We start from the raw sequence: 144,179 nt of genomic DNA, 5'->3' as shown, positions 1-144,179 counted from the left end.
ATTACCACTGTGTTGAACCATGGAGCCTGCCAGTTGCCATTCAAGTATGCGAGTCTGCCGATGGAATTTTTTTCTGGCAACTGTTGCACTGCCCTGCAGTGCTTCATGAATTATTTCCTGCTGGCACAGCCATTCCATTCCACGCGGACAAACAAAATGCGCACAGGCCGCATGCAACAGGCATGTGTTTGTGTTGTTGTGTGGGAAGCAGGTTTGTCAACGGGTACCAGTTGGCTGCGCAGTAGCACCCAGTGTATGCTTAGATGCAGATATACCTAGCAGGTCCACCTTGGTTCATTCCACGGAGGCAAAAGCAACGTTCTCATGTTTCTCTGATGGTGCTTTTCAATGGCCTCAACTATGCATTGCATTAAACAACGAGACAGAGAAATATTTTATGGATTTGCGAGCAGAAGGATGTTAGGGCTTCCACCCCGTGAGAGCCGTTCTTAGTCCAAATGCACTGAAACCCACAAGCGCCGTCAAAGTCGCCCACCCCGCACTTTCACTACCGCTTTCACCATCGCTACAGTTACATCTGAATTTTTTAAATTATTAGTAACGATTAATTATTAACAGTGACTCTACATGGCTAGTCAGTGAGTGGAAGTGGTTTGGTTCGTTGGGTAAAAATTAGAACAGACTGCTTTCACCATTGTTGTGAAGTGGGCGTGACAGTGACCCTGGCTCGTCAGTGAGCAGAAGTGCTTTTGCCGGTTGGGTAAAAATCAAGCATGACTGCGTTGAGGGGCAGACGAAGAGTGTGGAGCACGTCAGACATACTTTTAGCCTGTGCGATCAGTGTACGTGCTTTGTGCCATTGAGAAATTTAGCAGGTATATCCCGTGTATTGTTTTTTACAAGTTTGTCGGACATAACTTTATACACAGCGTTAAATCATTCATTCCTTTTAAAAGCAACACGAAGCCAGCAGGTGAGAAAGAAAAAGGTATGCTAGTAATACTAAAGGAAATTCAGGCTATTAGCAATGGTTCAGAACGACATGCAAACAATCTTTGCTAGCATGCACAGTAGTTGACGAAATACTGCGGGGTAACAGTAGCACATGCACGCGTGATTGCAAAGAGGGTTATGGCATGTACAGGTAAGTGTGTAAGGTTGCTTTAGTGCTAATATGCTGCGTGCACACGTAAATAAAAATACCCTGCAAAAAAGATGAACAAGGCAACTGAGGTTAGAGCAAATAGAAACAACAACTACGCAGAGTCACCTAGATGGTATGCTTAGAATGTAGATATAACAGTTCAACACAGCACGTAGCATCTGTTATTGCTGAAGCCACTGACGCATCACCTAGCCTGTCATAAATGGGCACGAGCACGTACGTTTGGCGACATCGTAAATTTTGGAGCACACGAACACAACACACACGGAAAATGCCACAGTAACTCACGACAGATATCCGGCGCATTTTTTGGCCACGCTTATAACGACAGGGATCACGGCAAGTTGAAGCGAACGAACGAAAACTCGCTGTCACTGCGACGCACCATGGCTAACTTATGGGGCTCTAGATTATTCACGTGAATCTGGACACTTGCAAGTCGAGTACGGAGCAGTATCAAAGTATTTGCCTCGCGTTGTGATACCGACACAACACCGTGTATAACGATGACTGTGATGACAGCATCGATGACTGCGGCGCCAGCAGCTTCACACAAACAAACCTCTGGAAAACTATGACGCACCACACACATCGGTCACGTTTTGAAGGCAACACAGTGCTTCGTACTTTACTGCACATTTTGGGGCAACATTTGGTTCTGCTACGTACGTATTTGATATGAAAACATTGCGCTCTGCGCAAGCGCTGACCAGCACTTCGCGTTGCTGGCACGAATAGTCATCGGACTTTCAAGACTGTCAATTACTGCAGAAGATACAAGCGCGCGGTGACACAGGCTTGGAGCTGAACACCTCATATGAAACGAAAACACAGCGCAGCACCGCACCACTCGTGAGCGACTCCACACAACGCCGACGCTCGTAACATTCTTGCTTGCCTCGGCACCGCGCGAAGCCGGAATATTTGAAATAGGCCAACGGAACGAACTCGGAACAGACAAACCCGTACTAGAGTGAACTCTACCCGTACGTATGCCAATACGGGGCCAAAATTCGCTCTTCGATGGAATTCGGCCTCTTCTCCACGCCGCTCGTCCGTAGGTCATCCGTAAAACCCGTGGTAAATCTATAAAAAGTGCTTTGTTTACACAACTTCTTCTACGCAACTGTCAAAAACAATAACAAACTCGAGTTTCGCAGAGAAAAATATAATGCAAACATCTACAAAGCATGTCTATGACGTCACGGTGACTAGGTGACGTCATATTAAAAGAGAATAAACTCAGGCTAAAAATAAATCTTGATATTGTAATATTAGTGTGTCACTGCCAAAAATATATGCAGTACTATTGAAGAAATTGCAATTACGCAATTTTTTTGTTGAAGTACGTTACTTCCGTGGAGCGCAGCAGCCAGTTCGGGGGGAATCTGCTCGGAAGCCCCGGGTTGCAGCAGACGCAGCCTTTATTTTATTGGGTGAAGACTTTTATGGGGTGAAGTAATTACGGAAATTCTATTTAGTTTCACCGTGCCTTTAATTTTACTCATCATCTGTTTTTTACGATATGAGGAAGAGGAAAATTTTTAATAATGCGCAAGAAACACAATGTTCGCTGCCACTAGACACCCCAGAACAGTTTCTCCAAAGGAAAGATCTTCGTCGCGCCACACGATCTAATTCCACCGTGTGGAACGAACCTCCCTAGCAGACTCGCTCGCTGGGAGGAGGTCTTGCTGCGAAGACTTCGTGTTGGTGTAGCCCTCTCTTCCGCTGTTACCCGGGAGTGGCCACCACTTACCATGCGCCGTTCGCGCAGAACTGCCCCCTTTTCACGGCTCCTGCCGAAGATGCGGACGCTGAACATTTGCTGTGGACTTGACCTTCATTGGAAGCGGCGAGAACATGACACCTCCGAGGCACAGGCCTCCACCCTGGCAGACCACCTGACCTCCATCGGTGGATATGGGGACCCCACCACCGCTCCCTCCTTGCGTTTCTTCGCGAAACGGGGGTTAATCTATACCTGTGACGTAGTATTTATGCCAACGGGCATACTATCGCAAAAAAAAAAAAACCACAATGTTGGCTGTGGAGGCACAACTTTCGGAGTTTTTTAAAAGGTTTACGTGGGCTCAACGAGTTAGGTGTGATGTTGGTGGTCCGCACTTTTAAACCTGGCACTTTGAATAGGTTGAATTTATTGAAGTGCATCGAAAGAAATAAGAATAGCAGACTATTTTCATTTACTGCGTACTGCTGTTATTTATTGTGCCGCTGCTATCGTGTACTACTACTGTCATGTGTTTCGGACACAGATAAGTAATGCCCCCCCCACCAAAAAAAAAAAAAACTGCACTCACTTTGGCGAGACAAAGTATGTTCGATATGTTCGACTGCTGGAGGCTAATATTGAAAAAAAAAGAATATTGGAAAATGCGCGCACTGATATACAATTGATGAGAAAAATAAAGAAAACGAAAAAACAAGGTTTTTTCTTATATTCTTGTAGCAGGATTCAGCAGGTCTTATATACGCTAGACTAGCCGGTTTCTGGTAGTATAGTTCGACCAAATGTGACTACTGTTCAAGCTTGTCAATTAGAATTTCACGGCGTTGTTATTATTTCTTAGCTTAGCGGTGGGTTAAAATAGATTGCCTAGCATAGAGAAGTGAATTGGAGGTGCATTTAATTGAAATTAATTGGTTCAGAGAAGTGAATTGGAAGTGCCGGAATTTATTAAATGCTTCGGTATGATACCGAAAGTAGCGAGTTGAGCATAACGCGACCGCGAAAGCTGATTATAAGTTCTCATCGCCATCGTCTTGAATGCGAGTCTCACACAGGCGAAGTACCTCCCAGCCACGTGTTACGGGTATAGTAATCCTTCCGTTCTACTTTAGTGGCTTGCCACGTGCCGCACACAATAGGGGTCACAAACTCGCTCAATCACGGCCAGCCCACTATAGCTCGTTGCGAAGTAGTAACCTTTAGCTAAAGGTCGAACAGGTGGCGAGCCATATATGTGCATGCACGGCTTAGCAGCCGTGAATGCGGCATCCGCTGCGGGAGTATATAGCCGTTGTATTGTAACCTGCAGTACGACGCCTCCGATGTAGCGTTTACGACTGATGCAGGCAGCAAATAATAATGGGAGGAAAGCCTCGCACGGTCCTGCTGCACTGTCCTCGCAGCGTATACAGCTTTGTATCGGGTCGCCGCCCAGCAGCTTTCCTCTAATCGTCGCGCCAGATACGCCGGCACTGTTTTCCCGTCTCGCTACTTTCCGGCGGCCACGTATGCGAGGCGGCGTTGCCGTTCGCAGGAATGCGACAGGTAGGGAGAAAAAGCGTCGGCGTGGCATCCCGCGTGCACCTTGTACACAACTTACACCGCTTCGCACGTGTTGAACATTAAACTAACTAACAAGATTATAAGGGCTGCATATTAATTTCGTTACACTAATGGGGTGTTCTCCGGTGCCGAAGTGTCGTACACGTACACCGGCATACAAAGTTTCCGGGACGTTATTTAAAAAAAATTAAAGACAATTTCTCTGCTGCCGCGCAAATAAACTTCTGCTGTGCGTATTGGAATGATGCTTCGAAATGTGATGCTTCGCTTAGAAGGACAAATCAAGTGCTGAGCCATCAGACAGGAAAGAAGTTGGCTTCAGTTTTAGAAATCGCGTCCCGGAAACTTCACGTCGGGTGTGCGTTAAGCCACGACCGTCTTAGGTATCAGTTGTGCTCTGAAACCAATAATACTCTCCTGCCAGCCAGGAACCAAAGTTGTGAAATTGCGGGTTGTTGCGCACGCCAATATTACTGCCTCGTGTGCAAAATCACACCCTTTACTACAGTAAATGCGCATCGGAGCCATTAATGTCATGAATTAACTCCCACAGGTAAGTAGAAAGCGCAATGCTCACCGCGCAAACACGGACTGAAAAAATCCCGCGCCATCTCCCCTAACGTGAAACCTGGTGAGGGGCGAAGCGTGCTGTAAGTGTATTCTTGGCGCCTTGGCGTTTTCCCCCACGGGGATGAAACCACTGGGGGGTATAGGTATACAGCTTTGCTGTAAATGTCTTTTGTCTTTGAAGCATAAAGCTCTCTAGCGCAAGGCGTAAATGAGTGTCCCGGTGTTTTTTTTTTTGAGTACGTGTTACGTTCTAGCGCGAGGCGTAAAGGAGTTTCCGGCTGTTTTAGTGCCGTGACTACATGAAACGACGATTACGACGACGACAGGAGACGCCAACAGCCGCAGCCTCTAAGGGGCTTCGCCCCTAAAAGGACCACAAAGAAGCGTTTCTTTGTGGTACTTTTCTGTGTGAGTTGTCCGTTATTAAAGACCATAGCCTTTCTTTGGCTGCTCAAACGCGAAAGTTTCGGTGTGTCTGTATGCCTGCCTGTCCCTCGATTCAGGCGCCCGGTCAAAACTTAGAAGAGCTCTTGAACAAGAAGTTTGTACATACTCAAAACATTTCCAAACTACTAAATCTGGTGGAGATGTTCATACTTGTCAACATTGTTGCGCAAGAACGAAACATTAGGCATAGTTGAGGCAGAACATCAATACATAAGGAATGTTTGCATTGTCTTTTAATTAAACATACAATGCTGTTTGATTCCTGCTTGAGAAAATTAAAAAAAAATACTCCTTGAAGAGAAATGTTTCGATCTCAAAATACAATAAGCGCTTGCGGCGCCCTCTCATGACGGCGTTCCAAGTTCAAAAGTTCCAAAAGGTTCGAGTAGATGGCGCGAGCAATGGAACACGGCAAAATTCAATTGACTTCAACAAACCTTCACTGTGATTATCGTGGAAGGAGTGAGACTGGAGGGGCAGAGCGTGAGGGGTGAGTGGGAGGGAGAAGAGATGCATTTACGTTGCAGGAGAGGCAGCAGACGATCGTCTTTCATCGACATTTGCACCGAAGTGAGCAGATACGCGGCCATTTTTTGCGCTGTGAGCATTGTGGTTTGCCAACTAGCCGGCGCCCTCGCGCTGTTAAGCACAAATGCATGAAAAAGGAGGCATATATCAAAGCAAGATTATGCTCTTATTTAACTTTTGTTTTCTCCCTAATTGTTTCCTTCCAAATCTCTCACGTTCCCTTCACTGCATCGTAATCATTCCCATCTGGCGTAGCAAGCACTGCCGATAGCAGAGCTGACCTCTCCAGCCCACATTAGAGTTCTCTCTCTGTTCCCAAGTGCAATCAAGAGCAATAATGTACGCTCGTGCCAGCGGCCAGGGAGTGGACTGAGTAAACATAATGAAAGCCCCTTTCTCAAGAGAAGGATATGCTAGCTTTCTCCCGTGCAACCTGATTCACAGGTTTCACGGGAGGAAGGTTACACGGATTCACAGGTTACACAGGAGGCGTTCTTTCATCGACGCGCTTGATGGGCCTTCGCCTATCATCATCATCATCATCATCATCATCATCATCGTCGTCGTCGTCGTCGTCGTCGTCGTCGTCGTCGTTTTGTGAAACCCATTGCGTAATATGGCTTAGACGAACGAAAAACTGAGCTAGTTTGTAACGGTTTAGTGAAAAAAACTGCTGGAAAACACCCACACTTTTTTCACGCTATATAATATATATATATATATATATATATATATATATATACATATATATATATATATATATATATATCTGTTTTTTAAATAAAAAGTGTACGTGATAGTCTTTCGCTATGAAGCATTATGTAAGTTTGGCTTTCCTGCAGTGCGTTATGGCGACATCAACGCCATCAGTGAGGCATACAAAGCTTCGCTTTGATAAAGTTAAAGGGACCCTGCAACACTCTTTGAGCAGTACAAGTAAACCTGCGCGACGTTTAGATTACACTGCCAGGAATACCTGAGCCAAATATTACACGTGCACGTGAAGCGGTGAGCGCGCAAATAGATGTGAAAGACCGGGAAAAACAAACCGCTCTCTCTTCAGTTGTCCTCATTATGCATGGCCTAAGGGACGTCACATAGGCCATGGCTGCCCGATCGGCTGTCACTGGCCAACTTCGCGGCTAGATTCTCCCATTTCCGTCGTCGTCATCGCTGTGTACGAACCTCTTCTATGCCTGAACCTGTAGGCACAGTTTTGCCGTTTCTTTTGCGTTTTGAGTGCGCGCGGAGTTTCAGTGATGAGCTCAATACTTCCCTTTCAACGGGACCACTCGACTACAAACGTTTATTGCTTCAAAAACGTCCTACCAGCCCGAGCGCGCACTTGCGAGCAGGCACCCATGCCTGCTTTTTTGTGGCACCAGACCGGAAATAGGCACCTCCGCGTTGCGGAGAAAAGGAGAAAACTAGCCGGCATGTGATATATCGAAGGCCGCCGAAAAGAACGCTGCGAGCCGCCCCCCTCTCCGGGAGAGAGCGCGCAGCTTTCGTCGCCTTGTCCGCGGTCGAGTTGAGAGGGAACGATTATGCGCGATTTCTCATCGCGCGTAGTTTCGTTAATTGTGAACGGATTTTCATAATTCTTGCGGGAGGAGATTTCTGGGACAATAGACTTTATCCCAAAATACAGTACTAGTAGTCGATGGCAAGTGTTGCAGGGTCCCTTTAAATATTTAGTATCGGTGCTGAGAACGACATGCCGCTTGCGTTACTCGCTACTGACAGCAAACTTATAAAGGAAACAAGTTTCAGAATTGCTTCAGTCCTTTTCGCTAAAAGAAACTGCATGAAGTACTTACTCTATGCACAATACTTTGGTACGTACCGTCCTTCACCTTATACAAGCGGCTGTGTGCACTACACATTGTTTACAAATGTGTTTTGCATTTTGCTTGCGACGGCCAACAAGCACTACCGAAGTTTTCCCCATTTTAGGCGCAGGTGCGTCGGCAACAGGTGAACTGCCCGAGCAACGGAAAGCCGACCTGTTTATCGACGGGACGAGAACAGGGGCTGCCGGCAGGATGATGGATGAGAAATTCGGGCGGCGAAGAATGGGAGCGGCTGGAAGTGCGTGCTGGAGGCGCTCATGCAATCGACACGATGATGATGGATGGTGACGAAGAAGGGTGACGCGCTATCACGCGTCCCGGGTTTCATGGTTTGTTTCGGAGCGGAAGCGGAACGCTGTCATTGGAGTGATTGCTGCTGATCTGCAAACCCTTTATTTCGGAGACAACTCACGCGCCTCGCTTGCAATCATGTCAGGTTTCTTTTAGGCCTGATTGCCTCCGCAAAACCTGCAGCATGACTTCAAATTTTTACGTGTGCGTGGACACATGTAGTGCATGCCTGTTCAGCACGTCTCAGTACCGCGGTGCGAGCACAGGACCTATGAGTTGGTAGGCCGGAGTGACAACCACCAACGTTTGTAAAACGTTGATAATCACAGGGTCACAACCGTATCTGTACTAATGAAAGATCAGCTCTGGGCTACTGACAACACCCAGCCAAAACCGGTAGGCCTGGAGACTGGGCATTTGTATTACATTTCTTCTTTAATGTTGTTGCGCTGCTAAGCACAAGGACGGGGGTTCGATTCCCGGCCGCGGCGGGCGCTTTTGTGATGGAGGCGAAAAGCAAAAACGCCCGTGTGTACGAGATTTCGGTAAAGATCCCCAGGTGGTCAAAATTAATCCGGAGCCCTCCACTACGGCGCGCCTCATCGCCTGCGTTGCGTCGGCACGTTAAACCCAACACTCAATCAATTCTTTAATGTTGATAACCACTAAGGCGAGACTTTTGGAAATTTCAGCCGATACGAATACTAAAAAAGGCTTAGACATTTTTTATATACTTACAGATTTTGAATCTTTGATCAGTTACCACATTGTTTTTTTCTGCAAAGATTGCTTACATAAATGTCTAGAAATAAATATCTGCTTTATTGATATCGCACTTGACGACCCTTTCAGCCCAGATTTTTTAATTCAAAGCTTAACGATTTTTTTCTGTGTTTTCCTAAATATTAGGGTCCCATAAGCCCAAAAACAGAAATAGTGCTGGAAGTGCAAATATTAACAGATTTATTAACGAGGCAATTAATTAGGACATTTGTCAATTAAAACTTTCATGTTGAGCAGAGACGTCATTTTTGCTTATTTTCCTAAACCTCATGACTATATGAACCTACAAACGCAAAATGAGTTTCGTATTGCACGTATTTACAGATTTACAAGCTTGGGAATAAAACTCAGACCGCCATTTTTTTCAGCCTCACCGTCGTAATTCCGTCTTCACCGGAGCTTCTTTTTCTTTGTAGCGTCCAGCGCCACTAAAACGAAATAGCAGTGCTATCTATCGCAACAGGCATCATTGAAGAGCAATTAACCAGAAAACTAGCAGTTTTGATTTCTTTCTCTATCCGATAGAGGAACTTCTAGGTGACGGCGTCTATTAACACCACCAGCGCCGTAAGGTTTAAATGAACAACTCCCAAAATGTCTTCTGGGCCCGCAAATTTAAAAGTTATCACATTGGTTCTTGCACCCAAAGGGTACTTACGAAGAAGTCTTCCAGAAGAAATATATAGTTAGATTAAATTGATAACACCAGGCTGATTGATTGATTGTGGGGTTTAACGCGCCGACGCAACGCAGGCGATGAGGCGCGCCGTAGTGGAGGGCTCCGGATTAATTTTGACCACCTGGGGATCTTTAACGTGCGCCGAAATCTCGTACACACGGGCGTTTTTGCTTTTCACCTCCATCAGAAAAGCGGCCGCCGCGGCCGGGAATCGAACCCGCGACCTCGTGCTCAGCAGCGTAACGCCTTAGCCACAGAGCCACCGCGGCGGGTATAACACCGGGCTTATAATGTTAGTAATAGTAGTAGTAGCAGTAGTAGTTGCAGTGGCAGTAGCAGTGGTGGTGTTAGTAGTAGTAGTAGTAGTAGTAGAAGTAGTAGTAGCAGTAGCAGTAGTAGTAAAGCAGTTGTAGGAGCAGCAGCAGAAGCAGCAGTATAGCCGTAGTATTAGTATTAGTATCAGTAGTAGAAGTAGTAGTAGTGGTAGTAGTAGTAGCAGTGGGGGTGGTGGGAGTAGTAGTAGTAGTAGTAGTAGTAGTAGTAGTAGTAGCAGCAGTAGTAATAGTAGCGCGTGTGTTTTAACGACGCAGGCCGTGTGAGGCCACAGAGCGCCAAGAATGATGGCCGCCATTTTATTACTCAGAATGTTTACTTGATAGCACCTCACATGCCTGAACAAAGAACTCTCGATTTGAGCGAGTATGCTTGTCTCTTCGTGAGCATTACTTTTATTATCCGTGTTTTCATGGCCCTTTGAGATGGCCTAGTTTTTCTACGACGGGGGTTTGGAATAACCGAGAGTTTTTACCCATAAATTAGAACTACTCATCCGCATTCTGTGTATGCAGATAATGGAGGTGATGAGGTTCAGAATGCTTCCATGAAGTTTTGCGCGCTGAATACTTCCTATGTTCTTTGTGCGCGCTTCATTAAATCTTGCGGATGAAGTGCTGCACGCATATTGCGATGGCCAATAAGGCCAAACCACACGCAGCAATTTCAAGCATCGGACAAGGGACGGAAATAGGCCAGTTACCTCGTTGCTAAAATAAAAGTTTCGGGAAGTTTTTGGCGTAGTAAATGTTATTCATCAATGGCACTGACTTTCAATCACTAATTGCCGAGAAAAAAAAAGGCAATTCAGAGCTCCGGCAATTTCTTCCTTAGAGGGGCCATGCAGACAAAACACGAGTTTGTTTTTTTCAAAAGATTTGATGTTGTATAGCACCTGCACCTGAAGTGCTTGTCCTGCTCCAAACGATGCTTTAATGACGAACAAATTAAACAATTTACGCCATAATATTGATTCTCCCGCAGAATCGTGTGTTCCTTGACGTCTGCGATGACGTATTCAGGACAAGTACTGAAGCGAACGTAAGTATGCCGGCTAGGGCTGCAGTACAGACTGCAGAACGCCTTGTTTGCTGTCAGCCCGCCTAGAGAGCGAGAGAGAGAGAGAGAGAGAGAGAGAGAGAGAGAGAGAGAGAGAGAGAGAGAGAGAGAGAGACAGACAGACAGACAGACAGACAGACAGACAGACAGACAGACAGACAGACAGACGACAGACAGACAGACAGACAGACATATAGATAGATAGATAGATAGATAGATAGATAGATAGATAGATAGATAGATAGATAGATAGATAGATAGATAGATAGATAGATAGATAGATAGATAGATAGATAGATAGATAGATAGATAGAATGAACGCTAAAGACGTCAGCCCCACTAACGGTAGGACTTGCTACTCCAGAGCGTGAATACAGTGAGACAAAAGGGGGAAATATAGATAGAAAACAAAAAAAAGACATAAAAAAGAAAAGAAAAAATGGGGGGAGTGGAGATGTACACATTGGTAAAATGTATGCGTTCAGAGGGTTCACGGGCCTCTTCTAGCTCGGTTTCCGCAAGAAAAGTAAGGAGAGTTTTTGTTCCCAGCACCGCCTGGTCATGACTTCGCCGGGGTCCACGGAAGTGGGAAAGCTCTAGCCTGTGCTGGATACACAAAAATATTATTCTCTCTTTCTCTCTCTCTCTCTAGAGCACCTCCACGTCGGAGTCGCACAAGTTTCTTCGATGCTGTTGTCTGTTGACTAGCATATCGCGGGCAGCGGCTTAAAATGTGTCTAATATTTTCAGTAGTAGAGCAGCACACAGGATACAATGGCGACTCAGACCCAGCCCAGCTTAAAGGGGAAGCTTCGGGTGTATGCAACGTTAAGTCGCACCCGGTGTAGCACGTCTTCAGTACGCTTGGGCAGACCCCGCGGAGGCCGGAAATCGCACCTAGGGTCTATCACATGGAGAGGCGTATACCTTCTCAGAGGATCCCTGAGGCAATACCTTTGTGATGCGGATAAGACATATGCTGAACAATGTTGGGCTCAGAATACCACCTCGTGGGACACCTTGCTTGATGGCATGTCGTGTCGTGTCACCGTCCTTGTCATGTAGACATACCGATCCTTTAGGTAATCATTGAACCGGGGCTCGCATTCAGTCTCATAGTTCTACGAATGCCACATGCCTTCGAATTGCTTCGTGGGCGACACTGCCAAATGCTGCCTTTATATCCGGAAAGCCAGCAATGGTGAACCTTTTCGCAGCCCTTTGTGCATGAATATCTGTTACCACGGCGATTACATTGTCAACGCTGCGCCATCCTTACCTGAATCCTTATATATCTGGCGGGTAGGCCCAGACAAGCCGCCATAGTACCATTTTTTTCTATTATCTTTTCAATGCAGCTGAATGGAGCAATTGGTCGGTGAGAGTTCATATCTGTGGGCCATTTTCTTGGCTTCAGAACCGGTACCAGGCGAGCAATTTCGCAGCTAACCTCAACACAGCCTGTCCGCCATGATGTGTTATACATACTGAGCAACTGCTGAAGCGCCTTGCTTCCGAGATGTCTCAGAGCCGAGTAGCTAACTCCATCAGGCCCAGGCGAGGAAGAGAAATTAACGGATGTTAACGCCACAGATAGCTCATTGATGGAAAAGGGCTCATCCATCATCACATCAATCGTGGTAAGACGCCACTCGGTCAACTCCCCGGGAATCAGAGAGGGGCTCTGTGGAGCCCTGACTTTTGTACAAAATTCTTCCGCTGGCGCCACCATACCGCTCGGGACCACTGTCCACTCTCGCTTTGTTTTTGACCGGATTTGTGCCTCAATAATGATCGTTGCGGTTGACAGTACTCGTTTTGTGGAACATCGGGTATGCTCGACAAACAGAGCCACAGAAGACGATGTCGCTTATGCTATAGTTGGCCAATGCAAGCTCAATGCGCCCGACGGCTGTGCAGCTTTAACCGGCATAGTGCGCACAGTGCGCACGTGTATGTTTACGCGTGTGTTCGTAATTTTTATTGTTTAGCCCACTATTCTTGCTGATATAAAATGAATATGCATTAAATTTCAGCGCAAATAGCTCGTTCTGCATGCTAATACCCCCTGTTTAATTTGCGATTAATTTTGCCGTTCGCAGCCAATCGCCATTCTCCTTTTTCCTAATTATATATACCTTAACCAGAGGTCGGCGAACTCACTCATGAGTCCACTCACTCAGACTCATTTGGACTCAAACTCACACGTGAGTTTGAGTTTGAGTGAGCGCGAGGCTAGTGTGGCATGGTGAGTTTGAGCTTGAGTGAGTTTGAGCCGAGTGATCCCGACTGAGTTTGAGTCCGATTGAGTTTGAGTATGCCTGAGACCTAGTGAGTTCTGAGTCCATTTTGAGTTCTGAGTACATTTTGAGTTTGAGTCCATTTTGAGTTCTGCGTGCATTTTGAGTTTGAGTCCATTTTGAGTTCTGAGTACACTTTGAGTTTGAGTCCATTTTGAGTTCTGAGTACATTTTGAGTTTGAGTCCATTTTGAGTTTGAGTCCATTTGGAGTTCTGAGTACATTTTGAGTTTGAGTCCATTTTGAGTTCTGAGTACACTTTGAGTTTGAGTCCATTTTGAGTTCTGAGTACATTTTGAGTTTGAGCCCATTTTGAGTTCTGAGCACATTTTGAGTTTGAGTCCATTTTGAGTTCTGAGCACATTTTGAGTTTGAGTCCACTTTGAGTTCTGAGCACATTTTGAGTTTGAGTCCATTTTGAGTTCTGAGTACATTTTGAGTTTGAGTACATTTGGAGTTTGATTACATATTGAGTTTTGAGTGCATTTTGAGTTTGAGTACATATGAGTAGCCTAGCAGGCAGCTATGGTTGGCTGTTAAGTTTCATGCGTCACTGTGGGCTGGGAATTCAGGTTACCTGCGGGTACGGCACCAATCGCGATCTGCATGATCGGTTGGGAGGGAGGGGGTGTCTGATTTTTTTTTAGTTTCTTGTTGAATTTTCATGGCCATAAGCACTTGCTGTATGCCTAATTTTCGCGGCTGGGCGCGTGAGTGATAATTGACTGGTGAGGTCATAAAAAAGGGTTGTCTTAACTTTTCCTCCTGACGGATCCACTAATAGCGTGGGAAAGGGTGGTGGGAAAGCACACGGCGGCGCTGGCGTGCTGGTTGTTCGCCTGCTACTGTTAACGGCTTGATATACTAGGGGTCACAAAAGAAAAGGTTAGAGCCGGGGGAAATGAGGGCGGGGGCTGTCCTTTCTGCTGTTTCAAATGAATTAGCTGAATTGACTGGGCAGCGCCCCTTAAGACAGAATAATGACCACATTAAAAATGGGTGAAAAGTGAAACTGATGAGGCTAAGGCGTGTAAGGTATCAAATGAAAGGTCCGGATTAACGGAATCAAGATGGGTAAATAAAAAAATGCTTCCTGATTGTAGTCATCAGGCAGTCATTATGAGTCATAGATTGGGTTAAAATTCAAAATGACGCTGCGAGAATGTGGGGAATCAAATTCAAGGTCTCGATGTGGGGAATCATTCGGGACGAAAATGAGTTATGGATATATCATGACGTAGTCATGGTAAGTCATAGATTTAGTTAAAATTCAAGTTCATTACGCTAGGGCGTGTGGCGTATCAAATTAAAGGTCTCGATAAGGGTAATCACGTGCTTCCTGATTATTATCATGACATAGTCAAAATGGGTCATAAATTAGGTTAAAATTCACAATGATGCCACTGGGTGTCCGGGGCATCAAATTAAAGGTTCCGATAAGGGAAATCACGTGGGACAAAAATGTGGTAGGGCTATATCATGAGATAGTCATGGTTAGTCATTGATTGTTTAATTTCAAATTGATTCAGCTAGGATGTGATGGGTATCAAATTAATGGTCTTGATGAGCGCAATCACGTGGGAGAAGTACAAAAATGCTTCCTGGTTATAACCATTAGATTGTCATGGCGAGTCTTATATTCGGGTAAAATTCGAAGTGACCCCGCTAGGGCGTGTAGGGTATCAAATTTACAGTATTGACGAGGGGAATCACGTGGTACAAATAAAAAAAAGGCTTCGTAGTTCGAATCATCAGATAGTCATTATGAGTCATAGATTATGTTAAATTCAAGGTAAGGCCACTGAATCATGTGGTGCGTCAAATTGAAGGTTAAAGTTAGGGGAATCACGTCGGACACCTAAATAATGCGTCCTGGTTACAGTCATGAAAGTCATGGTTATTTTGACTGGTATGAATTCCATGTGACCCTGCTAGGGTGTGTGGGGTATCAAATTAAAGGTCTCGTCGAGGGGGATCACGTGGGACAAATATAAAAATGCTTTCGGGTTATAATTATGAGGATATAGCAAAATGTACACACTCACACTCATACTCCCACACTCACTTACTCACTCACACTCACTCACTCACACTCACACTCTCACTCTCACTCTCGCTCACACTCTCACACTCACACTCTCACTCACACTCCCACTCCCACTCACACACTCTCACTCACACTCACACTCACACTCCCACTCTCACTCCACTCACACTCACACTCTCACTCTCACTCTCACTTACACTCAACTCACACTCACACTCACACTCCACTCTCATCCAGCGCGTTTTGCGCTGACATACTGTGCAATTAAAGTTGTTCCTCCTCCTCCTCACACTCACACACTCAACTCACACTCACACTCACACTCACACTCTCACTCACACTCACACTCTCACACTCACACTCACATTCTCACTCACATTAACACTCACACTCTTACTCTCACTCTCACTCTCACTCACACTCTCACTCTCACTCACACTCACACTCACACTCACACTCACACTCAACTCACACTCTCACTCCACTCACACTCACACTCTCACTCCACTCACACTCACACCCTCACTCTCACACTCACACTCACACTCTCACTCTCACTCTCACTAACGCTCTCACTCTCACTCTCACTCTCACACTCACACTCACACTCACACTCTCACTCTTGCTCTTACTCTTACTCTCAGTCACACTCACACTCACACTCTCACTCTCAGGGACACTCATACTCTCACTGTCACTCACACTCTCACTCACTCTCACTCCACTCACACTCATACTCACACTCACACTCACACTCTCACTTACACTCACACTCACACTCTCACTCTCACACTCACACTCACACTCTCATTATCACTCTTACTCACAGGCACACTCATACTCTCACTCACACTCTCACTCTCAGTCTCACTCACACTCCCTCTCACTCTCACTAACACTCACACTCAACTCACACTTACACTCTCACTCACACCCACACTCTCACTCTCACTCACTCACACTCACACTCTCACTCTCAGTCACACACTCACACTCTCACTCTCACTCACACTCTCACTATCACTCACTCTCACTCACACTCACACTCTCCCTCTCACTCTCGCTCACACTCACACTCACACTCTCACTCACACTCACACTCTCACTCTCACTCACTCTCACTCACACTCTTACTCTCACTCTCACTCTCACTCTCACTCTCACACTCACACTCTCACACTCTCACACTCACTCTCACTCTCACTCTCTCGCTGTCTCAATCTCTGTGAGGCCATTTGAGTTATGAATTCATTTTGAGTTCTCAGACCATTTTGAATTCTGAGTTCTTTTTGAGTTTTGAGTACATTTTGAGTTTTGAGTCCATTTTGAGTTTGAGTACATTTTGAGTTTTGAGTACATTTTTAGTTTTTAGTACATTTTGACTTTGAGGACATTTTGAGTTTTGAGTACATTTTGAGTTTTGAGTTCACTTTGAGTTTGAGTACATTTTGAGTTGTGAGTACATTTTGAGTTGTGAGTCCATTTTGAGTTTGAGTACATTTTGAGTCCATTTTGAGTTTGAGTACACTTTGAGTTTGAGTACATTTTGAGTTTTGAGTCCATATTGAGTTTGAGTACATTTTGAGTTTGAGTACATTTTGAGTTTTGAGTCCATTTTGAGTTTGAGTACATTTTGAGTTTTGAGTCCATTTTGAGTTTGAGTACACTTTTAGTTTGAGTACATTTTGAGTTTTGAGTCCATATTGAGTTTGAGTACATTTTATGTTTGAGTACATTTTGAGTTTTGATTACATTTTGAGTTTGAGTACATTTTGAGTTCTGAGTACATTCTGAGTTTTGAGTCCGAGTGAGTTCTGAGTTTTGCGCTCAATGTGAGTTTGAGTTTGAGCGAGCGCAGATGTGCTGCTCAGCATTGGGTCTGAGTTTGAGTGAGTGGTGATTCGAAAAAAAAATTGTGAGTGAGTTTGAGTGAGCCGCGCCAACTTTGCCGAGGTATGACCTTAATTGAGTGAAGTTTGCGTTAAAAGGGGTGCCAGTGTTATTATATCGAGGCAGCCTTTCTAATGAACCAAACTTGCATTTTGTCTGATTGGCCCCTTTAAAAAAGGATACAGCGGGTGTAACGCCCACCTGCTTTATTAACACAGCGCAAATGCTTTCGTTCCTAGCATGTATAAATAACTAAACGTTTCCCTTATCGTTGTGAGCCCATCTTTGCGGAAAATTTAACGCCTGGTTTCTTCTTTTTTTTAGATCTATTTGCAACCAAGGCAGCAACGTTTCCAGACGCTTTTTGGCTTGCAAAGATAAAGTGCTCAAGGGGACCTCATACTCGGAAATGCCGGTTATCACATCGCGCTAACACCCCTCTTCAGATAAACCGAATGACATATATACGTTCCACAGTTCAGTTAATATTGACTTCTACCCGATACTACGAAAAGATAACCGTGTTCGGGGTAGCTAACCGTCTGGAGATAAGCTGCCAGCTACTGCCACGGGTCAATCAAACCCGCCTACGGGCGCACGTACGATACTCGAGATAAGCGATGCACTCGATTAAGGCCCGGGATCGGTCATGCTGCCACCGCATGCAAGCGATGCCGGGACCGTTAAACTGTCGGTGCGCGCTTCCCTATCTAAGCCCTTATCGGTTTATTGCAAGGTTGCAGTACATATATAACTCTCGAGCATGTCTGCGGAAGCTTTCCACGAGCATCCTTTCAGGAAGGACACCTTGGAATAGATTTCGGCGTCTTGAAAGGCGGTGACGAGAGAGAGAGAAACAACGTCTTTATTTGGCCTGAAAGATAAGGAACCGCTTCTACAGCTCGGGTGCCCGAGTTCTACTCTTACTTTCTGCGTGTCGTCGGCCAGAGAAATGGAACCGTGGGTGTTTAAGGGGGAAGACACTCAGTTCCTGCCAAGTGGCACGTCGAGGTGTCTCGGGAATCGATTGAGAAGCTTTTCGTTGCGAGGGACCACGCGACAATTTGTTTGCGCCGCCGCAATAGCCATGCCAATTCTTTGCATGCAGCTCCTTGGCCAATCCCCACCTAGGTAAGTGTCATGATCTGAGGTTACCACCCAGCCAGCCTGCCCCGATGGGCGTGTGGCGCCTTACGTTGAAATACCCCCCCCCCCCTCAAAAAAAAAGAAGAAAAAACGCCCCCAGCACCCTCAGGTGGATTCGAAATAGAAATTCCAATAAACCCTTGGGAAGGTAAACACGCGGTTTGTATTCTCAACTCAGGAGGCTGCATTTCGTGTGGGGGGGGGGGGGGGGAGATAGAAAAGTAAAGATACAAATAGACAAATCACCATCCCGGGCTTACTCCTCTTCTACAGAATCGGCAATAATGCAGATTACGACGACGGGTGGTGGGTGCTTTTTTAGACAGTCTGCGTACCCCCCAGATCCGTTCGTCACGACATTGTCCCTTTTAGGGAGAGGTCAGGATTGTTATCTCATTCTGCGGGACGATGCATCGGCGTTAATGCAAAAGCAGTAAATGTCCCATCGAGCTAAGACGCCGGTGACCGGCATCGGTACCAGCGAAACGGCGTGTATTTGTGCATTTGCCGCGGAGGTGTAGGGACCAGGGGTGTACTATCGCGCCCAATTTGACTCGCAACAGGCGAGCGGCCGCCGCAGCTGCTCCCCGGGAGGCGGTGGCGCCTTGCAGCGAAGCACTCGAGAAGTAATGGGAGAGGGGGTCCGCTCTTGTGATAATCATCAGTACCCCCCGAGTGCTCTGTTGCCATTCGCGCTCCGAATGCGGTGCGCGTTGAGCTGCCCGATGTAGTTCAGCTTGGCGCAGCCTTGCGACTCTAGAATTCTGGCGAGGGGAACAAAGCGGCGCAGTGGCCGTCAGTGACGTAGCTGAAAGCATAATAGTGCAATTCGTACCACGAGGCTTTGCAAGAATTACAGGCAGAAGCATTAAATAAAAAAAATGCGGTCAGCCAGTGTTTCAGATATCTTTATTTGTGTGGAAGATTGAACGTTATCGATATTTCGCGACGCCCTATTATTGCCAAACTGGAAGGCTTGCGCAAATACGCATAGGAGCATTGCAGCCAATGATAAAACTTATCGCTGGCGATGCGGTAAGCCACTCCGAAAACGTTTGAGGTAACAATATATACCAGCCGCAAAGAAAAGAAGCCAGCAATGGTGCACACAGGGGTAGCCGATGGGTATCGGAACAGCTGACCCCTCTCCTTTTATTTCTCGAATGCTTCGCTGCAAGGCGCCACCGCCTCCCGGGGAGCAGCTGCGGCGGCCGCTCGCCTGTTGCGAGTCAAATTGGGCAGTGATAGTACTGGCAACGCGAACCGCCGAGTTAAATAACCCGTTATGCGTAAAAGCCGACGACCACCGCCTGCAGCAGCGAACGGCTATGAGCGTGCGCTGCCAGACAACGTTTGGGCATGCGCGGAGCCACGCGGGAAGCGCCGAACGGCGGCCGCAGCCACTGCCGCACACTCTACCCTTGCCACAGCGACGAGTTTACAAGCGCGTGGTTGCTGGCCTCACCCGCCGGCACAACAGTCTTCTGAGAGACAGGCCGCTTTGCACGGCAGTACCGCTATGGAATCTGGAACACCTAGATCCTGGGACAACTTCGGCAGTATGGAAAAAAGTGGCTCTTCACCACGCTAGCACACTGCAATCACCCCGCAGCAAAAGCCGAGAACATTTCGCTGCGCAAAACTTGAACGAATAATCAGAGGCGGTCAGGTAGACATCAATGCTTGTGCATTCACGACACAATAAAAGTGCTCGGAGTTTTCTTGCGGTTTTTGTGAGGAGAGGATGACGGCATACTGCCTACTTTCTTCGGCAGTAACGATGACGTGCCATCCTTTTCCACTCATGTTAGTAAAACTGCCTAAAAACGACTAAAATAGTGCGCTCTTTTTTCTTCAGTAGCGCTAAATTTTTAGAATACACTGCCAGACTCAGTTTAGGCTCGGTATGGCGAGTCCTGAATACGAAGCTATACTGTCTGCTCTCGTGTAACCAGTGTAGATTTAATTAGTCCTGCTGTCCCTTATGAGTAGACGGGTCGCGATCTCACTTATCAATCTGCCCCTAGCTCAGTGGGCCATCAAGTTTAGTATGATTTTGGACATGCTGCGAAATAAAGCGCACTTCTGTGCTTCGGTGCCGCCCCAACGCATCTTCGCGAGGACGCTGGCCACTCATCCCACCTTGAAAGGCGAAGGGCCTATCGGGGTTGAGAGTGAGTGAAAGAGTAATTTGTGAGATATGACTATGCAAGAAGATGAATTTATGCTCAACATTTTTCCCTTCACCCCTTCAGCGCACTTATAACTGACTCTGGTTTCCAAGGAATATTTATTACTGGGAAACTTATCGGTCATATCTTCTCATTCTTATGGCAATATATCATGTAGACGCCAAGTGGGCCGGCGCGACAGACAATATCTGCGCGGTTATCTTGGGGACATAAAAAAAGGTGGTTTCACACGCCAAAGATACACCAGGCGCGCCGTAGTGGAGGGCTTCAGATCAAACTTGACGAAAACGCCCGATACGAGGGCGTACTCAACACCTTCGAGAAGATAAGGAGTGCCCTACGCTCGTCACAAAAGGAACGACTTGTCCGCACGAATACCGAAATGCCCATCTTGTGGAGAATCGGCAGCATTTAGAGAGAAACACCTTGAGGCAATGACCGACCTCCTGCCAAAGCAACGCACCAAAACCAACACGTTCGCACTGCTCAAGAACATGGACCGTAAGCTCCAGCACGGCAGAAGACAGGAGATAATTAAGCAAAGGACTGCAAATTAACCGCGTATAAATCGCTCTTCCGACCATCACTAGAGTTCGCCTCAGCGGTATGGTCACCCTATTCTGCACTTGACATAAATATGCTCGAGGGAATACAGAAAAAAGCAATACGTTTCATTTTCGGCCGGTATGACCGCAATTTTTCTCCCTCATCTCACGCATGCTCATAGTACTTAGAACCCCTTGCTTTCGACGCACACTTGATCGTATCACTCCGCTGCATAAGATTGTGCACGGCCACGGTTGCATTGAAGCACCGATTACTGTTTGTCATTCAGCACGACGAGCCACGCGCCGACCTCACCCTGCTCAACATTGTTCCCTTCCAGCCATTTGTAAATTGCTTTAAGCATTCCTTTTTTCCACAAGGTCGCGGGTTCGATTCCCGGCCGCGGCGGCTGCTTTTCTGATGGAGGCGAGAAGCAAAAATGCCCGTGTGTACGAGATTTCGGCGCACGTTAAAGATCCCTAGGTGGTCAAAATTAATCCGGAGTCCTCCACTACGGCGCGCCTCATCGCCTGCGTTGCGTCGGCGCGTAAAACACTACAATCAATCAAGCATTCCTTTTTCCCAGCCGGTGTTGCGATCTGGAACAACCTAGATGGTTCCCTGCGCGAAAAACCTATTAACTGTTTTTGAAAGAACTGCCTTACCATATTTTGTAACATGTTTTAAAATGCTTTGTATGTTTCTTTGGTGTTGCTTAAATTAATGTATGTTAATTTTTCTTTCTTTTTCTGATGCACCCACTCCTGCTATGTCTCGTGTATCGAGACAGCAGTATATGTAAATAAATAAATAAATAAATAAATAAATAAATAAATACCAAACAAGAACGCTGGCATTCCTTTCTGTTAGCACCATGATGTTTTCTTTTTTCTTTCTTTCCTTTTTTTTTGGGCTGTGTCTAGCGTTCCGTCCAGACGGAACGATATACAAGTGCTAAAGTTCCGTCCAGACGGAACGGAGCTCTGCGGGTTATCCTTCCGTCCAGACGGAATACAAATGAGAGCTTAGCGTTCCCTCCAGACGGAGCCGGCGTGAAATTTGTATACAGTTCCGTCCAGACGAAAGCAAAACCGGCTGATTAGACGCCATGCTCACTCTTCAGATTTGGTGGGGAGGGTGCGCCTCCGACAATGGCACTCTTGTAGCGGGTTCGATTCCCCCCGGACATGCTTTATTATTTTGTTTTGCGCGGTTGTGCCAGCGTTTAGTAACAGCTAACTTCGAAAGCAGTCGGTCTTGATTTTGCACTCAACCGGCCGCTCCGCTACATATAGAGCCAAGGCCGACGTATCGATCGCCAGAGTTCCGATCATCTGTAGTTCGTAATGGTGATCCCTAATTAACGGTTATTCTGGCTAGTCAACGGAAGGGGGTCGTTCGGCTGGGTAAATATCAAGAAAGACTGCTCGCGCTGCTTGTTGTGAAGCGGGCGTGGTCGAGCTTGGCGGTTTGTTTGACGGCCGATCATCTAATTGAGAGTGATTATAAATCAAATGTGACTCTGGCTAGTCAATGAGCGGAAGCGGTTTGACGGGTTGGGTAAAAATTAACAAAGGCGATCGGACTAATACTTACACGGGCACAGTTCACCACGGTGAAGCGAACCGCAGTTTGCTGCGTTACACGACAAACGAAACTGCGGTTACCCGGCTAACCGTAGTTAATGCACACTGAGCTCGGCCACCTCAGTTCGGTCACGCTAACCGCAGTTCCCGCAGCCGCAGTGCTCAAAATCGCACGAGTCAGTTGGGACGCAAGTTGCGGCGCATCAGCGGAGGTAAAAAAATAAAAAAGCACCTGGCGTTCGGAGGAGACGAAGGTTGTCAAATAGCGGGCGCCCCAAAGCTGCCCTCAAGGGGCGCTTGCGTTCTTTGCGTCGCTCTCGCAGTCAGCGCGACTGCCAGCCAGCAGCGGCTCGTTTCCCGGTCCACCCGATCAACTACGACAAAAGCCGTGCTAAATTTGTCAATTTTGCGCGTCGTTCGCCAAAGCAGGCAGTCAGGGTGCGTTTTCAGCGCTCGGAAACGATCGGCGTGCACGTCGGCCGTGCCTGCAAACATGCCGGCGTGCCTTCCCGCACGGAACTGAAACCGGCTTGAATCGGCACAGACCACGGCAGCAACAGCTTGTCGCCGCTCTTCGAAATCAATCTGATCGCGGAAAAGAACTTCCACATGCGAGAAAGTGGGTGTTAGTGTGGTGAAAAATTGTGCTATCTATTGTAATTCGCAGTTGTAGAGATAGCGGCGGACCGGCGGTCAAATATCCACCGCGATGCTAAGCCTAAAGTTCCCAACACCGAGCAAACGCGAGAAAACCAAGCCGGTTGCGAGCTGTTGTGGAAGCCCCTCTCCTAAATCTCGCCGCGCGCGAGTGCGTTGCGTTTGGGTCTGAAGCGAGTGTTTTAACGATATTTCCTTTTGTCTACACTGCTTCCATTTTGTTTTTTATTATGAAGTAAAAGTGTGTTAATTTATTTTGTTACGCTCACAACCAAGTGACCGCGGTCACCACACTTAAAATCTCGCGTGTAACAGCCAAAACCGCAGTTTGCGATAACCGCGGTTAAGGTTTAGTAACCACGGTTAGACTTAACTGGGGTTACTTCCGCCGAGTCTCCATACAAACTTTAACTCTGTCAAACGGAACTCCAAGCCGCTACCTCCACCACGCCCGCTTCACAACAAGCAGCGCTACCAGTCTTTCTTGATATTTACCCAGCCGAACGACCCCCTTCCGTTCATTGACTAGCCACAATAACCGTTAATTAGTGATCACCATTACGAACTACAGATGATCGGAACTCTGGCGATGGATACGTCGGCCTTGGCTCTATATGTAGCGGAGCGGCCGGTTGAGTGCAAAATCAAGACCAACTGCTCTCGAAGTTAGCTGTTACTAAACGCTGGCACAACCGCGCAAAAAAAAAAAAAATAAATAAAGCATGTCCAGGGGAATCGAACCCGCTACATGAGTGCCATTGTCGGAGGCGCACCCTCCACACCAAATCTGAATTTTTTCTTTTGTAACAGTAACTTTATTTACAAATATACATACAGGGCCAGGTGAAGTGATTACTGAAGTTTCAGAGAACAGTGTAATATCATTTGCTCGCACAGACAAATAATCGCGTTCGGGAACTGAACAAGCCAAGACAAGATTCAGCGTGTTTCGCCAGGGAAGTGGAAACCATTCATAGGCAGTGCAAGCAAAGCCACGTAGTGCTGGCGTGGTTCCTATTAGAAACACTTACAAATGGGCGATGGTGTCATTTGTTTACAGTATACGGTAATGAAGTAGGGGCAAGGGGTTGGGCGTAGAAGTCGTTAGTGGGCAGAAGTGGCCCATGGTGCTGTCCCGCTTCCGGCCCTCAGATCAAGTCCCATCTCCTTTGCTGCTCTACCTTAAACTCCATGAGGGCTCGTGAGCCCCGCGCCAGTGAGTCGCGAAGCTCAGTGTCTGAATCGGGCCCGTCAAGGGCGGCCACTGCCCACTACGCCTTCTGTACAAAGTGCCTCCACGCCGGCTGCGGGCTTTCGGCACATTCAACTACGTCGACTCTCGCCCTCCATAGCGAGTGGAGACCTATGACGTGGACGCAGTCACGGAGGAGCGGGTGCTCCGAGGCCGCCTCCAAGAACCTCAAGTTCATCCAGGTGAGCTGCCAGTACGTGTCGAAAGAGCACAGCCACTTTGCAGAATGGCAATGGCATCGAAGTCAGTCAAAGGCTTGGTTCTCGGCGACGAAGAACTAAGAGTCCTGGCTTACGCGGATGATGTCGCGTTCGTATGTTCGTCGAAAGAACAGGTGAGGGAGATCGTCGCGCTCGCGCAATCATTCTGTCGGTTTTCGGGTGCTCAGCTGAATCTTTCTAAGTGCGAGGGAGCATGGCTAGGTGAATGCCCACCAAACCACCACAGCTCTACGGAGTCCAAGAGAGTGAAATGCTGGGCTTGTTGGTTCATACTGTTGCAAAAAAGAAACCAGCGGCAAGCACACGCAGGACAAGAGAAGGAGGGACACAAAGGTAGTCCCAGAGGAGGGACAGAGGAGGGACAGAAGGAGGGACAGAGTTGGTAGTCCAGCGTTGTGTTTGTGTCCCTCCTTCTCTTGTCCTGCGTGTGCTTGCCGCTGGTTTCTTTTTTGCAACTCTACGGAGTCCGATGGAGGGAGGCCATCACCCGCTACCTCGGAGTCAACCTGGACTGCGGCCGAGCCATTGCCCCCCGCTGGCAGTCAAAGCTGGCAGCCACGGGTAGGAAGTTGGAGCCCTGGAGAGCGCGACACATCGCCTTTTTCTCAAGGGCACATGTTTGCAATGCCGTGTTATACCCGGCCGTCCTGTACGTGGCCAGAGTATCGACCATCGACGCAGGCTCAGTGGCCAAGCTACACCGGCTGTTCGCAGTATTCCTCTGGCGATCCACCTACGAGCCTATGCGTCGCACTAACATTTTCTGGAGTCCGGAAGCGGGTGGCCTCGGGCTTGTTAACGTGGAGCTCAAGCTGACAGTGCAACGTTTTTTGTTCTTCCGGGATCGTCGTGACGGTTTCCTTCGGGCTGCTCTGCAAAACGTAGGCTCCTCACATTTGGCCCCTTGGCTGCCAACAACAGCGGAGTTTACACATAGTAACCGGGCAACGGGCTTTTACAAAGAAGTGGCGGCAGCGGTGGCCCTCTTGCAGGGGCTGTTCTCTTAGGAGTACCTGTGCGCAGTGGCCCCGAAGAAGTTGTACTGGAACCTGGTGGAACAGATCCTTCCACCCCCCATGTATCGCTCACCACCTCTAGGGCGCATGAAAAGTGACGTCCTTCGGCGAGTGCGGAAGCTCCCCATTCCTTCTGGTTCGAAGGATTTCTTCTTCCGCTTTCACACAGGGGTTCTACCCACTAAGGCAAGACAGGGGGAGAGGGGCTTCTTTCTTCCTGGAGGGACCAACTGCTTGTTGTGTGGTAGGAGGGAGACGGCAGAGCACGTCTTTGTGAAGTGCAACACGGCGTCGTATTTCACACCAAATCTGAAGAGTGAGCATGGCGTCTAATCAGCCGGTTTTGCTTTCGTCTGGACGGAACTGTACAAATTTCACGCCGGCTCCGTCTGGACGGAACGCTCAGCTCTCATTTGTATTCCGTCTGGACGGAAGGATAACCCGCAGAGCTCCGTTCCGTCAGGACGGAACTTTAGCACTTGTATATCGTTCCGTCTGGACGGAACGCTAGACACAGCCTTTTTTTTTGCGGTTGCGGCTACCACACTAGATGTTATTATTGCTTGCACTTATTTTCTTGCCACTCTTACTTGTTGTTATCATGTTCTTTTTCTCTTGTTTCACTGACTTGTTGCTGTATTATATATCTAGTTTTTGTATAACTTCTCTTGTTATTTTTTGATGACCTGCCCTTTTTCCCCCCTTACCCAATGCCCTGCTGGGCCTGTAAGTATTTTGAATAAATAAATAAATAAATAAATAAATAAATAAATAAATAGATAAATAAATGAATAAATAAATAAATAAATAAATAAATAAATAAATATCCCACCAGGAAATTTCAGCTTCACTGGAACACAGTCCACTCAGATGCAAGCCTAGAAGACCACTCCAACTCTACGGCGGTTGCAGTTTGGCTACCAAGGCGACGTGGGACTTCATCAATAAAAAAAAAAAGGCCGCGTGTCCACTCCCTTCGCGGCAAATGTCGCCGAAAGACGATAGGCTTCGGCCACCTCTGCCACGTAAATGACTCTTTTCTCTACCTCATCCACATCTCTTGCACTTCCCCTCCATTTCTATCCTCTTACGATAAACAGGGAGGAGGTTTGCTAAAGTCAATTCAATTTACCCGCGTTATACTTCTCGCGCTGCCTCGTGGAACCTTTCGTTACTGTTGGACTTGGAACACTGCCACGAGGTCCAGCTGGCGCGAGCACTTTTTGTATTTTTGGTTCGCAGCATTGTTTTCAACGTGTATTTTGTATTTGCTAATCTCAAATATGAAGCACAAATTTATTTTCAATTAAAAGAACACTGCGAGTGCGAGTAATGCACTGGTGTTATGTCTGAAATATGCCTATTCCTTTTTTTCCCTCAACAATGTTGACTAGTATGAGATAAGTTTCCAGATTTAGTGGCTCGAAATCGTTTTGGCTATTTAAACTTCCCGCCGTTCGAGATATCTTCCCTACTAATGGCCGTATGGCTGAGGCGAGGGACAGACAGACCAAAATATTCGGGTTTAAGTAGCCCAGACTATCTCGTTTAAAACTTGGGCGTCGAGGAGGCCCAAAACGGAGCCATCCTTTTCGTCAGTTGGTCTTCGAGAAAAGAATAGCGAAGGACTGAATAGGTAGCGCGGTGTGTGATACAAAGCACCCTCTCGTTCTAGGGGTGCCCGGGTGGGGGGCGCCCTCTGCGGGGAGGAGCAAGAGCTACGTGCACAAAAGAACAACACGCTCTTGAGACTGTGGCGCTATCTGTCCTTAATATTGTAAAGCATGAAGGATTCAATGCGATGTCGAACGCCTAGGCGGCGGAAGAAGGTTTTCACCCGTATTCACCGTCGTACGCGTCCAGAGGACGTTTCTACGCGAAGTAGTTTTTAAATAAATACTAACGCCCTGTTAAGTGCGTTAGTATTATAATTAGTATTCAAGATTTATATTAGCTTCGTCATGTTAAAACCTGCCATTTAATTTTCGTAGAAAGACGCGCAGTTTTACGCGTTAACAGGCCATGCACACCAGAAAACATCGGCCTCCGTTGTAGTTGCGCATTCATTACTATTCTATTTCCAGCAAGTTATGAGAAAGCTAATGCTGTTCTTGTAATTTTAAGTGAAAGTCGAAATTGGCGTAAAGTGAACGGAGTTTATTGCGTTAGGAATTCGGGATAATTTGAGGCCTTTAAACTTGTACAAAATAAAGGGACCGCTGGAAACATTTAAAATCACCCCGTTTGACCACAGATAGACAGATATCCGTAGGACGTCCGTTTTACGGCCGAACGTCCGAGTCTCGCGCTCGACGTCCGGGGGACGTACTTGGAGTGTATTTTTCTCGGAAACGTGAACGTCCGTTCAATTTGGTCCGACGGACATCCGGGCTACGTTTGTGGATGGACGTTTGTTGTGGTCCCATCAATAAAGTCCGCTGGACGCCCATCGTTCGTCTGTATGGTTGAAAATTGATTGATTGATTGGCTGTTTATTGGAGGAGGTCATAAGACTCTGAAGGGGGTGGGGAGAGTAGGAAAAGGGGAAAAGTTATCAAAATCAAAAGCCTTCAAATACACATTTGTTCTTCTTGCCACATTAGAAAGTCCGTTCGCACTTGTCACAGAATCACTGACCAATACAGGGCTTAGTCAATCACGAATCAAACTGCTTAACCATTCTCGAGGGAGGATTCTACAACTGTCTCTAATAAAGAGGGATTAGCGCGCATTTGATGAATATGGTCCTCTTCATCACACGGGACGGAGTCTAGTCTTAAAAGTTCCGAATGTCCTTGTGAAAAGGCAGAGGACGTCCAGATAAGATGGTAAAGATTGGAGACGACTAATTCCCCACAAAAGATGCACTTTGGATTATGTGCTGTACCAGGCTGGGTTCATTTAAAAAGAATGTCAGGAGTATATGAAGAGTTTGCGTAGATCTTGTTTCAATATTCCTCGATCATGTTTGTCACTCATCGTAATGAGTGCCACCCCTCCGAACACGTAAATTTATGCTCAGTCGTGTGTTCTTTCGCGCACCACTGTCTAGGCAGACATTATTCATAGTTCTCTTGTTTTAGAAGTGCGAAATGTTATTCAGCGTGAACCAGTGTGCGAGGCGGTGCACCAGAACGACGGGTGTATTGTTTGTACACTGTGGGGGACAAAAAGTAAAATGAAATTTTTTTCATGCCTCTTACTAAATATTATCGTAGGGGGAGGCACTCTAATGAGCCTGTAGGCAAAATTTGGTGCGTAGCATTCGGTGCTGAGTCCCACGCAGCCCCAACAATATACAAAAATCGTGGAAACGGTTGTTAAATTCTCTGCATTAACCAGAAAATGGGGAAATGTCGGAGTTACCACATTTAATCGTTGTAATAGCGTAAACAGAGAGAATTGGTCGAGTAGAATTTAAGAAAATACAGAAAATAAAAAACAAAAACATTCGAAAGTCAACGTAATGAAAAGAATTCATATTAAAAATGAAAATAACAAATCCCGGGCAAGAACGACGAAAACACGAATATGAAATCATCAAAAGGGGCCAACCGTGTAAGGCCTGCTTTTGCGCAGAAAGCATAATTGGCAGAGTTGACATATGTCATGGCTGTAATAGCGTAACTTAAGGAAATTGGTGTAACCGAAGAATAAAAAAAGCAAAAAATACAAAAAAGAATTCATAACAGCACACTTAAAAAATTAAAAATGTACCCTGTAAAGCTCCGCAACAAAAACGATGGCGAAAATAAGAAAACTCGGAAAGTTACAATGGCAACACAAATAAAATATGCTAAACATGAACCAACATGTAACGCCCTGCATTTTTGCGAAAATGCATCTTTGGCGGAGTTCACACATTTTTTCGTTATAACAGCATAAATAGAGATAATTCCTCGGGCGGTATTTTTCAAAAGCAAAAAATACAAAAGCTCAAAAATGAGGCAAAGACGAACTTACAAAATAAAAATTGGATCTTATGCTCCTCGATCCCCCATAATACGAAGGTTAAGAACCACTAAACAAAAAGGTTTAAAAAAGATTTAAGAAGTCTGCACAGGATTGCAGCAACCGGAGTAACGCTTAAAGGAGTACTGACACAAAATTTCAAAGCTGAGATAACTATGTAAAATGCTTCCTTTTTACCAGGGGATATCTCCCAGCAAATTTCATCAGCAACCGTTCGGCGTAACATATTTTAAATCCATTTTAATCTTCGCCCGCACGAGAAAGCCCACAGCGGGCCGACACGACATCATCTGCTACTTGCCCCAAACTACCGACTTCGGGGCTCCCGTGTCGAAGCCGTTAGGTAGTGGTTCGTTGAAAAGGAAAAGAAATGGACTGGGGATAATTTTGAGCCCATCTGGGGGCTCACCGGCATACAACCCAGTCCGGGGGGTAGGGAATATAGAAGGGGGTGAATAGCCGACGCGCTGGCTGTGGTTGGCACGCGCTACTCCGGCGTGTGTACATGTCATGGTTTTGGGACTGACGTCATGCTGCCCGGGCGCGTGGTGACGGTGAAGATCTCGGCTGGTCTGGGCGCGAGCATACCTCCCGTCATGGCGGCCGCTTGGCGTTCGTTTTCTCCAAAACGAAACTGACACGAATAAACGACGCCGGAAATGAATAGTTACGCTGCGCTCGACCGTCGCTTGTGCCATTCCAGTGAAAAAAAAAATCGTAACACGAAAATTTCGTATCAGTGTCCCTTTAAAGATAGGAAAAGAGCGCGTCCTGGGTCAGATTGACAGAAAAAAATTAAAGTTGGGCTGTGCACGCAATACGGATAACTGGCAACAAATTGCATCCGGGTAACACAGTGGCTTACGAAATACGAGACTATAATCGGGAGGAAACAATGAACTAGATGGAGGGATGAAATAACAAATTCTTGGCAAAGAATGGGTTTAGAAATTGCAGGATATGAGCGGTTGCGAGCTTATGGGGGGGGGGGGGGGTTAATCTGTTTGCAGTGGACATCATTAGGCTCCTGAAACGGATGATGGTAGTGTCGATGATGATGACGCAACAGTGGGGCAAGAACGGTGACAGCTGCAGCTCCGGGCTTTGAAACCTGTGGTCACTTACCGCTTCATTTGTGACTGTTTGAAGATTGTTTTGGATTTATAGCGCAGTATATATTGTTACGATAGATTGTTTCACCGCAGCCTGGTATGTTAACATTTTCTATATCTATGTATTTTGATCTGCAAGCCCTAATAAGTAATCAAATATCGCACACCTTGTTTGTGCCTCGAGCCAGCACAACATTTTAGAATGTTATAGATGTGCATGATTCAATAGCCTTTTTATCCTGACCCTGATATGCGGTTGATGTCAATCAAGACGAACCTTGCAATGTTGGCTCGTCTGCCTGAATAATTGTTATATATGTTAAGCATTTATAACCAGGAGATTCCACTGACAGTTTTTACTGGATAACCTCGTGTATTTATTATGCACTGTGAAAATAAATAGTGAATGAACCTTGAAACATACCAAGTAGAGTACACAAAAGCGCCTATGCACTTGATCTTTGGCACGAGCTTGGTTCTCTGCACAAGGGGGCAACCTGGTTAGTGTAGCCTGTTGCGCAAAGCGCACTCGTTCTCGAAATCGGAGATCTCGGGATCCATTCCCCGGAGAAGTGGATCGGTACGCTTGTCTCATACGACACACCCCCAATCTTCATAAGTTAAAATGGAAATTGGAATTGCTTTATTTCCATGAAATATACGCAAATTTATGGTGTATTTTTCGGGAAAAGAGCTGCCTAAGTGAACTTGACAGACCCTATAAAATGGGTAAACAGTGGCAGCAGCAACACGGTGGGCCGGAAGAAAGAAAATAATAGAAAAGAAAGAAAGATAACATATTTCCCTGAAAAAAGATACCGCCACAGGAGACGAACGAAGCTAGGTTCCTGTGCAAGCGTTACGGTTACTCAAGGCGAGGTACTGAGAAGTACCGGTCAAAGAAAGCAACACGGGGTTTTGGAATTATGCGTGGAAAATATTTATGGAGATGACGCATACGGTAAAAAAAAAAAACAACAAACAAAGCGTGACAAGCAAACGGAAAAAAAAGGTTGAGGTAGCGAAAAGTATTAGGAGAGATGTTTTAGATCTGTCCTAATAATTTAGTTCTCTCTCATCTAATTTAGTTAGATATCTTTAGACCTCTCCTAATACCGCAGGACATCGTGGCTCTGGTCGTCCGGTCAGGGCCGGCCTTACCTCTATCGGTGCCCTGTGCGAACTGCTCACAAGGCGCCCCCCTCCACCCCCCCCCCCCCCCCCCCCCCATCCGCTTCCTCATCCCCTCCCCCAACCCGTCAAACTCATCTTTACAGCGAAGCTGTCTAGCTAGGATCCAGGAGACCGCCTCCGACTGCAGAGCGATGTAGACAAGAATACCACGTGAATATAGCGCCCTTTTGCGGCGCCCACTCAAATCCCTGGAACCGTAAAACTGTGCGCCTTACCTTCAGCATAAGAAAAAAATCATAAAAATAATAAAATATCCCAGGGCCTCCATATTTTGATACAACACGGCTATATTGCCCCTGAAGAGATGTATTCAGAGCGATAAATTTGTGCATAGAGGTGGAGGCGACTTTATATGCCTTTAATTGTAAGTTGGCTTTTCCACATTGTGTCTTGTACAGTGAAGCACATCCATCTACGGAGGCAGTATGGTTATAGAAAACGGCCATAACTCCTGTTTCATTTAAACTGCATCGAAATCAACATATATTGTTACGTGGCGGCAGGACAAAGATGAACCGAATGATGCGATGGGTTGAAGCGATCTATTTACATTATGTGCACAGCGGCCATAACAGAGCTCGCGCAAGGCGCGCGCCAGGCACTTCGTCGTCGTCGTCGTCGTCGTTCTTAAATACCGGCGCTGTCAGGCATTGACCACCCGAGTTCTGTAACAGTATGACAATTGCCCGCTAAGAGGGCTCTACCATTACGCGAAATTTCATTTTCGTTTCAAAATTAAGTACTTCACAGTAAAGTTGTAAATTTTGGAGAATTCCCGTCTGCTGTCAATGCATGGACTTCTACGGGAGGGAAGCGGGCAGCCCGTGTTTGTCCGCAAAAAAGAAAAGTCTAGTCCGTCCAAGTTTCATTCAGGTAATCAACTTGGAAATATGCTCAATCGCAAATTGAAAACAAACGTGTTTTTTTTTGTGCACTTCTTGGACCGCGCTCCGGTGAAAGCATATTCTCGTTTACATTGAGGCTCGGCACCGCAGGTTCGTTGGTCGACCTTCTTCACAGACCGGAAGGACACGGAATTTCTTTTAAAGCGAAAACTTCCTTAGAGGGACCGATGGCGTTCTGTCAGAAATCTAATGCATTTCCCCGTAGACTGGTTGGCCGACCGAAAAGCTCTCATAAAAAAAATAAAAGATGTCCTAGGGCCTTCATATTTTGCTACAAGACGGCCTCTAATTTCTCCTAAAAATGTCTTCTCGGCAATCCATTTGTGTTTAGAGGTGACGCCGACTATGCTTTGAAGGTATGAATGTAAGCTTGTCTTTGTAACTTGGCTTCTCCACATTGCCTGTTTTGCAGAGAAGCATGGCCATCTGCGAATGGAGCATGATTACAGAGAAGAGGTCTAACTCTTCTTTTATTAAAAGTATGCCTAAACAAATTACATGACAATTGCCCGCTAAGACGACTCGACATGCATGAAACCAAGCTTCTGTTGTGGTAAAACGTTCAGGTGAAAATCGCGGAAAAGAAAAGGTTCTTGATGAGACAATACATGCATCGATGATGAAGAAGGAGTACAATAGCATATATCTCATAAATCATGTATCAGTATACATTTGAATTGTTCGTAAATGCGTTGTTTAGTGCGCAAAAAATCGTCGCCTTCGCGCTTCTCTCAACTTTCTCAGGAAGGGATGGTAGAGTTTTTATAATTACCTTTATTTCAATTGATTCGTTTCGTTTTTTACAGCCAAGCGGTATAGCTCCACCCCCCGATGTTTTCATCGCGGTGGGCAAAAACGATCTCCGTGGGCAAAAACTTCAAGGCGCCAAGGCCTAAGACACCGAGCGCATGCGCCAGGCTAATCAGGCATACAGCGTAGAGTTCGGAATTTGTTCAAGGAAACCGCAAAACAAGCATCAAAACCGCATACTGAATGATAAGGCGCCCATGAACAACGGCACCTCCCCACCATTTGTTTCTGGTAAAGATTATGTTTTCAGATTATTTTTGAAGACTAGGCAGGATCTAGTGTCACTAAATAGAGCAGTTCTTGCCCAAGACGCCGAGCGCCAGGCTGGGCATGACCCAGCATTTGCCGCATCTTTGGGCCCACTTCTGCTGCAGAAACGCTGCTACACGCGTTATCTTTCATTCGCATTCCGAACGACGTCAGTCGCGCGCAGCCGCCGAGCAGGGAGGACAAGCTAAGCCTACCAGAGTTGACCGACTAAACCATCGTAGTGTAAAAAAAATGTCACGTAATGCGAACTGACCAATGATCATTGCGGCGGCACGGAACAATAGGAGAAAAGAGTGCCGTACTCTGTACCCTTATCTAATGACACTAGCCGAGCGCAAGCGACAAGCCAGCCGAGTCGACCAGAACCATTCCATACCTTACTCCATCACCATTTGTAGTGGTTTACAACAACTTTGCTGAGCATCCACTTCCGCAGGATGGTATGGCAACCGATTTTTTATAGAAAGGTGTCTAATCGTAAGAAAAATTGTGTTTCACAGTTCATTCACGCGAGCTATGCATTTCGGTGGCTGAAGCCTGCAACGGGGTCCGCGAATCAAAGCGCCAGCCAGAATTAGGTTCTCATGCATGACACCACCTAAGGTTCCATCACATCAGAGACCCTGTACATTTCAAGCAGGTAATGCTGCCTAAAATGCACGAACGAAAATAGGCTATCCAGTAAAAAAAGGTTAGTTGTATTAACCAAAATGCCAGACAACTGCAGTTATTAATCAAAAAGCTATATCTCGCACTGGAGAAGCCACGATATTGTCTGATTGACTGCCTGATTTTGATTGATTGATTGTAGGGTTTTACGCGCCGACGCAACGCAGGCGATGAGGCGCGCTGTAGTGGAGGGTTCCGGATTAATTTTGACCACCTGGGGATCTTTAACGTGCGCCGAAATCTCGTACACACGGGCGTTTTTGCTTTTCGCCTCCATCAGAAAAGCGGCCGCCGCGGCCGGGAATCGAACCCGCGACCTCGTGCTCAGCAGCGCAACGCCTTAGGACTGCCTGATTTTGTTTGTCTGGCTTTGTCTGTCTGATCTTAGACCTACTTTTGACTGTCTGATTTTAAGCCTTTATAAGCAACCAAACAGGGCCAGAGGCACAAATACGACGGTCATTAAAGCGAAGCAAGTAGTGCTATAGCTAGTCTCAAACAGCAGGAGCAGGAAGACCTCCGTACTGAGGAGATCGATGAAGCGTCCGTTTTTTTTTTTTTTTCCCGTAGAATACGTCCGTAAAATTATAGGTGTTTCTACAGTACTACGTACTCGCGCCTTCTCATAGGTTAAGTGTGCTGCGCAGAGGACCAAGACAGGCAAGGAAACATCGGCGAAATGCGGAAGTGAGGGTGTTATTACTACAGAACGTAAACAGCGGGTGCGCTAGCTGCAGGTAGACATTTCGGGTAACATATTGACAGAAGGACAAAGTTTCAGCGTTAAACCCGATGACAGGGACATCTTCTGGCTTTTCAGAGAAAATACACATACCATATTGTTTTATAATCACGTATTTATTCGGTTCTGTATAAAAGCGTCTCGGCCGTGGTCTGGGGTTGGCGCAGCCCTTTTCCTCACGCACACGGGCAAAAGTCTAGCGGGGCAAAATCATCGCTGTCAATATGAGCACAATCTCCTCAAGTAACCTCCTCAAGTAGATCAGGCTAGTTAGCCTTACACGAAAACTAGGCTTTCTCTTCGACTTTAAGGGGTATTTTCAGTGTTTTCTGTTTCTCTGAAGCCTTTCGCCACACGCCAGTAATTTTACTACATCTGTCTTTCTTTCTTTTGACCCGCTGCAGTGGCTCAGTGGCTAAGGCATTGTGCTGCAGAGCACAAGGACGCGGGTTCGATTCCCGGCCGCGGCGGCCGCTTTTCTGATGGGAGCGAAAATCGAAAACGCCCGTATGTTCGCGATTTCGGCACATGCTAAAAATCCCCAGGTGGTCGAAATCAATCCGGAGCCCTCCAATACGGCGCGCCTCATCGGCTGCGTTGCGTCGGCGCGTTAAACCCTACAATCAATCAAATCAATCTTTTCTTTGACAAATAGCCCTATTTAGAAATCTGCGCAGGGAAGACAGCTGTAGCCACATGGTGCTGTAAGAAAGTTTTTTTTTTTTTTTTGATGTTGCGGATTTATAATTTACCGCCAACATGAACAGTAATGATGAGGAGAGAGAAGCCGACAACGAAGTGGCTCGTTCACGCGCCTGGTGATGCGTGCGGGCACGTTCGCTCGTGATTGGGTTCGGAACGCTGCGCTTGAACGACCGTGCCCGCACGCAACGCGGGAGGGAGGAGATTGAAATCAAACCCAAATAATGTAGGAAATATGCCTTCCATGTTGCGAGGCCCATGACGTCAGCCTATGCTTGACAAATAAAGATTTAATCTCTCTCTTTCCCTCATAATTAAAGCAACCCGGGCTTTAAAATAATGCTACACCCAGAAAAAGCAACATCTCTAATGAAGTAGCAGACCATTGTACGACATTTTGTCCATATCCATGCACACAGTACCAATACTAGTAATAAAATCGTTGTTACACAGAAATAAGGTCAATTCGATTTTGTGCGTCACTTGTTTCTACCTTAAGTGGAGCTTACTTGTGGGTCCGGTAACTTTGCGACAGGGCTCCCTTTCAGCATAAGTGTTGTTCTTGTTTCAGCATTTTAAGTTAGACTATTAGACTACTAAGTTCGACTGGCTAGACTATTAAAAATACCGGCACATCGCACAAAATGAGTGATTATGAAGATTTTTGCGGTAATAGTTCAGTAATCACCTTCGTACTTAACACGGGACTTCCAGGCCGTCGGTACAAACTAAATGTCGCATTCGTGGCCGTCCATCGCCACTGTCTTCAAGATTCCGAATTCCACAACAAGCGCAAAAGAACGCTGCGGGCCTGAGGACATAAACACTCGACGTTATCATCTTACGCCGGGCTCGCGATCTTGAACCTCTTCCACAAGACTCTCCAGTTTCGCTATTCTCGGCGTATATACTGGATTTCCACCTGCACGATCCAAGGTACTGGTCATGTTATTCGTCACAGCGATCGTCGTAATCGGTAAGCAGTCCCGCTGCATTATCGCCGTTTTTACTGCTCTTGAAATGGGTAACGCGCGTCTCTGTGAGTTATTGGAGCTAAAGTCAATGCTTCTTTCACTCCTTAAATCCACCAGGGTTGTGCAGCGACTGAAGCGTCGCGCTGGTGCGCCGGGGTCAGGGGTTCTATTTGAAGTCCCTGTTTTCTTTTCTGATGCGGGGAAAAAACGGAAAACAAAGAAGCAAGCAAACAAGCAAGGAAACAGACCAAAATTCCCGTGCGGATGAGGCTACGGTGCGCATTTGAGAATCCCAGGTAGTCCAAATGAACCAGCAGCACCTTGACATACGGAGTGTCTGGAAGCCCAGGTTTGTATTCGGAGCATGAAACCGATATGCGAGTTCGAACTAATCTTTGGCTTGCCTTTTACATAAGTAATACACCCGTCAACATAGACCTATAAAGTAAGTAGAAAAACAATCAGTAAAGATTTATTTGCATGAATTTCTAAAAAATTCTGAGTGATACAGGAAACGTGCTGCATATTGCTGTTGGTCATTTCGCTCTTGGCCTCGCATGGCTTGCTGTTTCCCATGCTGTTCGGAACCGCACACAGACAGATTATCGTGTCTCAGACAGAATTTTTTTTCGGAATGACCATATTCAAACTCATCCAGTGTTTTAAAATTCGCCTGCAGCCAAAGAACCTCTACGGCTGGCTGCCTGCTTGGCTGCGTACTCACGCCCTCAATTTCTGTGAACCAAGGGGAGGTCAGACTGACATCGTCGAGCGCTGATTTATAAATGATAACCACCTCGCCCCTTAACTCTCACCCTTGCCATAGCCTCTCGACCAATCATCTCGAGTGGACCTTTAAAGTCCTTGGCCTTGAACTCTCTCTTTCACCGTGAACGCCTCTTGCTCCAAAGACCATGGAGCCGCCGTGGCCACAAAATGCTGAAGGAGTTGCCTGGGAACGTATAATCTTTAAACAATGGAGAAGCGGCCTGCTCTTCGGTATATCCCTATGTATGTGCGGCGCAATGCCTCGAAACTTTTATAATGGCGCAATTCGAGCCTCAACACAACTTATGCTTGTGCTGCACTGAAACTTTCAAGGGACCTTGTTGTAGTACCGGTCCTCATAGCGGCCGCCACGGCGAACTAAAAAAAAATCACGCCATATCCACGGAATGAATGATGATTAGTGGGGCGAAGCTCGAGAGGGGGAGATCATCGGTAACCGTAATTCGCCCATTACATCATTAAGAAAGACGTAATACTGTGTGCGTACATTGTACAAATCAACTTTTATTTTCGGAGTAAATGCTCCCAGGCCCAGACTTGGTGAAAGACCCCGCGCCATCGAGAACTACCCCGCACCTCCACCACAATTTGTCACGTAGGATGGGACACAACGGTAAAGAAAGAACTTTTATTTAGGGCGAACTTGTGCCCGAACAAGACGAGAGGAAACTAGCAAAGGTCCTTGCGTTTCGTTCGATCTCCGAGAACGACTGCCTGCGTTCGTGGCGTGATCTCTTGCGTGATCTCCCCCTCGCAGTGCACGTGCGCTCGCGCCTCCGTTGGCGAACACAGACAAGCTCGCGCTCCCGGTGCCGAGTTTGCACTGCCGGTTGCAGCCGGTTCTTGCGCGTGCAACGCGGCCCACTTTGCGACACCTCCGAAAGAATGCGGCGGTCACGTACCACGAGACACAAGGGATGGACAGACCCATGGCTTTAGGAGCTTCGCCCCTAAAAATGGCAGTCAGACACGCCGCCCTAGAGACTCGCTGTCGGAAAACTCGCGCACAAAATTCAGTTCCTCCCACTCCCACCCGTCACTGGTTGCTTTCACGTGAATGGCAGGGAAGCAGGCGCGCATTCCAGTGCAGACCACTTTAGGGACTCGCCTTGTCGTCGTAGCTCGCTCGCTGGACCCAAGTAGAGCCACACACTTGGAGCCACACGGCGTTTCGTCGTAGCGGCTGTCGCCGCGGCGTAACCCAGAGACTTCGAAAGCCAAGCGGTTTATATAGTCATAAGCGTTCGAAACTGGTGAACCGCTGGCGCTTATCATACATTCCTCGTTATTTAGCGCAAAGAAAGCTGCAGGTACATTTGAGGCAAGATATACGTAATTAACCGGCAGCGCCCGCATTCATTTAGTTAGGAACGCTCGTTGGGTTGGTTTTTAGGATAGCAAGCGCGAAAAAAAGTGGCCTTGCAATGCCGGCACGTGCGGGAGCGCAAAGACAACGGAAATCCCGCTATCCCCAACCCCCTCGAGCGATGGGAGACCTTGCTGTCCAGCCCCGACCTCGCTACTCAGTACGGACTGGTGGCCAGGGGCCAGGAGCTGCTGGACACATATGGGTCCCGTGACTAGGGAACTCCCCTATCTGGTGCCTGCGCGCACACACCTTTTTAAAGGGCTCAGTAAAAGTTGATTCTCGCTCTCTCTCCGCTGGCGCAGTTTCAGGCAGGGGGCGTGCGAGCACTGTGAAGGCGGGAAATTTGAATTGCATTGTGTGGTAGCAGTGAGCGGGTAGCGGCGCTACAGCCCATTATGGCGAATCACTGCTCTGCACTTCAGACAGCTTTCAGGTTGAGTGGAACGGCTTTAATTTTTTTACTTCTTTCCTTCTTCGTCACTGCCTCACTGGTAGCCATGAGCTCGCAGCATGGTGAGCCTCAAAGATCTTTCTCCTTTCCTTTGTAAGCTTTCCTTTGTAAGTGTGCAAGAACTAACTCGCCACGAGCTGTCGAAAAAGAGGAAACAAAAACGTGCAGTGCTTTAGACAGCTTAGCGGCTCTCCCCGCAAGAAGCTGAGGGTGCGTCCTTTTGTTCACACTGCCCGAGGCGACTGCCAAGAATGGAGTACCGGGAATCCGCGCATCCGCAGATTGCTAGTGAAAACGAAGTTCATTGGCCGCTGATTTACTTTCAATAGAGATATCGAGAGACGATTCTCCTTTCGATAGACAGTGCGTCTATCTAAAGACCTAAGGAAGGGCTCCTAAACGGCGCTGTCGCGAAGGTGTAAAGTGCAGGACGTGTTAATTTTCGTTGCCAAGACGTGAGATTGTGCACTGATGAGAAGCAGATGGAGTGAAAAATAACCTCTTTTTGAGCAGAAACTATGGAACTCAAAGGCATTCATTCAATCAATGTGCACGTTCGCTACGGCGTCCGCAGCGCCAAAATTTCCTCTCAAAGAAACGAAAGAGGTGCACTGCTGGCAGTGCGAGAATCTCTAGTCGATCCGCGACAAGCATCGGCCCGTTTCGGTCGTGTCGTACGAAATCTGGATACGGCCACGAGCTGACGCCAAAGAGACACTTAGCTCACTATGGAGTTTCCCCTGCGATGCTTCCATAGAGGGTCACACTTATCTCCTCCCAACCTTCCCTTTTCCAACAAGGCTTCGCGCCATCCTTTTCAATGTTATTCTACTACTGCTACTACTACTACTACTACTACTACTACTAATACTGGTAATCTCTTTCTTTGGGCTTAAAAGCTGTCATCTGGCAGTTAGTGTCGAGAAGCGTTTTTTTTTTTCGGGGAAGGGGGGGGGGGTGTACCGAAATTTCTTGTTTTTTTTTTTTTGAGCGGCCGCTTTATTCAATTTTGCCGGCTACAAACTATTCGACTTAACTTGTCGTCCCCAAAACAAGGTGCTCTATAAATTACCCGCCGCGGTGGCTAAGTGGCTAAGGCGTTGCGCTGCTGAGCACGAGGTCGCAGATTCGATTCTTGGCCGCGGCGGCCTCTTTTCTGATGGAGGCGAAAATCAAGAACGCCCGTGTGTACGAGATTTCGGCGCACGTAAAAGATCCCCAGGTGGTCAAAATTAATCCGGAGCCCTCCACTACGGCGCGCCTCATCGCCTGTGTTGCGTCGGCACGTTGAACCCTACAATCAATCAATCAATCAATCAATCAATCAATCAATCAATCAATCAATCAATCAATCAATCAATCAATCAATCAATCAATCAATCAATCAATCAATCAATCAATCAATCAATCAATCAATCAATCAGAGCTATAATAATTGAAGGACTAATCACGCTATTATGCGTTAGTTGTTAAACTTTATCGGTGTCACTTTTGTACAGAGAACATAAAAAAACTTTGTTAAACATATTTGGTGAGGCACGTGGATGCCAGCCTGAAGAACTGACCGCTCTCTGACCGATAGTGCACTCTGGTTATCAGCACCGACTGACGACCGTGTTTCGTACTGCGCCGCGAGTACGTGTTTACGAGCGGTGCCTCTTTATCTGTATTTTGTCGGCAACTACTCTCGTAATCGAGCTTCGCTTGATAGGTGCGGTTGACAGTCAGCCCTAGTGGAGATTACCGGATATAGTGTTCCTAATCGAAAAATGCGACTTGCCACTTAGCCTTGCGGATAGCCAGATTTGACAGCTTATTTTGATTGTAGGGCTTAACGCGCCGACGCAACGCAGGAGATGCGGCGCGCCGTAGTGGAGGGCTCCGGATCAATTTAGAACACCTGGGGATCTTTAACGTGCGCCCAAATATCGTACACACGGGCATTTTTACTTTTCGCCTCCACCAGAAAAGCAGAAAAGCGGCGGCCGCGGTCGGGAATCGAACCCGCGTCCTTGGGCTGAGCAGCACGACGCCCTGTACCCACTGAACCTGCAGTGTTTAATGGCTTATATCAAGGAAAAAAAAATAGCCGGACACGAAAGCCTTCGAGCGAATTGTGAATGCGAAGGCAATGATGCTGAAATAAACGCCGCTGAGTGCTTCTTCCAAACACGGAAGGGCTATTTGCACGGCGTCTAGTTGTGGCTGTTGCTCCGCTGTGCAATGTCATCGGGGCGTTTGCTTGATACGCCGTCGAATATTGCACTCCGTGTCAGCCACAGTTGTAACTGTCCACTTTCCATATGAATCTGCGTTTCTTAGCAGCGCGAGGCTTAACTTCTGTTTTAAGCGGTTTTATGATGCTTAGCGAACGAAAAATCCGGCGGTCCCGTATACGCAGAGAACTCACATTGCTCATAGGCACCTTGTCACCCATAATGCGTTTTCGATGCTTGTTTTCTGGTTTCCTGAAACGAATTCTGAGCTATATTTATGCCTGATTAGCATCACGCATGTGCTGGGTGTATTAGGCCTTAGCGCTTTGGCGTTTGTTGCACACGGAAATGAAATCGTTGGCAGTTGAGGTGTACAACTTTGCTGTAAAAAAAGGGGATAGGTCGCGATATAGATGGTGATAAATACGAGGATAAGTTAAGCTAAAACATCGGTATACAAAGCATGGTCTAGTGACGCGCCGCCGATACGTCACAAACGACCATTCTCTTCCTGACTGCGTTTGCTTGGCTTCTCGAAGCTTGCTTTTGGTTCTTGAGCACGCGGGAATATTAACACACACACAAAAAAAACAGCGCAGCTGAGACTTGGGCAGATGTAAGGTTTCAAAGGCACGACTGCTGAACCAACAGTTTAATCGAAGTGGACACACATGTATATAATAGCGCCAACTACAAAACAAAAATTACGCCCACCTCCCTCGCGGGAACCCTGGTGTGATGCGACGCTGAGGGGGGTTCAAGCGCAAGCGGAGAGCAACCTCGACCGAAAGGCCGCCGGAGAGCGGCACACCGGTTATATGCGCAGCGCGCCCGAAGGAGAGGAGACCGCGGAAGAGAGAGTACTGCACATGCGCCGGCGCCAGTGCGTCTGCCGCGGCTATGACGCAACACAATCCAACACAATCCACTTTAATACAACCCAATACAAATCCGATCCAATCCAATCCAAGCCAATCCAAGCCAATCCAAGCCAAGCCAATCCATTCGAATCCAATCCAATGCCCCTCGCGAGAGAGGGTGAGCGGCGGAGAGCGCAGCTCGCGCGGCGAGGAGAAAAGGGTAGGTGTGGACGACAACAACGCCGACGACGCTGCATGGAGAGAGAGAGAGAGAGAGAGAGAGAGAGAGAGAGAGAGAGAGAGAGAGAGAGAGAGAGAGTTCGGAGAGAGAGAGAGAGAGAGAGAGAGAGAGGGGGGGAGAGAGAGAGAGAGAGAGAGAGAGAGAGAGAGAGAGGGGGGGAGACGTTTATTCGAGCTTTCTAAAGTGGGAGTGGTTCCCTAGTCCGGGAATCCATCAAGTGAGCAGAGAGCCTTCGCTCTGGATGCCAGGAGCTGCTGGACGTCCAGATGGTTGCTGGTCACCAGGTTCTCCCACAGCTCAGGGGTGGGAAGCAAGGCGAGTGAATGAGATGCAGTCGCATCTAAAACCATCAAATCATGATTCAGTGACACCTGCGTAAAAAATTAGGCTCGTCTTTGAGAGTGCAATAGACCCGCCGCGGCGGCTCAGTGGCTAAGGCGTTGCGCTGCTGAGCACGAGGTCCCGGGCTCGATTCCCGGCCGCGGCGGCCGTTTTTCTGATGGAGGCGGAAAAAAAGCAAGAACGCCCGTGTGTACGAGATTTCGGAGCCCTTTCAAGATCCCCATTTGGTTAAAAGTAATCCGGAGCCCACCACTACGGCGCGCCTCATCGCCTGTGTAGCGTCGGCGCGTTAAATCCCACAATCAATCGAGAGTGCAATAGAGGTGGAGCCTACGCATGCGCAGTAAAGCCTATTTACCTGCTCAGCTTTAATCATGTATGTTGTGACACAAACTGCGCTTACATGGCTGCTACTGAAATGCAGTGGACCTACCATCTGGTGCATCGACGTCATATATCGACGCAGCGAAGTGGCTTCATCATCAAAGCTCGTTCCGATGCACTTACCGCAGCCACGTAACCGTGATACAGTCGCCGCATTTCTTCGCAACTATTTTTGAACAGAGGTGTGCATCTGCACGTGCACCATGGGGAAAGCGTACAGCCCGGAAGCCATCGCTATCATTAATTTAGAGATTGATGAATGATTCTGGCCCAGGTTTAACGCGCCGACGCAACGCATGCGATGAGGCGCACCCTAGTGGAGGGCTTCGGAATAGTTTTGACTTCCTGGGGATCTTTAACGTGCGCCGAAATCTCGAACACACGGGCGATTTTCGCCTCCATCAGAAAAGCGGCCGCCGCGTCGAACCCGCGTCCTTGGGTTCAGCAGCACAATGCCTCAGCCACTCAGCCAGTGCGGAAGGTACATTATTCTAAAGAGAATTTGCTACATCGTTATTGTGTTCAAGGCTATCGTTCAAGCATCTTCCGGTCTGCCCGATGTACTGTTTCCTGCTAGTCAGAGTGTGTAGATAATGCCTTCTAGGCATTCCACGCACGCCTTCTACGCCTATTAATACGTTCTGTGGCCTGTTATCCCCTTGTTTGCCCAATCTGCAAAGCTTTAAAAGTTTATTAGGGACAGGAAACACGACTTTTAGTCTGCGCATTCGGCCACTTTTTAAAGGAAAAGAAGCCTGTCTTAGTTGGACATATGGCGTCCTGTAAAAAAAAATATAATGCATTTCCGCATGGACCGGTTGGTCGATCAGGAAGCTGTGATAAGATGTCTGGACACAGTGCGCGTGCGTGAAACCGGGCTTCATTGTGCCAAAATGGTGACTTGAAAATCGCGAAAAAGGAACGGTTCTAGATAGAAGACACGCACACGCAAATTGATCACGAAGGTGGGCAATAGTACACCTTTATCTCATAAACCAAGTATCGTTATACATTTACATTATTCGTAAAAGCATTTGCTTAGCGCGCAAAAAGTCGTACGGGTTCGTTCTTGGTTGTTTGCAATTTGTGTCTTTTGAGGTTTGACGATTGATTGAACGCACTTTGAGCGAAGGTTGGACGCACTCTTATCTTAGCGTTCGTGCTTCTCTCAACCTTCTTCAGGAAGGGATTGCAAATTTTTTACGTTGTGTGAAACATTTTGCATACACGGGCCAACCGATACCTTTTACCGGCCCTCCGTAGTTTCTGCGCGTGGGAGAGCCTTCGCGCGCCTTCTTCGGAGATGCTACATCAGACGTGGGATTACAAGCGCTCTGCAACCGCTCTAGCTGGTAGTCAAGCCTGCTGGCAGTATGGTGCGGGCAAGATTTCGCCAGGACATTCCGGAAATCAAAGTTGATAATGTCTCTTTCAGGTGTTTAGAATGGGTCGAGTTGTGTCGCAGAAGGGGTGTTTTTTCACAGCAGGGCGTTTTAGTCTTGAGGTTGGCCCGGTAGCTTTCGAAAAATCAACGACAAAGACGCAAAACTCCACCGGTGCGAGGCACCCGGCACGACATTCGCCTAGCAGCGTAGGCGGAGGCAAGCCTCGCCTAAAGCTATGACGGCATCGAGCGCGCCGACACCGCTCGACCTTCGAGAACACTCCATTAGTGGCGGGATCTCTCGCGTGCTGTTCTACTCGTCAGTTCACGTGCGTTCGCGCCTCAAGTGGGAAACAGAACAGCTCGCTCTACAGACGCCGAGTTCGCGAAGCCGTTCGCCACCGGTTCTAGCGCGTGCTAGCGCGGTCCACTTTGGGAGAGATGTGAAAGGCTGCTGACAAAACGGTCCGGGCCTGCCAATCATGGAGAACGTTCAGCGGCAAGTTCGGAAATTCGTGTGAGAGGCAACAGCCGGGTCTCGGACGAAGGCAGAGGGGTCGCCAACTCTGTTGTTTCTCCAGCCTTGCACCACTACTGCAAGCGTCGCAAATTTTTTCTTGTGTCGTAGTTGGTAGCACCAGCAGGTGCCGTCAAGAGCGGAACTTGAACCACAAACCTAAAAAAAAAAAAGATTTCCTCCGCTACCGGGAGCTGGAACATTAGGTCGCAAGTATGCAGTCCCAAAATTATGTCAATGTGTCCGCTCGATCAGGTGTTCACAAAGCTCGGTGTTCACATTGGAGAACAATTAAAATAATAGCAATGTATTGAAATACACGCACAGACTTCTTCTAGTGTTTCCTAGATGGTTCGGTCGCAGTGCGCAACAACCGCTTGGCTTTCAAAGCCTCTGTGGGACGCCGCTACGACGGAACTCCGCTACGACGGAATGCCGCGTGGCTGTACTTGGGTCCAGCGAGCGAGCTACGGCGACAAGACGAGCCCCTAAAGTGCTCTGCACTTACAAACATACAAGGTTCGTGCTGCAGTGACGTGCCATGGGCAGGAGTGACGTCCAATGTGCCAGCACTAAAAACGTAGTTACCTGCACGTTAGCATTCAAGTGATGCGATCAAACGAAACTAGAGGCCCAACTGCAATCGTCCAGTCACGTGTCTTTGCGATGGGTTAGTTAGGCGGCAGTCAATCGCCCAAACAAGATTATGTGGCGTCACAGAGAAGTTGCCGAAAAGTGACTGGAGAGTCGGCACTGCTTCACACGTCCTCTTTAATATCTCCGTTATTTGTTCAAAGTTCGCGATAAAATTGGTATTACAGTTAGCGGGACAAAGCAGTCGTTCTAATAAACCAAACATGTATTTGTCTTTATCGCCTCTTTGAATGATGTATAGTGCAACTAAGACTTTTTACAGCCTAGCAAAAACACAATAAAAACACTTTTAAAGGGTGTTTTGTCGTATAACATTCTTTGCAGGTTGTTTTTTGTGTTTTTTCTAGGCTGTAAAGCTGTTCATTATAGACGAAAGTCATTGTTAAGCGTGTAAATCATTTTAACGTATACGCTCTCGCCTCCAATGCGAGGAAGAACTCGGAAGAATGTGCGCGACGGCCCAACGCGCGTTGAATTCTGCCCGAGTGTGGTTGACTGTCGGGAAAAGCGCAATGCGAATATGCCCGGTCATAGCCTCACAAAGGGTGGGGGGTCTTGCGAAGTATTATGGCGTAGCCAGTTGTCGCGGGGATTCGTCAGTGCAAGGAACCATACGTTTTAAATGCGGAGCACTTTAGGGGCCCGGCTTGTCGTCGTAGCTCATCCGTAGTCACGGTATCTAGCTATCGTAGTAACGCCGCGCCTGTAACGCGGCGTCGCGCACCATACAAAGGCTTCGAAAAGATCCCGGCTTCCCCTTGTTGGGATCGAACCTGGGTCCTTCGCGTTACGAAGCCGATGTCAATCCCATTGTGCCATAGAGGCACACGTTCCTTAAATGCAAAGTGTTGGGGGTGATCTTTGCCACGGAGGCTGAAGTTGCTAGGACGCTAATAAGTACACGATAATATAAAATAAGGACTAAATTATGAATTAACTTATGAGTTACCCCAGATTAATGAAAACTCAATTCAATGTCGCTTTGTAGGCGTTTTGAGGGGCTGCGGTGCCCTCTCTTGACGATTTTCAGTATCAACTCCAGGCTGATACTGAAACTCGTCAAGGGAGGGCGCTGCAGCCACTCTGGGGAATCACTGCTTCGCACTTGACAGCTTTTGACTGCTTCAGTCAAACTGATTCAGCTTTTGACTGCTTCACTCTGGGGAATCACTGCTTCGCACTTGACTGCTTCAATTTTGTATATTTGAGGCGTGTGTATCTGCATTACATCAATCTTATACAGAGTTGCTTTAAAATTGCATTGCCCCGTTCGATTTCATATTCTCGTGGTGTGTCTTCCATGACATCTTAACAAAACATTTTACGTAACTACAATTTGTGTATTTTTTTCCCACTCAGGCGTCACACAGCTGTCCCAGGGAGCTCCTATTCAAGATAACCCGCTCTATCGGTGCCAAGACAAAGCTAGGGGAGAGGCGCCCCATGGATTCACAAACACCACGGTAAAGCTTTCACTTTTGAACGCGCTGACACTTTGAAGCCGCGTTGACTAGCTTTCCAACCGTAATTTGTGGCTACACATTTCAAATGCTATCGGCAACTGGCGGTGGTTTTGTTGTTTTCTAATATAGACATGTGGGCCACGTTTTAAGTAACGTTTTTAATATGTGTAATTTTTCAGCGAAGGCAGAAGGTGAAAATACGTGGCTTTAAGTCTCTATAGTCTGCCCTATGTACTTTCTGCGTAGAAACAGGGCACACTGAAATACCATGAGCACTGACTTTCAAACAATTCCAGCAGACCATTTTCGAAAGTAGTGACATGCTTCAAGTATTTTTTTTCTTCCATATTTCTGAGTTCACGAAGGATGGAAGCGTTAACAGGACTGCAGTGGAGATTAAGCCTTGGGAAAAACGCTGGGACGACATGGTAGAATCAGGGTTAAGTTTGCTGCATAATTGGGAGGGGAATACGAGCCTTAATTTAAAAAGGGAGAGAACGCAATGGCTAATTACCTTACGCAGGCTACATGAACTTTGCCATTTCCCCTAACCAGTGTGGAGTCCTTCATACATCACAGTCATCGCCGTAATCACAGGGATTTGCTACGGTTTTTATTGATGGGTGGTTCTTTCTAAAAGTGCATATTCACCGAAATGCTTACGAATATCGGTAATTGCAAAGGCGCCGCAAGCTTGAGAACTATTGTACGAAGGCGTGGATATAAATTTAGAAACGCAAAATTGAGGCCAAACAACATCAAGTGACTTCATATATGCATTGTCGAAGAATAAGATACTTTGATAACTCAAGGGGAAGTGGCTACATTTATTGCAGTCGAAATGCGAAGGAGTTAGCCGTATATATTGTGCCCCGTTGAGTACACGTGCCCAAACTTTCAATGATCGAAATATGAATTGTTTTTTTTTTTTTCGTTCCAGTTAGTTTCTGGGAAGGCTTATGTGGAACTGAATATGTTGCAGTGAAAGGTGCTTGAGGTATTTTCGGTGAACAACGCATGTTAAACAACTTTTTAGGCATCATGAATGACCCTTTCGGCGGGTCTTTTACACGCGAATTAACGTCTTTCAAAACTGCCCGTTACCAAGTGCATAGCTCCTCGTCGGAAATTAGTGACGAGATTTGCACCTCTTCTGATGCCTTATTTTTTTATCTTTGAAGAGCTCAAATGAAGCTTTCATTAATATTGTTGTTACTCACCATTTGTAGAAGTGGCAGTTGTAGTGGCGGCTGTATGCGTATTAGCCCGTACTTGTAATAAGATTAGGAATAGTCCGTCTGGTTAACCATCTATTCGCCTCAAAAAGCCACAGAGCCCACGCTCCCAGACGACAAAGATAACCACCGAAATTGGTGTAAAAATGTTGGCAATTTAAAAACATGACTTTCGCCCTCTATACAGTCATGCTAGATGTATTAGGATGTTGTGCATCGATGTAAACTTTTCGAAGTGAGGGCATTTTGACTGAAAATTTTGCCTACTCACGAATTAAAAAAAACCAAGGGGTATAGGATGAAGCACTTTCCGGCACCCCTGAACTTGTAGCGGCTTCTGGAAGTTCGGTGCGTGTGATCCCTGTTGGCACTTGCTTGTTCAGTTCACAGAAAACGTGACAGAGTGCATCTACTTCTGCCATCCAGAATGGATGGGCGAACAATGGTATTTCGGCGCCATACATGACGGCACTCCATGTCGGGTAAGTTCCACAAACATAGCAAGAAATATTACGCGCTAACTTTGTTACAGCGGAATGGGCTATCAATAAATTAATTATGGGGTTTAACGCACCGAGGTACACTTGAGCTATGAGGCGCCCCATGGTGGATGGCTCCGGTTTAATCCATGCGTGAAATTTAATGGAGCCATGAAGACAAAATACAAGTTCGTCTTATTCGAAAGATTTTGTGTTTTACCGCGTCCCCAGTGCTTGTCAGGATGAAAACGATGAGAGAATATTCAATTTAAGTTAAAATTTTGACTTTCCCACTAAATCGTGAGTTTTCGTGGTCTTGCAATAACATCACAGGAACCGTCCGCTCTGCAGCCGATTGGGAAGCCTAGTTTACCGTTAGTGTACCTATATGGCAACCACCATACCGTGGCAAGCCGTTTTCTGCCTCTGGTTTATATTTGACCATATTTGAACCTGGTTTGTTTTTGTTCAGGGAGAAAATAATCGTTTCGTTAAACACAGTGCTCGCTCGACAAATAAGATCACGTAAGACACCATTTCTTGCGTCAATAAGCCAGTGTCATCTGAGACTACCCCAAAGCTCCGCAGTCCTGTCCAGCTAAACCATGCATAGTGCACGCAGTACCAACAGCAGTACGCATCGGTACTTCTATGTTTACGTGGGCTTTCGTAACTTCCACTGACACAGGGACGAGAAAGGGACACAGGGACGAGAAAGGGAAACGACAAACTGACACAGGGACGAGAAAGGGAAACGACACCAGCGCTGGTGTCGTTTCCCTTTATTGTCCCTATGCCAGTTTGCGCTTAAGGCCGGGTTTAGACTGTTGCTGCAACTGCCGTAATAACTTTAGAGAATGACGTCATTTCAAGTCTCAGCCAATCGAACTGCGTGGCATGCCGTTTTTTTACGTCCCTAGATCACGATATGGCTTTTACGTCGGTAGTCTGAACATACCGTAGTTTCACTCATGGTTGGTCACCAACTAGCTCGTCTCTCCATTTTGCTCTGGTTTAATCTTGACCATCTTGGGATGTTGCGTCGAAATCTCGGCTCACGGGCGTTTTCGCTTTTCTCCGGCACCTGAAAAGCAGCCACCGCGGCGTGTAAATGGACTATCACGAAGTACACAATACTGCAAAATAATCTCATCTTTTGTATATTTTTAGAGCATGTAGACAATAGGCCATGTCAACTAAGTTCCGCAAATATAGGTGCAATTCAGACTCCATAAAAGTTGTTACAGTGAGATAAACTAGAACGAAGTGACTGGCACAACAGAGATATCATAAAGTTCCTTTCTTTAATTGACAGCGCATCTAGACAAGGGCCGTATAAGCAGTCGTTTAAAACAAGTAATTTATGTTCCCTTTCCAACTTTGTTCCAACCACGTTTTTACTGTAATCATCAAGAAATTGGCCCAGTTTACTATAATTGCGAACAAGCCTGGTAGCTTCTCACAATTAACTCATTCGGGCTAGAGAAAAACTGATGTGGCGCAGCACGTCTATGGGGATACGTGTCAGGGCACATTCAAAGTACCACAGAAGGTTAAAAGGGATCATGCAGACTATATACGACCTCACTTTGCAAGAACTAATCTTTGCTAACTCACTCAGTCTTACTCCAGCACCCAAAGACGATTTCTAACAAAAAAAAAAAAAAAACACTAAGAAATAATGAAATCATTTCTAAGTTCACGGTAATTGATTGATTTATTGTAGGGTTTTACGCGCCGACGCAGCGCAGGTGATGAGGCGTGCCGTAGTGGAGGGCTCCGGACTAATTTCGCCGAAATCTCCTATACACAGGCGTTTTTGCTTTTCGCATCCAACAGAAAAGCGACCGCCGCGGCCGGGAATCGAACCCGCGACCTCGTGCTCAGCACTAAGTTCACGGTACACGACGTCACCAGTGACAGTAGCGGCACCAGTTACTGAATTCAGGAAAACAACAAAAGCATACTTATTGGTGTTATTTCAAGTTATACGGCCTAACGCAACTGGAGGCTCCAGTAGAACCACCCAGTCATGTTTGTTAGTGGTGACTTCGATAACCGCGCAAACAAGATTCGGTATAATCATAGACCTCTCGTCAGAAAGGAGCTAAGGAGTGGCCACTGCTTCATCTATTTTCTTTAATGTCTAGGTGACTTGTTTGAAGTTTGGGGTAATATTGGTATCATTGTTATCGAGAAAAGGCCGTCTTCTTAATTAACTAACCTTGTCTTTTGTCCTCATGGGCCCTTTAAGTTTTGGTTTCACGCATCGTTACATCCGGACCACGAAAACCGCTGCAGTGGAAGGCCAAGGAACAATTGAGATCACTGGAAAATCTGGGAAACGCGTGCCTATGTCTCCAATACGCGGTGTCTTCAGCTGATGTCTTCGGCTGACGTCTTCTAGCACACCGCCGATGTCTCCGTTGTCCATCGTCAATAGAAAAATATTGACCGCTGCGTGCAATTCAATTCCTCACGTTGTTGTCACTAGCGCAATGCCTCAGCCAACGTTTCGGGTGCACGGGACGGGCCGCAGGAACGACAACCTTGCAGGGTTAGTAAAAGGCTCACGGTGGTTTAGCAAGTTCTTGGATAAATGCGTTTGTCTGCCTTAATAAGGCAGACAAACCCAGGCGAACAAAACAATTGCAGGCCCATTACGCCCTGCCGAAAACACAATTGGACCAAATGGAACCATTTGCATTTTCAAATGGGTCCAACTGAAGCAATTGTGCTTTCGGTAGGTCCAAATCGTCCTCCAGTTGTTTTTTTCGCTTGGGTTGTAATGTGTGGCTTTGAGGGTGATGACCCAGTTTTGGTCCCTGCTTTTTTCGTGCTGCGGGAAACCACTGGCGTCATCTTTGTACCAGAACGAATATATTAACATTCGCGTAAATCTTGGTCTATTAAAGGACACTGCTTGCGTAATGGCGAGCACACAGTACACATAGCGAAACCTTTCGATGCTACTGCAAATGGAGGCATGGCTTATATGTGTAAACAGTGTTAGCAGAACCGGTACAGGTAGTTTTGGCACATTTCAGGCAATACGTGTTGTTTTTTAAAAAAGTGCGCATTGAATTGGCTGTTAGGAAAGTTCGCTAGAAAACGCTGTGCGGGAAGGAGACGAGTGAACCCCGCCATCTGGTTCAGAGCCCAAGAATCGGGCCGGTATTGCTAGAATACATCACTAGGTGTCGCAGCAGTAAAGGAGGCGCTGCTTTGAAAGCAGACGAGCGCGCAGGCGGATGAATTACACTGTGACGAAAGCGCTACAGAAACCTGCAAAGAACGCCAAGAATTATAAGACAATTCCCCGATCGCAAATTGCCCAGCTCCTGCCCACCGTCTTCTAGGGCCTTGTTTCGTTCCACCCCCAATGTTGAGCAGAGAAGCCTGTAGGCGGTTATAAACGGCGGCAGACTTCTTTCTTGGGCAGCTTAAACCCGAAAAATTTCGGTCTGTCTGTCTGTCTGTCGGTCGGTCGGTCGGTCGGTCGGTCGGTCGGTCGGTCCTTCGATTCAGCCACCCGGCTAAAACTGAAAAGAATTGGACGATATGTTTGTATAGGGAACCACTAAATCTGTAAACATACTTCCTACATGCTAACTCTGTTGCGCAAAAAACATCAATGCGCGTCTGGTACTCGCAATGTAATTATAATCGAAAATAAATGTGCGGTTGATATTCCCGATTGCAAATAAAAATACGTGTTAGAACCAATATTTTGACCAGACAACGCAGAAAGGGCTCGCGCGAGCCTGGACCTCGTGGCAGTGTTCCAAGTTCAAGAGTAATAATAAAAGGTTTCAGTAGATGGCGCGAGCAGTGGCACGAAGGGAAAATCGAATTGACTTCACCAAACCTTCTTATCGTGGGTGGATCGAAAGGGATGGGAAAGCGGGAAAGGGGGAAGAAGTGAGAGAGAGAGATAGAGAGAGAAGGAGAAAGAGACAGACAGACAGATATACATATATATATATATATATATATATATATATATATATATATATATATATATATATATATATATATATATATATATATATATATATAGATAGAGAGATAAATAGATTGATAGATAGATAGACCGAGAGAGAGAGAGAGAGAGAGAGAGACATTTACGTCGCAGAGGCGGCGGTATACTCGTCCTTCAACGACAATTGCAGCAAGGTGAGTCGATAGGCGGCTAATCTTTAGTTAATTTAAGATCCCTCCCTGTCGTTTTTTTCTGGTCAGCATGAAGTTCCGGCCCTATGTTTGACCCAATGGCGTGTTTTAGCGCGCAGTTCTTTACCTCACATTTATCTGTAAATCTAATTTATTATTGTGAAAAACCAGTTTGCGGCGATGAAGTCCATGGTCTAAATGCTGCATCAGATACCCATGGACACGTTGCGCTGGTGTACCATGATAACTAAAGCAACGGGGCTGAGAAACGGTATCTCTTTAAAACTGCTTACGTTACAGCCTGTTTTTTACAAAAAAAAAAAAAACTAAGGAAGCAAGACAGGTAACCTATTGCTTTTGAACTGCCCATGTTTGCGCTTGCCATTGCTGCCTGCACCGAGGATTTAGGAACCACTCATCTCTAACTAAGAAATATTGAGGGCAAGAAAGCAGTGCTGACGCAAGGACGAATAAAATTGCAGTCTTACACGTTCGTGAAGGGAAATCATATTTCGTTTGAGGCAGACAAGCGGCGTAAGAAGGCAATATGTCCGGAATGTTCGTAACTGGCAGGCTACTTGGTGTAGAAGCATTAAAATTACGCGCGAACTCTGTTTAATTTCAGCTCCAGCCGTACATACAAAAGGTTATATTTTTAGAAGCATGCTTGCACGAGCGTCCCAAGGTAGCGGCTTACCCACTAAGCAGCGTGTCCGTGTGGTGGCACGGCAGTGTGCTTATCTATAGGTATTATTATTATTATTATTATTATTATTATTATTATTATTATTATTATTATTATTATTATAATTCTTTATTCGGAAGGGGAGACTCAAGGTCTAGTAAGAGGTGGGGAAGGCGGTAAAGAGGTATAATATGAAGCGCCCAATTGAATGACTAACTGACTGACTGACTCATCAACAATCATCCCCTACTCGCAATCATCCCCTACAGCGTGCCTTTCACACAGCCCTGTTGCCTGGGCGCATAAAACCCCAATTTGATTCGCCACACAACACTCTGGGCAGCGGTTCTTAACCATGCGTCTGTCGGGGACCCCTTGGGGCTTGCAAATGTCACGGGGGACCACACAATGCGCTATGCAGGTTCTTATCATACTGCCAAACGATTTGCACTTGCAGCAAAGGTCACCCAAGGACTTACTCAATGCCCGCCTTCTGTGTCTGGCGTTTATGCTGAAGCGTATCATATCGCCATGGTGATATGATACGCTGCAGTCTGCTCTTGGGACTAAATGTTACCCAAACATGCCTCGCACATGACGTCAGCACTGCTCTCAGCTTTTCGAGGGCTACTCGAGCTAAGGGCAGCACATAAGTTCGCCGCTTTTCACCGTGCCCACAGTGCACTAACACAAGTGACTTCAGTGCAAGTTACATGTAGCCTTTCCGCATAGCTCTCATGCTGTGCAAAAAGCCAACGTTCATACTTCGGCTACGCAGCGCAAAAATACTACGCAGCGTAAAAATAAACGGGTCGTTCTTTGAAGACACCTTTTTTTGCATCGCCAGCAGCGTTTGGCAAAAACGAAAAAGGAATGAAGGGGGAGGGGGAGAGTATTCGGGGAGGGCTTCTCGGACTCCTGAAATGCCCTCGTGGAACCCTGGAATCGAAGGACCCCCATTCGTGAAACACTGGAGTAGGGCAACGACAAGGTCTCCAAAAAGAACAAAAATTCCCGACAAGAACCAGGCACTATAAAGCAACTCACGGGCTCTTTATGTCAATGGAATGAGCGCTAGTACCAGGCGCAGAAGGTAACGCCGTGGCCAAGACAACAAACAGTCTTCCAAAAGTACCGAGAAAGCTTAGATAGATTGCCACCGCCAGCGCGACGGTTGTCACCGAATTTCAGTTATTACAATAGGTGATTGCAATTCGGTACACTTTTTATTTACCTAGAAAGACGAGAGAGTTTTCCACGTCGAGGTTATTCGTATCGAACATGTGTAGAGTCCCGTTGGTGGCCATAACTATGACAAACAAGTCTTTGCCCGGGACATGTGCAGATTTCCCGCTCATGGCAGTCCTTTCAACAGTGATTACTCTGCAATTTTTTAGCGAAATGAAAACTTATTTTGCACAGCTAATATTTGGGATGAATACTTGCTTTGTGCACAGTTTCAAGTCGCGCACGTTGCACGACTGGGTTCCTGAGCCATGGGAACTATCCCATAGAAATGCATGGGGAGTTAGATTTGACAGCGAATTACACAAAAAAATAGTCAAAAACCTGAAATGTTCTTTTAGCGTTTCAATCTTCACGTTGGCTTCTAGCTGTATGCCAAAGGTCATTTTCCTAAGGTGGTTTTGCTAGGTTCCCGAGAGGTTGTAATTTTGAGCGAGAAAGCTGGGTATGTAACATTGTTTTGACGGTCCAGACGCAACAAATACGCAGGCCACATAATGACACTATCTGCGGACACGATTGAATTTTTATGATTTTTGGACATTTCCTTCATTGCTTTGCCTACCTGTCGACAGATACCGGATGGAACCGAGGGAACTTGCCGAGGTGGCTACTGCATGACAGATGACGAAGATTACACGTTTCCGAACACGACGTACTCTCTCGGCGAGGCGGACAATAGAGGCAACAGATCAGAGCCGGGTGTTCCCAGACCTGGCTTAGAAGACGTCGGGGAATCGGGTAAGAAAGCATGCGTGCATTTATGCATAAGGTATTTGTTGACGGCTGCAAATCGGTGAAAACAGAAACCTTGGATTAGCCTGCTGGGGATTATGCCGGGAGCTTATCCACTTTTTGCCATCAGCTTATCGTTGGCTTACCCGCGTTTGCGAGTAAAAGTAGTTGTCTCATTACGAGTGGGCTATAATTCACTTAAGCTATGGTCTTTACAGGACGTGTGGCATTTACGAAATGGAAGACGCGCGCACGCACCAATGGCGAAATGAAATTAACACCGAAAAAAAAAAATTGCTGCGGTTTCGACTGGGGAGATTAGTTCACCTGTGCTACCTCCGTCAAAACAAGACTTGTCGACAATTTTCGGTGATGCCATCACCGCCTTCGCCGCCACTGGCGGCGCAGTACGATTGGTGCCGAGCGCTGATGCCCAGAATGAAATGCGGAACGAACGAAAGCTAAGAAAGCGAACCACGGCGATCATGGCGGAATGCAGAGGCAGTGACGTCACCGCCTCTTCTCCTCCGCCCGGAAGTGACGCGCAGAGTGCGTGGTTTCCGGCCACAAAAACTTATGCCTTTAAGGAGCACTCACCTGATCACATTCCTATTGAACTTACTAATTCAAGACCCACGGGCTTAAAAAGCATCGTGTAGCGATACAAAATATGTGCACTGATGCATGAAAATGTTTTTAACGGCATAGTTGGTTTCTTTTAAAAACATACCAATTCTTTATGAGATAAAAAAGTAAACAAAAAGCACATGTTGGTTTATCTTGTTTTCACTAGATGGCAGTAGCTGTCTAGCAAGCGAGAGTTTTATTTGTTATTTCAGTACTGAAGTGACATATTTTTCAAATTAAGCAAACTAGACCATTTGCAGCGTTTTCATAAATCTGCAAAACTATTCGCATTGGTGCCCCATGGTTTTTAAGCCCCTGGGTCCTGAAGTAGCAAGTCCGACAGGAATGCTAACAGGTGAGTCCCCCTTAACATTTGAGAGGCGTGGGGCGTAAATCTAGTGCCAAACAGTTACTTTATAATTAAATTTAGTCTGCACAGGAAAAGAAGGTGAGTGAACATCCTAAAAAGAAATTCATTTCTTTCTGTTCTTTGTTTTACAGTGAAAGCCAATTTCGTGCTTTAGCTGCGTCACTACTTTAAGCAGAATTCATTGCCCCTCTTCACTGCACTAAAACTTGTAGTGGCGCACTTCCGAACCATGCATGCAGGATCACCGAGCAACCGGCATGCCCCTCCGCTGACGCCGGTGGGCGAGGCGCATTGGCCCCACGGTGGCCCCGGCCCCGAGGCTCCACAGCGGCAGGCCCCGGCTATGTACGAAATCGAAGAAGACACCGGCGGCTGGATTAACTCCTACGAAGTGGCCGGCACCAAGGTACCCACTTAGTGGGCTGAACGGAGACGGAGGTATTTTTTACGGAAAAGACAGCAGAGCGCACACCATGCTTGTTTGAGTGTCCTATTTCACTGTGCCCCAGTTCAGAGCGCGCAAAGTACACCCCTCATGAATGGTAACCAACTTCCAGCGTTTTTGTGTCATCGCACAACCATTTTACGGCTTCTTTGTACTTCGAGAACATTTTTTCGTAACACCTTGCTGCTACGTTTTATTAAACGATGCCTCGCATGTCTCAATAAAGATGGCAGCACCACAAAATGAACTCTGGTCGTTCTTGCAGGACCTGGAACTGCATGGGCACAAGCGCTGGCGATAAGTGGTTTATGAGAGTGTGTTTTTGTATGCAGAAGGGTAAATTACCAGATGCAATTATGGCGCTGAACGCCACCTGCTTTTTCAACCGGCAAAATTACCCTGTGCTGTATGTCCAGCAATTACGGCTGGCGTTACTAAGCCAGTAATGAGAGATGACTAATTTGTAAAATATATGAATGAGACTACATGCCGCACGTGAAGTTGCAAAAAGGAGGTGAACAAATCGTGCCATATTCAATGGCTGTCACCATGTTTCAAGGTGCTTAGAGGCAACTTAATTGAACAACTAAAATTGCAGCTTCCAGCAGTTCATGTTAAAAAAACTGTGCAGGTTTTTTTACAACGTGCAAAAACCAAAGTATGACTTCAATCCTTTTCACAATCTGGTTAGCAAGTAAAACACACCTTCGTGTAACTGAATGTGTCTTTGAGGTGTCTAATGTAGCTTTTCTCGCGTTTTTCACTAAGCATATAAATGGAGAGACAGGTCAGCTGCGTGCTTTAACTCATTTAGAATTTAGGAATTTCTCTTGCTGGTGGAAAAAAAAAGACGAATCTGCCCCCATGGCTGTCTTGGACAGATTATCGCGAATGGTCACCGCTACTCTAATTGTCTTGCTTACTATGGAACTGAGAGACGCGGGTGGTTTACAGTTGTCTCTCAGAACCATGTCGGGGAGAAGAGAGTTCTATTTTTGCAGTTCAGCCTTGTCTCTACCATACGTGAGAACGGCCGCACTAAGGCAATCTACGTTTAGTGGGCAGAAAGATGGAAGGTGGGATCTTAGAATGACTTTTTTTGTCTAATGAGAGGTGTCAGATGAAAATTCATTAGCACAGAGCGTCCAGATCTATAGCAGTACGCCTTCCGACTAAGAAAAATTAGGCAAAATCAAAGGAAATCCTTCTTTAGCAATTTATTTCATGAGAAAATTTAGTTGTTCCGGATTAGAGCGTTTTGCTTCTAGAACTTCATCGTTGGATCACAGCGGCAATTCATCTCTATAATTTAGTAAAAGCAGTTCCCGTACGTAGGCAGTGTCCTCTTGCCTCGCCACTGGCGCCGAACAAACAGGGCGAATTTAGCGCTTATCGTCACGCAATTCGTTCAAATAACATCGATGATCCTGAACGAACTGTTGCACATTTTCAAGCTGCCTGGCTCTTTAAAGTATCTTGCAGATTTGGTGCTTTTCCGCAACGTCCTTGGCTCGAAGGTAGGGAAGGATGAAGGGGTCGATCTGGTGCGACACTTTGGTGAAGAGCAGCGGGTCGTCAGGGTTGGCGCACTTGACCGGTCCTCCCGAGACCACGCCCTCCAGGGTCCACGCGCTGCCGGAGTTCCATACAAGCGGTCCCCCACTGTCGCCCTGCAGAAAGAGAGAAGTGAATCAGGAAGCCTTTTTTTTCTTATCGTCAGTGGTATAAAGGGAGAAGAAAGAGTACAGGAAAGGCAGGGAGGTTAAACAGGCAACTGACTGCCAGGTTGGCTACCCTACACATGCAAGTGGGTATACGGCGATTGAAAGGGAAAGAAAAGACAGCGCTATGTGATGGCAGACGGAAAATGAGGAAGAAAATCAGAAAAAAAGCTGAGGTTGGAAATGGAAAGTACAAAGACTACAGCGCGCACAAAAAAAAAGCGAAGCGGCATAAAAATAAGCAGGTAAATCAACAAAATTGGCGAACAGAATACTTTGCTTGCTAGTGACGTAAGCAATAATAGTGATAAAGGCAACGGTAAGAGAGTAGCACGTAGAATAATAGTGGTACCTAATCATGATACATTATTTATCATCATCACCAACCGCAAAAATAGCAGGATGGTGATGATGGTAGGTAAAAGTGGCCAAGATAACTGCTTAATTATAAGCGACATGCCTTTCGTTCAGACGCCTGCAGGACAAAAAGTTCGTGTAGATCTGGGTGGAAGGGGATATTGCTTGTATTCACTGGCGAGACACGCATGCAGGCAACCGTGTGAGTGCGCCGTCACTCGTTACGTCGGGCTCCGTTGGATGGCGGTACTTGTCCGTGCTAAGCACATAACTGTGCTGCACGTGAACAAACTCTACCTCACCGAACGCAAAGTATTGCCTCAAGTCTAATGTGAGTGCGATTAATAACATCTGTGTTGACACCACCGTTGAGAATCGGGTTGAAACGGAGCAGACGACGCATGCCGGCGTTTTTTTAAATGCTAATGCATTTCTTAGCCGCAGGTTGTCTTGCGTCGTTGAGCGGCGTGCGCCTAGCAACAGCTGTGGCGCGAGCCTAGCAACCGGAGCAGGTGCGGAGTAGCGGAGGGCAAGGGGAGAGGAGGAGCGCGCTCGGCGTGTGAGGGCGCTCGCATCGCGGAGCTCGGGGCGGAGAGAGAGCTCGCGCGCGGCCTGGCGCGGGTCTCTCTCTCCTCTCCGCGTACCCCTCTCCGCTCGCTGCGCATATAAATGCAGGGAGCGCGCGCCTCTCTCCGTGACTGCTTGCCGACTGGCGCCTTGATAGCGATGGAAGTCGGTGAAGTCGAATCCCTCGCGACAACGATACCGCAAAGAAGAATTCGGTGCACCCAATGCATTCGCATTTCCGCACGATCCCCTTCGGGGAGGTGGGGGGATTTTTTTCTTCGGCGTGCGATCGCAGTTGCGTAAGCCGCGCCATGTCCGTGGCGAATCGGTAGTTGTCAGTGTTGCCAAGCGAAGAAATTGGCAGTTAAACTTTTCAACGAATACGTATAGGACCCGGTGAATCCTTCAGTGCGGTTCGCGGAGTTTCATAATGGGGACACGCACACATAATGTGGTCGAGGCCCTGGCGAATTTCTCAATTTGGAAACAGAGGAGAGAAAATATGTTGAAGCCTAAGAAGAAAATGCTTTGCATAGGCCCCATTGAGTCTGCTGCGATGCTAGGTGTCTTATTAATGCTAACACAGGCCACTCGGCATCCGCATTGTGTTTTATTGTGCTCGATTGTAACCCGCCCAATTTTTTGTCAATACCATGGGAGCGTCGACCGTTTGGTTGTTCAGCGCCGTATGACGGAGTGACACGGAAAACACGACGAGAGTTGCCGCATGCGCACTAAGCACTGGCTGCGACGGCCGTCGTCTGCTAGGCTCTTTTAGGAGCTGAGTGCAACTATTAGCTTATCACACTGCTCGCCGTCTTTTTGTTCACGAGACATCCCGCTGCTCGAGTACTTCATAAACCACTAAAAAACTCTCATTTGAGGTATGCTTGTGGAATGCTTAGGCTGCTGCTATTAGTCACTTTCACTTTTTCTTTATGCACGTTTAGCGGCTGTTCCTCAGGCAGTCTGATAACCTAAGGAAGGAATCCGGGGCAGCGTTCTGCTCTTAAAACAGCCTAGCAGACGACGGCCGCCGCTGCCGGTGCTTAGTGCGCATGCGGCAACTCTCGCTGAGTGTGTGGTGTTGCTCCGTTATACGTCGCGCATACACAGAATGGTCGGCGCTCCCACGGCATTGATAAAAATTTGGGCAGGTGTACAGGCAAAAGAAAGTAGATTATAAGAAGGGAGTAGAGTTTCTCGCGTCCTCTGTACACGATAGCCGATGGATACCGAACAAGCGCACAACATCGGGACTTCAGTGCGCCAATTGAACGTTTTGCCGGGATTTCCTGGCATCAGGACCGGTTTTGCTAGAATAGTGGGGAAACGCACCATGCGACAGGGCTGCCATAATGAGAAATGGAAAAAATCGAGCACCCTGAAACACGGCAGCTGGCAAAGCAGCGAAGCTCTCCCCTATACCTCTTTATTTCCACCTACCCTCTTCACGCAACCACATCAGTGCGAATGGTAGGAAGGGTGTCATATTCTGGTGGCAAATTGTCCCGATATTGTGTGCACGCACGCACGCACGCACGTGGTTTCTAACCGAGCTATCTACAAACTCCTGCAGTGGAAGAGTAGTCGCCGATGGCTGATATGGTACAAAGACGGGGAATTACCCGTTGCTCGTATAAAAGATGGTGGCGTTTCGAGGAGCCTTGTTGCCATCTGCGGCTAATCTAAGGGATTACTATCGACGCAGTACATAGCCAACCTGACTTCGGAAGGAAGGTGACGTCTCTCCGGCAGCAGTGCCTATTTGCGACTGGCAGGTAAGGGTTATTAAATGTTATGAGTGGCGCCTAATAGGCTGCTTAGCTGTGAGTAAGCTGACCTTGCAAGATGAACCGAAGTCGTGTCCTGTGCAGAGCACGCTTTCAGGAACATTGACGGCGTAGTCAAGGATGCAGGTCTTGTGCCACATGGTCCGTGTGCGCAACTGCTTCAGCTGCGGTGCGAGCTCGTCGCTGCCGGCTTCAGGGGAGATCGCGAAGGGAAGAAAAAACACAAAAATACGAAGAAACTGTAATTTAAATTTCAGCTACGTTATCTAGCAAACGATGACGACGCCCATTTTGATGAATTTACAGTGAACTCCAAGACACTCCGTGGACCTGGGAGGTTGCACTGCAGATCAGTGACCATATTCTATGACCCAGGGAGCAAACAGTACAGCTGGCGAGGCCCCAGGATACCACGTGACTCAGATTTGTGGTCTACGCTGTGGGGTTAGGCGATGCGAACATGCAGCAACCCAGAATCCCACCCTTATCATTCGTCAAAAGGATGGCTTTTAAAAAATTATGGTGTGGAAGCAGACCCACAGAAGCGCTTTACTTTTACACCCAGCTGCAGAATATATTTTTAGTAGTAACATTACTATGACGCTAATTGTCAGCGAAAATCATTTTGCTAAATAATCAGTCAACAAATATGTAAATGCAATTGTTTTTTGGTTTCGGCCCACAGTTCAAGGAGATCAGATTGCAATATGTTTGCAGGAAAGGTATAGGAATATGAACTTTAAGTACTTTTACATGAATGTTTTCAGAAGAGGTATAGTGCATGTTTTCAAGATAGTTATAGCAGTATAGACTTTACGTGTGTTTACATGAAAGTACCTTTAAATTTAGGTACGTTGACATGCAGTAGTGGTTAGGTACCTTTACATGAAAAATATGTACCCCGAAAAACGCAAACAGGCTGAGGGCTAACAAGAAAGTACACATGCCAGAGAGAAAGCACAACAAAAATATAAAAAAGAGGCAAAGAAATAAATCCCAGGAGATGATGAAATAAGAAATGTCATTACAGATGTACGCAGCAGACAAATCAGGCATCAGAAAGTTCATTTTTAAGATAACTCTGAGTGCCATGCTTTGCTTTCTTTGGCTATGGAGGTTGCTAGGGAATTAGGAGCGTTGTCGGGAAATACACGTAAAGTATTGGGGCATGTTTGGTCTGTGGAAAGGAAACATACACAATTAGGTACATTTTGTTTGAAAGCTATTCTATCCATCCCGATCGATATGAGACCAATATTCCCCAACACGAATACCTAGGGTTTCAAGGTAGTCCAAGAAAAGGAAATTACAAAGCTGTGAGACGACTTAGAAAGATTGGAATGCTGGTGGAGGCACAGACGACAGGAAAAATTAGCATAGTACAGGCATACACCACTTAGTACAGGAGAGTGAGTGAAGTAATTTTGTCTCAGCGAGCTTCAGGCGCTGATGGTTGGGCTACCCCCCGCCCCCCCTCCCGGTGGTTATACCCTGTTTAAATATTATTTAAAACTGCCGCTAATAGCAGTGCAAGAACTAGAAGAGTTGTACAGCATAGATGCAAAAGGTGTTTTGGTGAGGTGGCACGCGTCATTACCCTGATATGAAGGGGATGAAATAAACAGTAAAATCGGCGAACCTGCGATTGCTTCGACTTGTCCTGAATTACCTCAACTTGACGTTGAAAGCGCAATCGACATTTACAGGCTTGTTGAGAAAACTCAACTCTTTGGCATTCTTAAAGCAATATAAAGTATGCTGCATAATACAGCAAAATGGCGCCACAAGTCTTCTATAAATACAGATTCACAAGTGGCTCTCTGCGCGCTCAATTGAACCTTTTATTTCAGCTTGACGCCAGCACTATCCTTCGATTTCCTCGACATCTAACATATTAACAAATTAAAGACCGCATGGTAAGAACACTGTTCACACGATGCAAGCCACAGGTAAGAACTTGGAGCATACCTCTTCCCAGGAGCGTCCCTCCAAACCTCCCATGTCGCCCTTACTGCTGTTATATGTGCTCACTCGGCTCCTCCAACCAATCGACCACTCTGATAATGGCAAAAACAATATCAGCCATACTAGTACCTCAGTCTCTAAAGCCTAACATCTTCTACTGGCTTTATGTCAACCACGAGAAGTGTACCCGAAGTCTTCGCAAATTAGGCGGAACGAAACTCAGTGTACATGTTGCACTGATAATAATTAGATATGTGTCCATCGTAATCCCAAATACTTTTTTTTGAGTATCTGTTATTTCTCATTTAATATGCTAATGGCAACCCTACTGGGGCAGGCAAAATTTCCAAGAGTAGCGCTCCGGCACATGAAACTGCCCACCTACAACGAGTAAGGTGCGACTCATTTCCTGAAACTATATTGTCCCCGATGCCTTCATTGATGAATTACAGAGTGGTACTTGTGTAATTATAGGTGTAATTAAGATGTAAATGTGCAATTAGAGAATTGGGAGGAAATCATTTTGAATAGCTTTGAAATTACTCTGTGATACATTCAATGTGTTCCCCTACTCTACAGACATTCGAGTGACCCTTCGGAGATTTCCAAGTGTCTCTCTAGACCCAAGCACAGGGTTGTCTGTCTAAACGTCCATCCGTTCTTTTAGCCACACCCATATTCCATTGTTCGCTTCGCAGCCAAGCCCACCGCTCTCACGTTGGTGTTATATATTTCATTCACTCATTCCAGTTTGGTTTGACGACAACCAGCTTTAGCGACGTGACGTTGAGAACAATTATCGTCGCCTAGATTTTGAAATAAAGAAGTTACCAATTTGAAGAGCTCATTGTAAGAAATGGATTGAAACGCGTAGATGCAATCCCCAATAGGAGTAGTTGACCTGGCTGGGGTAAAAAATAACGCCCAGTTACTCTCCAGCGTAGTCAAAATTGGCAGCGGAGACATTGATACAACAACGGAGGCTGGAATTGGCACCGGTGTGCCCGAATTTAGTAGCAACGCAGTGTGAAACACTTTGGCTAGTTTACAAAACATGGACTGCTGCAAACATCAAGTACCATAGATCTGTTTTGGCCTGTTCTAGGTAATCTGAGCTTCGACGTCTGATCCAGGAGGCACAAATACTTGGAAAGCAGTTATTGCGCGACAGCGTAAAAAAAGTTAGCGAAATGATGTGAACGAGGAAGCGATAATGGCCAGCCAATTCGTATGTCGAATGATGCTATTCTGCCACGTTGGGAAAGCTTAACTGCCCCGCAAGGAAATTTCTATCATGATCAAGCGTTGCTAGGGGGTCCCAGAGGACATCTGAAGTGAGACATTTATAAACCCGAGTCGGTTTAAAAGTGCATGAAAGCTAGTCATTATTCCTTAAACCATATGCCTGCCATACTTGTAAACAGCACACATGGAGTGAATTCAGGTTTTGTCACGCTGTTGCTCGATTTCTTGGTATGTCATGTTTGAAACTTGAATCCTTGTGGTGTGTTTTATACAATCTCTCCTCTACCGTGCGATGACTCAACGAAACTATTGTGCCTCGGTGTGCGAGAATGGAAACGGAAGATTGTGCAGAGGGAAAATAGACAAAGGCACGACAAACCCTTGTGGCGTCCCCAGCCGGTGACGTAGGCATCCGTATTTTCGGGAAGTTCATGCATGGCTTTGGGCAAGCAGACAGGACCAATGGTTTTTGTAAAATTGACCGCTTCTTTCAGGGTCAGGATTGCAATATCGTTCTGCAAAGCACAAAGCCCTGTTAAGTCACACCCTGGGATTATATATACCTGCAAGGTCACTTGATTGGTTCCCTTCGTCAAGTTATAGTCTTGTTTCTCGGTAGCCACTCTCTTATCTTGGTGGTCTACCGGTTAACAGTTCCATGAAGTGGATGACCAGCTCAAGTTCACTGCTTCTTCCAAAATTGAGCTGTGATATTTTTACGGGACTCGTATTTGACAATGCCCCACGCGCTATGACCCAAGACGGCCGACGACAACGAAGCGGCGGGCGCGCACCTTGCGCGTACGCTGTCATGGCCGCCATGTATATAATGTAAATAGATCAGTCATCATTTTTATTTATGTCTCGTCTCATCTTGTTATTCTACAATTTATATGGCTTACATTTTCAGTCGCATTAAGAGACATTCCTCCAGGCAGGGAGGGGTTGAAGTAATCTCCCGATATAATGACGTTTGGTGCTCTCAGCAATACTTTGAATGCACCGACAGTAAAAAAAAAAAAAACAACGGTGTGACTTTACACGGGTACGTGTATTGTTAGTGGCAAACAAAGCAGATAGTTCGCAGACATTCTAGCACTCGCGAAGGTTTACCCTTCTGGTATCATGCCCTTTTTACATAATATTTCATTGCCCTAATCCGTACTTATATATACCTACCTATACACCAACGTTAGTTATGTTCAGTGAGGAACGAGCGAAGCGGCAATGCTAGAATAGGAAGTTTGAAGCACAAATTTCGAGACTGAGGTTCGCTAATGAAAAGTGTAGCGTCGGTCAGGTAGCTGCTACATTGATTTGCATCTCTGAAATTTTATGCTTCACCCGCCGTGGTGGCTCAGTGCCTAAGGCGTTGTGCTGCTGCGGCCAAGAACATGGATTCGATCCCGGCCGCGGTGGCCAATTTGCAGATGGACGCGAAAAGCGAAACTACCGTCTGTCGATTCGCATTCATTACCCCCAGTTGGTCCAAATTAATTCCGGAACACTCCACTACGGCGCACTTCATATCCCAGGGATAGTTCGGGCACGTTGGACACCCACAATTTGAATTCGAAATGTATGCTGAAAGAATGGCTTTAATCCGCGCTACACTGAAAATAATCGCTGCCGGTCGGCATCAGCACAACGTTTCGGAACGACCAATGCGCGGGACGGAATGTGCGAAGTTGGCGGATTGTGAGGGCAAGCGTGCGATTAAAGTGAAATAAATGGGATCTACGCAGGGACAACAGTGCACTTGCACGCCTTGCGCTGTTGCCACAGCACAGATTTTGTTTTTTACTCTAATTCTATGCTGGGCGTTGTCATTTGCCAACTTTGAACATTACGTCACGCTGATTGGTCTATCCGAAACGTTGTGTTGAAGCCGACCCGCGGGAATTTCTTAGAGTGTAGTTGGTAAAAAGCAGCAAAAAACTGTAAAAAGCAGTGCGAAATTTGACGAAAATGAACGGAAAAGATAGAACCCAGCTGCATGTCTGGACGGTACTTGTTTAATTTCGAACATGTTTCCACCAGTTATTATGGACTCAGCACCAACCATAATAGCATGCCAGTATTTCATTGCACTTACTTTACAATTAAAGCGGAACAATGCGCAGTGTTGGCTTACTGTGTGGGGCGGCTTGTATTCCTTGTGAAAACAGACTTCATCTACTGCAACGGATACAGCTTCGGCTTCCACACTGCCGCGGTCATGGGCTCCCAGATGAATACGGAGCATTTTCGACGTCTTCTTGCTGAAACGACGGACCAAAATTATCCTGATCCCGTACGTAAGTCACTACCACCATGAACAAAACGAACAAATGTCAGCTTCTAAGTTGCGCCGCAGACTGCGGCTCAAAAGCACAGCACACGACTTGCTTCGTTTTCGCATGAGAAAGGTTTTATCGGTGAGTTAGGCGTGAACACAGCGTTGCACGGGACATTAGAATCACTGGCGCTGCTTATCCCAAAGCCCAAGATACCACGTAAGCTGAGTCCCTTTGTCACACAGTTTGTGCGTTAGGTGAAAAAGTGATCCCAGTTGATTGCGGTACATTTTAATGCTAAGCACTTCTGGCCACACCACGCAAAAATTCGTTTGTCACAGTTTAGTTAGACAACAATGAGTCAATGACATGGGCCACGGCATTCATATTTTATGATAACACCGCTTACATCGCTCCTAGAAATGTGTCTTTCCAGCAAAGCATTTGCGTGTAGTAGTGAAGCCGACTTTATAAACGCTTGATGTCACGTAGGCCTCAGCGTAACAGTTTGGTTGCGTAAGAAAGGAATGCTCTTACATTTTCACCGTTTATATTGCCCTGGAATGAAACGTCTTTTTAGCAGTGCGTTTGTGTATAATAGAAAATGCGCGTTTAGAAAGCCTCGGTGTGTAGCGCTCCGTTTTGTGACTCTCCTCGGATTTTACAAAACACGAAAGCGTATACAGTAAAAGCTGGTCAGTTCGAACTCGACGTGGACCATAAAATTGTTCGAATTAAACGGAGTTCGAATTATCGGGCGGGCGCTAGAATGAATGGACATCGCGCCAGACTGCGTGGGCAGAACACAACGAAGCCACGTCTGACATTGTTATCGCCAATTATGCGCTACAACACGCTCGTTGTGCACGCCAGGTGATCGCAAACCCAGACCAGTGACGGCGGCACAACGAAAACCTGCAACGGCATTCGCCGGAGCGCTGAGGCCGGCGGCGCGGCGCCCCGCTGCGGAAGCGAAATAAGCTGTCGCTGCAGCGGCTGCAGCGTAGGACGCGCGCCACACTGTTGTTTTTATGTTTCGTCCTTTTGCATCTCAAGTTAATTCGATTTGGTTTGGGTTCGCAACACATTGTAATCACTCTAGGCCGACTTTTTAGGCGAGGAGCGATGGAAACTATACTCGGGGACAACTTTCTGTGGCAATGCAGCCAAGGCTACGAGCCGGACCACGCCTTTTCACTGCGCACCTGGATGTAGTTCAAAAAAAAAAAAATAATTGGCTGGCGGTAACCTCAGCAAGTCAAGAATATTTAGTTCTTATGTTTTAGACTTGCATTGATAATACCTCTAAATTGCTAGCCAGAATATATGAGAGAGAGAGCATTTTTTTATATTTTCGGATATTTTTGGTTACGACTGTCGCCGCTAGCATCGCAATGGTTCCCTCCCGAAAAAAAAAAAAAAAAAAAACAGGGCGTTTTTGTCGACGGCTTTCGACAGCTCGCCGCTTCATTCTCCGCATAGGATTTGTAGAGCTTCACTGTCTAAACAAACGAAGCGAGTGGTTTGCAAAGTGTACGTCTAAGTGAGACTGATGCAACCGGGACCCCCACCGTTTTCGCAAATCCGTTCGGTCAGCCAGTTTCCCGGCGTAAGCGAGCGTGTGCATAAGCATGTGGGCATGCTGCTCTTTCGGTATTGGCGGTGAGCGCGACCACGGGCGGCGCTGCGAAGCGCGCCTCCGTGACGTCAGCTTAGGGACTCTCGCATTTGTCGTCTGCTTCAGTCGGGCTCGCTCTCCCTGCTGTTTCTTTGCACTCGGTTCACGTCTGATTCTTCTCCGCACCTTATTTTGCGTGTGCGTAAATTTCATCATAATAATAGACTTAAAATCGCATACACTAGCTCAAGGCGTGAGTTGAAGTATAGTTTTGGATACCGCTACGGAAGAAACATTGCCTGCGTCACCCCATTCCTTGCGGAGCCGGTCCTGTGCGGAGCGTGAAGAGTCGGAGCTGGGCGTCAGCTTCTGTTATAAGCAATCTTGCGAACAAAGGTAACAGCCAGCTGCTAGTAACCGACAACAGCGAAAATACAAGACCAAAACAAATTCCAGGTCTTCGGGGCTGTCGGTTTTGGCAAAAGGCATTACGATTCCCAGTAATGATTTGTAAGGTAAAACAGTTTGTACAACCTTTCCTAACGCTCGAAAGTATTGTATCACATCACTTTAAGTTGTCATGGCATGAAATTATGCCGACATGCACTATAGCGCGCAAAAAATGTAGGTTGAGTTCCAAATATGTGTGCATAGGCGCGTGCTCGTTTTATAACAGGCTTCTAACCAGTATGGAGGTTTATTGAGCAAAACGAGTCACGTCTACGGTAAAGATACAGTAACACTATGTTTGTTCAGACCTGGGTTGATATTTCGGTTTCATTTCTCACAGCCATATCGCCCCAATGGCCGGATATGCGTTATAAGAAAACTGCACTTAAGAGGAGGAGGAGGAGGAGAAAACTTTATTGAAAATTACAGTCGAGCTGATTAGTGGGCCGGGTCCTCACTCCAGGACAAGTGAGTAAAGGTAATTTTCTTCAATTCATAAAACGCCATCCCAATTAGACCTGGACTTGTTCTTTACGCCTGGAAGGGTTGGAAAACAATTAAGAGCTGCTTGGAAATATTAATCGGTTTTGATTCTTGTAAAATATGCGCGTATACTTTTTATTACGTTCGTTAGTGAGAATATAAAGCCTTTATCACTGTAATCATGTCATAATTGTTCGGGTTGAGAGTCAGTTCGTTATGATAACGGTGGTTAATTACAATAGAAATTCGTAGCACGAAAGCCGCCTTCGAGTACTCTGGACAACATTGTCAGGGGCGAGATCGCGGTGGCGTAGCACAAACCTTCTCCTGGTATTTGCATGTGAATAAACAACGCACGCTGCGTATATGTATCTTCTTGCACGCAGCCATAACGAAAGCCAATTTGTGAAGAAAGGAACGTATGCCACACAGCCTGAAGAAAATATCGACACTACCTTTGTGAGCCTCCCAAACATCCCCTACCCTATTAATAAAATGTTTGTGACGGTGCAGAAAAATGAGTGCGTTGTGCACAGTAAAAAACATTCATCTGATACAAGTCGGCAACAACGAAAGAAATAGAAGACAGCCGCTTTATTTCCTGCTGTGCGATGCGAGTGTAGGGGCCCGCTACTTGGTACGTAGCATTCGACTTGAGTCTTCATAAGAGCATCTCAAAAATACTGTATGGAAGCCTACGCATTTTGAATGCTTACCGAGGAGCTCTGGGCGCTGAACAATCGTAAATAAGCTAGAAAGAACGAGTTACACACGATCTTCTGACCGATGCTCTGTTCTCTCTCCTCGTGTGTTGTAAACTTGTGGGGGATACAGCTTGAAATTATTCAGATGTTTCAGAAGCTGGCACAAATAACTGAATTACTAAAAATAGGCTTTTTAATGCACTAAAGCATCAAAGCGGGCGATTTCTAGCGCAGGCACTGCTGGGCACTACTGCCCCTCACAAGCGGAGCGTAGCAGACGACAGCGGCGCGAGTCCCTAAGCCGACGTCAAAGCCAGAGGGCGCCACTCAAACACCTCACCGCCAATACCGCGACCGCGCTATACTCGGTTACAACTCAAGAACGGCACCACCTCATGTAGTGTATCACTCCGCCAAAGCGCCGGACCCGTGACGTCAGTGCGCGCGCGTTTTGAAAGTGGTTTGCTATGAATGCGTGATATCGTCTGCCTTGTCTCACGCAGTTTGTTTGCCGTCACCGGAGTCGTTTATAAGCATATTAAGTCCAAAAAATCACGGGAACTTCTCACGCCATGTTCAAAATACTCCCAGTACCGCCCTACTTGCGCCGCGCGGAGAAACATCCGGCTACGGTGATAAGGCACAGCGGTTAACTTCCGGGGCCGTTCTTAAGTTCTCACCGAGTATAGGTACGTACGCCGCACATGCCGGTGGTGCCGCCCAGTAGAAGAGTTTACAGATCGGTGCATTCCGTGAAAACTGCAGCGCTTACAAAATTCACTTCTTTTCTGAACGATACACAGTCCACAGTCGGTCTGCGTTCTCCAGTTCACGGCCGCTCGGGCCGTGTCCAGTCAAATCGTTGGCCTGTGTTTACAAACAGATGAAGCGTGTGGAAGGAGACGTCAATATGTCTGCATGATCGGTGATCGTGGTTCAGCGCGTTCAACTACGGAGCTTATCCGAAGAAATCAACTGTATCAAATGCGTATCGCCCACGCTGAAACTGAAACCAAAACCAGTTTATTGGGAACTACTTTGCGCAGTAAAACAAAGCAGTTAGCTTTACCCTCCTCCTCCCACCGCAGCTTTCGCTCCATTGACACAGAAAGTTGTCCCCTAGTATAGGAGATCCCAATTCGAATTAACCGTTCTGGATACCGACGCGTTCGAATTATCGGGAGTTTTTTCCCATTGAAATGTGCAGGGCTGTTCCGGGACCAGGGCATCAGTTCGAATTAACCGGAAGTTCGAATTAACCGAGTTCGAATTAACGAGCTCTTACTGTACGTCTAAAAAACAGCGGGGGTACAGTTAAAATGCTTACCTCTCTTTCCCTTACCCTTAGATGAGTTTCGGTGTAATACATTACAACAGTAACGGACACTGAATTTGAAATGCCCTTGGAACAAGCTGCCTATTGCAGCTGCCTCGGGACTTATGATATCGGTGTCACTGCATATAGATGGATCCCGTATTTCCCCAGCCATCCTTTAACCCACTCATTCCTTCCCGTCACTCGCGATCGTTTTTCCTCCGGGCAATATGTAAGTCCGGCCACTTGCTGTGCCGTCCTTTTTAAAAAACCTTTGCTTCTCCCCACCACCCTCCCCCATCTTTAGACTCCCAGCTCGTAGTTAGCGCTCTCTACCTGGCGGCGAGAGCCAGCAACTGCCCCTGTCTATTAACTTACCTCTATTAAATTTCACGACGTAGAGAGCGAATTATCGATTGACTCCTCTGAATGTTCTCTTTTTTTGTATTTTTACGCACTTATCTTTGTAGTAGGTGAGGAGGTAGTTGATCAGGCGAAGCGGCTGACATTGGAAGCTTTGCCTCATTTTGCGGCTGCTCGCATTTGCAGGATATATGTGCTTGTACTATCCGTCAAATAAACAGTTGACAGTCAGCACTTGCCCCGTGTGTCTTCTAAGTCCTTGTCAAAGTCCGGGCTGTAATGTGTTTCATGACAGAGCCACCTAGATTAGTTCATGCCCAATCAGGTCCGTTTGTTCTGCTCCTTCGGGACGCGACACACGCACCTACGGCAGCGCACGTTCGTGATATCAGCTGCGAGGTTGTAAAGCGCCACCACACGAAGGCCGGATGATGAAGAAACGATCTCTTATAGTTTTGTTGCATCCCCTACAGAAGGGCAGTGGTACGAGTCTACGCGTTCAGCAGTTTGCGAGATTCGGATGACGGGACGTGGAGGCCAAGTGGATAAGGAACTTGACAATACGAAGCAAATGTCTGCAAGCATGGCGGCTGGCTCGGAACATTTCCCTCGAGATCAGTACGACCTTTCTGTAAAAATGATTAACTTGTAAGTGCATACTGAAACGAAACACACTCTTGCAAAGTGCCGCTGCATGCATTTGTACAGCAGGAGTTACGTGCCACCGTCGCTTCGCACCGCCCTGGCACGCCTCCAGAGTGTCTTTTTTGCCGTCGTCGTCGTCGTCGTCGTCGTCGCCGTCGTCATCATCATCATCATCATCATCATCATCATCATCATCATCATCATCATCATCATCATCATCATCATCATCATAATCATCATACCACCACAATAATAATAATAATAATAATAATAATAATAATAATAATAATAATAATAATAATAATAATAATAATCACCACCATCATCATCATCATCATCGCCACCACAAACAGCCTATCTACCCCCACTGCAGGGCAAATGCGTACATATAATCTCCAATTACCCCAGTCCTGTGCTCACTGCGACCAATTTATCCCCGCAAACTTTTTGATCTCATCTGCCCATCTAACTTTCTGTCGCCCTCTGTCCCGCTTACGTTCTGTAGGGATCCACAGTGTTACCTTTAATGACCAACGATTATCTTGCATTCACGTTACATGCCCTGCCCACGTCCATTTCTTAGCTCAACTACGGCGCCTGCAATTGACTCCCACTGGTCGACAGGTCCTTACAGCATTAGGACTCCGTCCGATACCCCCGAGGGAACAAAAACAACGCATTCCTCTAGCCCTGCGAGATGGCATCCGGGTGGCCCCAATTCCTCGCAATATGCACACCAACTACCACCTTGGCCGCCGGGCTGCCCGTGCTCGAGCCCTGACTGCGCGATACGGCGAAGACCCCAGCGCCCTATATACAGATGCTACCCCCTACCCTGGGCGCGCCGGCCACGTAGCCTGCGTAGTAACTCATACCGGCCAATGCGTCACTGCCGCCACTACTACCACAAGCTCAATCGATGTCGCCGAAGAAATAGCCATTGCCCTGGCCGCCATTTCCCGCCCTGACCAAGTAACCATCCTCACCGATTCGCAGACAGCCTGCTGAAATTACCAAATTGGCCGAATTTCTTCATCAGCACTTCACATCCTCAAAAACTGCACAACGACCCCTGACATTCGCATCGTCTGGGCTCCTGGACACGCCGCCATCCCCGGCAATGAAGCGGCTCACGCCGCGGCTCGCGATATCATACACCGAGCCATTGCCGACGTTGGCCAATGTTTACCCCCTCACGATCAACTCCACCCACTCAGTGGCTACACGGAGATTCTCGCGCATTACCGGCAAACTCGCCGTCGTCTCCCACCACCACACTGGCGCCTCTCCAGAGAGGACGCTACAACTTGGCGGCGGCTCCAAACGAATACGTATCCACATCCCACCCGCCTCCACCTCATCTTTTCCACCCAACAACCTTCCCTCTGCGCTTACTGTCCCCAGCCTGGCACCCTCTACCACATCATATGGGAGTGCCAACGAACTCCAGACTTGCCCCCCCTTTCCAACCCAACCTTCGAGCAGTGGAGGGCTTCCCTGGCCAGCCCGGACCCGGATATCCAGCTTAAGTTGGTGACCCGAGCACGGACGGCCAGCCGAAGTCAAGGCATCCCGGACTAGGGACGCCTTCCACGGGGCGACGCCCACACATCAGCCTCTGCTGGAGAAATAAAATTTTTTTCTCTCTCTCTCTCTCTCTTAATTTCTACTACTGCAGTACAAATATATCTCATGAGGGTCAGGCACGCTGTGCCGTCACATTCAGCTACTAACCACGTGGCCAGTGCCTTGGTGCGACGCACCTTCCACCAAAGCTTAAATAATGCTATTTCATAATAAATGGCACTGGCAGAAATTTAGATTCACTTCGGTTACCAAAAGGCGATATTTTGAAACAGCGATGGTAGCATCATTCAAGCACATGTGCGCAACAAACTCTGCATGTAAAGGACTCACAAAACGACCCGCCTAATAGCTCTCTTTTCTATGCTAGAAGTGTTGCTATAGGCGATTACTAGTCTGCACCAGCGTTCCCTCGTCCTCCCGGTAAATTATGTGTAGCTTGCATATCAATGTAAGAACAGGGTAAGAACACCGTCATAGATGTGCCCGCAGCACAGCAACAAGTGTTAGGTTAGCTTCCTGTGTCAGATAGCAAATAAATGCTCATGGAGTGGGAAGCGCAGTGTTAGAGATTATGAGAAATGCCGCATTGTACAACAGCTTGCGGAAGCTACGCATGAGAACGTGTCCCTAAAAATACAACTGACATCGAGATATAAATCGACTGGAAGTGCTCTAAATGTACTCCGTCGTAACTGCAGGGGGCAGATGTGCAGATGCGTCACATTTTTTTTTGCCTTCCACTGAAGTCTTCCATTACGGCGACTTTCATGGTTCGGCGCGATGAGGAGTTTACCACCGTTATTATACATAGATGTGCTTCAGACTTTTCAAATAACGATGGCTTCGCTGGCATTCAGGTACTTACAGCAAGCAGTGCGCAGCCGTGATGACATGCCTGTCTGAGATGAGTGCGCCGGAACAAATGTGCTTGGGGAAGAGCTCGTTTGTGAAGATTCCGGCGTGCCATGGCCAGCTCCCCGGTACGGCCACGCTGCCGCCGAAGATGCGGTCTTCCTCATCCAGCTTCGGCGGAATGGGTGTCTGGCCGCAGTTCGCGTCGTCCGTGCCTGCGCGCGCGGTCGGCGAGGGATGAGGGATGGTTTTGGGAATGCTCCTACGTGGGGTTTCCGGCGTGGAACTTGGGGAATCGCAAACAAGGAAGTAGTCGTTGAGTTGATTCTTGAAACAAGTTTTTAGATTAGTACTAGACGGTGCAGTTCCAAGGCACCTCTTAATTTTAAAAAGGGTTTTGCTGTTTGGGCTTCTATTCTCGTGCAATTATATTGCCACAGTAAGATGGATGAACACTGGTACATTTACAAATGCTGGCCAATTGGAATAATGAGTCTCGATAGACGGAAGCTCGAAATTATCGTCGGCCCTGCTCCGAAAACTGTCTCGCGGACGTAATATACTGCCCATGCGGGGAGTGCTGCCATTACAACTACCACTGCGACTTCTGGTGAAAAGGAAACCGAGTTAGGCGAGGTTCTTTGATGATCAGAGAACAATCAAGAGTGGGGGGGAAGTAGATACTGTGTAGAGCTGCCGCATGACCTGCAGCGAGCCTTTAGGGAACGTCAGAGGGAGGCCAGGCGGTACAGAAGAAGTCCAGGGCTCTTAACCAGGGGCTTACATACTGCGAGTGAAAAATGAAAAAAAAAAAAAAACTCATACTAACGCGTAAGACGTGAAGGCAGCGAAGCTTTGCACAACCTTCACGACCATCACGAAGGTTTGATTTCCCGATTGCAGCCGATTTGCTTCTTCGCAGCAGCAGCAACGACATTTACTCCGATTGCTACAAGTGTGAGCTTTCGTTATTTTTTTGAAAGTGATAATCATTGAACATCTTCTTTGAGGGGCGTACGCTATGACGTGTCTTTCTTGTTCCGATCAAGTGTTGCTACATTTACGGCGAACGCTGGATTTTTTTCGGCCAATCTTGGCCAATATCCCAAGTCGGTATGCTAGGCTTGCAAACGTGCGCCCATGACGCAGGGCGGTCGCCGCCAGGCACGCGCACATGAGCGCTCGGCATTTTCTTGGTTTATTTAACTTCCGGGTGGTCACCGAAATCTTGGCCAATCTCCCTAAGTGGGTATGCTTGGCTTGACGAATGTGTGAACAGGACGGTGGGCGGTCGTCACGAGGCACGCACAAACAAGCGCTAGGCATTTTTTTGGTTTTGTTAACTGCCGGGCACCCATGCGCACTCGGCAATTCTTTGGTATTTTTAACTGCGGACACGAATAATTACGGTTTGCCAAAGAACTTCGCTCTCAAAAAAGAAAGAACAGATCAAATTGCATGCAGCCCTTGCGAATGTGAAAACCCTTAAGGGAGTAAGAATTTCGGGAAGATGCCACGTGCCGCTTAAAAAAAGTACGTTGGAACCAAGTAAAAAGACAGACGAATACAAAGCGTTGCAAGGAACGAAAAAGCAACAGATTTCTGCAGCAGGAGCAACCACATCTACTCAACTGGACTCTTAACAAACGAGCTGTTTGTGGGAGGGCTATTTTGTTCATAAGGAGATAGCTGTATGTAAGTGGCTCACTGCAGTGGTTCTGAAATGGGGGTCCGCGGACCCCGAGGGGTCCGCAACAGCATTGTAGGGGTCCGCGAAGACTCCCTCAAAACTTTCCCCCACCAACTTTTTCTCGATTTTGACAGCATTTTCTTGCAACTCAAAATGGTGGCTTCGCCGCATTACATGTACGTTTAGCTTCTCCGCGTAGCACATATTTTAACATCTTAGTTTCCACAACATGCCAGCTATGAGAAGAGAAAAAAAAAACACATCCACAAAAGGCAACATAAAATTGTTTGACATTATGACACCGATCAACATACGCTCCATCGTCTGTCCCCCAACACTTTCGCATGCCCAAAAGGGGTTCCCAGGGCAGTTATAGCCGAGAACCCCTGCCTAATTGCCTGCTCGGAGGCAATAACAAAGATTCTGAGTTTCCTTTCGAAGTATTATCCCAGGGGGTTCTAAAGTTTGGAGTGGGTGAATTAAATATTATTCCCGGTATTTTCTGTTCCTGGAACATTTGAAGTATAACTGCAGTGTATAAAGCTTCAGACGGTCCATAACGTGTCCCGGTGGTTGCAATGTTGCGCGACTACTAACGAGACTTTATTAAGAGTACCTTTATCAGACCTTATGCAGAGCTCACGTCTTAATAGTCACCGGGCGGATACTCCTAAAACAGTCTCTACAGCAGTCACGTAACATTTAAATGAACTTTTAATTAGAAGTGACGCTTTAAAATATTGAAAGAAAGTTTTCGGCGAGGTTGGGTTCTATCAGCTGTGAACTGCTGCGGACAGCACATCTTTTTCTGGTGCAAACTATGCTTCGTTGATTTTAAAACTTTAAACGTTTTTCATGAGAAGTATAAGCGCAGTGCCTAATTGTACACCTTTGAACGCCTATGGCTTGCGTGTAGGGAATTTTTAATTCCTGGGCACTTTCTATTTAGACCTTGTTTGTTTTAGACCCGTAATTTTAACAGAGTTATTTACTGCCGCAACACTAATGCATAAATAATGGGCGAATGACTGCATAATCAAATGTAGGACAACAAAATTGTGTGCTTCCGTGGAGAAAGTTAAAACATTTTTTATAGAGTTGTGTTTGCTAATCGAGACAGCGGAAGAAAATAGAGCTAGAAAGAAGAAGGCCGAACCCGATGTTCGATTTGGTTTCAAATGTTAGTTCCAACGTTTTCCGTTCTTAAGATTTTTCTTAAGCATGGATGATTGCATGACGTGCTAACTTCACGATTATACCTTTATGCGAAAGACCACATTGTTTCACACGCTCACGTACGGTTGCGTATCCACCACTGTTTCATCACGACGTGAAATTCGCGGAACCTTTTGTTTAGTGAGCTACCCCTGAAGGCTTAATCAGGAGCCGAGCAGGGAACAATCGACAACCTTGGTAATGTTGGGTGTTTGCTTTGGGCTAATAACGCCCACCGATATTGTGACTGATTATCGCTTTTAGTACGCTTCTGCGGAGACAGATACTTCGAAAATTTTCCAAAAAGAGGTTAGAAGTATTTTTATCTGTCTGTAAAAGCCCAGCGGGAAACACAAAGCCCTAGGTAATTTTCCCTTGCGAGCAAACAATTCGATGCCCCCTCTCTTGTTTACGGGACATTATGAGTTATTCGCAAGTGTGAGCTACAGAAAATTTTGCCTCCTATACTTTGAACGTAACGGATACTGGAAGCAAAGTTAATTGGCGTTGAGGATTAACAGTTGTTCGTGGAAAACGGGAAATTGTTTTAGGCGGAAAGTGTTGCATTCGATGCAGCTTGCGATGCCGGTTAATACTAGCAACAAAGGCTTGTGTGTAGCTTTGGTCTGATGGCGTGGGCGGATATATAACTCCAGCCTTTCATAGCGCGATCAAGGGAGGTGGTTTGCAAGGCAAGCTGGCGATGGGGTACCGTATGATCGCACCACTCTCGGTAAACAGGCTTCACGGCAATGTCGATAGATGAAATGCGTAACCCGGTCTCAGGGAAACGTTCCGAATTTGGAATTAATTATAAAAGGATCGTCAATAGTTCGCTACAAAAAAAGTTATACCGCAAGAAAATCTACAAAATGTGCCCAAATCTCTCACAAACGCACGTTCTCTATTTTCAGCGGCAGCTGCTCATGGCTGCTATTTTTATTACACAGTTACTCCTGACCCTGCAGGAAGCTGTAAAAAACCGAGGACGTTTGGTTTAGCATTTCGAATTAAGTGGGAAGCTACTGCAGAAGGTTAAGTGACAAAAACTAGCAGTCTTTCAGAGCGTGAATAGATATAGAAAAGATAGTCTTCTTCCTTCAGATGAAAACCTATGTGTTTACCGTATTGCCTCCCAGTCTTTTTTAACAGAGGCAGAAAATAGGTGCAGAGGAACACCGTTTATAAGGCGGTCGTTTGTCGACCGTGCAGACTGCTACCATTTGTGGACTGCTACACAAAAAAATTGCGCATGTGAAACAACAGCAACAAAAGCAAAAAATAAGACAGACTTCTGCCTGGGGTTGCAGGTAGACTTGATGCATTCCTCTAAGGAGTTTAGAGCAATTTTTGGTCCGCGATGTGTGTAACGCTATGCTGACGATGTTGTGGAATCATATAGTCGCGAAGAGTTAGGTTTTCCCTTACTACGCAGATGCAAGTGCCGACAAAGCACTGTCACTGTTAATGTAGGGCAGGGTTGGATCACCTTCTTAACTCCTAGGTGTTTTGAACGCAACCCACCATTAGCGTGGATTACTAGAACAAAAGGTCGAAATACACAGCGTAGGTCAACTCACCAACTTCGTACGCAACCACGTTCTTCGCGAAAAACGCAAACAGTACCACATAGAGCTTCATGGTGACACGGGGTGAGAGATGCGCAGGGAACTGCCGCTTGATGTTGTAGGCGGGAAGCGCTACAGCTGGCTTTATGGCGTAGTTTATCTTGCCAATCGCTATCTCTTGATAAGACGGTCCAGGGGCGCGACATCTGTCACAGCATAATTACGTCAGCACAGGTGAAAACGAGCTTGTGGACAGCCTCGAACTCGATGCCATGTGGTTTTGTTCTCACAATGTCGCTGTGCCACTTGCGACCTTTCTGTATAGGCCCAGAAAAAAACTCCCTCTTTACCAGACTTGCGTCCGTGGAAATGAAAACGCGTTGGTTTCGACTTCTGGAAAACGTTTATTCCCGGTTCATTTCGTCTACATCGTGATTGAATACTCGGAAGTTCTCAATGCTAAAGTATTTCAGCACATCTGCTGTGAAGGCAGAAATGAGCAATCTATATCGTTTACTAAGCGAATAGATGTGCGTTATAGAACAGACCTTCCGAGAAAACACTTGGACAGCTGGAGAAGTACACGGATTGAGGCGCCATTTCTAGGATATCTTTCACACGGTGTAGGGGCATTATAGGCAGGCAAGGAAGCGTGTTAAAACGCGACCAGGGGAACAAAAATTCATTGATCGAGAGGCCACGCATTCATCTCGTGATGAATTGGAATTGCAGGTAATGCCGGCGCTCACTGGGGTTTGACATAACAACTTCGGATGCTCTTAAAATTTCTCTAATGATGGGAGGATGCGTGAGCACCGCTTCTTGTTAAATTAAGTCGCTCATTTTGGTGCCCCTAATTTTTTGCTGCTGATTTAGCGCTGCTGAGTATCTGACATCGTCAAGCACGTAATAACTCATTTTTTGTAATATGAGTAGGCCCTGCTGCAAAACACAATGCTTGAGAGCCGGCTTTATGGAGACCCCGCTTTGCCCCGGGCTCCTTAATGTCAGTTTCAATACCTAAAACAAATGCATTGGTGGGAATAAGGTTGTTGGGAGTGAATATAAGCCACTATCGAAATACGAACGTTTATAAAATATTTGAAAGTCCGTTCGCAACGAATGGGAATTTTGACGAGAGATTTCTCGTCCACTTAGTAATAACACGAACCGCGGGAAGGCGCGGTTTTCTCCGACTGACCTAAGGAGCGGCTGAGTGCTGCTCTTGCATGATGGCAGGCCGCATTAACACATCCTGTGATCAAACAAATAGGGAACTAGTTGACGCACATGCTAGGAAGCTGGTGACTGCGTGAGTACGCCGTCAGTACTGCCCTACGAGAACGAAATATACTTTTGCGGCCTGCATTTTAATGATGTTTTTTTTATAGAAAAGGAAAAAACTAAGAAATCGAGAAGGGGAATAGGAATTGCAGAGAAGAAGTATGATGATTTCGGGTTTAATGGCGCAAGGCCGACAAAGGCAAAGAGCGCCATGACAATGGTCAATGAGACCAGAAGGATTGGTAATAAAGGCACTAGTTTAAAAACTTCCACTAAGGGGTTGGTGTATACGGCCATAATTACAACATAGGGAGTATACTAAAAGCAAGGGTGTATAGGGTCATATTTAAAATAGTTAGTGCAGGCACCTAACGTATAAAGCCTCAGGTTACGACATGAAAGGAAGTAGCTACTTGTGAAAGTCCCGAGGAAGTCCTAAATTTATGGGGATGTCTCTCGGGCCACTTGGGGGAAGGATCGCGACCAATCGTGCACTACTTTTGTGACACCAGTTTTAGTCGCGAAGAGTCCTAGGTCAGGTAGAAAGTTGGGGTCATAAAATGCAGGGGTACCTTAAGAGAAGCACGGAGAAAGCGCATTATGAAAGACAGAGCGGTAACAGGAAATACGAGAGGATGTAGCCATTGGCGCTAACATTCGCGCCAACTGCAGTAATCGAGGTCTTTGCTCGTGTTTTCTGGGCAGCGGAGGTGGAGGGACAGACGGGCGGGGTAGTGCCTTGTAGGCAACGTTTACTAACCTGACAGGCGCGATTCACTCTGCTTTTGCGTGTCAACCTTTACACGTGCGCACCCCTCCGGCTCTGTGTTTGTTCCTTCATGTGCTTCTAATCAAGAGAAACAAAAGCTGAACGCGCCACCGGGGAATGATCTATCGAAATGCGATTATATACAATTGTGATGGCGGCGGTGGTGGGTATGGTATGAGGGACGTCAGTCCTGCTTGACCAACGGATGTAGCCGCCAAACTGTCTCTGGTGTTTAAATAGGCTTAACAAAGAAGTGAAGCAACACGAGCGTTACCGCGTGTGCGCGCGTAGCACGCGGTAGCATCTGGAAGCCTGGTTATGTTGGGGTGATGGTTCCGATGGATGCATTGGGATCTGCGCCAGCAGAGCGAAAGCGGTTGTGTGACAAGTTTGTGCTGACGAGCAGAATTTAATTCACTCTCCATCTCACCCTCTATCGTCTTTTATTAATCTGCCATCTTGTCGGCTTTAGCTGAAGCTTTACGCTCATAAGGATAGGTTCGGAGCGTTAAACGCCACAATAAATCACATCAATCGTACCCTGTAGTCTTTTGTTTAGCCGACACATGCTGTTCTGCTCAGTTTTCTCCGCGACGACGGTGATACCATTCTTTGTCTGCAATATGATGCTGAAGGTTTAACTATACCACGTTTGACATAAGGGGAAGTTGCCAGGCTTAATTTTGTGTCCGTGATGGAAAATTTGACGATGAGTTATTCTAAATTTTTAAGTGTTTTACGAAGTATATTTGCGTGTTTACCAATCTTGTGTTATGCGAAGTGGGGCGTTTGTTTTTTGTATTCTGTCGCATATATTACGCCCAAGTCTGTTTCTAATTTAAACCACAGTGGTAATTTCGTTATGTATCTACATTTTATTTCAGATGTATGCCTAATGTTTTTTTTTGCTCAACAATGTTGACACTAGGTGCGATGTGAGATTTAGTAGTTTGTAAATATTTTGCCTCTATAGAAACCGTGTTAAAGAATTCGTGTAACCTTTTACCGGGCGGCTGAATCAAGGGCTAGACAGACAGACAGACAGACAGACAGACAGACAGACAGACAGACAGACAGACAGACAGACAGAAAGTAGCCTAAGGAAGACTACCGTCTTTATATATAAACAGGGAGAAACACTTGACGCTGTGAATTCTTATTGGCTTGCAATGCGTCCCATAGCGCGTGCATCACAAAATACACTCACACACAAAGAAAAAAAGAATAGGCGCGTGCATCAGAATCATCGCATGCACTTTTTATTGTTGGCCTTAAACCTGGATCGCGGCAGTGTGCAGCAGCATGTATGGCAGCCGCAAATATATTTAGCTATTGGGTAGAGAACCCTAATCCACGAAAGTGGCTTTGTATATTTTCTTAGTGATTTTTACAGGTAATTTCAGCTTCGCGTGGACGTTTGTGGCACAAGCCGAAGTGTCTTCAGTATAGTTTGGCATGTTGTGAAGGGTATGATGTTAGATAGGATGTTACCGCATCGAACTTAACAATGAGATAAAAATCGCAAAAGATTGTTTTCTTTCTGTAGGTAAGAATAATTCTTTGGAAAATCGTAAAAAGTACTTCAGCTGTGCGCCATGTTTGGACAATATACTGTGTAATCATGATGTAACAGTGAAAATAACGGCTGAAGATAGTAAAAATGAAAGGAACACGATTGTCAGGGAGACTCGTGCCCAGAATTCAGCTGCCACCGTTAGTTACAGTGTCCAAAAGCCCCTCTTCGTCTCCTGTTCGTCTTGATTCAGCCGCGTGCCTCAATTGCATCGCCTCACTCGGTGTGGACAGCTGGGGCTCTATGGAGGCATCAATAATAATTCCGTGGCACTTTGGCAGCCCAAAATAAACACGGAAGAAATGCAGGACCAGACAGGGTGAGCCTTGCCGTGAATTTTCCTCTGCTTCCTGTATTTTTCTTTGTGCTTGTTCACATGATTCACAGCACTAACAACCAACTAGCTCAGTTGTCCACATATAAGGCTTGTGCAGTACTTTTGTAAGGTATTCGCATGATATATTCAACGTTGAGTAGGGTTCGAGAAATTTCTGGTGAGGTAACAGATTCTTTTGTCTGAAATTAAAAAAAAACAAGGTAGGAATACCAACACGCGAATATGTGACGAGGTTTTACGTATTCGCGTACACATACAGGGCTACAGGGAACAGTCCATTAGTCGTTCAGTTGTACGGCCGGTGCAAGCTAAATACGGGTAAAATGCCTTTACCCCCCCTTTAGTGCATGATGAAACCAGCAAACACAACTTTTTTTAAAGCATCTTCACTTCCATACTCTGCATTCAGATCGCAAGAAGCTTTAAGTAATACTGAATGATTTCGGTTACGCGTTTATTGCTTGTCGAGGGACAACCACAATTCCCCCAAACGGTGGAACCGGTATGTATAGCAATGGAAAAAGGAATACTGGCCAAACAAAACAGACATTTATTTTCCTTGCACAAGGATTGTTCACTGGGGCGTTGTCTTCCCTTTATATTCTGAATCATGTAAGTGTGACTTGAGAAATATATTAGTGAGGAGCCCGGAAGGGCCATGATGTGATATTATGATGATGATATCCGAAACTTGATGCAGACCGCCAGCCTCTTCTTTCAGCGTATCGTTCATACGACAATATCGTAAGTTTGGCTTAAACTAACTGTATGTCATAAAAGCGTGCACACTTGCATCTTGCGATTGTAAGTGTTTGCTCTAAGGTAAGGGTTTATGAATGTGTCCAGGTAGCTGGCGACGCGCGTAAAAACCATTGGGAGCGTGACGTCCCCGCAGACAGGTGGGCCGCCCGAGAGAATTCCTTGCAGGAACCAGTGACCATCGATTTTCTGCATCGCCGGTGCTCCACTGTCGCCCTGCATAATGAGGGACACATAATTTGACTGCCGCTCCGTGCTTGCCGTGCTGAACAAACTAGGAAACAATGATTGAAGAAAATGTCACATTCTGCGTAAGTGCTTGGTCAAGAGCGAAATTTATTTAATAGGTGAGTACACAAAGCTAAAATGTAAAAAGACCAGGTAAAATGTGAGAAAGACAGTGCACAAATTCACACCTTGTGGCATCCTTTCATGTGAATATACCACCGATTGAACGATTGATCTTGTTGTCCTTGTAAAATTCACGGAAGTATAGTCTTCGAAAAGGAGGGAAAAATGCCTTTTTAAGAGCCATTATGATCTACTGCATGCAGTACGAAGGCCTTTCCCAAAGCATTGATTGATTGATTGTTGGGGTTTAACGCGCCGACGTAACGCAGGCGATGAGGCGTGCCGTAGTGGAGGGCTCCGGATTAATTTTGACCACCTGGGGATCTTTAACGTGCGCCGAAATCTCGCTCACACGGGCGTTTTTGCTTTTCGCCTCCATCAGAAAAGCGGCCGCCGCGGCCGGGAATCTAACCCGCGACCTCGTGCTCAGCAGCGCAACGCCTTAGCCACTGAACCACCGCGGCGGGTCTTTCCCAAAGCAGCTGAATACGGAGGCTTTTCCCAAAGAAGCTGCTTTTACCGCGAGCTTGTCCTTCCATGGTAATTTCTTAGCTGATCATTTCACCGAATCTTTGATATTTCTCTATGTTGTCTCCAAACCCTTGGCAACCATTCCCACCTGTTATAATTTATTCGCTTTTTATGACCCGTCAAGCCCGGCTTTTCTCGTTTAATCAGAATTCGAATATCTTCCACACAATTTTGTTCCCTACAGCCCACTGCTATTTTCTGGTCTCTATGCGTTATCCATAGCATTTTTCTTTCGTTAGCACGCTTGGCCGATCTAAGTTTCTCTAAAGTGTTTAAGGAAACTCCGAATTTCAGAGGTACAGATTGGTTGAATAGCAAATAGGCTTACTGCGCAGAAAAAAGGGGGAGTACTCAAATTTAAAGCGAAAACAAGGCTGCGAAAAAATTCATTCTTCGTGCTATTCGTTTATGTACGCCAATATAGCTGGGTGAGAAACAGTCGGCCCGGTTAACTTCACTCGTAAGTCTGCCCAGAAGATGACGCAAAAATGATTGTTTTGCATATATTAGGGTTTATTTATTTGGCGATGAAGTACCATTTTCTTCGAGGGCCTCGTGTTTGACAGTGAGCACAAGAGGACGACAAGTTTGTGCAATATTTTTTTGTTATAGCAAAATTGCCCCAGACAAACTGTGGTGACAACAAAAGGTAGGGTTTAAGTCTTAGATTAGATTAGTCTTAGATTAGATTTTTTATTAGACTTTTGTGCGTACCCGACTTTAACGAAACATTTGTCCGCCCGTCCGTACGTGCGCACCGAGGTCCCACCACCCAATACCATCCCTTGGATGTACCCTCTGGCAAATGCGTATCAGTTAAAGCTGAAACGCATCGAATACCGTAAGAAAATCTTTGTCTCTGCTAGCCAATAAATATTGCCGCTACTGGTATATAGATTGCTAAGGAGCAGGCTTTTATCTCAGGACAGTATCAATACCCGGTTTCAAGGAAATATTTGCGTGTAGGTGCGTCAGCATTGGCATTGATTGTATGTTTGAAGAGAAAGCGAGAAACAGAAAAAAACGGGGGAAACAAAAGAGTGGAGTTAAAGACATATGCAGATTACGAGATGTACACAGAAGATTAGCGAATGGAGAATGACATGAATTGAGATATGAGTGAACCGATAACAAGAAGAATAGACGGATGGGTGGGTGGATAGATATACCGAGGGGGGGGGGGGGAGCGAGGAAGAAAAAGTGAGGATGAAAAGGTAGAATGTACAAGAGGATATAGCGGGAAAAACGCCGGGGTTTTTAGGACACAGATAAAGACAGGAAAGAAAGAGAGTTAGAGGGATACATAAAGAACAGGTTACAGAGACAGAAGTATTGGAAGAAAAGGAGCAGAAGTGATAGCTTGGCTGGCAATGGTGAGAACGGCAATAAACCAAACCAAAAGAGCAGAACAAAGCAAAAATAAATAATTTTGTGTGACAAAATTACCATTGAGGATGGGCATGTGCGATTATTCTCTCGTTTTTAGCTAAGAGCAATTTGACACCAGGAATAGTTTCAGAGAAATACAAACTATGCATGTAAATTGTGCGCACAAACGAAGCGGACGTGGGAAGTACGTATTAGCGCTACAATGAAGTGTTCTGCCGGTTTAGGTCATTTCAAGAGGTCTTTGTAGTCTGTAGGCGTACGAATGCAGACGTATGAATGTAGACGACTGTAGATGTGTCAGTGTAGACGAATGTGGACGTAACGAATGTAGACGTGCGAGATAACATCAAATGAAGTGTTCCATACCTCACAAAGAGAACCATAATCATGCGGGGCGCAAAGGCTCTCTTCGTAGAGACTGACGTCGAATGACTTGACGCACTGGTGGACGTTCATTAGCCGCATCTTGAGCTCCTGTAGCATCTTCCTCGTGCGATGTGTTTCTTTAGCTGCCGGGGAAATAGCACAAATTAGCGACATTCGTCAAAGTGTGCAAAATAGAACCGTTGTTACGAAAAGCATTTCCTACTTGATTTCTTTGTTCGGAAGGTTATTGAAACTGAACCTTTAGTAAGGGTGGAATACGTAGTAACTCACACTAACGTATTTTCGTCAAAATATCGCAACGACTTTAAGAGATGTGAACCGTACGTGTTGCTATAAAATATGCAATTTGATAGCACGAAGAGTTGTCAAGAAGTAAAAACACCGCTCATAACAATCTGAAAAGTTGGAGTGAAAAGAGTTTTGAATTAACAGAACTTGTTGAGCTGGTTGGTTCATTTCTGCAGTGAAAAAAATTGGCGCTTGTATATGTGGTTTGTGTGCATCTTCGTCTCCATCTTTTTAGCACCCTATTATTTTTACTGCACAGGAGTTGCATTTGAATGCAAGTTCATACGCAAATATTGCGTAGTTGCACGTTTGGGTTTTATATGAATATATTTTCTGACACTCCAGCCGTTGTTACTTGTGGAGTGGCGTGTCTTACGTGTCTGAAGCACAGGTCAGTACATTAGAAAAGTGAAAATTTACATGGCGGCTTCGCCCGCCAAGGCTGCACCTCGGCTAGGAGACACGCGGAAGTGAGACGTAGCACATTAGTTTAACCACAAAAGGGTTCGTAATGTGCGCTGAAATCTCTACGAGACTGCGGTTTTGCTGCTCACCTTTGCTCTTTGTTTCACACGCCGAAGCTACATCTAGGCTATAAGGTGCGCAGTAGCGAAAGGCCACAGATCAATTTAAATCAAGCGCGCTAAAATCACCACAATTGCGTTTGTTTCTCGCGTCCATTTGAAAAACGACCGCCGCGCCCGGTATCGAACTTTTGTCCTCGTAATCGGCAGCACAATTTCTTACCCCGAAGCCACTGTGGGTCGTTTTCTGTTTTTATAAAAAAATACGGAACCTCTCTCCGGGATTCGAAAACGCGATGTCGCTTGTTACAAGGCATAGCTTTTGCGGAAGTGACGCCTAGTTCCATCAATTTCGTCGCCCGGATGGGCTTGTAACCCCATCCTTCACAACTGTATACGAAAATAGTACGGCATGCCCGTTCAGGGGACAATGTGCATGGACTGTTGCTTACTTTTTCTAATCGTCCAGCCTGTGGCGTAGGCCTCCGAATCTGTGGGCAGATGCTCCTTTCTCTCGGGCAGGCACACCGGCCTTATCGTAGTGGTGAAGTTGACTGGGTGGGCGAGCTTTATGATGGCGATGTCGTCGTGCTGTATAGAGGAGGGCGACAGAAACCAAAAACTGTGTGTAAGATAGCGGTGGCGGTTAGTTTATTACTGCTTTTCTCTGACTTGTCTTGCTTTCACACTTCCCCTAAAAGCCTTTTTAACATATCCATGCTTATTCTGACTTTGCACGAATTGTCATTGTAGCCGTCAAGCACATATATTTTGTTTTAGTGTAATAGATTTAGAACGACAGTCATAGTTGCATTGCGGAGCAATGTTTATGTCATTGCAACGAATAACCTGAGTTCAAGTCCCGAAAACTGACCTTAAAAGGTGAGGTCCAATAACACTGAGACAAAAAAAAAACTTCGTACATAAATATGTTTCGGATGATTGAACAGCACATCAGTCTCGTAGCCTTGACGCCAGTAATCCGGCACAGTGTCGATTGTAAACTAAGTCGTGGACCTAGCGGTAATACTTAAAAGATAGTTTCCATTGGGAGCCTGTAATAGTTCAGGTAACAACCGTTTTTCGATATAGGACACTCGGAAAACGAGTCATTTATCAGCTGCTAAAGGCGTTTTTTCATTTTTTTCTGACACGGGAGTTAAGTGCACGCACAAATCAAGTAAGGCTTCGGATAGGGGAGGTTTCGAAAGCTACTAAGTCTGCGCATTCTTTCAAATACCAATGATGCTAACATTTGTCAACGTTTGACGGGATTTGTACCAACAAGCTATTTTTAAATTCTATCACAAGGTATAAATATGCTACTGGGAGAGTGCGTTGTCCTAAATTAAACTATAATGAACATGAACACTCAATAATTTCTAAGACGATGTTAGTATCGATTGAGGAAATTCAAATCTTCGTGGTACCCGAGCATCCTGTCAATGTATTAAAATCTGGACTACTGACATCTCGTACCAGGTAATCAGTGTAAACAGTCTTTAAATAATTGACGTTACTTTTCAATTTTTATCTAAGTACTACGATAAAAATATGTGTAGCATTAGGCTGAAGCAAAATGGAGAGACGAGCTAGTTGGTTCGCAATTTCCATGAGTGAAACTTAAGCGCAAAAGTTTATCACAGGGACGAGAAAGGGAACGACACAGGCGCTTACTATCAACTGAAAGTTTTAATGAAAACGAATACACATTTATACCACCCCCAGACCGAACAACCCAGCACGTGTGCCCTTCGCACATGCGCACGGCCGTACAAGAGAACCGCCCCATTCCCTTCTCGTTTCTCTTCTCCTTTCCCTCATCCTCTACCCTGTCTCCTTGAGAAGTTGCACTTCTTTATCTAAAATACTCAGCGACGGGTGACCTATACAATCGGGACCCTTAATCCGGATATGGAAGGCTTCTGCAAGTTCCCTGGTGGCACGGTCTGTGTGCTTAAAAACTACTACCGTGTCCGTGAAGTGTGGCTGACAACGTGGCTGATACCCGCATTTAGAACAGTGCTGCGCCAGGTGTGTGTAGGGCTTTCCTTTCAAAGAGGAATGATGCTCCCTCAAGCGTACATGTCCTGTGGCCGGGTGTACGTCGGCCAGACCGGCCGCTGTCTAAATGTACGCCTGAGGGAGCATCATTCCTCTTTGAAAGGAAAGCCCTACACACACCTGGCGCAGCACTGTTCTAAATGCAGGTATCAGCCACGTTGTCAGCCACACTTCACGGACACGGTAGTAGTTTTTAAGCACAGAGACCGTGCCACCAGGGAACTTGCAGAAGCCTTCCATATCCGGATTAAGGGTCCCGATTGTATGAGTCACCCGTCGCTGAGTATTTTAGATAAAGAAGTGCAACTTCTCAAGGAGAGGGGGTAGAGGATGAGGGAAAGGAGAAGAAAAACGAGAAGGGAATGGGGCGGTTCTCTTGTACGGCCGTGCGCATGTGCGAAGGGCACACGTGCTGGGTTGTTCGGTGTGGGGGTAGTATAAATGTGTATTCGTTTTCATTAAAACTTTCAGTTGATAGTAAGCGCCTGTGTCGTTCCCTTTCTCGTCCCTGTGATAAACTTTTGCGCTTAAGTTTCACTCATGGAAGTAGCATTAGGCTTTGATGGGTAGGTACATTTCTGGGAGAAACAAGTTTTCGGCAAATCTGAAAGAGTTAACCCGGCAAGTTTCGACTGCTGTGAAACTGTTAAAAATATCCGCCACTCAGAAAAAATCTGAAACGAGCGCACGCAAACACACTTACATCGCCAGTAAAGTTTTGGTGAATGCACATTTCTTTAACAGGAACTGCTATCTCGCCATTGTCTAGTTCACTTCTTCGCCAAGAGCCCAAGTGAATTCGTATTCCGTCGGGGTCCATTTGGCTGGAATAAGAATGAAAACAAGACGGCTTGTCAGCAAGACGCTTGAGCGAGTGCAAACAGCTCGAAATACCCTCAGTATAATTTACGATGGAGTACGACTACCAAAAGAGGTGGTCTAACGCATATATTTATATGTGAACCAAGACCTCTCAAGAATGTTTCCAGGACGAAAAAAAAAAAAAACAGAGTACGTCGATATCAAAAATACTCAACACTTATGGCAATGCAGAATGCGCAATAAAGGTAATGATAAATCAATTATACGAACTGAGGTTTGCATGGAGTTGTAAATAAATATTACGCATTTGAGAAAAAAGATCCTAGGGGTTTCAAAAAAAAGAAATCAAAAGCAGGGAACCAGACTGAATTTAACCGACTACAAATACAGGGGGTAAACGACTACAAATAAACGACTACAAATACAGGTGGCAAAAATATTTCATCTGGGCCTACGCAGATCACTGTTCGAAAAATAAAAATGCATGAAGAACGGACGGGCGAGGAAGTCTGCCTATTTTGCTCTATAAGAGAGGTTGGGACATTACAAACAAGGCGAAAGGGTTTATCCCTGATATAACAATTTCGCTTCGAACGGAAAGCGCACAGGGGTCACTATTGAGGTTAACAAAAACATTGTTACAGAGGATAAAATCCAGGAAGAAGACGAAACACTAAAATACGCTCCTCTATTTTGAGATTTCATGTTGGTTCACTCAGGTAGGACTGCGCCACAAAGCAAACAGTAAGTTACGCAGAATTCTCACTCGATGCAGTGGGCCGCCGTCAAGACGTGCTGCCTGGTGATGAGTGCTCCTCCGCAGTACTGCTCTGGCCGGAACCGGGAACTTGTGTGGATTGCGGCGTTCCAGGGCCACCGCACGGGAGTGACATCTTTAGACGTGGTGCTGTCGGCGTACAGCCTCGTCCTCACCGATGCGGTGCCGCACATGGGGTCTGTTGAAGAAGCATGATAGTTTTTTGCTCGTTTCAATGACGTAACTTCGGTGTTGCCGACTTCCCAGAGGAAAAAAAAAGAAACCGATCACAGCAGCATTGCTACACGGAATTACTTTGGGTAGCGGATTTATAGATTTCGATACCACTGATAAGCGCCTACACAAGGGATTACTAGGTCCATGGTCTTGCCCCAATAGTGCCTTATGGGGGCCAAAAGCACTGACTGCGTACCCGCGAAACGCAGGTCTTGACCAGACCCTGGAAATAACTCAAAGAATGCGGGCACATCATCAACATTTTCATCATCATCGTCACCGAATTCGTTGCGTTGCTGGCTAGGCATCCCAGCTCAGCTGACGTCACCATTCGTAACCAAAGCTGTTCTCTCTTTCTCTCTTTCTGTCTGTGACAACGCGAGTGGGCATATTTAATGTATTTCGCCAGTCTCACGTACGTTGCGAGAGTGACACATCTTTAAAAAAAAACATGCAACACTATGCGCCATAGCCTTCCAAACAAGCATCTCCGGGGTATGTGAAAATGGCCAGTGGTTGCAAAAAGTTATCGGACGTGGTATTTCGGCCATCAGTTTTTTGCTACCAGGACCTCTAAAATCAGTGTTTTTCAGATAAACGTGAATGGCAAAAAAATTTTACCACGAGAGTTTTTCGAAATTTTTCGCACTTATCTGAAAAAAAGTAGCCTTATGTATTTATTACACAACAAAAGTGGTCGTGCATTTACACAGTGTCAAGCGAAATTGTAAAGTCTAGTTTTAAGACATGCTTGAACACATTCAATGGAGCAATGCATGTAGCTCCTCGCAACTACCCATTTTGCCGCTGTGTTAACGAGACTGACTGTTTCCTATTCGAAAAGAGAAAATTCGGTGCTTAAATGCGCCATGCAGACAAAACACAAGTGGGGTTCATTCGAAAAATTTCGCGTTCGAATCATACTGACACCACTTTTAACGCACACTTCGCTTAAATAAGCTATATAATTAGGAAGAAGGGGAATGGCCATGCGGCCCACATGTTCAATTTCGGCAACAGAGCCTATATGTCATATGCCCAGCTGTGCTACTGGCTTAGGCCGGCAAAAGCAAACGCAAATTAGGCAGGGCTTATAAGCTTGCCGAACGAACTATCTGCGCTTAAATGTAATGTATATTCATCTTACAACAGTAAGAATGGTGGGGTAAACAATGAAAGTTATGAAAATACACGTACACACTCATGTACCGCTGCGCACTGCTGTTTTACTGCACTATGCTTGTTTTAGCTGCACAGGAGTCTGCCGATATGGAGTTGTCTTACACGAAACTGTCCGATTGACGTAAGCGACGTTCTTACGTGACCCTGTTTGTCGAGAATATCTTATGTTTCACGAAACGATTACTTTCTGCCTTAACAAAATAAAGCCAGGTGCAAATAGGTCCAAAAAAGAAACCGCAGACAACGGTCCGCGGCTGATTATGGTAGCGCCCTCGCGGGCGACTGACGGTATAGCTAGGCTGCAGAGCCCAATGATGCACTGGAAGTTGGTTTTGAGTACCAACCCTTATGACTCTATCGAAGACGTCACGAAAACACCCGATTTGGCGGGAGAATCAGAAGTTTAACCTGAGTTGATTTATTTCTCAGCGAATGCGGAATTGTTTCCTGCCGGTCAAGGCTAGGGGCACTCTGAAACACGAAATCTTTCGAATAAAACAAGCTTGTATTTTGTCTGCTGGGCCCCTTTAAGCACCGCTCGGTTTGTGTGGGTTGCGTTCGTTTGCCGCCTTTGGTCGCACGGTTGTCGCTGGTACGGCTGCTGAAGGGCGAACTTCATGACAGAGCTGACGTGGTTATACAGGGAACAGATGAAAAAAAGAGTAAATATTGGGGTGAGAACGCGCTGTTTTCACCCTGAAATTTTAATGGGCGATATTATTAGGCGTCAGCATAAGGCATACAAAGAAGATGGATAAAATGTCACTCCTATTAGAACTATCCCATACAAAAATGCCTTATGGGCGTCTATAGAAAAATGTATGGTGAGCTATGGCCGCCTATGCATCCCTATGGTCACCCATAAAAGTGCATAAATTAGGCTATAGCCAACTATTGAAGTTTTTATGCATCCTGCACTAAAGAATGTAAACCATACAATTCTCTTTAGACGACTATAGAACATCCTAGTGTGTTTAGTCTATAGAGTCACAGCTATTCAGGCTACTGTAGCCAGCTAAAGAAAAATCTATCGCTTTAGTTCTATAGGCTAGCCGCGAGAAAGCTCTTTTGGCTGGCTATAGACCATTGTTTAGCTTTAAGTCTACAGACTTGAAACCATTCAGCTGTCTTTTACCAGCTATTGAAAAGAGTTCGTGCTAAAGCTAAAGAGAGAAAGCCATAAAAGCTCATTTGGCTGGCTATAGGCCGTTTTTTAGCTCTAACTCTACAGACTCAAAACCATTAAGCTGTGTTTTGCCAGCTATTGAAAAGAATTCGTCCTAAAGCTAAAGAGAGAAAGCCATAAAAGTTCATTTGGCTGGATATAGGCCATTGTCTAGCTCTAAGTCTACATAATTGGAACCATTCAGCTGTCTTCTGCCAGCTATTAGAGAGAATCTGCCCTAAAGCTAAAGAGAGGCACCCATAAAAGTTTCTTCGGCTGGCTACGGCGCAATATATAACTGTCAACCTTAGACGTGTGACAATTGAGCAACATTTAGCCGGAATTAGGAAAGCATTTGGCGCAGAATTTAGAGGCTTGCATCCATAAAAGCTTCCTTAGCTGACTACATAGTGACATAAGCCTCTAAGTCTCCAGCCGCTAATAAAAAAGTGTTAGCCTATAAAGGTATAATTCGAGCGCACCATTAAATTCTATTCCGCTGGTTCCAATATGACTTATGACGCGTAATTTATACACTCATGATTTACCTAGCTACATCTATAACACAGACTGAATAACGATGATGAGGTTCATCGGCCAGTTATATGAAAGTTTTTGTTCAATAACGTTAGGTACCTAGTATACCAACAATACGGGAAAAGTACGATATAATGCAGCTACAGACAGATTAACGCTCAAATTCAGGTTGCAACTTTGGATACTGTGCGTCGGCAAAGCTTGCAAATGAACGTCGACCGAAAGACATAAGTTCGGAGAATTCTTCCTACCGTTGTCAGATGGTTGGGGGATTGGCACCAGTGTGCCACACCCCGGAGCAGCAAAACTCAACCAACCATCATCATTCAACTCCGATAACGCCACTCAGGGTAGGGTCCCCCCCGGAGCGAGGGGGAATCTTTTGATTTAGAGTGGCGGCCTTCTCTGGAAGGCCGCGGGCTTCTCCGAAAACGGCCTTCTCAGCGTCGAAGCAAATTGGAAAGAACTTTCGCGGCCCCCGTTCCTGCCGGCGCAGTCAGAAATATGGTGGCATCTGCGAACAACCGCATTCCTTCTCCCGCGGAGCTCACTTTGAAATTAGTCATTGAGAAAGGGGGAGAGCGACCCAAGCTGGACCGAAGGAGGCAGGGACAGGAAGTTCTGGGAAGCGTTGAAAAGGTAGAGGGGACCACGACCGGCCCGGGAGGTGCGGCGTGAGTGCCGCGCGCGTCGACGCTGTAGCCCGGTCGTGCGAAGGGCAGTTTTCGTGGAAAAGAGGGTCAGGCGTTCTGTGCTGTGTTAGTATTCGTGCGCGCGGCAATAACAGTGACAGAAAATTTTCCCCGAGTACTGATAACAGATATAGTTTTTTAGGATGAAGAAAACAAAACGTTAAGCGATGTTGTATTTGCCAAATAAAATCATTACCAGAAAACGAGTTAGAAAAAGGTCGAAAGATGGGCACGTATCTCTGCACTATTTGCTAGCGCGATGGACCTGGTTATACCAGGATGTACTCAGTCAGCCACATCTTGTCTCCTTGCTCATGTGCGCGGGCATGACACGTGTTGCCTAATGTTGGAAATTTACGACTCGACTACAATGTGTTCGTGTTGATGGTGTGACGCCAAGCATATGTGCCGCTTTTCGTTGTCGGAAATTTCGGTGTTTACGGTGACAGTGTAATGATTAATTCAACATCAACTCGAAGTCATGCGAAAATGGATACCTGCGATACCGGGACAGGAATTTCATCGTACGCAAAACACCAGGGTGAGTGATCTTACGAACTGAAGAGGCTGTATTGTGCGAGAAATGCAGGACTTTTTTGGTGTTCAAGAATACGTTTCCAAGCTACCCTGCACCACATGGGCATTGCAATGTACTTAGAAGTGAAGATTTCGCCGCGGTGATGAGACAAATATAATTATTTTTTCGCGAACTGAGAAAACGTACAAGGAACTAATTGAACAGACTTGGAAAACGTTTTTTATTATTGCATTATGTGTGACCATCTTCATTGTTTAATTAAGAGTGCATTTCCATTTTAGCCACCATACTTGCAACTTCGTGCATTGCGTACTGAGTGAAATGAATGACTTCTGAGTTTTCTATTTTCTGTGGACTACCCAGCACCTGCAGGTATATGTGTCTCGGTGGGCGTTCGTGGAAAATGTGCCGCGTAGTGTGGCTGTCGAGCGAATGACGTAAGCGTGAGCCAGATTGTTGGAATGCGTGTGCTGTGTGTTTCGATCGGCGTATGTGAACAACATTTTACTGGCGGCGAAGTAGCGTAGATAGTAGCCCTTTATGTAATGAATGGGATGAATAAACCCCTTGGTTTTGCTTTTCTTGTTTGCCTTTGTTTAAGCCTTTTGTGAATGAAAACTGGCGACGTGTTTGCAGTCGCAACCTTGCACTCCCCCTATATCGCTGAAGTGTTCATGGAGCATATATTACAGAATGCAGATAGCCACACAACCTAAGTGCCACAGGAGAAGTCCTAGAGATCCGCAAGGCTATATGCCGGCATGGCAGCGTGTTAATAATTTCCCAGAGGCTGCTGCTGTCGCTGTGTTTCAAGTAGTGGCGATTCTCTTCTGGCTGCAGCCCATGCAAAAATATCGTATGGTTGGCTATTGAAAATCCTTGTTATGGTTGTCTTTAGCTATTTGGCCCAATTATCTTTAGACATTTCTATGGCTGTCTTTAGCCATTTCTATGGATACTCCTATGGGTGTCTTTAGCTTCTTCTATAGCCCTAGCGATATCGAAAGAAGACCTAAAGAAAGCCATAGAACCGGCTATAGAAGAAGCTAAAGACACCCATAGAAATGTCGATATGAATAGCTAACGACAACCATAGAACCGGCTATAGAAGAAGCTAAAAACACCCATAGGAATGTCGATACAAATATCTAAAGACAACCACAGAACCGGCTATAGAAGAACCTAAAGACACCCATAGGAATGGCGATACGAATCGCTAAAGACAACCATGGAACCGGCTATAGAAGAACCTAAAGACACCCATAGGAATGTCGATACGAATATCTAAAGACAACCACAGAACTGGCTATAGAAGAAGCTAAAGACACCCATAGGAATGGCGATACGCTTCGCTAAAGACACCCATAGAAACGTCTAAAGAATATTGGGCCAAATAGCTAAAGCCGACCATAAAAAGGATTTTCTTTAGCCGACCATACGATATTTTTGTATGGGATAAGTGATCCTCTGCACATGTAATGCTCGTAACGGGTTCGTCGGGTTAACTGGACAGTATGGCTAGGGGAAATAACAAAACTGTTGTTACGAAAAAAAGGAAAACTAGTCGTGTTTGGGTAAAAGTAGTTTCGTCCCACGTTCTATCACCATGCGTATGACATGTTCGAAGTGCGAAGGTGTAACAAAGGACTTTGTATTGATTAGGCGGTTACAGATTACAAGGACATATGGCGGAATTCTGACACAAGTGTGCTGGCCGTTCGTTCGTAGTTGCTGATTTCCCGTTGAAGAACCCTTATCAGATTCTTTCGCAAAATTCTGTTTTGGAACTGTGACATTAATAACAAAATTTTAATTAGAACACAATGATATGTATTGCTACCCTGAAAAGAAAGTACCTTAGAAGATAACGATGCTATACTAGGCACTTGCTTACACGTTGGTTAAAGTAAAGTGCAAAATTAAAATAACGGGTGTCAAGTATCAAACAACGTTAATTCTTAGAGAAAGTACTCATTATACTTTTAGTAAAAGCTCGAAGGCCTAGTTAGTGGCACTTGTTTAAATGTGTGGCGTAAAAAGGAAGATTTTGGAGATATTCTTCTTATAAACGAACATTTAGGTACAAGTGAATATGTAAAAAGTACCTAGCGGTAGACTGGACCCCAGTTGAAGCCAATGTGTGATCCTCCGTGCAATGGTAGCAGAAAATTTTTAATTTAGGTTATAACTGCTTAAAGAGTCGAGTGGTAAGACTGCAATGACCGTAACCTTTAAGTTGTATAGATAGTTTGTTTTACATCTCTGCTTCTAAATATAATTTTTTCGCCACCTCATTTTTTCGGTCATCAAAGTCTGGTCTCCTATTTAATTTGTTAGCAGCACTGGGAACTGAACAGCGAAGATTTCCTTTGCTAGAAACCGAAACACGAACCATGAATGGGTTACAGGTTTTAAAGCGAAGAGCGGAATTACGGTTTATTGTGCTTGTATTATCTACGAAAATGTATGTGGGCATGCATGTTAATCTCTCTGGTTCGTTGTTGACCTTTTTGAGTCACATTTCTCAAAACGGCTATTTATATACGCCTTGGGGATGCTTTACAAAGGGCTTATATGTCTACCTTTACAGATTCCTTGACTGCTTACTGTATACCTCGCTGGTAGTATTAGAGGAGGCTGTATTATCGGTCGGCATCATGACTGCGATTATCTTAGGGTAGTCGACCTAAGTAGTCTTTTCCAAGGTTTTCAATGAATGTGCATTTTATTACCTAAAACACTATACGAGGCACTGGCGCCATATTGTGTACGGTGAGCGTTCTTTATGTTTCGTCGGTCCGGAAAATTGAAAAAGCCTCAAAGGTGGGTCAAAGTTGAAAATTACAGCTCGAAATTACTGACACCCGCACACACGCACTCACTCACACACACGCACGCACGCACGCAAGCACGCACATACACACACATACACACATACACATACACACACAGACCATTAAAGCCACGGCAGTCCACTCAGTTACAATGCACCTAGGTTTTTTACGTAGTTAACGGCGCAGCTGAATTGCTATTCGCTGGCTAATTATGCAAGATCACATTTTCTACTCCGAGGAACACCCCAATTGACTTCGAAAAATGCACAGTAGGACGAAAAAGAGGCGTGTTAATTGCAAAAGCTTCGTAAATACAATCATCTTCGGCCGTGGAATTTTTTTTTTGGATGGACAATTTTTTTGTGAGCTATAGTTGGAAGGCTGGGGCGGCCTCTAGTTGGGTATAACACCAGCACGCAGCGCAGCAAACGTCAGCCATTTGCGCGGGCCTGAACAAAAAGGTGACCATCAAGTGCTATGAATTTTTGATGCGCAGTGACATGCTCGCTCTTTTGGAAAGGACTGCGCTAACTGTCGAACGCTAGGTTAACATTTATATCCGCGCGAAAGCACGGAACTTTGAGAAGCATAGCAACAGGAAACATGTTAAATCCGGTTAAAACTATCTTTGGCAATCCCGTTGCGATATCAATGGACATCCGGACGTCGCTTAAGTGCACCTTGCAATTCATTTCGCATTCTCGATGTCATCCGGCCTACCCAGAATGCTAATATTGGATAGATAATACCGGTTGTAGCAGCGACAATAGTCAACGTACATTGCTAGCGCGCATTATGCAGGATTGCAGCAACTGTCGTGTGCACTTCGGGTTTTTCAAGTTGATGGCACCTCTCCTAACGAACACGTTCTTTCCCGGAGCTCCTCAAGATGCGGAATTTTCAGGGCGACACTTCAAAGCTATGGTTTCCTTTTCTTGGAATCAGCTTAAAAGATGATGGCTACATTCTGCGTTTGCACCTTAGCGTGCGCCGAGGAAACGAAGCTACGTTACTGTTGATTAGACCAGCTTATCTCAAATGATTGTCCACGCACCACACGAGGTTGGCGAGGTCCGCATTTGGGGGTTCCTAGAAGCCTTCACCGCGAAGTCAAATAATTCACTACACGGTAGCTTTTTCTGCATGACGCTGACGAAGATGTGATCAAACGGTTTGCCGCACAGCATACGGGCTGTGGGTTTCCAGTTTGTACCACGCGCCTTTCCTCTGCGCTGCACGAGGACCACGGAAAAGTTAAGCGGGTAGAAGACGCGCTTGTGCTCGAAGTAAATTGCCAACTAGGCGTCTCAACTATACCCTCATTTCACACTGTGGTGTCCTTTACCACTTTTTGCTATAGTTTACGAAAGTTCCACAGAACATCGATGTTTCAGGAGCACCGCCATTAAGAAAGAAAGTAGGACTGCGAAAAATTGGCATTAGATTACTGTAAATGTTCCAAAAAGGAAAGCATGCAGCATCCTGTGTGACTCAACATGGCGTCAGGTAATAAATTTGTTTAATTTTGTTTTTTTTCTATACGAGTTCACTGCTCGTATGTACTTCTTTTAAACTGTTCTATTAATAAGGGAGTAACTTCAGGCAGTGACCAGGCGCCGAAGGACGCGTATGGTAGACGCCCATAGTGTTGCTTATCTTTGTTATTTCATTTTTTCCATGGCTGCAGGCCAGTCGCGAATTCGAACCTTTTTTTGTGCTGCGTCTCTTGATTAAAATTACACAGAAAGAATAACAAATTCAAAGGAACGCAAATAGTGAAATAATGAAAGCAGGCAGAAAGAATTAAACAATAGCAATACGGGAGTCCCTTCTGCGGAATCGGGCACATCTACACTTCCGAAGCACTACTGTTTAATGGAACTGTATACGGAACATGAATATATAGCTGTAAAATCACCAGACCATACTGATGGTTGTAACCTGTGCGAGCATAAATATGAAAAAAGAGTCCCCAAACTTAACAAGCTGTAGGTAATTTACCATGAAAAAACCCTTCCCTGTAACACAGGATTTTTCGAAAAAGCAGAAGGCTGACGCCTTTTTGTTACGTACTGAAGTAAACACCGTGGTTTTTTTCCCTTATCTTCGCAAAATGTTTAAAGTTTTCTGTGGAAACAGTTTTATAGTCTGCAAAACACAATGCATGATATATGTGCTATGCAGGTGTATTGAAATGGAGGTTAAACTCATTATACGGGAGGACACGCTGCTTACCGTTGCTTCACTTTTGAAACAAAACTTCCTAAAGCTCCTGGAATGGTCCTGTGGATTTAATAAGCGATGCCGCTTCAGAGTCGGGGGGAGTGTGATGGCAGTTACGGTATATACATGCAGTATTGAAGGCAAGTATGTATGATCTAAATAAGGATTCTGTTGCGCAGAGTTAAGGAGGTTTACGGGAGCTTCCTACAAAACATAAGTATTGTTGCTTACTGTCCAGGAAGGTTATCGACGAATCATGTGACCACTTTCTGGGAACTTTTCGAACACTCCGCTTATTTCGAATAAATAAAAGAGTGGCCCTGTACAAATGACATGACAAAAATACACTCGTAAAGTTTTTTCCGCGCCTTATTCCTGGCTTCGTGCTGCCGCATTTCAATTTTTGCCACAGAGTGATTTACGAGATTGACCTGTGCTGCCGAGGAAGATATCGCAGCATTTCTGGTGCGATGTAGTAATTATGTTTTTTCGGGAGATTTCGGGAATTTATTGGGAGATATTTGGTTCAGAGCGTTGGATAGACTGTACTGAATACCGTTGTGGCTGAATAGAGCCGGTAAATACGCCTTTAAACTGTACCCTACAACTTGCAGGTAGCTTTTGTGCACTATTGATTTTACTCCTATAAATAAGAATATGAACGAAGTTGCAGCGAGAACCACCGCAGTTAAATAATTCAAAGAGTGTGTTGTTTTCACGACTAGGATGCGAGAAAATTAACAGGTTTGCAGTGAAGATCTGCAGGTAAGCAGGTGCGCTGTTAAGAAGGGCTAAACTCATGGCATTGGGATACTGATGCGCTTCCCTACAAATGCTGATGGCGGGCAATCCGGCAAATAGCAAAAGTCTGGATTATGCTGTTTCCGGCAGTGCCTAGACTTCGTAAGGTAAGAATCCGCGTTCCTCATTTACGATTGCCGGAATCTTTCTCTTATGTTAAAGATTTGACGAGGAATGAATAGATGCGGAATTGTATATCAGATACACTGAGGCTTTGAGGTACAGGCATGGCCCAGGCTTTTGGTAGTATTTGTTTCGCGAGTTTTTTTTTTAAGTTCCAAAGGAACAAAGAGGAAAGCGATAAATATGTTTTTCCGCGTTGGGTATGATCGAGGTTATTTTAGGACCTTTGCGAGAAATTGAAAGCGACACTGATATAGTGAGGGCCAATCCATCCTAATTCCAAAGTTATAACGCGATTGTGGTTTTCCCGCTCACGGCAGGTTTGACATGCCACTGGGCTGTCAAAAACCCGTAATTATGGGAAGTGATTTGAACAATACAGTAGCGTGTGGATCAAAACCCCTAAACAATCCTTGAATGCCCTCTTGAAGTCTGGGGATGAGAACGCTTCGTGACATCTGCTGGCATTTACCATTCCAAAATTACGTCCTGGCGTGTGAAGCGATAACAGTTTTTTTAGATTACGAAGGGCTCAGCTGCTTCCCTCGTTGTATCTGTTTTATCCTTTGCAACGAGAGGTGCTTTTGTGAAAAGCGAGAAAGATTGGCTCAATTTGAAAGCTCGGTTTGTTTAAGAAGAAAGTTCAGAAAATGGCTTCATGTCCTCGTGGCAATGACCTGACTATCTCATGCTTCCGCGTTTCGCTCCAATAAGAGGACCTCATTATACGGGAGGACGCACTGCTTACCGTTGCTTGACCAGGCTACGGTGGCCACGACGGCCATGATGAGGTTCGTGCTGGCTTCCATGCTCAACGCTCGCGAGACCGCCGCCGCGCGTTTCACGCCGGGAGTTCGCCGGCCTATGTTTTTAGGGGCCCCAGACCAGGCCTTCTTTCGCAAGTCGTCCGTCACTCGCTGCAACCGCCCTTGAGAAACGAGCTCTGCGATGGCTCAAGGGGGTTTCTACTAGTTCACGTGTCCACGCTCGGCATTCCTCCCGGTGCTTCGTGGCGCTTCTTCTCGCTTTCTCTCTCTGTCTCTCTCTATCGGAGAAAGAAGCCTTGTGGTTGCCGACCACTCCGTCTGGTATCCGCCTTAATTCTTGTTTCCGTCTTCTTTTTACGGCCAGTGCGGACGTGTTCAGGGAACAAAACGAAACGGTCGTGTAACACGTACCGACGAGGCAGCAGCCGCGTTGCCTCACGAATGCACCTTCTTGGTGAAAGAATGAATACGCATGGGCATGGTAGGTTGAAGGCTCACTTGCTCTTTTCCCCTCCTTGCGCTAAGACGAAGGGGAATCGGATACTTATGTTGACTGCTCGAGAGTATTTGGGTTGACGGGGGTCACGCCTGCTCTCGAGTTGCCCTTTATACACGGAGCACCGTTAGAATGTTTTCCCCTCTGCGTGTTGGTGTGCGGCAGCGGGAGGTGCCGTGCGTCATCCGGGCAACGACGTCGGGGATACGTGGGATCCGGTGAAAGCCAATTATTGGGGGAGCGCCTGGGCGCACGACGTGCGCGGGCTTGCCCCCTTCCGCCTTTGCGGAGCACCGCATTGCTTCTTTCACGGCAATAAATTATCCGGGGTGACCGTTCCGGGTACGCCTTGCAAGCACAGGTAATCTTTGAACGAGTTACTGTGGTGTGCCGCATTTTTGGCGGGTCATTTTTCTTGTACAAACACTGTTATTTACTCGTGCAGCAATGCCCTTGCAACGTCGGCAGCTTTTTACATTGCGGTGATCTGATGTGTTTTGCATGTTTTTTCAATGTTCCGTAAGTACGTTAGTCACGTACGATTTGGAACAAACAAAGAATGCGAGGATGAAGTTCGTCGTTGGTATGTTGATGTTGCTCGTTGCGGGGCTTTATCCGCAGACACACACAGGCTAAAATTTCCAATGAAAGAATTTTCTGTAAACATCAAAAGGCCTCTGCGTGCGTTGCGTATGTTTCATGGTGTGTGAGTAAAAAATCCCCCGCTCTCACTTTAATAAGTAACGGAGCGCATACCTCCAATGCTGGTGACCAGCGACTTCGTAAAAAACAAGATACAAGCAAATAATTACTGTTATATCCGCAGAATGCATGTAATACCAAATATTTTACCTCGTTCTGCCGCAAGCAACAGAATCAGACACGTTTGCTTCTTGTTATAATTCATTGTTACTAGCACAATTTTTCTCCTGTATAATTGCGTCTTTAACTTCGTGATTAAAATTTTCCTGACGTTCTTTAACTCAGGTGCATCGCGATGAGAAGAGTAATACTTTACTGGCAAGAATTCCAGTGGCACCTTTTCAACTTAGCCGTATAGGAAACACCAGGAAACAGTAAAAATCAGTTTTGCTGTCCAGTTGCTTGAGAATATGAAGAACTCTTTTTTGGTTCAGTGGAGTCGGCTTTCGTTGTGGCGGAGTTACCAATAGGCTCTTCACGTAAGAAAGTTATTCGCGAGTTGGAGTTCTTCATCTCGGAGGCACTGGTTTTCATGAAGGAAGAAAAAAATATTGTGTGTACCAATTTTCACCACATACGTGAGAACTCCAGGAGCTTCAAGATATCCATTATCCTTTCACTATAGTGTTTTTCAAAGGGTCAGATCGTATAACGTTCCCAACGTTTGCGAGGATTCTTCAAGAGTAGCCCGGCTTTCTTTGGCAAATTTTGAAGGACGCATTCTGCAGAAAAAAATGTAAGGCAGCAGTAAAGCGCTCGTCATTTGAGGAAGCAAAACCGGGGAAAATTAGGAGCATTTAAAATTTGGCGCCAAAGGAAGGAAGGAAAAGACAGTATTGAAAGGAAGGGAGATTACCCAGAGAAGCGTCCGGTTAGCCACCCTACACATGAGGATTTGCAAAGGGGGGATTTAAAGAGAAAGAAAGGGCATATAAAATGCGAGGAGTGGAGCTTGAGGAGCGAGAAAAGAAAGCGTAGTGGTAACTACAAAAACAAAAGCATGGGAAATAATGAAGCGCAAAACAGGACTAGTAAACTTGCCGAATGGGCGATTTAAAGACGGTACACGGTGTTCCTACACTCGTTCGGACATGCATGTGGCCTTTAAAAGATGAAGTAATGCTTTTATGGCGTGTTAAAACTGCGATGGGCAGCGCCTGTGACACAAAACTGACTGCGCAGTTAATGGCCGGTTGTCCAGATCCCGGAGTGCGGTTGACAGTTGCTGCCTCTGCGTTGCAAACCAGTCACAGTGACACATGAGGTGTTTTATTGTTTCATCTATGGCACACACGTCACAAGCAGGGCTGGCGGCAACGCCGACAGTGAAGTAAGTGTTAGTGTCAAGGCGGAAATTTGGGCAAGTCGGAATACGTTCATCTTGCACAGCGTAAAAAAACACACGGGACACGAGTAAGAAATAGACACCACAAACGCTGTCACAGCGTTTGTAGTGTCTATTTCTTACTCGTGTCCCGTGTGTTTTTTACGCTGTGCAAGATACGTGTTAGTGAAAGCGACTTCTATCCACAGGCGGCAAAGTCGGGTGGCGTCCGAGCGTGGCTCGTTAATGGGTAAGTGGCGCTGCAGGTCGGGTTCGAGCGAGTACAAGCGAGAGTTTGAATGCTCCGGAGTATTCCGAAGAGCAAGGGTGATTTTTCGGGCAATGGACTGCAGTGGCCTTGGTGCGATAACGGGATGCAGGCCAATTTGGCACTTCCATGGGCAGAATGGGCCTCTTTGTCTGCTCGTTCATTCCCGGAAAAGCCGCAGTGGCTTAGGAGCCATTGAAAAATAATATTATGCCTATGCGTGACTAGGAGTTCATAATTTTGACGCATCTCGACCATAGGCTGTTCGTATTCGCCGCGGCGAAGAGCAGACTGCAGGCACTGAAGACCAGGCCTAGAGTCGCAAAGTAAAGCCCATTTTTATGGAAATTCTCGCTTGATGTACGGAAGAGCCTTGAGAATAACTGTGAGTTGAGATGCGGTTGAAGACAGTTTGAAATAGATGTCTGAAGATCTGGCGGGCACGATTAGAGTTCCCGCAGAACTGGAGTTCTTTACCGAGCCATGAGTGTAGACATGAATCCAGTCTCTGTAGGCTACATGTAAAAATGCATAGAGAGCGGTTGAAGACCTGAGGTGGCACGTCCTCTTTATTGGTTATTCCCATGATGGTTAGGTATACTTGAGGCTGCGAGCGTCACCAAAGCGGTGACGATTGTCGTGTCGTAGGTTTTTATTTTGAGGCAAGGCTCTTACAGTGAGCAGCGACTACCTTAAAAAAAACATGCCACTGGTTGCATTGACGGCAGAGATTCAAGGTGGCGATGAGACAGTCGTGCGAAATGTCTTATTTGATCCTGGAGGGCATCCACAGCCACGTAGATTGCTGTCGGATGATATCTTGCGATTCAAATGGTTGCCAATGTTGCGGCGCAACGCGGTACACCAAGAAACGTCCGGAGACCTCGGGCTTGTATCGCCTGAATTGTGCGTAGGTTGGTTTTGCGCGTATTGTACAGAACGGGCAGTCCCCCTAAAAATGTTTACTTGTTATGGAGATCGCTCAAATTAACCGGATAAACATTTTGTCAATGTTTTATAGAATATTTCTACTGATTTACCACTACAACTCGGCCAACAAGTTTCCGTTACAAGCCTATAGGTCCACGTCAATAGAAATTACCGGTTTTGAATGTATTTTCTTATGAGATTCTTCCGGGTTTTCATAAAAAAAAGTTCAATAAACTCTCTATACAATTCTTACTGTGTATAGTTGTAACAGCCTGTGGCATGTCAGTCAGGTTTGAATATAGTTTTTGACGAGTTTTTATTAAATTTATCTCAAATAGCGTAACATTCTTATTGAGTTTAGTCATAACATCCTGTTGCGTGTGAGTAAGGTTTTAATTGAATTTCTGATCACTTTTTAGAACTTTATGTCGATATGCTTTCTATGAAATTCTTATTCAGTATGGCCATAACATCCAGCTGCATATAAGCTAAGCTTGAATAAAATTTTGGATGAGTTTTTCAAAAATTTGTCTCAATATACTGTCTATAAAGTTTTTATTGATCATAGTCGTAACATCCTGTTGCCTGTGAGTCAGGTTTTCTGGCGAAGTTTAACAGCGGAATTTCTTCGGGGCTGGGAATGTCCGACGGTAACGTCCATCACCAGAAGGGATGACTCTATTAAGTGCTCCCCAGACGAAGTGACGACCGTCCATCGCGCGATCTGAGGGTGGTGCGTTGGGTCACGTGGCGCAATAACACCACACATACATATATGCACCGATAAACTACTAGACCTCCATGGGTCAGCTATAGAAACGCAATATCGCGTCTATTAATACTCAGCATACTGAAGGCAATAAAATGTTTTCTGGGTGTTCGCAATGAAAAGTTTATTGCCTGTCCGATGACCACAGTATGCCAACTAGCAGTTCGATTGACCCCATAGAAAGGCAATACAGAGTCTGCTAAAATGCAATATTGGCCGTGAGGGCCACCAGTGGGGAGGCCGGCGCTGCAATCGTTTTGATGTCACTTGTTGGATCCCCGTTCCTACCTTGCTGCGTAGTTGGATTGCAGCAACGTTACTAGATAGGTTCGTTGGATTTCAGCCCGTGACACTTCATTTATGACGCGTTTTTAAGTGTATTTTCGCGGTGTTATTTTCGGTGTTTGAAGTTACTTATCAGGGCGTGAAGCGTAGTTTGACCTCATGGGGACTTTATAACCGTGTAAACTGTGGTTGGATGTCCGCAAACGACTTGAGCGTGGTGGTGTATGCGGATGTATGCAACCGAACCCGGTGTAAGCGTAAGCTGCGGCTCGTTTCCCTGATCAACATTGTAGGCTACGATGAATGCCGAGCTAAATTTCTTGATTTCGCATTGTCGTTTGCAAGAAATGGAGGAAGCAGGAAATCATGAAGTGTTTACTGCTCGCAGAAACGCTCCGCACACACGTCCGCCGTGACTGCCCGCCGTCGGCTCGAACCGATGCAGGTAGCGGCAGCAATACCTTAATGCCGCTTTTTAAAATCACAGTGATCGTGGAAAAGAAGTTCCACATTCGCGAAGGCGGAGACTAGTGTGGTGAAAAATTGTGCTAGGTGGTGTCGTCAGCTGTGATTTTCAAAGCGATGCTCAAATACCTGTCGCGATCTACGCCGTCCGGCCGCGGAGGTCGGTCCAGGCACCACGGACGTTGCGGCGAGCGGCCGATGGATGACGATGCCTGGCGCGCAAGAACCGGCCGAGGCCGGGGCAGGTATCTTGATCATCGAACGCTTAAACGGCAATTACCGCGAATACAAAGTTCGACATACGAGAAAGGGGCGACAGTGTGGTGAAAAGTTGTGCTAGGGACTGTCATTCGCGACTGTAACAATAGCGGCGATGAAATATCTGCCGCGACGCTAAGCCTTAGGTTTCCAATATCCGACTCCGCGCATACGAAGCTGGTTGCGAGATGTTGGAGAAGGCCCTCTTCTAAACCTCGCCGCGGACATGCGCGTTGCGTTTGGGTTCCCTTAACTTCTTGAGAACCCCCAACGCATAGTTTCCTTATTCTAAAACGCACCACGTGTTTCGCTTCGTACACAGCCGCACCTTCTGTGAGCAGTTGTGAGTTCTCGAACTTGATGCTAGAAAAAGGCGGAGGCTCATTGTAAACAGACAAAATTCCGCTTTGCAATTATAAATTCCTACGGCGAGTTCCTAATCACAAGTAAACATAGGCATGTCTGACTGCGCTCGAAGGCGTCGAAAACTCGCGTTAATACCATTCATACATTGCCGACAAGTTGTCCCAGAAAGTAAAAATATCAACCGTACAGAATAGTGATCGTTAATTAAATCACGGCATAAATATAAAAACATTGGAGGGGAAATAGACACTGTTTAAGCCAAACTGCAGATCGTACCAGCCCTTTTAGGCATGTGCGCCGAAGCAGCCCGCTCACCGTTCTAACGTAGGCATTCATTTACCAGGCAGTGCGCGCAGTACGCGCCTTGATATCACAACTGAGCGGCACGTTCCGTCGCTGTTGCAAGGTCTATTTTCTTTGCACACACAGTATCGTACATTTCACGTCGCAAGTATTTCATAATGAATTAACAGCGCATTTTTCTCAGGATCAATTGCATCGTCCTTGGCGTTAGCTGGCTGCGTACGATTTGTCGGTGGTGATGGTAGCAACTATAGACTCGGCGGTGTCGCTGGGAACAAGCGAGTCGCTGATTGCTTGCCCGGATTATTCGGTCTGTGGACAACTTTTTTCTGTAGTTTGCATCAAGCCAAGGGGGGGGGGGGACACATGGGGGCCACAAAAAAAAAAAAAAAAAACACGCGACCGCATAAGCAGCACAGGAAATGTGTTCTAGCAGACCACAACATAACCCGACGTCCTACAAGTGACGTCACTCGTAGGTGGCGCCATGGTATGTCCTCGAGGCCTATACTAAAGGATATAAAACGCTTGTTGCGTTTCTGCAATAAAAGGTTTATAGAATTTCTATTCGCCGCAGCTTATCAGATGGGAGTTATGGCTCACTCTATAGAAACGCAGGATGAAGTATATTAAAACACAATATCTTGATGGCAACAAAATATTGGTTGAGTTTGTGCAATAAAAGGTTTATTTACTTTATTATGACTTCATTCCCTAAAGTATGAGTTTTAATTGACACTTTATTGACTATATAGAACCTCAATACAAAATTTATTAGAACTCAAAGTCCATTTTTATGAGGGAGGGTGTAACGCAGAACACCGGGAAATAGCGCATTGCAATATCGAGGGAATAGAAACGCCTCACGTTTTTCCGGGTAAAAACTTTAAAAGTTGAACAATTCCAGTGAACCGTTTTTTCATGGATGACATTTGTGCAGTCCATAACAAGTCCCGATCGATGATTATTCCAAGAAAGCGGTGACTCTTTTCGTAATAAATAGGGTGTCCGTTTAAAAAGATCCCCTATTGCGACACTGTTTTCCGAGTAAATGCCACAACTTATCAAGTTGTGGCATTCCGAGTAAATGCTACAAGTTATCTAGTGCTGTCTTGAGGCCTTGTTGACGCAGAAACGCACATCGTCGGGTCGCAGCCTTCTAAAGGCGCGCCCGAACTTGAGGACGTGAAACCCCTTATGCCCAGTTGCCGATGTCGTCAGCTTATATGGGGACATGTACAGTGGTTGGTACAGCTTCTTTGCGTCCGATCAACGTGGGATGGAGCAGTGTCGGAATAAGAACACTTCCTTGTGGGAAGTGCAGCGTAGTGCCGCGATGTTAAGCCGGTAGTTGTCTCAACAAAAAAATGATCATCTAGATAGAAAACTTTGAATTCATCTGTAAATTTGGCCACTCACGGCCGCTTATTCTGGGCTTTTCAGAAGAGCGCCGCGTTGTGCGTTGTCCTACGCCCGTTTTATATCGAGAAATAGCGCGGCAGATAGACGTTTGAGCAATTTCTTGGGCTTCACAGATGTCACAAAGTCAGTAACACTGTCGATGGAAGAACGGCTGTGGCTTCGGAATCCAGTCATTGCGTTTCGGTAAAAATGGTGGTTATCAAGATGGCACTCCAGGCGGACAAAAACAATTCTTTCGATTAATTTTCCTATGCAGATAGCCGGGGCTATAGGGCGACGTGACGGAAGGTCCAGCGGAGACTTGCCTTGTTTGAGGACCGGAACAAGACGCTTAGATATACAGCTTGGCCGGGGCGATTTTGAGGAAAAAGTTATCCGCAACGTCAACTTCCCCGCGTGTCCCTAAAAGTTTACGAACAGAAGCCGTGCCGCTCTTGACAAATCCTCCAAGAAGTTAGAAGCGTCATAAAATTCCGCCCTACCCATAGAGTGTGGCGCATAGTGCTAAACCATGAATTTAATTTGACGTCATTGGGCGAACACTTTAGGCTACCTCGGCTGTGGTAGTGGAATCTGGTGTATGTTGGCGCTAAAGGGTGGCTGTTTAGCCCTAGAACACCTTGTCGGGGCCACAAGATGCTCTGCGCTTCGCGCCCTTCGTCTACGTGGAAAAACTCAGATGACACAGGAGCTCTTCCTTTTAGTTAGGTACGGAATTGCCAGCAACCCGCAGCCTTTTTTTCTACCAGAGCTCCAGACGAGACATGTAGAAACTTTACTCCGTGGCCAGCGCATCATTTCGGTCTGTAAACAACTGGAAAGACAGAGGCTTACTTAGCATGAGTCGCGACAGCTGCTACCCTTCAAACAAAATAGTGAGCGGTAAAATGTGTCAAACACAACATTTTACAGAACTGATTAGAGCTATAGCTCAGTGACAGAGAAGAATCGCGTAGTACCCACCATATCGGTTTTATTGCACTGCCCGTTTTTGAAAACGAACTGCTTCGCGACACAGTGCACCAAACAAATTTTGGTTGTCAATAATTGGAGTCACGAAGCAGTCAGTAATTAAGTTTGGCTGCCACTCACGACTATGTGAAGTGGCAGCCAAACTTAACCTAGGAAGACACCGTATTTGCTGTCGACGGAAGCAATAAAAAAGTATTTTACGGACTCATTGCAGTATGCGATAACATGGGAAACGAATTTATGAAAGACGCCTCTAGTCAACTAGAAGAAAATTGGAAGATGAGCCTGTGAAAAAAAGCAACTGCTATTGCACCTTTACGCAACGTTATTGATGGTGAATTTTGCTTGCGCAGACGATGAAGAGACAGTTCGCGGGGAAATATGACCTATGCTAGAAAATTGTCACACAATGAGTCTAAAAGTCAAGTATTGAAGCGAAAGACGAGGGGCATTATTGATACCGAAAAATTCCTGGTTGCTGCGGACGGCCTCGCCCACGAGCGCTCAGAATGCAACAAAAAGCGCTACTAAAATGGTGCCCTGTGGCAAAGTATACCTTATGGTTTTGTCGGTGTAAATTTGCAGTTTGAAACGTGATGCCAGTGATAAAAAACCTGGCCAAAACGGCCTTGAAATCGTGAAGACGAGCTTTTTCGGCAGCTGCGACAGCAGTTAATTGTTAAAGCACCCAAGTCGCGGAACACGATCCCATTGTTTGAAGCGGAACGAAAAAGACGGAGAACAGAACAGACAGGACAGGCGCTGATGGTTTAAAGATGGTTGCACGAGGTTGGCTCTGGCGTCAGAGCCACTGTGCGGTCCACATTTGCAAACAGCTGGCTCAAAACCGAGGTGATTAAGAACCGAGTCAACAATTTGCACGAACGTATGACTGGCATGTGATAGAACCCAGCAGTGGCGCAACATAAATTAAATTGGTAGACATTGCTTCCTTACAAACCTCCTCGATTAGGAAGCAAAAAAGTGTTCAAAGTAAGGTTACAGTAGCAAAGTTTTTGACACCACTACCACAGGTGCGGGCTCAACGACGCAGAAACACGTGGCTGCGAGAATTCAAATACCGTAAAGCCTTGGGCAATGAAAGTTAGCGCATAACAGACAATGTGAGACAGATAGACAGACGGGACGGAAGCCGCTACAACTGATTTTTTGGGGAGCCACATCTTCGATTATATACCGCCAGCCGAGCATGCGTAGCACGTTTTGTGACGTGTACAGAACAAAAACACACACGCACAATAATCTAAGTCATCTGTAACAAAAGTTGATGATACTAATTGCCAATACTAGCAACCAACTAGCTCAGCAGCAAATTATTGCCAGGGGGCTGTTTCACAACACATGCATACCCACACACAAATCATTAGTCAGGGACATATTTCACTTCTGGTGAAAGTCTTATAAACATTGGCGCAGCTTGCACTGGTAGTGAAAGGCTGGAGAAGCAGCAGAGCTGTGGCCCCTCTCCCTCCTTCGGAAACCCAGCTGTTACATCTCACATGGATGGGCGAACTTGCCGCTGAAAGTTCTTTATGACTGGCAGGCCCGGATCGTTTGGCCGGCAGGCTTCAACATCTCTGCCAAGGTGAACCGCGTTAGTACGCGCTGGAACCCGCGGCCAAGTCCAAATCCAACGCCCGCGCTACAAATTCGAAGGAAATACTGCGCGTCCGGAATGCGATGATAGCTCATTCGGATAGGCGCCGGTTTCCGAATGCGAGAGGCCCAGGTTGGATTCGAACTACGGGGAGCATTTTTTTTTCATCCCAATTGGCTGCACATGTTATTGTTCTCCGCAGCTGCTAACACCGTACTCCTGTGACCTTTGGGGTGGGCCAGTGGTTAATTGCCGGTTTCACGACGTGAAGGTTCCGGGACCCCCCTAACCACATTTCTCCCTCGAGGCGTGCACTCCCAACACGTGCTCGTGTTCTCCATGCCTCATCGACACTTTCGCTCATACTTCGAGGTTTTTCGGGGCGACGGACAATGCGGCCTAAACTGCTCCGCTGTTAAACTGGCACGATAAGTCTCCACGTGATGACACCCAATGCTACAAAGAAGTACGTATTACAAGCTTCAGCGGACGGCACGATCGCGTATCTACGATTCCCTTCGCGAGAGCTGTTTCTTGAACAACGTTTTACTTCATAAATACAAGAAAATAATTTTTAGAGCCTATAGAGGCATCCCATCAAGCAGTCTTTGTGTTAAGCGTTAACGAAAAATTCCCCGCATTTCCCCGAGGGGAAGAATGTGAAAGTGCGAATGCACGAGTTGAATTTGCGCGGTTCGGTAATGTTCGCAAAAGAGAGATCACACACACACACACACACAACTACAAAGAAAGAAAGATGCATTTATTCACAGACACCTATTTGTGTTGCCGTTGTACTTGATTGCTAGAGCGGATCTCAGCTTTGAAATTTCGTGTCAGTACTCCTTTAAGCAGGTGCATTAGCCCTTCTCACGCCCGATTCTTGGCCAATCCCCCACGTGGGTATGTGCCATGTCAGCGGCCAGGCAGCGCGCGCCCATCTCCCCCCGTTGCCAAGGAAGACGAGGAGATTCCTGGCCAATCCCCCACGTGGGTATGTGCCATGTCAGCGGCCAGGCTGCGCGCGCCCATCTCCACGTGCGCGGACATCGTCGGTGGACGCAGGTTCAGGGTCGCTTAAGAAGTGCATTGCACTTAATAACAGCGTCATTCACGTATAACTGTGAACTCAGAGAAAGATAACGCGCGCAAGAATAAGGCTTGAATTAATGATGGCACTACGCAGTCCTTTGAGGGCGCTTTTATGCTGGCGCGGAAAAGCCAGGAGGACATCGTGCATAAATCTATTTCTAGAGGTTAGCACATCTGGACACCTAGTAAACCAATGCCAGTTCTCTTTCTTATGGCGTTGACAGGTCTGTTTAAGCTTTAAAAACTCTAAAACATTTATTACGTAATAGTAATAGTTCTTTTATTTATTTATTTATTTATTTACATATAACGCAGTCTTAACCAGCAAGGAATGGTAAGAGGCATTGCTATGGGCAGCCGGTATGAATGTGACCCCGACGGGAGGTTGGGTATTCTTCGTGAAGCTGCTCTCGCGTGGCCGGAAAGGCAGCGCCCCTGAATAAGCCGGATACTGCAAGCCATACGTCGTCTGCGAGGCACCATGTCTAATGCATACCTGAAGTCTCTGGATGTCGCAATGATGAGTCGCAATGATGAGGAAGAAAAAAAAAAAACTTCCAGGGTAATGCCGCTAGACACATTGCGCAAAATATACCAAGAGTTCTGGATCTGGGAAATCAATCTAACGTCATTAAGAGCTCTGTTGAGTGGTGCTTGTCGACACGTGCCCACTATTGCGGGATTTGCATTTCAAGTGAGATATAAAAGCGCTCGAAGAAGAGTTGCACTTGCTGTATTTGGGATATTTCACTTGTCGAGCCAGGTGTTGCGCCAAGGAGATGAATGCCTTCACATAGCTTATTAAACGACAAGAACGTGTTATGTGGCCTATGTCTTAGTGTATGCTCCGGTATGGTGGAAAAACATTCTTGCAATTTTTGGTCACTCCCAATGCCTAAGGCAACTATGCAACCTCCGCAACTATGGTCTATAGACTACACAAACATAATGCAATTTGTATATTGCAGGTTTTAAAATCTTCCTTGCAAGAAAATAATTGCGCACTTCGTTAAAAAAAGAAAGCCGAAATTGAGTTCGATGAGATTGGACCCGGGCCTAATTAAGACATGCCTTATCTATTGCGGACGCAATGAAAGCAAATATCGACAAGAAAGCTTAACAGCAGAACACCATGGGCGCCTCCTTTGTGTTATGAGTTATGAGTTAGGCGCTTGTAATGAGTTGTGAATGCGAAATCACTAATGTCCAATCGAGCGCGGCTGACTGCTTCTTGCCGTTTCGCCGTATGAATAGTGTTTTCGAGTCTTTCTGTGGGGTATCTGCCGTGTACTTTTGTGGACGGCCACTCTCGCCAATTTTCAGGATGCCGACAATGCAGATGTTTCGGTATTTACAATGGTGCTGCACACTACCGTGTATAGCGGACTAGTTTGCTGGTGACTGTTGTGCCGCTGAGTGAGGGCGGTATGTGCTGCTTTACGAACATGTAACGCTGAGCGAGTATTGGGACTCGCACGAAACTACGAATCGCGGGGGAAGAGGGGGGGGGGGTTAATGTTGGACAATACACCTTTGCAGGCATGTTCTATCGCATTTTTGACCTTATGTTAGGTAGCTTTAACATTCAGAGCACTTATGTGCCCAGTCACGTTAAACTCCTACGTCAAGCTCCGGGTTCCTGTTAACGTTGTCAGGTCTCAAAGGGTAACGTTAGTCTTAATGGCAGGAAAATATCCGGAAAGGGTATATGCTACGCGTCGCAGCCAATGGGTGGTTTGATGCCCGTTTCGCTGCTACAGACTCTGGATGCCGGTTTTTTGGTTAATTGGCAATTTAATCCTTTCGCATTCATAATGTCCAATGACGCCTTTGTGGGGGATGGGATTGTGAAGGGCAAAGAACGTCCGTGCAAGCACCCGTATTCGGCCGAATTTGAGGCTCAGACGAAACGTTCCACAACAGCCGCAAAATTATAACTCCCATGGTTTCACAGCCAGTGCCTCGAGTGGTGCGCTAAAGGTACTTTGGCTCTGTGTTTTTTAAAACTTGGCCTACGACTGCGAAGTTTTGGTCACTATAGTCGCCAGGCACCGGACAAAGCTTTCTTGGCGAAGAATACGTTTGCATGTAATTAGGTGGTAATGGTTAAATAATTTAAAGCTTCTTAGCTAATGGTAGCCTTTGTGGTTAGCCCATTTGCGGTGAGTTCGCGTACTTTGGACGAGAAGTTAGAAGGCAAACTGCGTTAAAAAGAGATGTCTTTAGTCATGGCATGCCAATATTTTACATTAGGAACAAGCACCTCTGGAATCATTGGAGAAATTGTTGCACCGACGCTGTTTTCATTAATTTAGCCAAGTAAGCAGTACAAATTTTCGCGCATCTTAAGTTGCGGCGAACGCAATATGGAAGCGTTGGTTAATGATAAAAAATGGTTTTTATGCTTTTATGTGTAACATAGAGATACGTAACACAAGTTTGACGAAGATTTGTGCGCTTTGTGACACGAAGATGTCTAACAAAAGCTCGAGGATTCTGCGCTTTGGAACACAAGTTTGACTAAAAACAACTCTCACTAAAATTATGACCATAAAATAGGAACAGGCACGAAAAGTAACTGAGTTCAGCACTAACGTTTGTAGGTGCAGTTTATTGAAGAAAAAAAAATCGCCGCTCAGCGGTTTTTCGTCCTTGGTCGTTACGTGAGTTTGCAGATTTTGCGAATTTCTTTCCTGGGCGTTTTCGGGTCCATGTAAGGCAGAATAAAGTTGTCCATAAAGTGGGAAACCTTGGCGAAGAAGAGGGGGTACTCGTCAGCGTCTCCGCACACCCACGGACCACCACTCACGAGGCCGAACAAGGTCCACGTGCCATTTCTCTGATGCACTACTGGGCCACCACTGTCACCCTTGAGGGAAAAAAAAAACAAACTGCGTTATCTCCTCAGTGAAGTTGCTATGATAACGTCAACACCGAACTCTCAGAGGAATCGCGTAAGGGTGGGGGAGAAGTGATGTGGCTTACATAGATTTCAACGCAGGTTTTGGTAGAGGGGCCAAGAAGACAAAAATAAAAGTTCGCTCAATTTGAAACAACAAATCTTTGCTAACTTACTCTGTTCTATTCCAGCCACGAAAGATGTTTTTTTAACAAAAAATTGGTCGTGTATGTGCTACTTTCGTTGCAAACGTTGAAAAAAAGACAATAGTCTTTGTCGACATTTGCCAAGTAAATGCCTCCCTTCGCTTTCTCCTTTACCTCTCATGCTGTTCCTCTTCCGTCGTGCTCCTCCCAAGGTAAACACGGTGAAGGTTTGCTCAAGTCAATTTAAATTTACCGCGTCCCACTGCTCCAGACCGGGTGCCTCGATGCCAGCGCCGCCGTACGGCGGAAACGCGCGTGAATCGAAGCGCCCTACTTCAACGTTTATAGAACCGCGTTTTCCGACTCCACGTGCGTTCCGAGCAGAACGTGTAACCTACTTAGTGGAACCTTTAGTGACTGTTGCCGCTTCATTTCTTAGAATTACGGGAGAAGCTATAGCGGCGCGGGTGACAGCAGGCTACGGAGTGAATTTGTTTTCTGCCGTGGATGTAGTAATTCATTTCGCAAAAATCATGCATTTATGAATTTTTTTATAAAGGAACACTGCAAATATCGCTTATGTATTGTTTCTTTTGTCTTATACTTGCGTAATGTCTTGTTCTTGTTCAAAAATGTTGACAACTATTAACATTAATAATTGACACCAGACTTAGACGTTTATATTTGGCTGTCGGTGTATAAGACTATCGAACAGCTTTTGTTTCACTTTGGCCGGGTGGCTGAATCAAGTGACCGACAGACAGACGGACAGGAAGACAGACAGACATATAGACAGACCAAAATGTTTGGGCTTAAATGCCTAAGGAAGACTATCGTTTTTAAAAACACACGAAATATTACAGGACTAAAATTTCGAGCTGCAGTGGCATATAAGGAGCAGGGGTAACGTAATATAAGTCAGCACTAAAAACCAGTGCTGACAGTCCGTTATCGGCGTGTTAACTGTGCGTTATCATTCAAGTGACGCGATTAAACGGCACCAGAGGCTCCACTGCATTCGCCCAGTCATGTTTCTTGGCCACGGCTTGCGCCGGCGGCCGGCAGTAGCACAAACGAGATTCTGTGGCGCCATCGAGAAATCGCCTGGAAGTTGACAGCGATTAGCCGCTGGTTCATACGTTTTCCGCAATATTTTGATTACGTCTTTGAAGTTGGCGATAAATTTAGTGTCATTTTTATCTAAACAAAAGTAGTTTTAATTACCCAAACTTGTATTTTGTCCTAATGTGTATTTTTCTTAAAGGGCAGGTTTAAAGAATTTACTTTAATCCTTTAAAGACATAGTCAGTCCAAGTAATAAGGGCTATCTCTCTCTCTCTCTCTGCCCAAGTAAAAATTCCACAGAGCATTTGAGTCTGCTTAACCGCTTTGAATGCGAAAGCGCGATGACTTCTCCTGGAGAGTGTGGCGCCATAAGGGGCAAGCGATCGTTTTAGTCTTGTTTATCCCCTGGACACCTTTTGGAAGCAGGCACTACGGCACCAGGGGCGCTCGCCTGTTTGGCAGTTCAATTCTCCTCTTGGCAGCGTTTCATTCATATTTAAAGTACCTCGGGAACCGCCCTTCATGTGGCGACGTTGTGGAGTAGTGGGTAAGTGTTACCAAATATAAGGTGTTTGGGATTACGACGACATAGAAGCGAAGAATCCAACTGCTGTCGCACGGGTAGCGAGGCTCGTGACATCTTTATTGACCGAATTACGCTACATATACATGCTCGAAGGTCGCAATAAACCGGTGGCCGTCTAACCTGCGCCTGCTTCCTTGTCTTTGGTGGAGTTGATTGCCGTCTCTGCCAAGTTATGTGGCGGCGCGCGGCAGGTGGCTATTTTTAGCCATACGATCTAAACAAACCGTTTTTTCAAGACAAATGTATTGGTTTTCTCTTATGAAACATATTCTAGATTGATCACGTTATGTCTGACTGAGGAATTCAGTCGTATTCTAGATGCCATTTTGAGATCTCTGGCTTGTGGGGTTCCATTTTTATAGCAGAACCGGCCCTTAATTTTCATCATCCCTGCTCACCCCTCCGGGATCAACAACTCTGTCTTGAAGATGCGGGGTGTCCTTACTATATTCAAGAAGTTATACGAGCAGCCTTGGTTAATTTCTGCTACGTTTGTGTGCGAAACCATTAACCTGAAAGAATCGCTTATTTCTGTTAACACCTTTAAGCTAACGGCAAATGCTAGGTGTATACTCAGGTGTTACTTAGCAAGCTTGGAATATTAATGCGAGCTTATTAGAAAGTGTTTCGGGATGTAAAACAGCGGCGAATTTCCCTGGATGGGAATGGGTGGTTACACGAAGACAATCATTTAGCACCAGACAAATTAGTGTTAAACCCACAGTAACAATCTGAAGTAACGATCACAATATATTGCGTTTATTATAAGTTACCATATATAATAAGAAAAAAAGAGAGAACCCGATTACAGTTTCTGCCGGCTTCCGGTATTCGCTGTGCACCTTTTTTTGCTTATAAGAATATTGTTATTGTCGCATTGTTAACGCTCTGACAGAGATCCGGTAGACCAACAAAGAGTCCACCTATACTTCAAGATATCAAAGTAGCTTTCCTGAACATCGACCACAGCTACGCCATTTGGCTCCAGGTATGATGAGTGCTCTAGACATGAAACGGTTCTATGTATGATGACCTTCGGTGACCCTGCAAGTGCCATGAAATGTCATGGACCACAAAAAAAGATGGTAATGGTTTCTAGTTGGTTCTAGGTGGTTTCTAGTTGTTCCTTGTATGTGGGCACCCATCGAGTCTATTTCACTGTTGAAGCGTGTACTTTGTTGTGAAAAATACTGTTTCGATGGGAAGAAAGTTGCACTTGATAAGTGAGAAGAATCATTAAAACGATTTCCTCCCATCACATGCGCGCTCCACGTCTTGTGGTTCTTAAGGTGACATTACCCACAAATTTAGCCTGTTCTGGATGTCGCAATTATCCAGAAATGTACTCCACAGCAGTTCTTCAAATAAAAAAGCTTTGCGCCTTAAGAATGCGTCTGTGTGTTTTCTCACTCCATATGTTGTGGTTCAGAGCATACAAAAAATACCCGCGCATCTCCTTGCTTTGTTGAAAATTTCGTCGAAAAACGAGTCTTGGGCTGCCCCTGCCATGTGACCTTTTCTCCTCGATCCTCCTCTCATACGCCCCCCCCCCATTCGCATCTTCTCTCGTGTAGCTGTTCTCACGGTGAATAAATTGGCGGTATTTTCGTAAAGCTAAGAAGCTCGCAAATTCAATTAATTGTTTCCATTGTCATCCAGATGGTACGTTTCTTTCCCACGCTGTTTTCTTCATTTGCTATAGTGAGATGTAACCCAATGTGTATTCCTAATTAAAAGGACGCTCTCAGTTGTGCTCTTACTTTTTGCTTCAATCATGCCCGAAGTATTCTTCGCGCTGAATGATGTGGAGATGTATTAGTTATGGAAGCAGTTTAAGTAGTTTTGAACGGTCTTATTGATATATACATACTGTTCGAGCATTGTATTGCTTGTATATCTGGAGCGCGCATGTGGCTGGATAGAGTGACGGGAAACTGAAATTTTCGTCTTCAGGTAGTCCGAGAAATACTCTTTTTTGTTTGAAATGACCCGGAAGACGCTTCACCTTTACTCATGCTATCTATCTACAACAAAAACAACAAAGTACAGATAGAAACGAGCCGGTAAACGTACAAAGCAGGAGGATCCGTATTCGTGGCTTCCACACATGACCTCAGGGATGGCGGAGGAGCAGTTGACCCGAGGCAGTTCTTTAGTGAGCGCTTGCTTCAGTTCGTGCGACTTCTGGATCATCCTGCCGGCTGCGCGCAAAGTGAACACACCAGTCATTTATTGCCTGCAGTAAATGCACGTTTCTACTAAATACTGAACTCCCCGACCGTTCGCGCGGCACCACTTTCAATCATCGCTTAAATGCACAGACATTTCTAGTCAGGCAATTCTTCCCCGCCTGTTTTCAACCATAGACAGAGCGACGCTGTTCCAGATGTAAAGGTGCAGCTGTCGCGGCCTATCGACGTTGGTTGGCTCAGTTCTGTCAAAATTGGAACACCCACAGTGTATTGAAAGTGCACCATCTCGGTGCTGTGTCTATGGCAAAGGCTAGAAGGCTGCCCTAACATACCGATAACCATTTTTACGAGTGAATTAACATTAAGTTACATATATCAATAAAACAGAATTCTCATCAGAAGCCTCATACTTCACAAACGATTTTTGTCTACTACAGAAATTCCTTGTAGGTTATCCATTGTCACGTTTTAGGGTGGTGTAACTTCGTTCTTGAACTTGTCTAGCGCAGGTGGAGATGCCTAGCAGGACATCGTGGCTTTGGAGGCTTGGGTGATAGGACAACCAATAAAAACGTCAATGGTTTTCACAGAACAGCTTGCAGCAAGGGACGCGTGATTGAGTTGGGAATGTTACAGCCATGATTGCGTTCTACTGTTTTTCAACTCGCACCTGATGTGTTAGTTATGAAGGTGTCACCTTGCATCGGTAGCAAGGTGGAGGTAATACACAATAAAGAACTGCCGGTTTAGAATGTCTCTAATGATGTATAATTGGTGCCTTGCACATTGATATGCCAGGCAGGATATAGCCTCCCGTATTACGACTTGCCAAATTACCAGATGGGGCTTCGGGTATTTTGTTGCGAGGATTCGCGACTACGCTAAAATGCACTACACACTGCCCCCTGAATAGACCTCTCCCGGGGTACGTCACGCGGCGGCCGTGACGTCACGGAAATCGCACGTGCTGGGCGTGGCCGGGAGGGTGGTTGGCAAAACATTCGGACCGGCGCGCGGCGCGTATGCAGTGAGGCTGCATTAGACGCGCGCAAAAGTGGAATTTTTGTGTACGTGTTGGCTTTTCTGATGCCGGTGGGCTGCTGTGCTCTCGGATACCCAAATTTTGCGAGCAAAATCAGCGGCATCAGACTTTTCGGAGTCCCCACAGAGGTAAATTCGGCATGTATTGTGGATGCGCGCAATGTGCCGAAGAGGCTGGCAACCAAAGCAGCGACATAGTCTGCTCTTACTCGTAGCAACATTTCGCATTCTCGAACTTCAGCTGTTCTCCAAAGCGCAGTCATACCGTCTACATTGGCAGTCCACGCTGATTCGTGCAATGAAATGATACTGTTTATCAACCATCTGCTATGATGCAGCACCAGCAAAAATAGGGGGGGGGGGGGGGGGTGGAGAGGAAGGAGGGGGCAGACGGAAATTTTTTTGCTGCGAAATATTGTCATGTTTTGAGGAGGTAGAGCACTGTATTAAAAACACAATGAATGCCTAACCTGCTTAGGCGACGCGAAATAAATGTTTCGACGAGGGATCCGCGATAGCCGCCTGCCGCCTGATCGACAATGACAAGTTTGGTCTTTTGTTATGGGGGGATCTGTTCAAGACGAACGAAATTCATTGCTTGTAAGTACAATAAATTTTTACCTTGATCAATTATATTCTGCCTTGAGGATGCCGGAAAACTGAGGTGCTTGCCGTGCTCACATGTAGCATCGCGCCTTCGGGGCGAGATGGGCCGCTCACGCGACTCAAAAAATGTGTTTGCCCTTAGCGAACAGACTCAGTGAATGTATTCATTTGTTGCGGCCTCCCGACGCTGGCGTATGCAGCGGGCGTACATGGACACTAACTTTAACTATCATGAAATAATGACTACCCAAAAAATATTTCAGTGCACTGTCGCAAGATATACGCACTAACCATATGTGGCTGCTATGCTACTCTCAGAATGACGATGAACCATTTCGATATTTCACTGGGGTAAAGGTAAGAAAACAATTGGTCAATCTCGTAGGGAACGACATCATCGCGATATTTTTATTGGAATAATTTTTGCCTTTTGCTCTTCATATTTTTGTTTCGTTGCTGCTTATTTTACTATTTAATCCTTTCATGCTTTACCTTTCCTTTTTCCCCTCGACATGAAATTGTGTGTACGCCACTGTCTCCGGGCGACGCAAAGAGACCAAGAACAGGGAGCGTTTAGCTGCCTGAGGCACCGCGCTTAGCTTAAGCGGACCTCGAAAGCAACAATAAATTAGCTTTCCTTGGTATGTGTTCGAACACAAAGAATCTTCAAAAACATTTTGGGATGCGTCGCAACAGCACCAACCTTCAGAATGACTCGTTTAGGCTGTTCTGCCGCGAACTGATTATCCGAAAGCGTCGCCGTTCAGTTGACCGTACGGTAAACGAAAGTGTTACGGAGGTTGTAGATGCGGAAAGCTACATGGAGGTGCGACGGCCACAGCTAGGATAGCTAGACCCCCTCCTGCAATTTAGGCGGCCAGTGACGGCCCGAACCAACGGCGCATCGTTCCTTTCGGGCGCCGCGCGGCCAGGCCGTGCCGTCGGCGCAGGCGCTTTCTGCCAACCGCCACCTCACTTCGCGGCCGCCAGCAGGCGCCACCCGTCACGCACGTGCGCTTAGTGACGTCACGTTGTTTACATACAGGGAGAGGTCCATTAAACGCGATGATGGCTGGTGGAATTGCTTATGACAAAATAAGTGCCCGGTTAAAATTCATACGTATTCTTTTCTCAGTGATTGAGAGGCTCCGTTGAAATCGAATACCATGGGTGTTCCGTTCATACACATTCACAAGAGCATCGAATAGATGCAGCGTAACCGGCAAAGGCAATGATATTGAAGACTCAATTTACCGTGTTGTAGAACTGGGCCGAATATTCATTGATCCATTGCGAGAATTCCTACGCTCTTGGTTTCGGCTCCCGTTCAGTTGGGTGGTATATATTGACGCGTGCAGCAGATGCGTGTTTGGGTGTGGCGTAAGGGTTCAGTTAGCGCGGTCTTGCCCGAACAGCGCTCGAGAAGTGAGAGCAAGGCATTCCCACGCAATTTCATGATGATGATGGGTTACGTGTAGCGCTTCTTCATAGTCGTCGTCTTGGCTGCCTCGTCTTGCAGCAAAAGCTTATTCACACGCATGTTGTCTTGGCGATCTTCGATCTTTGCTGTTACAAAATCACGTGTGAATATTAGTTTCAGAGCAGCCACGGACATCGCTGCTGGTGACTGTCGTTTTGGCTGGTAGTGTCAATGCTAATTACAGCATAGGAAACAACGACCAGCAGAAAACGTTTCCGAAGAATGTTAGCGCCGGTGATGTTACCGCTGGTTCTAACAATGTTGAAGCTGCCTCTTTTGGCTACACCTGATAAGCTGGCTGGGATTTTCTATGTTTAGCATCTGAAAGCATAAAACAGAAGTCCCCAAAAGATCTTCGATAGGGAAGCATTGCAATCTTTCTGACGTTCAATAATTCGTGGAAACTGGAAACGCGTCACATGTAAAACCTATAAATGAGAAGGCAGGGGGCATGTGTGTGCGTGTATGTTTGTGTGTAGCGCATGAGCCGCGGTATAGGTAGGTTATATATATGCTCGTCTCACTTAGCTAAATTTTGGCGCCCTATGTTACATGAAAAAATGTCCGAAGTGCGCATCCCATGGCAGGACAATAAAGTCTCCCATGGTTGAGGGCGGGAAGTAGTGCCATACTTTCTTCGCGCATGCTTTATGGCTAGTCTTTAAAGGAACAGCCAACTGATTCTTGAGGGGGGCATGTACTCCAGCTCATATGAAAGCCAGCGTTTTAAATATTAGGGTAAGCGCAAGGGATTTCTAAATAAACATGCGGGAACAATTTTAATTTCGCACTGAAATTTCTGAAGTCTGAAAAGGTGGCGACATATAGTGTCCAAACGCGGCACTACGCTACGTTGGTTACGTGTCCAAACAATGCCGCCGATTGCAACGCGTGATTCAAAAACCGCATGATGGAATAAGAAAGGTTGCACCTTATTGTTGTTTTAGTCGGGGACAAGTTTTTGAACACCTCTTTCACGTCCAGTTAAAAGTATGTTGCCGCACGGCCCACTGCCATGGTTGCAAGTAGGCCTATTCCTTTTGGCGGGGACACGTATGGCTGCTAGGCCTAAAAAATCCGGTTGTAAAAGTTCTAGGGTGCTATCAGCAAAATAGTTTGAGGTTGAAGTGTTTTAAAGGAGCCATGAAGAGAAAATACAGCTTGGTTTAATTTGAAAGAACAAGGATTCAGTATCTCACTCAGCTCCATTACAGCCACAAGAGATGTTTTTAAACGAAAAAAGGAAGAAGTATTAAAAACTTTCAAATTTGGTGCCACAGTGACGTGTTATGAGCAAGAATGACGTCATAAGGGCCAAAAATAAAACAATTTTCAGTGCATTAACTGCACGTTAGCACTCAAGTGATGCGGTCAAATGGAACCAGAAACCCCATTACAGACGTCCAGTCATGTGTCGTCGCGACAGGTCAGTTGGGCGGCCGCCAATCGCACAAACAAGGTTCCGTGAGGTCATAGAAAAGTTGCAGGAAATGGGCTAGGGGGTCGCGACTGCTTCACACGTTTTCTTCAATATCTCCGTTATTTTTTCGAAGATTGCGATGGTATTGGTATCATTGTTATCGGGACTAAGCAGTCTGTCTAATAAACCCAATTTGTATTTTGTCTTCACGGATCCTTTAAGTGATGCCCTTTCTTTTCGGACAGAGAATGAATCAGTTGTCTGTACATTTAAGTCAAGTGCTGCTTTCGCGACTTGAAACACTTTCGCGCTTTCTCCCAAACCGCAAGCAATATAATAATCGACGAAAAAAATGTCCTCGAAATTAGAACGCGAATATGGGTTCCCGGATTTTCAGAAGCTGGAATGTTTTTATTTTGCCTCGTGTACAAATTCTTTCGTATGCCGCTATTTTATTTCGAGCATCGATACCGAAACTTGCCTTACCGTCTGTAGAGCCCCAGCCGGTGACATAGAGGAGGGATTCCGCTGGGAGTTCCTCATTGTGTTCGGGAAGGCAGACGGGGGATATTGTAGGCGCAAACTCGACGCTCTTTTGAAGCTTGAGGATGGCTATGTCGGTGTTTTTGAGCTGTTTGACGAAAAAACACGAAGGAAATCCAATTAAGCACGCATAAGATAAAGTAGAGGCAGCTGTACCATAATGGAAAGTGGTTAAGTTGGGTATAAAACGGCCTTCGTCTGTGCAGGTTGGTGCATATGTGGAAGGGAAGCAAATGAAGGAAGCTCACACTAACGCGTAAGAATTGAAGGTAGCGAACCTGAACGCAACCTTCACCACCATCACGAAGGTTTAAGTCCATGATTGACGCTGATTTACTTCTTCTCTGCCGCAATGACCTTTACTCCATCACTGTTTCTATAACTTTCAGCTTCGTTCATTTTTTTGGAAGTGATTATCATTGGACACCCCTTGGAGGGCCGTACGCTGTGACTTGTCTTTCTCGTTACGACCAAGTGTTGCCAATATTACGGCGAACGTTGCAGTCTTTCTCGCTTCGAGCACATGTTGCCAATATTACGGGAAACGCTACTGTTATTTTTCGGCCAATCTCCCTAAGTGGGTATGCTTGGCTTGACAAACGTGCGCTGGGGACGCTGGGTGGTCGTCGCGAGGTACACCCACACCAGCATAGAGTTTCATACTAATATATTTTAGAGGGAAATCCGGCGCTGCATTCCCGGGGTGCCGTGGGCGGTGCCATTGCAGCTGGCGACGTTCCTCGCGTACTTGGATTAGTTAGGCGCACGGCTGCTTGTTTATCTCGAAGCCAAAATCAACAAAACGGGTAACATTGTTTTGATGTTCACCTTGCATGAAGCTTTTAAATAATCCCTGACAAATAAATCTTTCTGGAGCTTTAATTTTATAATAACAAAACAAATGTGATCTTGTGCAGTAATATTGTTGCTTTTTTGAAGCCAGAGGCAACTTTCCAGCCTGTTCGTGAGCCATGTCAAGGACAAGTGGAACGTGCCTGCCCGGTACATGACGGAACGCTGGCTGAAGCGCGACTCCCCTAAGGTCCCTGTATTTTTACAGGGAACTTAGACTCCCCTAGACAGTGGCGGCAGATTTTCCTCTAGTGTATATTAGTAGGAAACTCTATGCACACCAGCACTCGGCATTTTCTGTTTTGTTAACTGTCGTACGGTCGCCGCGGCGCCCGCGCTCACGTGTGGACGCTCGGCAATTTTTGTTATGTTTAACTGCAGACACGAAAAATTATGATCTGCTAAACAGATTCACTGTTCAAACAATGTAGGATACCCCCTGACCCGCAGCGCGTGCTGTATTTTTTTTCTTAAACAATCATCCAATTTAGAGCTGCTTCTCAACTGTGTATAACAAAAAAGCATAATAGGAATAATGCTTTGTCGGTTCTCAGTTTTTTGTATCACGCGCCAATATAGAATATAACTGTCCAATTTCAGGCAACTTGTCGCGCAAGCAACAACCCGCTTGGGACCCTCGTTTGTAGATTTAATGAAGTGTAACTTCTCTACCACAAATAAACTCCTTCTCCAAAAAAAAGCAGAGAGAGAGAGAGAGAGAGAGAGAGAGAGAGAGAGAGAGAGAGGAAAGATAGTGGCTTTGAGTGTTTGCGGCATTCCTAATGAGCACGTGTCATGTAGATCTGTGTGTGCGCATGCGTCTGGAGCTGCAGAGGCATGCAGAACTTCCAGCGTCCCATACCCTGTTGCTCCAAAATCTGCAAACCATGAGCAATCATGCCTCGCTTACTTTGAAACACGACCAAGTTGGTCGTGCTTTGAAATTAAAGGAGGTCACAAATCTCGCATACAAAATCCGCAGTGACAAATTATCAGCGTCGACTGCGGCCGAGTGCTATTACTCTAACCTGAGTAGCAAAGGGGTGCGGGCTCGATATCCCTAACTTGCGGATAGGAGTCAGCATTCCGGTTTTATAGCAAAGCTTGCTACCTCTACCAGCCAACGGTTCCTTCGTGGCGTGCGGTACAAGAAACTCCCAACGCGACTGGGGAGGGGGAGGGCGCTTTTCACTCACGGAGCACAGAGTAGATGGCGCGGCGAATGGTTACCCAGCGTTCCGCGCACTCAGGTGCCTTGCTCACAGCAGCGGACGCGTCGGCGGAAAGGCTTTGTCGTCTGCTTTAGCGACACTTGTTTTGTGCCTGTTTATGCGCAGCTTTGCGTCTATTGGCGCTTCCTTCGCACGGCTGGATCAACTTGTAGGACAGCCCCTACTGGGTAACCCGGACCCGACGAAATGAAGTGGTTGTACGGCAAAGATACGTTATGGATTTGTTTTCAGGGCGGAAAAACAAAATGTAGAGACCACAGACAGACATATGGCCGCTAGAGAAACGCTACCTGTGGCGCACTGCTTGCCACGAATGGGACTCGTTTCCTAAATTGGTGAATACCAATTCGGTTGTGTTTTAAGAGGTATCACAAAATGAGAAAGTAGCAGCTGGTTCTAATAAATGGAAATTATAAAAGTTCCCTCAGCTTTCTCGCCATTCTAAGAGGCGCTGGAAAGCTCCGACTTCACCACCCAAGAGCTCTTGGTTTAACGAGCTGCTTCAATCGCCACCAGCCTGGTGGCCACCCCGTCTCATTAACCCATCTGTTCCTAATAAAGTTTTCTCTTTCTCTCTCTCGCCATTCTCAAAGTTGCTAAACTAACTAGTTTAAATCAGTATAAATGGGAATCATTAAGCTCAGGTACCGAATTGTTCCTGGGTCTGCGCTTGTGTCGCGCGGTGCTGTAGCCCCGAGTTGTAGCCCGGCCGCAGCCTACGCTTCTGCGTTCGGGACGCCGCCCACGCGAATTCCAGGTGACAGCTGGCAGAATCTCTCATTTGTAGAGCCATGTGTGTAAATTCAAGGGACGTCGCATGGGCAATTGTGGGTGTCGTTTAAAGTGTTGCTTTCCAACACCTTCCCAGCGTGGATTAGAGCCAATTTTTTAGATGCAATGCATCTCTTTAACTCGCCTTGTCCCGCGTTGTCGCGGCGTAGTCCGCATCCCTCCCCCATTCTCCTCGCCGCGGCAGCTACGCGCTCCGCCGCTTTCACTGCAGCGCCATCTGTGCTTCAGCGCGGTCAGCGCGCAGCTTGCGCTCGGCTGCGCTCGCTCCCGTCGCCGTGCCAGCTGTGCGTTAGCGCGCAGCTTGCGCTCGGTTAAAAATTTACACCATCTTCCCGCCAGGGGAACCATGGGGTATATGCGACGCATCGGGGGTGAACATGCTGCGTAAATAGGATACACAACAACAGCAATCCACACGCTGACATCGCTAACATAACGGAAACGCAACGGCAACCCCCGATGCGTCGCATCTACCCCATGGTTCCCCTCGCGGGAAGATGGTGTAAATTTTTTAGGTACGTGCTCGGTAGCACATGCGCCGTGATATAGCCCCCGTACACCCAATGGTGCACGCAAGGCAACAGCCACACAATTAATCGCATCCCCGCCACCTTATGTTTTGCGTGAAAAGATAAAATCTGATTGATTGTTGGGTTTAACGCGCCGACGCTACACAGGCGCTGCGGCGCGCCGTAGTGAGGGCTCCGGAGTGATTTTCATCACTTGGGGATCTTTAACGTGCGCTCCAATCTTGAACACATGGGCGTTTTCGCTTTTCGCCTCCATCAGAAAATGGGCCGCTGCGGCTGGGAATCGAACCCGCGTCCTTGGGATCAGCAGCGCAACGCCTTAGGCACTGAGCCACCACGGCGGGTGAAGATAAAAAAAACAATGACAAAAGCAAGGAGAGCCGTTTACAGCAGATGTTTAAGCGCAACGCCTCCTTAGTTATAACTTGTAGAAGCTTTCTCCTTACCGACCTATACAAGGGAATAGAGAACGCATTTACGCGTAGCGATTTTGTGAACGCAATCTTGAATAAAATATTCCCTAATTTCCCCGGTTACGTAACATATGGGAACGTTTTAGAGCCGAAGTATTTCATTTGCTCCCAGAAGTGCCCGAGAAAAATACGAAATTGTTTTTTATCTCCAGTAAAGTTCTTCCTAAACGTCATAGCAACGGACGCTGTGTCACGTCAACCCTCCCCCATTATTTATTGAAGAAAAGTTGCTGTTTCTGTGAGAGCATTGAACTAAAATGTTCGTAACTGCGCCTCCTTACCGCACTGCCGGATGGCTTGTAGCGTGGATGAGCGCACACCTCCTCGACCTTGTAGACCACTTCCGTGTTGTCCACGGCTCGGCGGGCATACGACCCCAAGTGCACCCTCACGCTTGTGGAGAGTTTGGACCTGGAGCGAAATAGTGACGCGTGTAACTGCACGAAGGCACGCTAATGTGCACGCTGTGAGCGGTACCGTTCACGATGAACCCTGAAATTTCTGGATAAAGAGTCAGGAAAAAAAAAAAAACGCCATAGTGTGCAAGAAGGCCGGGACTAGAGACCTGCATTTCCCATGCGCTAATACCATTGTGGTTACCTACACGTGCAAATAATTTATATCGGTTGTCATAGCTTATGCTTCTACAGTCGGTGCCTTTTTAAAATTCTTTCGCTGTATTCGCCGTCATTTCTACCAACGGAACTGTTAAGATTGCCGAGGCCTACCATTACTATTATATTCTTTCTGGTTTGGTGGATGTATCGAGCCGTAGTTTCTGACTGGTTTGAGCCCTCACCTTGAGGTTAGTCCAACTGCTGTCATTATTGAGAGCGTGGTTTTGTTATTACGTATGTACCACTTAACTGCTTTTAATTTGCGGGTTTTGATTCGAAGTGAGCACTCCTCGAACGACACGTGTTATCCGAGAGTTTTTGTAAATAAATAAATAAATAAATAAATAAATAAATAAATAAATAAATAAATAAATAAATAAATAAATAAAGTTTATAACAGACACAGCTATTCAATAGTTCCTGAGTACCAGCTACCTACATTAAAATCACAATAAGAAAAAATGTTTTAGTAGCTATCGTTAATAAAGATCGGTGTTTCGTAGGTATCACATCCGCGTTAATGTATAATGACGAAACATAAAATATTATCAGATTTATCTAGACTGCAATTTTAGTCTATAGGCTTACTAGTATTAGTTTTGCTTTTGTACAGATAACTAACCGTTCCATAGATATCAAATTGAACATGGCATAGCTACATGTGTGCACGTATGTTCGTTCTAATAGTTTGTGTCTGCTCCCTTACACCCCGGCACAGCTACGCGGTCCATTTTTCTTTGTAGAGTAACCGGTTTGGGAAGGTCCCCTGCTACATAATACGTTGCTGCGGTGCAACGTATAATCAAGCGTGACGATTTTGTCGCTGTACTACGCATGCCTTAATGCTACATTCGTACCCTGGACTCACTGGTTATCGTAACTAGAAATAACCGGTGGGTTGAGGTAAATATACACCGATATTTTAACATACTCCTTAGCACGATAGTGTGCGATTGTGGGCTGCGTAAAATAAATCAAATGAGCTGCACTGGCCAAGTCGGTCGCAATGTATACAGAACTACACCGTAACGTATGCTAAGCAGACGCTATGCGTTTGGTGCTCCTACATACTATGAAACTGGCGTAAAACGCTTTCGGTAGGCGTTTAAAAATTTGTTTATTCCAACCACGTGCAATCGTGGCAGGCGATGTAAAGGGGTGGTTGGTCCCAGAGGCTATTGTAACTACTGCGACGCCTGCGAGGTTGAAGAGACAATCGGACATGTGCTTTGTTGTCGCACCCAGCATTCATTGGAAAGACGCTTTATGGCCGCCGAGCTCACCCGATTGGACATTCAACGGTTCAAAGTAGAGACTATTCTACGACATCGACCCCTACAATCAACTTCGCAGAAGACAACAAAAGCCCTTCTGATGAAAAAAGAGAAGTACGCCGACCACAAGTTCGCCCAGTTTAAAAGGAAATTAACGTTTCGGCTTCCACACGGAAGCTGTGGTCGCAATAAAATCTCGAAGGGGCATAATCGCTTTATGTACGTTTCACAATGCTCCGGAGGCAGCTTGCGTAGTTTGGCGGCAGGTTTCCGGCGTTCCCGGAAGCGCTGGGAGCCTGCCGCCAATTTACGCAAGTTGCCTGCGCAGCGTTGTGAAATGTATATAAGGCGATTATGCCCCTTCGAGATTTTATTGTGACCAAGGCTTCTGTGTTGAAGCCGAAACGTTAATTTTCTTTTAAACTGAATGAACTTGCGGTCGGCGTCCTTATCTTTCTTCATCAAAATGCATCCCGACCAGACGGGCTTCCGTCACATCCTTGACTCCAAAAGCCCTTCAGCGTTTCGTGAAGGACGCACGCTTGGATGAAAGACTATAGTGCCCACAAAGGGACTAAAGTGTGTGCGCGGCCCCGCTTCTATCCCCTCCTTTTCGCCTGCCCTCTCTTTCTTCGCCTAAACACCCGCTTCCCCAGTGCCGAGTAGGAATCCGGGCCCTAAGCGTGGATAACCTCGGGGCATCTCCGTTCGCTTTTCTCCTCCTCCTCACATACAGTTTGTAATCACAACACTAGTGGTGGTTTGACTCCAGAACGTACAATTTTTGTTCCTGTAGCCGTACAGGCATAACGCGTGTGCCGAAATACATCCTTGAATAATTAAAATTATGCGCATAGTATCATTAAATTGCCTAATAGTATTCCACGAACATCCCTTGAACAGAATATACCATATACCTTTCGGCGCCAAAAACAAGGAAAAGTGATTTGATCGCCACGGTGGCGAACAGAACCATTTGCTGGGAAATGTGCCCTCGTCCTAACTGATAACGATAAAGACCGCGTGAGAATTGCCTGCTCTTTGCACTGGCTGTGATGCCACCACCTGTGGCCACTGGGCTTTCCCACTAGAGAGACAACAAGGGCGGAAGATAGAAACCAGCAGGTCCGTCTCTTAGAGATATAATCATTGTGACATTTATAATGTGGTCCTTCGTGAAGTCGATCACACAGACGGCCAATGTCAACCGGAAAGATTTGCGACATCTTTCACTATGTCCTGCTCTCATTGCTTGGAGAAAAAATACTTGAAAGTGGTACACAAGCGTTGGAGTTAGACAAGCTGAATGAAAGCGAGCGTTTCGGAAAAAGTTAAAGCAGTTCCACTTAACGTGACAGCTGTGAAATGTGGCGCCGTTCTTTGCTCTTTGCTACCACCCTTGACGCTATACCGTTCCATCTCACACTCTTTTCTTGATGAATTGAACAGAGGTTTGTTCAATGCAATTCAATATTTCCGCTTTCGAGGTGCTCACACGCCTTCCCACTCTATCATTGTTTCTTGTTCTGTTTGGAACAGCACGATCGGGCGTTCTGCTCTTTTTGTGCTTGCTTTCATCTCGCGTGGTCTGGAGCCTTTCTGTACCTTTTTGAACGTGTCGTCTTTTTTTGTTGTTCTGCGGCCACTTTTTTTCGCGTACTATGGTAGAAAGTAACCAAACGAGCATTCCTAAGTGAACGCGGGGACGGCCGGTAAGCACATAAATTTAGCCTAAAATGAACCCGCCGTTTTTTTTTTTATTGTTGTCTGCGATAGATAATGCGGACATGTATGACTTGCGCCAATGGTTCCAAGACTTTCGAACGGTTCCTCGTATATCAACTTCTTGATCTAGTATTGTCCTAACTTTTGGTACGAAGGCTGAACCGACGAACAAACGGGTATGTTTTCGAAGCCTGTTTGGGTGCGTGACGCGCGGTACTGCGGTGGTAGCACGGGCGAGCTACGACGGCGAGCCGGTCCCATAAAGTGCCCCGCACTTAAAAAAAAGTGTGAACATAGGACCAGCGCTCCCAATGTCTGGCTGCTTACACTGTTATAGTTTTAAAATGAACGCTTCCAAACAGTCAGGAGCATGCAAAACGCTGTTTTTTTTGTCTTTAGCCTTCCCTTTATTGTCCAGCGTTACTCAGTTGCAACAACCCAAACATTTTTGTTCTCCCACGCTTTGTGGTTCTTTGGAAGTTTAGCGCCATCTGTTCACAGACGAAGGGAACCGGTCGTTAAAAAATGGAAAAATAGAGGGCAGCACGTAGTTGTGCGCGATAAAAACCCGACTTGTTTATGAGTGTCGACTCGCAAGCCGGCCCGGTGGCTCCATGGGCTTGTAACAGGTAAGTGAAACTGGGCAGTTTTATTTTCTTCCTATTACGAATTATAACAATACAAACTTTAGATTTACGGCCTGGAGTTGAACCATAAAATGAACCGGTAGACGCTGATCGAGGCAGCATTCTTCTTCAGCTAATATATGAAGCAGTAAGTACCCGGCTTTGCTCAGGGGAAATACCTCATTGTGTCAGTTTTAATTTGGTTGGTTGGTGAAAACTATACTGGTGGTCCTGCAGAGCTCTCGCCGACCGGGCCTTGGGTCTCCCACTTGGGCGCGTTGAGGCCTTGTTTGTCCGCCGCCTCGCGGGGCTGCTGGACACCCCATTCGTCCTATTAAAGCTAATTTATTTTCTGACTTCATATTTGTGATGTCTAGAGTCCTTCAAGGTCATAAAAAAATGTTTAAGCGTTCTTACACAAAAATAAAGTTTTGGGCATCAAACACCAAACAACGCGACATTTCAGAATTCGTTACTTGTGTAACTAGGTCACTAAGCTACGATGACAGCCGGATGTACATCCCGAACGTAAAATATATCAAACAGATTCTCTTTCAACACTGCCCAACTTAGACCCTACAGTGCCCTGTGGAGTTAATTTTGAACCTTAACGTGTAAATCTAGAATAATTGCGGCTAGTCTAACTGCCATAATTTGAAGCAGAGGTTCCAGCTTCGTACATTGCGGTGTAATTGATGCTTTCTGCAAGTTATTTCAGCACATTGAGGTGATGGACACTTATTATGCAGTTTGCGTGTCCGTGGTAATTAGGAGACCTGGAAAAGTTTGTTTCCTTCATAATTGCACCACAAAAATGTCCAGCGAGGCCACGGACGTCGCTAAACCCTCTTCCAAGCCGCGCACACTAATCCACGCTCCGCCATCGTAAAAGTCTCTAGAGCCCTCTAGTTCACTGAGAATCCAGAGCATCATAAAACATCCAACTGTGCTTTGTCACGCAGGGCGAGACGAGATTTTCTTCCCCGGTGGGTACCTCTCCACTTCCTGCACGCACCCAGCACTACCTACTGTAGCACTTCGAACACTTTTGCAATAGTTTTCAACGACGGCGAAAAGAACTCAATAACCACGCCATTAGGGCTCTGTAGCCCAAGGGTCAGAATAGCGGTTCGTAGCAGGAACGTCCTGGGTTCGAGCCCCAACAGATAATTTTTTTTTCAATAATCGAAATTTTTTTACTGTAAAATGTTTTCTTGGCTTATTTATAATTCTACGTGTTGTTTTCGTAAATAAGGGTGGTTATTGTATCGTATAGGTCGGGTAAGGAGCTGAAAGCGGCATATTACCACACACACGTTTATTGATGTTTTGCATCGCACCGGCAGTGCCTGGCTTTCGTATCGTGGAATGAATCTCGCCTGCCCGAGCGCATGCAAAGAGTGCGTTCACGTGAGTGAAAAATGTATTTGTTTTTTTTAGAAACCGGGCGCTTGGTAAAGCTAGCTAGGGAGCTCGAAGCTCTCTGAAAAAGAAAACAAACAAACACGGGATATTCAGATTAATATTGGATTATAAATCATGAAGACATCTTCTCAGACGTTGACAGTGGATAGAGGGATCGGTGACAGTATTTTAGGGTTGAAATGCAGCTTTAGAAGTTCCTATTCTTCGGATTCGGGCATTTGGCTAGCATATTTAATATAGTGAATAGTTTCTTGTTATGTTTAATGAATTTGTTAGCTGAATCGTAAGATGAAAAATGACCATTCATTTGTATTTAAGAAAGATTTTACGAATATTTTATCAAGAGAATTTACAGCAAACAAGTTTTAGCACTCAAGCAAAGTTCCATGCCTTCATGGCCTATTGAGATGAAGGCTGTAGCCTCGGAAAAAAATTAAAGCAATTAGCATCGTAAAATGCTTTTTTGGGGCGTCTACAACCAAATCAGGCCGTGTTTGGCCGGTCGTAAGCAGCCAAACCAAACTTTCCCAGGAACGGTTTCGTGGCGTTGAAACAACCCCGCTGGCCACAAATTCTGGTGACTATGTAACCATTGATTGCTTATGGTGGTCTCAGAACTTGTGAATCTCGGAGAAGGTGTGAAACAGAGGTCGGCAGATTGCGACAACGGCGCTACCGTTCTGTGTGCGACGTCCACTGACGTTAGGGGAAATTTCGTGAACTCTATACTGAATATTTGTTAATGCATAAATGTGGTCTAGATGGTAATAACTGTGAAATATGTTAAATTAGCGGTATAGAGAGGGGGCGACAAAGAATAGATTACACAGGACTAGCTCTGGGTCGAGCGCTAGTCCTGTGTAGTCTCTTCATTGTCGCCCCGTATCCCCGCCCTTTTTTTAACATGTTTCCAGAATGAAATAGAAGAGGTGGTCACTGCTGTGACGACTTTTGTAGCTAGTGTAAAAACGTCATTTACAACTCGTACGCCAGGCGAAGGAACGCAAATTTAAAACGGATAATTTGAAATACACGATTTAAAACCCTGCTAAGTGAAAGAAAGCAGGGAAAGAAAGCATTCGCACGCCTTCGTGCTTTTTCGACGTTATGAATTCGCGAAAGCTGTTGCAGCCGTTTACTCTCTAAAATAGTTTTGAAGAGCATATGTTTTTTATGCTTGCAGTCCTACGCGCAACAAAACTAATTTTGACCTGAGTTGTGCTCAGACCCGCTCAAATAATATACTCTGGGCTACATTGAGCTCGTGGCCGAGCGCTCGGAGCGGGTTGAGTCTTTAGGAACGAGTATAATTCATTACGACGTATCCTGCCGCCTGTTGCTACTGTAGGGCATTGTTGACGGGGTTGAATGCACATTAAATAAAACACATACGTTTTTCTAGCAGCGCCCGCAACACTAGCGATTCATACAAACACAACAAACTTTTTTTTGGAGCAGGAAGTGGCTACGCTTAAATATTCAATTTTTGAGTCTAGAAACGAAAATTGGTTCTTAAAACCCGCTATGTGGCTGAGATTGTAGTAAGGAACCTCATTCCTAAATATGAACAATTTTATCGTGGTGTATAGTGACTAATATGACCGATAACGTGCAACTTTATACCATGGTGCAGCCCAGAGTACGTGTTCGTCTATTCCATTTTTGTCTTAGTCAAAAAAAGGTGTTGTTAAAACGGTGAAGTATAGTTGCGTTTGCAGAAAAAAGCATTTCAAAAGAATGATCCATCCCACTCATTAAGATTGGGTGACCAATGCAGCCGAGGTGACAATGAAATTTGAACAAAAGAGCAAACTCAGGGTGACGGTAGGTTTTTTCTGCTGCGGTAGTAGCAGTCGTGGGACGACCCGAACCTTATTGTAGCACACGGGCCGTACTTGTGCGGAAATTAGTGTCGAAGACAACGGTAACGGTGCGGCGCTGTCGTCGCCTGTTCGGCCGGCAGAGTTAGTTCAATCAATCAATCAATCAATCAATCAATCAATCAATCAATCAATCAATCAATCAATCAATCAATCAATCAATCAATCAATCAATCAATCAATCAATCAATCAATCAATCAATCAATCGATCGATCGATCGATCGATCGATCGATCAATCAATTAATCAAACAAACAAACAAACAAACAAACAAACAAACAAACAAAGAAGCGAGCAAGCTAACAAACAAAGAAGCGAGCAAGCTAACAAACAAACACAAACAAACAAGAAAGCAAGCAAGCAAGCAAACAAAAGAACGCACGAGCCCGCTCAAAGCGTGAAAATCTTGCCCTGAGTAGGCACCCTCCAACACACATTCCTGGAATTCGTACACAGCCCAGCCTTGCCTCCCCTTTCCATCGCACCTCCCCTGAGCTGTAAGAGACACTGTTGACTATCAGTCGACTGGAGGACCAGACTCTCGTGGTGACCCAAGCGAAGACGGTTAGGGCAACACAGATTCTCGGACTAGGGCTTCGCTTCACTACAGAGGTCATATAAATGTTTTTTTTTCTCTCTCTTTGTTTCTCCAAGATACGTGGAAGCTTGGTATCGTGCTCCAGCGTGGCCAACTGGTGCCACCTCTGGGGAGTTGGAGGAAACTATGCACGCGCGTGATTGGAGCGCGAACAATGAAAGGACGCGCTTTGTTTTTCTTGACGCGGAAGAAAAATGCACGGAACCCTATGTGTACACTGTTTCTCTGTAAGACGGAGTGGAAATGCCAAGATTGGTAAGTTACCAGACGCAGTGCGCCGCCGTGAGCACGTATCGGTCGTTGATGAGCGCCCCTCCGCAGAAATGCGAGTAGCGGTGCGTGTAGATGCCAGCCTGCCACGGCCAGCTACCCGGAACGGCCAGTTGGCCGCCGTAGATCCTGTCCTCCGGGTCGAGCTCGGGTTGAATGGCCGGCGTGCCGCACTCGGATGGGCAGCGCGGGCCAGGGCAGCCGGACTGCGCTGGTGGAAAACGCGAACGTGGGATGTACGCTATTCAGGCTGAAGCTGATTTAATACTTCCGGCCCATGAACACGCTGAACGCCATACCTATGCTAACAATCAAAATGTTGTAATGACAACTGGTAGAGCGGTCTTTTAATAAAAGTGAACAGCAGAAAACGAATCGAAATATTTCATATGTAATATGATCACATGCGCAGATTAGGGAGAGAGCGAGGTTGCCATTACAAATGTGAAGAAATGCGATTGCGTAGTGAGTATTACAGGAAATAAGATTACAGTATATGATACTTGTAAGGATCGCCATATTATCAAGTTTAAAAAGCAGAAGTGATGTAACAGTTTACCATGCCAAGATAAGGTGTTATTTGACCTTGAATATGAAAACTGGATATCGCATGGTCGAATTAGTTCACCGGAACAGACTATGGGCCATTTTTATCTTCCTCACTCGTGAAACACGAAAAGGTTGAACTGTGGGTTCTACGTAATAAAGGCCAGGTCACTTTATAATGAACTTGCATATTGCAGCAGGAAATTCCTGTACAACTCTGAAGACCATCCGTGGGGCGAAGCATACTTGGAGCGTGATCCTCGCAAAAACTTAAAATTATCGTTTCTTCAAGCAAACGGTGGTGGTTGAGCCGTTGGCTGAGTGATGTTCAGTGGTTGATACTTAGCTTTTTTAAAAGTACTAGGTCTAGGGTAAGTCGTAGTCATTTCAGATCACTATACTCTGGGAAATAATATCCGTCACTTGCAAACAAAACAATCAATAATGATAAAAATTCAGAAATTGTTACATACCAGTACCGTGGGGGAAGGCTGCAACGCATAGCGCTGCGGAGAGCACAGCGAGTAGCTTCAACATAATAATTTACCTAATGTGTTCGAAGACAAAAGTTGCCCTCAAGTCTTGATGCTAAGTGGCCGTGTGGTGAACAGATGATTCGTGGAAAACAAAACCACTCTTCGTTTTCGGAACGTGAATGAAGCTGTGTGCGCCAGAAGCAATGGTCGCCGCAGTATCGTCTTACCGATAACCTGCGCACGACAGTTTGAATGTGCTTGGAAAATGAGTTTTATCACTCTTAGATAACCTGCCTATTGTCCTACCGGATTCCCATTGTTCCGTTGTGCTGACGTGCGTCCAAGCGCTATCGTGATGACGTTTTGCGATATTGCTGTCAGCGGAATTATGTGTTCAAAGTAATAGCTGTTATGAAATTAGGTATCGTTAAAATAACGCTGATGCTGGAGGCCGGCATTCCGCAAATGAGAATTTGATTGATATGAATTCAATTTATGGTGACGGGTGTCAAGAGTTCGTTACAAGCACAATTTTTCTGGGGCTCTTTCATTCGGAGTGTCGCTTCGTGCGTGGCGGTAGTGTTACGTCACGTGTCTGTTACCGTGTGTCCTTTGTCGCCGGTATCATGAAAGATGCGCTTTTTAGAAAAATTCTGAAAACCAAAATGGGTTGCCATTTAACAGTTTGAAAGAATGAACCCAGGCCCCTGTGCTTCTGATGCCGTAATTTGCCACTGGGCCACGAGTATTTAATTATTACGCATTAAAAGCTCGTTATTACGAACTGCAAGGAGACGCCATTTCAGTTTGAATTAATCAAAGTTCGAACTAACGAAAGGGAAGAATAACAAGAGCACACTGCGATAGGGAAGCAATAGGACATTCCAACTATTTTATGCCTGAAAAAGTTGCCGATTACAGTCTGATTTTGTCCTTAAAGGCGACAGCCAGCCCTTTTCGCCCAACGATGTAACGGAAGGCCTCCTTCTCGCGTATATTCTAAAGCAAAAGAGACGAGCGGCATTCCATCCGGTCGTTACTTCCGAGCGATGGCAGCACTGGTGCTTCGTCCGCCTCCACCCTAGTAGTCACTGCTAGCGACAGGTTCTGCGCACCGAACCCCAGATACGAAGCCAATGCTACCCGTCAGCACACTCCTCACGTTGAACTCGTATCAACGTAGTCCCCAAAGCATCTTCTTTCAAAACGGTCGCCATGGGGTTTTATGGTCGCTTTTACCCAACTGAAATTCTTTCTCTGTCCTTCTCCTCTTTCAAGCCTCGTGTGCAGGCAGCGGGAGTGTTCACCTGGCTGTTGGCTTGGCTTCTAGCTGTCGGCGTAGTGGGCCGTAGTTCGAATTTCCTGTGGCGGAGGTCACTCGCGTTCGATGTAACGGGCTTTTCTATACACAGACATATATATGGAGCCAGTACGGAATAAATCTCGCTGTTAGATTTATCCATAAATTTGAATGATTGAATTTCCAATTAACGAACTTTTTTATAACGTCCAGGGACCAATGCTGGTTACTGGAACTGCGTAAGAAGAAGGCCTTGAGTGCTAGTTGAAAGAACAAGCCGATAAACAAGATGAAACACCATGAATAATAATATGCGAACATGCAAAAGGAGGATGCAGCCATGAACACTATCGCAGGAGAGGATACCATATATAGCGTAGAGTGACTTTAGTCACAGTATATCTTCTAGGTGTATAAGGATTTTGGTGAAGTGTGATTTTGATGAAGTCACTGGTTAGGGATTGTAATCTTATGTGCAGGTGTTCTGTGGGCTATGCAGGACTATCAAAAACATGAAAAGGCACGTCGTCGTGTTACTGAGTAACAAAAAAAACGCACACTATGAGGGTTCAAATCCAAACTTTTTTGACAGCTCTCTAGTGGACGTCCCAAACAAATACATCGTCTTCACAAGTTATGAAACCGTGTTTTGTAGCTCCCGGAGCACCGCACGAGCGACAGTTCATTGAGGCAACGAATACATCTCTTTTTGGTAGTAATGTTTTAGAGGTGATGGTCTCCGTTTGTAATAAAATACTTTCATTGATGTTTGGGAGCAGTATTTTCCGAACACCGGCTAAGCACCCAGCCTAGCCAGCCAAATAAGCAGATCTAACGAGTGGTTCTGTGAAGAGCAATGATGTGTGTAAGATACTAGCTTTTCAAAGATTCACGCTACATATGACAACATCAATTGCAGGGAAGGCGTGCCAAATATGTTCTGCGATGTAGATTTAATACACAAACCTCCTAAATGAGGCTGTGTGTAAATAATGAGTGTGCAAATATTAGGGCGAGGTGAAACCCTAGAGATTAACTTGTAGGAACAAGTGTCGAAAAGGGCTAGTTGAATGGCAATATTGCAAGAAGCGCGAAACAACTTCTTGCCCGAAGCGTTGCGTTAAGCATAGTCAGGCCTGAAGAGGATGGGCGCCATGGTAGAAGACTTCACAAACGTTTCATGTAGCTGCTGAAGCGGTTCGAATGTGAACCCGAACGAAAAGCGGAATTTTCATTACGCACACCAATTAAATAGTCAGAAATTGCTTAAGATTGCGACACTCCCTAAATCAACGTTTGGGAGCAGTTGGTGTTTTGATGTTGAAATGTATTCAGCCCGAGAATTTTAGACATAAATGAATGTTTACTTACAAAGCACTCTGTCGCCATCTCTTAAACAAAGTAAACAGACTTCCGGACAGGGCCTTGGTTTCTCCGGCCATCGAGTCGGCCCGGTCAAGAGGCATCCTGCCCTAGGAACGCTTCGCCAACACCCTCTTTCATTTCCCTTTTGCTCTAATAAACGGTTTATGCTACTACTACTCCAGTCATGCAGCAGTTTTTTCAATTAAAGTGTCGGTGGGTGCCTTCACCGCACGCTTTTTGGATGAGGCCGTAAGCAAATGGTTTACTGCGCACTACTTGTCGCCATATTTTAGCGGGATACCCCAGTTCAGCTCGTATTATGCTTCACTCCTGTTTCCTCTCCACTGTATCGTTGTTCTCTGCTCCAACGCTTTCGTCAAATGATTTTGCTGCACGTTCCTCCGCTTTACTCACCTCTCTCTCTTCGCTATCACCGTCATTCATTCTCAGTGGCTGTCTACGTTCGCACTCCTCGGTCCTCCCCAGTGTCTTCGCAGGTTACTTTAACGGCGACGCCGACGTCACTCAGTTCCCGAACGGGCGTTTAATTGGGAACTGCTCTCTAAAATATATATAGCGCGCCTCGAGCTGGCCAAAATACAGAGGTAGTGCGGTAAAAAATTCTTGGCTTAAGGGCGAGAATGACCAGAGCGTTCTTACCAATACTGCGCTCTGTTCCTGCTGGAGTCTGGTGGGGCGTCAAGCTGCTTAGTGGTACAGAAAAAAATCAATGCCAGAGTATCGATCCGGCGCAAGCGCCCACGAGTCAAAAAAAAAAAAAAAAACCAACAACCAGAGCTCTAGGAAAAGTTGGTCACATCTTCGGACAGTAATCTCTATTCATTGGTTTACGCGATGACTCGGGAACCCTGTTCTTATCCACAAAAACTGCCAAATTATGAGCGTAGGCTGACACTTTCAGTTGAGTGCTCCAGATATTCAAACATAGGATACAGTTAAACTAACGAAAACGCATGCATAAAAGTTATTAAATACGAAATGTAATGGGAAAACGGGCAGCCCTATTTTGCAGATGCATTTATGGCCCAAGGCTGCAAGCTGACAGGTAGTTGTCGCGAAATTCATGTCCCTCCTTGACGGGTTTTCTTGCCGCTCGCCATTTCTTGCCGTTCGCCGAGAGGAGCCGTACCGCAAAGCGAAGGAATGTTCTCGCCGCCATTGTCGCACCCGGGTCGGCTGGCCATGTGTTTCGGGGAGAGAGGTGGGCGAGAGTGCCGCGGCCTACTGAAGGCTGCGCCCCGGGAATTCTCGGAAGACGCGCGGCCCGGTGGACTGTGTGCGTGGCGCGGGTACACCCTTCGCCAGACAGTTTCGGGCCTTTTCCTCCTACCTCCCCCCCCCCCACCCCCCCTCAAAGCCTCATCGCATCGCATCGCGGGGTTTCCGGGGAGAATGGGCTGAGAACTGGTGGTGGCCGGACGTACGGCCGGGACGCGGCGTCGGCCTTGAGGGCTGTGCTGGGGAGGCCGAGCGACGACGGCGGTGAACTTCGGGCCCCCGAAGATTCCTCAAGGAGGCGACAGTGCGCGGCCGGAGTTCACCCAAATTGCGTCGCTGATCAGCGGCGCCCCACCACAGACGACCGACAGCCTCCGTCACCCCGGCGAGACCATCAGCCGGACCGCAGCTAAGATGTTCTCCCCTTCTCCACCTTTCCTCGGACTCTTGCTTTTCATCTTCTGTGTTGTATTTCCCTATGCGGACTGCACGGGCTTCTTATCCGCCTCCTTCAG

At 46.2% G+C, this 144,179-nt stretch overlaps 4 protein-coding genes across 5 annotated transcripts; 1 reads left to right on the top strand and 3 right to left on the bottom strand.

Annotated features, from left to right (window-relative positions):
* The first annotated feature begins 37,048 nt into the window (after positions 1-37,048).
* LOC144165130 (uncharacterized) lies at positions 37,049-58,088 on the top strand. Of its 2 annotated transcripts, none has more exons than XM_077695236.1 (5): positions 37,049-37,186; positions 47,751-47,854; positions 49,473-49,571; positions 56,247-56,412; positions 57,616-58,088. In XM_077695236.1, the coding sequence occupies exons 1-5, from the start codon at positions 37,156-37,158 to the stop codon at positions 57,819-57,821; spliced, it is 606 nt and encodes a 201-aa protein (XP_077551362.1). In that variant the 5' UTR covers positions 37,049-37,155; the 3' UTR covers positions 57,822-58,088. The 2 variants fall into 2 exon arrangements, with proteins under 2 accessions (XP_077551362.1, XP_077551363.1); XM_077695237.1 differs by having other exon boundaries at positions 57,643-58,086.
* Positions 58,089-59,050: 962 nt separating this feature from the next.
* LOC144165306 (chymotrypsinogen A-like) lies at positions 59,051-80,430 on the bottom strand. The gene is made up of 6 exons (XM_077695424.1): positions 80,275-80,430; positions 75,803-76,004; positions 67,631-67,757; positions 65,876-66,011; positions 62,337-62,476; positions 59,051-59,518 (listed from the first exon to the last, which is right to left on the bottom strand). The coding sequence occupies exons 1-6, from the start codon at positions 80,333-80,335 to the stop codon at positions 59,315-59,317; spliced, it is 870 nt and encodes a 289-aa protein (XP_077551550.1). The 5' UTR covers positions 80,336-80,430; the 3' UTR covers positions 59,051-59,314.
* Positions 80,431-84,752: 4,322 nt separating this feature from the next.
* LOC144165129 (chymotrypsin-like protease CTRL-1) lies at positions 84,753-103,370 on the bottom strand. Its single transcript, XM_077695235.1, has 6 exons — positions 103,178-103,370; positions 92,107-92,296; positions 91,222-91,342; positions 88,907-89,045; positions 87,622-87,764; positions 84,753-85,200 (listed from the first exon to the last, which is right to left on the bottom strand). Exons 1-6 carry the CDS (start codon positions 103,236-103,238, stop codon positions 84,997-84,999), a joined length of 858 nt encoding a protein of 285 aa, XP_077551361.1. The 5' UTR covers positions 103,239-103,370; the 3' UTR covers positions 84,753-84,996.
* A 13,679-nt stretch (positions 103,371-117,049) lies between these two features.
* On the bottom strand, positions 117,050-139,942 carry LOC144165128 (chymotrypsinogen B-like). The gene is made up of 6 exons (XM_077695234.1): positions 139,758-139,942; positions 138,733-138,949; positions 130,605-130,734; positions 126,388-126,532; positions 121,236-121,363; positions 117,050-117,335 (listed from the first exon to the last, which is right to left on the bottom strand). Exons 1-6 carry the CDS (start codon positions 139,819-139,821, stop codon positions 117,126-117,128), a joined length of 894 nt encoding a protein of 297 aa, XP_077551360.1. The 5' UTR covers positions 139,822-139,942; the 3' UTR covers positions 117,050-117,125.
* Positions 139,943-144,179: the final 4,237 nt, after the last annotated feature.

Source organism: Haemaphysalis longicornis, unplaced genomic scaffold (assembly GCF_048455015.1).
Source record: "Haemaphysalis longicornis isolate Haplotype H1 unplaced genomic scaffold, Haemaphysalis longicornis Haplotype H1 scaffold_14, whole genome shotgun sequence".
NCBI lineage: Eukaryota > Metazoa > Arthropoda > Arachnida > Ixodida > Ixodidae > Haemaphysalis > Haemaphysalis longicornis.
This window is presented reverse-complemented; position numbering and strand designations above follow the sequence as displayed.

Bases quoted from the DNA above. Each gene is read 5' to 3' on its own strand.
- LOC144165130 (XM_077695236.1), top strand. From the start codon at position 37,156: ATGTTATTCGTCACAGCGATCGTCGTAATCG. The intron at 37,187-47,750 runs GTAAGCAGTCCC...TTTCCCACTCAG, and splicing joins CACAGCGATCGTCGTAATCG to GCGTCACACAGCTGTCCCAG. The intron at 49,572-56,246 runs GTAAGTTCCACA...ACCTGTCGACAG, and splicing joins ATGACGGCACTCCATGTCGG to ATACCGGATGGAACCGAGGG.
- LOC144165306 (XM_077695424.1), bottom strand. From the start codon at position 80,335: ATGAAGCTCTATGTGGTACTGTTTGCGTTTTTCGCGAAGAACGTGGTT. The intron at 62,477-65,875 runs GTTTGTCGTGCC...TCTCCCCTGAAG, and splicing joins CGGCTGGGGACGCCACAAGG to CCGGCAGCGACGAGCTCGCA. The intron at 59,519-62,336 runs GTCAGCTTACTC...CTCTTTCTGCAG, and splicing joins ACTTCGGTTCATCTTGCAAG to GGCGACAGTGGGGGACCGCT.
- LOC144165129 (XM_077695235.1), bottom strand. From the start codon at position 103,238: ATGGAAGCCAGCACGAACCTCATCATGGCCGTCGTGGCCACCGTAGCC. The intron at 89,046-91,221 runs GTAAGTGTGTTT...TCCTCTATACAG, and splicing joins ACCAAAACTTTACTGGCGAT to CACGACGACATCGCCATCAT. The intron at 87,765-88,906 runs GTAAGCAACAGT...TTTCCCCGGCAG, and splicing joins AGGCTGGACGATTAGAAAAA to CTAAAGAAACACATCGCACG.
- LOC144165128 (XM_077695234.1), bottom strand. From the start codon at position 139,821: ATGTTGAAGCTACTCGCTGTGCTCTCCGCAGCGCTATGCGTTGCAGCC. The intron at 130,735-138,732 runs GTAACTTACCAA...ATTTCGCTCCAG, and splicing joins ACGGCGGCGCACTGCGTCTG to GTCCAAACTCTCCACAAGCG. The intron at 117,336-121,235 runs GTACGTTTACCG...TTTTCCCTCAAG, and splicing joins AATACGGATCCTCCTGCTTT to GGTGACAGTGGTGGCCCAGT.